We start from the raw sequence: 111,479 nt of genomic DNA on the forward strand, positions 1-111,479 counted from the left end.
CAACAGTACCTTATTTTGTAATGCATTATATAATTATTGCTCCTTTCTGGCCTGTTCCCGTAATGATTAAAAAAATAAAAAAAATTCCAAAACAAGTTTATGATTCATTGAGTGGGGGGGAAAGAAGAGAAAACAGGTAGGAAACAAGTGATTGTTTTCTCAAGTGTTAAAGATCCTAACTGGTCTTTTTCCACAGCAAAATATTTTTTTTTAAATGTTTGCTTTGAATAAATACAAAATCAGCCCTCAGACATAAGCACAGACATTTTTCTACCTGCACTCCCTATGCTATTTTTTGTTCTAGGTACTTTCTGTGTCCTCTTGTAGGCTTGCTTGTTTTTTGGCTTGCATCAGCAGGATTAAGCTTGTGGTACCCTCCCCATAACAAAACTCAGAGTGATTTAATTCATGCTTTGCTCTTTCAGTTGCTGCATGTCCAAACACCAGCTAAATGTGATCAATCAATGCCTAGAAAAATCGAATCTTAAATTATTTCCATGCAAAATTCCGTGGAGGTACATACTACATTTTAAAGCAAATGTGAATAAATGGAGAAAACAAATTGCAAAAACAAACTTTTATATAAAGTTGGTGTACAGGAAAGACAAGATTTGAGAGAGCTTTATCCAGTGGATTCATATTTTAAGAGCTCCTGGTTGCCAAAACAGCACCTATGTGTTAATTAGGAGTTCTCTGTTGTTATTTTTAATCTTGACTACCTGCAGTTAAGTTCCAGGCAGGCACCATATAACTGTGAGCTGTTGCAATTTCTGTTCCAGGTGTTTGATTTGTCTGATTTTGTGTAAAACCAAACAGAAATGGGTGTTTTGTTTTTTTTTTTTTAAACCCTAGAATAAAGTAAGGATTTGAAAGAATTACTTAATTTAAAAGTTTATGTGTGTTTTGAGATTAAACTGCAGCCCCAGATGCTCTCATTTGCTGCAGCAAGAGCTGCCTGTGCAAGCAGGAAAGTAAAACTAAAGGCAACCCAGCAAGCTGAGGCATGTTATTTCTTGGGAGCTGGTTATGGTGATCCTGTGAGAGCTGCACTTTGAGCTGAGCAGTTATTAATTCAGCTGGTCTGCCTGCTGAGGTGCTGAGCAAACCTCCCACTTGGTAGCTCCATGCTCACAGGAATGTTGACAGTGCCAGCAGCACATCAGAGGGGCCCCAGACTGCAGTGGTCTGCTGGCTCCAGGCTTGCCTGATGCAGTTTTCCATTGATGGAGGAGACACCTTTAAAGCAATTTAAATTAAGGGAATCTGTGTTTCTAAGCTACCAAGCACCAAGCCCGGGGAGTTCCCTGCTGTTCCCTTTCCATACTGTAACTCTTACCAGCTCCCAGAGCCACGAGCCATTCCACAAGTGCTTAGGCTGAGATTTACCTGAAACTGAGAATAGCAGCAAGCACTGCCTGAGTTCCTCTTGAGCACACAGTTTTTGTTTTTGCAGAACAGTTATGTCAGTGAAGCAACTAAACAACAACAGTATTTAAAGATCAGTGCCTATATTCTCCTTACTCAAAAAAACCCCAAAAAATAATCCCTAGCCTTGCCTCACTCTAATTTTTTTCTATTTTCCAGTTACAAGGGTGTATCATTGTCATTGTCCATCTACACAAAAATCATATGGGCAGCATGCAGGCAGGACTGTTTTCAATTTACCCAGTGGGATTTGTTTATCTGTTTGTTTACTCTGATTTATATCAAATGTCTACTGCAGGCTTAATGTTTTATAAACAAGAAAATCTGTCTTTTTCTGTTAAATAGCACACACATCAATGTGCTCTTACTCGTAGCTTTCTGTTATAAACTTCTCCAATAAAATGATACATACATAGAAATAGGTATAAAACTGAATTCTTTTAATGAGTTTGGGTAAAAAACTTTAGTTAAGGAGTTTCCAAAAATTTGAGAAAATACCCTGAACTGTATAGTTACAACAAAAATAATTTTGAAGTAGACTACATGATAATAGATAACCTCATATTTTTATCATATCAACATTTAAAGTTCTTTAAAGCATATTTCCTATGATTTATCTGTTCTGATACAAAGTTGTTTTTTCATAAAGTGTAGTTCATATAACACAAAAGTACCTGGACTTTTGTCATGGAGTTATTTTTCAGCAATTTAAAAATTAATTTTCCAAGCACAAACAACCTGGAAAAGTCCTTTAAGAAAGAAGAGTTCTCTCTTCCTTAAAGGGCATTCTTCAATTTCTTTAAAAAAAAAAAAAATACTGTTTTGCTCAATTGTTCTCTTTCCTGGTTAATATGTGCATGAATAATACCAGCATGTAATAGAAGCCTGGTATTTACTCAGGGTATTTTCTGCCAGCAGACAGACAGACCCCAACAACAGCCCTTCAGCCTCACATTCTCCAAGCTTACTCAGAAGATAACCAGACACATCTGGAAAAGACAAGACAGTGAAATGACTCAGTGAAAATTATCAGATTTCCAAAAATTGTCTCCCTGATGCAATAAAAATGTCTTTAAAAGAACAAATGAGTCATGTTGCTATAGCAGGACACCGTTTGCGTGGATTGCAGCTATGTGGTACAATCATGGAAAACTTTGTGGCAGGGGGATAATCATCCTGGTGGAACCCATGCACACAGGCTTTGCTAGCTCAGCCCAGCTCCTCACAGCTTCCCTTGGCTTCACTTGTGCACTACCACACTCAGTGCCTGACAAATTCCTTCACTGACACACACGTCATCTTTGGCCAGGATTATTCCACCCAGGAGGACTGATAGTGAAGCCACAGAGTGCTGCAATTCCTTTGGCACTTTCAGATGTTTACTTCTCTGATGCTACACTTAATAAACACCTGTAGAAAGTGGTGCCAATCATTTAGAAGAGAATACTTCCACCTTCTCCCATCAAGTATTATGACTGAAAGAATGAAGACAAGATACTTGCACCTTTCTTTTGCAGGAGACATCACTTCCCACTGAAAAGCAGGCTGCAGGCAGAAGAGTTATGTCTATTTTCACAGATAAATGTTTGGCTCCTCTTTTCTCTAAGACCTGAAATGACAGAGCACTGATTCACCATTAGACAGCAATTCCAAGAAATGTATGCCTACAAAGAACCAAACCAAAACAGACTCATCTAAGCCAGGAGGGAGTCAGGGAGGTCTCAGCTGCAGGCTGTGACTGCCAACAAACTAATTTCAGCTTTGAGAGAGATTAGACCTATGGCTCGAGTCCTTTAAATAGTTTTGGTTCCCACCACTGAATATGCTCAGAAAGTCCAATTACAAAATTCACCAAGGTCATGGGAGTTAAAAGTGTGATCATATTTCTTACTATTGCTGGGAAATATTGATTTTACTGTTCCACCAAAACTGAACAGCAAGGCAATTTTTATTTAGAGGAACCAACAATTAATAAGGCATAGGTTTACTCCTTTCAAGCATGCTAAAACTGGGCCAGAATCCTGACCCAAAAGGCAAATGTGCCTCTGAACTCCAGAAGGCAGTTTCTAATCAGGAGTTTCAAGTTTTCATATACCTCAAGGAATGACTAAGGTCAAATTCGAAGCACAGTAAAGAAGGCCAGATTTAAGAATTACTTCTCTACTGGCCTCTATAATTCTGCCTTAACCAGACTGAGTTCTAGCCCAATTGTCCATGTATTGCAGGATGTTTAATGTCCAGATGTTCCTTTTTTTCCTGAGACTTCTCTCATTAGTTTCCAAGATTTTCAGTCATTTTGACAGCCCAAGTGACTAAGAAATCCTAAGGCATGAATTAGGAATATAATTGTTAGTACTGGGACAGCTGTGTGCAAAATATACATGGGGAAATCTCTTATAAAATCATGTACTAAAGTCTCTTCCTTCTGAAAGAAACAGTGAATATATTGCCTTGTTTGGAAGCACATATCCTCTCAAAATCTGTAAAGCAGAGTTTTGAAAGTCTCATTTTCACCTTCTTAGTGTTCAGATGCTGGATGGCAAGAAAAAATAAACTTCTGCATTCAAAGTCCCACCAAGAAAGAACAATCATAATAAAAACATGACAAAATCCTGTATTCTTCCTTCATGTGTAGCTAAAATTTACTCCACAAGATTTCATTGGAGTGAGAAGCCTCCTTGCATGCACAGATCCCAGCCTGAGGAACATTACATGCTGTTCTCATGACAAGTGGATTCTTCTTCTTTATGCCTTTGAGAAAGAAAAAAAAATGCCTTCCTGAGCTTTGTCAGCTTTCTTGCAATACCCTGTTTCCTTCTTCTACATCCACAATAAGTGGAATTTCAGACAAGAAGTCAAATAACATCACTGGAGTGTGCTCTCCTGATTATGGCCCCACAGCTTTATTAAGGCAGAAAGCACAATGTATTAAGGCAGAAAACACAGTAACAAATGTTGCATTGTCTGAATTAGCAGATGTCCATGTCTGGAAAGTAGGTGAACTGAGGAAGCACATTTCATCCTAAAAATATGACTCCTGTTTGTTAAAATGCAGTTAGTCCAGCATGACATGAAGTCATTGGGAGGATTAACTCATCTCTATTTCTGTCCCCATGTTAATATGGGGCTGTAGTTAACCTTTCAAACAGTTACTTTCAAAGAAGATGTGACAAGCATAAAGAGGAACTATTAAAGTTCTACTTTTTTTCTTCTTGATTTCCTCAGTTTGCCGTACTAGGCTGAGTCCTTTACTTTCAGAAGGAAAAAAAAATCTTCCATTAAGTCACCAGAAATGTATTTAGATTATCAAAACAAACAGCAAAATTGAAAGTCTTAAAAATTACTTTAGCAGAGATCTCACACTAATTGACCTGTAGAGTTTGGTGTTGTCTAGAGATTACCTGCTCTGTGTACTGAACAATTTATAGTCTAGATCACTATGCATTAACACTACAATTTGCTGATGTGTTAAAAAACAACCCCAAATCTAGATGACAATCCAAATAAACTTTGAACAAAAAGATTTATGTTCCAAAAAGGTTTTGCCATTTAAATTAGTGGCTGTGATAACTCTGTCTTTTCTTATACAATGCCAGAGATTTGAATAGACAAATTATGGAAAAACTGTCACAGCTGAATATGTTTACCCTGAAAAATGTGTACTTTAAAGACATTGTAACAGAGGCTGAAGTGTGAGCTAGTAACTTGTACAAGGCATGTATTGAAAATGAGAAAGAAACTCCTGTAGCAGCTGAAACTATCAAACAATATGAAATTGAAAATTCAGTTGCTGAGTGCAGAACTTGATTCTCAGAGTTTGTTTTTCAGTCCACTGCATTTAGGAAAATACGGCATTTGTCACCTTTGGAAGAAACTTACACAAGAAATTCCCTGAGGTGGAAAGAAAGGCACACATGTCCTCAGAACTAATCAGGGGACTTAGCTATGCAAACAATTTCATGAGTTATCAGGCTGTTTTGGATAATTAAGTCTCATGAGCCAGGGTGCGATCACCGGAAAATTCCCTCCCTCTCCCCATCTCTATGTATTACTCTGAATAGATCCCTCATGTGTCTTGTTCCTGTTTTACTTTAGCTCATCTGTCATACCACACTACAGAGAACAGGATGCAGAGGTGAACTGCTATCTCCCAGACTAAATTGCTGAACCAAAACAAGTGACTGGAACCCCTGTTCTAGTGAACCTAAGCTCTCTGCACCTGAGTATTTCTGTATTCAGAAAAGACTCCACAGGGGTAACTTAATCTACCTATATTTTTAGAGACTGGGAGCCACAGAAGAAAGCAGACAGAATTGTGGTCTAGATTCCTGTAGGTCTAGGTCACCCACAGGTCTGGATGGATCCATAGAACCGGCAGCAGACCAGCAGCCAGATCATTGCATCAGGCTTCTGGCTGCAACACAGTGGAAGGCTGCTAACCATTCCCTGGATCAGCATTGGGAAAAAAAAAAGCTTTAAAGGAAAAGAGCTCTGCAGTTCTGCAAACAGGCCCAGTTGTCAGAAAAGAAGGGAGTGGAGAGTGCATAAAATAACAACCACAGGCTTGCATGGTCAGCTAGGTAGGAGAACACCTGAAGATGCTGCAGGGCTCCTTCGGCCATTGCCAAGGCAGCTGCTTCCACAGAAAGCTGAAAAAACTTGTTCCTCTTGCATCTGCTAATGGGCTCCTCCTGAACTTTGGGACTGACACTTTCACATTTTTATTTGGAAATCCATAATTAAAAGTATCTACATCTGTGTACATCATAAGGGTCTCTTCTAGGAGATAAGCTACTGACAGTCAGGGTCCAGTGTCTGTAATTTGCTTTTCTTAACAAATTAGTTTCTGCAGTCTGAGAAGTTTCATGAGGAATTTAAATCATTCTGGAGCTATTTCTCCAAGTAAGGAATACTTTGCTGCAAGTAAAATGCTCAACAGGATAATTTTCTGCATCTTTTTTCTGTACTGACTTGGTCAAACTGAGGCTGTTGCAAGGCAGTGTACTCCCTCAGAAATTCATTTAAGCACCCTGAAAAGAGTGTTTTTTCTTAAGAGTTCTCTTCTGAACAAATTCATAAAGATTGCCTTTTTTGAAGCCCACTGAGGGTTTCAGCAATACTGCATTTATGATTTACCATGGTTCCTTTGGAGGTACTGTGTTATCACATAAGCATAAGACCATCTAGCAAAATACTTAGAGATGCCAAACAGAGCAAAGGAAGAAAACTGCCTCAAGGAAGAAGGTAAGAAAAGATATATGAGAAAAGAAGATGAGGTAGTCTGGAGAACAGAGCAGGGGGTACACACAGCTTGCTGGAACTGGAAAGGTTGGCAGCAGGTAGGACAGGTAGATTCTGTAAAGCAATCTGCAAACAGAGGCCTTATGGTTGCTTCCACAGAACATAAAATAACTCCCAAAGAACCATTCTCTGGCTGTGTTCAGCAGAAATGTGCCCCTTGTTCTGGCTATCTGCCCCTGACTTCAATGACCCCTGAGTGGAAGGCTGAGCTGATAGTTCTTGCCTTGTTTTAGTTGCAGGCATCAGTGACAGAGCCATGGTTGACCACCACAAGTTTACCCAGCACAGCAAAGCTTCTGTTCTTTCTGGAGTCTATGAAAACTGCAGAGAGGAGCCTGCTGTTCACAGGTCAAAGTGCATTTGTGTTGTTAGAAACACACTGGCACATCACAACAATTGTGCTGCTGAGACAAAAGAGCAATGACAGTACTTTTCCTCCTCAGAAACAGACTGCAAATAATGAATCAGTCAGACACAGCAGCACAGTAGTAAACATTAGAGATGAAGCATATTATTTATGAAGCACAATGGAACTTTTCTCAAGAAGATACAGCAGTGTCAACTCTCTCTTTTCTTTTCCTTAGCTTATTTACTGGCATAGAAATTAATCTGCTGTTTTAAGGATAACAGTTACTTTGGTGGTTTGGCAGTGGATCTAAATGTCAAGGATGGAAATCCTGACATTCTTAAACTTTAAGATAGTAAATGCATTCTATTACAGGCTGAAGATTTAAAAAAAACCCATGGAAAATTCAGGTCACACCAAGAAGCAAGTTTCTTCTGAATCTAAGGGACAGCTGCATTACAGGCTTTGATTCCTGTTTCTTTTTCTCCATAGTAGGACTTGAAAACTTATGAGTGATGTATCTATACCCATACTTAATTGCAAATGACTTATTTTCCAGACATCCTTCTCTGCATCATTCCAGCTGCTACAAGGTAATACAGTAAGTTAGTAGCTGGATTTTTAAAAATAGTTTTAGGTATCAGCAATTCTCTTCCTTCTATGTAATTCTGTTTTCTGTCCCTAGAGCAGGCATATTTAGACAGTTTTCCACACCCTTTGATGCATTCCAGAAAACAGAGCTTACTTTACAGTAAATTAAACTGAACTTGCTTGGTGAAATAGGTTAAAGAATATTTTAACATCAGAACATGAGGGTATGCTTGCTTAAAATTCCAGCAGATTAATGATAAACAGTGCACTGTTGAAATGCAGCCTGGAAAATTACAACCATTTCCAAAGTTCCAGAATGAATGAATGATACCCCCACCAGAGGTTAATCATTCTACCTTAGGGATGACATACAATAACATGTATTTAGCTATTATAAACTTCTTCCTTCACAAGTAACCACCCTATTGTTAATAATTCTGAAAAGATTGTCTTCTGTGTAAAATCCAGGTTATGTTTTCTTCCAGCTAAAGAGCAAGAGCAATTTTATAAAACAATCTGCCATATAAGGTGTTGATACATGGATAGGAGATTTGACTCTCTGAAATGTCAGAATTTAATAATATGGCTGAAGAAGGTAAAGGCAGAAAATCTTTGAAGAAGTGTTCTCATGGAGAATACACTAGTGGACAGATAACAACAGTGAAGCCAACTTCTTCCTTGGCTCCCCAGACCTGCACTGCCAACCATGTCACCTGCACCTCCATTTTTGATATTCATCTCTAGTCTCTGGCATGTTTCTCTTCTTGGAAATCCATAACTCTCTCAGCAATCTCCTTCTGGAACCATCTATCTCAACTGCCTGGGGCATGTACTCCCCCTCCAGACAATTCATCTTCTTTGGAATAGAGTTGGAATTGCATTCTCATCTGTTCTAAAAAATCAGACCTAATTACAGATTTAATTACCCACCTTTGAATTACAATAACATTAATTAATTGTTAATTCTTATTCTAAATAATCAGCTGGAATGGCAGTGGGGAAAAAAATCCATTGTGTGGCATTTTATAGCAATTCATTTGCTTTGGTGTTTAAGATCAAAGGGATTGGTTTGATGATGTCCTTGGTTTAAGACAACAAAGCTGGTGTGTTGTAGTCAGCACCAACATGTGCATGCATCTCTTGCTTTCTTCCCCTGCTATTCTCCTGCCCCAGTATCAGCCTACTATTCACTAATGAAATGTTTTATTGTGTACATACAAAGTATTTAAGAGATGCCTAGCTAATTACCTTTAGGTCTTGAAAAGTGATGTATGCTGCAAAAAGTCTGTATACTTTTAGTGAGACTTTTGCATTTTTTTATGTCTAGATTGAAGGCTTTTCATTTAAGAAAATAATTTATAAAAATAATACAGAAGAAGTAACTATATTTCACATTAATTTATTATGCAACACACTTTTACTGAGGAGAGCTATTTAATTTTAAATATATTTATTTCTACTCTAAATATTCAATAAAGAAGATTGTCTTCTTGGCTGGATGTGTTCAATATGACATCAGAGCACACTTCTAATTCACTGTTTGCACATACCTTATACAGTTTAGTAGCAGTTACGTGTTTTTCAGTTCCCCATTTTCAAAAGTTTCTGTGTTTTCATTCATATGCATCAGTAAATCATCTGGTAAGTACCTGGTGAGCAGGCAGTCCTTGGAAATCTAGGGTGATATTATGTTTGAAGTTTGGAGTTTCCTGGGCACCTAAAATTAAAATCCAACAGTCATCTCTATGCAGTTAGTTTTGTGCCAGGACTTACTAGACAGAACTTTCCTCCTCTTTGAGTCATGATCTAAATCTCCAAGTTAAAGATAATACTAGCTGATGCTGAAGATTGGATGAGATTTAATCAAAAATGAAGATGAAAGTGTCTTCTGTTTCTATTCTATTGAAATTCAGTTCACTGCTATGAAAGATCTGAAACCTACCAGAACAATAATAAAAAAATTGTTTTGCAGCAAATCCTTTGTTATCCAGTTGAGAATAGCATTCAAAATTGCTTCTTACCTTTTACAGAGAAAGTACAAAGGTCCTGCCAAAAAAACAAACATTCAATAAAAAAAAAAAAATCATTTGAGTTTATTTTCTGGGGAAACAAGGAATGACAAGTTCAAACCTAACAGTGGTTTCTTTCTGTGCCTCATGATATAACTCAGCAATGAGTTTGTGTTGTTTACATGCAAGCCTCTTATTTTACACACCTTTGGATATCCCACCTGGCCTCCAGCTGCCACTGCTGAAAAGAAACTCTTGTCCCCTGTTCCTGTAGCTTTTTTTTTCCCTTTTTAAAAACCAGATGTAAAGGGCCACTATAATCACAACATGGCTTGAGGGGTAAAGAAAAGATTTAAAACAGTAAAAGAAAATTATAAACCATGCTAGCTTCAATAATGTATTTTATATATCAGTCAGTGAACAGTCTCTAACAAAGTGATTTGGCAGCAGTCAGAGGCACCCTGCCCTAAAATGTAAAACACATTTTGTTATGAGTCTTGCTTTAGTGAATCTAAAAGAATTAAACCAGTTTATGGATAGACAGAGGAAGACTTTTGAAGGAGTGGCAAATCCTGCTGGATTACATGAACAGTTTACAAAGGAGGAAATAAAGTCATCTTAATATTTCTCCTTGCTTCACTGGCTTTCAGTACTTAGCTCTTAAACAAACCATTCATCCTGGCTAGGCAAATAAATACAACAGCACACACAGATATATAGAAAACAGTCACCAATTCTTACTTAAAGCCACAGCTTTACTCCTTTTGCAGAACTGTGAAGATAAATATTAACCAGTTTCTGTCACAGTGCTGGTAAGCACAGGAGATAGCTTCAGGGAGAAACAGCAGGGGCAAGGATTATCCAGAGCCAGTGGGAAGTGGATCTAGTGACTGAGAAAGGACAGCAGCCTGGGCCTAGAGAGGAGGCAGCAGCTGTGGGGGTTTTGCCATAAGGATAAGATTCACAAACTGCCTGAGATTTCAATACCTACATCTAACAAATGTGAACCAATGCCTCTAGATCATCTCAAATCACAAACAGAATGAGCTCAACACTAGGAAACCCAGACTTCACATTTATGGTGGTGGAGAAATTGTTATTATTAACAGTACAGGGGCACTGTTGAAATCAGCACAAGGAAAACATAAATCTAGTTCTCTGGTAAAATATCTCTCACCCTGATTTCTGGGATCTTTAAAATATCCCCAAGTAGATGGACTAGATCATAGAATCATTTAATTGAGAAAGGTCCTCATGATCAAGTCCAAATGTATACCCATCACTGCCAAGTCCAGCACTAAAAAAATGCCACATCTACATGTCTTTTACTACCTCCAGGAATGGAAACTCAATCATTTCAATGGGCAGCCTGCTGCCATGTTTGACCATCTCCAGGCTCAGCCATCCAGTCAGTTTTTCACCCAGTAAACACTTGTCCAGGAGAACAGCTGTTCCAGAGGATGCTGTGAGAAATGCTGTCAAAGGCATTACTCAAGTCAAGGTAGACAACATCCACAGCCTTTCCCTCATCCACTAAACAGACCATCCTGCCACAGGAGGTTGGGTTGGTCAAGCAGGACCTCCCTTTCCCAAACCCATGCTGGCTGGGCTGTGCCCTGGTTTGTCCTGCCCATGCTGTGTGGTCACACTCAGGACAATCTGCTCCTGACACTGAGGTCAGGCTGACAGGTCTGCACTTCCCTGGATCCTCCTTCCAACACTTTTTTGTAGATGGGTGCCACTTTTGCTGAATTCCAGCCTGCTGGGACCTCCCAGTTCAGCCAGGACTGCTTGTAGACTTTTGAGAGATGCTTCAGCTTTCTGCTGTGTGGTTACTTGTTTTCTATGTCTTCTCACAGTTTGATTACTTGAAAGAGGTGAGGGAGCCCCAGGAGACACATGAACACAAAGGGCTTCCTCACTGATTATCACTGGAAGTAAAAGACAGCTTTTTAAGATGTAGTTGGAGCTGCTATCCTTATATTTTCAGTCTCTTGCCACCTTTATGGACAGCCCCAGCACTATTTTTATCTCAGAAATCTACATTCTCTTTGTATGTTAGCAAGAAAACAGCCACTAAAAGGATAGATAGAAACTCATAAAAACTTTAACTCTTTCTGAGAAAGTTGACTCCTCCCAGGCTTCAAAATTTGTTGAAGGTTTCTTTCAAGTTCAAGCATGCTTCCATTATAAAAAGTTCTGTTTGTATAAGGATTTCAGAGATAATACAAATTCTTCAGAATTCACAGTGAGGTGAGTCAAGGTTTCCTGGGATTGTGGTAAAAACTGATTATGCATAGCCAGATAAGAAATTCCTCAAATTATTTAAACAGCTGACACATAAATGGCCTCTTACTAAATGACCTCTTTAAAAAGTGGTGCTTAGTACTAAAATAATCTTTATGCATACAGTTTATTATTTACATAAATCTTCATCTGAAACAAAACTTGTGCAATTGAACACCTTTGGAATGACCTTTGGAATTCCAATGAATACATTTTCATGCATAAATATAATTCAGAATTTTGTAAAAACATCATTGTGTTTATAAATGTTTTAGTCAACTAGGTCACTAATTCTTTCAGTACTTTGAAACTAATTTTCACTGGGGAAAAAGAAAGAAAATTGAGCAAGAAAAAAATCAGATATTGTTCTCATATGGTTGAGAGCCTACCAAAAGGCCAACTTTACATTTCCTACTGTTGGTGATGAGAGCACCCACTCCAGAAAACTTACCTAGCGGTTGCAACTTCAGGCAAAAAAAAAAAATTCAATCTATGGTTGTTTAATCTGTTCTTCCCTTATGAAACTCCAGTCAAGCATTCTAAATTACCACCAAAATAATGGCTAACCACATGAAAACAATTATTTTCAATACCACAAGAACTTCAGAAGAAATCCCTAGAACTTCCAGAGTCAAAAGAACAAATTCGAGAACTTTTAATTAGAGCTTGTGGTTGCTATAGGGAAAAAAAATGTGACTTAAAACAAAGCCACATTTTTCTGTATTTAATTGATCTAAAAACTGAAAAAAAACCCAAAAAACCAAAAAAAACCCCAAAACAAATATTCCCCACCCTCCCTATCTTTAGGTATGCAAGAATGCAGAGTTCTTTTGTCACTGAGTTTTCCACAGAGTTACTGTTTTCATGTCTAATGTCACTTTCTGCCTCTAGTTAGGCAAACTCTTGTCTCAGTGGAGCATTTCAGCTATCTGGGAGTTTTGGCTGGTGGGTTGTTTTTTTTGTTTTGCTTGTTGTTATTTTAGAGATAGCATTTCCTGTGGCATTGGTGCCACAATTCTGAAATTAAAAGTAAATTGTCAATTAGCATCCATGACCAGTTTGATTTAAATGGTATACACAGTCACACACTACTGAGCTGCATACAGTGCACATCCACAGGAGGACAATTACTACATTAGACAGCTTAAAAATTCAACTGGACTCACACTTAGAAAAGCACAGAGAAAAATAATAGCTTAGCCTATGCCTAAATCAGTCCCAATACCATGTTTTCTAGACTTTTGAATTTATCTGTAAGTCAAGTACTCTGCAACAATTGCAGGTTTTATTTGGTTAGTTGTCTTTTTATTATTTAACAAAAATATTTAAAACCTCTCCCAAGTGCATTGGGCAAATTATTCTCACACAAGAGAACTCTTCTTCCCTGCACAGCCCCAAAATACTGTGATGAGGTAGGTACAAGAGAAGGCTGCTTTCTCACCCAAAGATTGCTTCACACATTCTTCAGGGCATCTCTTAGCCAAGAGTATTTGCTCCCAGCTATCATTGCACCTGTCTCATCACTCCTGTTTGAGCAACAGATGCAATGTTGTAATTACTCCCTCCAAATGTAATCAGGGCAGGTTTCTCTCAGGCCTCCCCCAGTGTTGTACCTGTATACACACACATTGAAACACAGACATTAAAGAAGAAATGTTGAAGTCTCAGCAGGGGAATTCAGAAGCCTACTCCTGTTCATACTGTAGCCAAAATCTGAAAGGCTTTAACAAACATGATTGAAAAAGCATGATTGAAAAGGAGGTCCAAAAAGTAAAATTCCCTTTCTAAATGAATTATGGAATATTAAAGTTTTGAAGTATTATTTCCTTCAGAGTTTGCCTATGACAATTACCCAGTCAGATCATCTGCTTATAAGTTATAGCTTAAAGAAATCCAGGCACTCCTTGATAATGAATAAAAGAAATAATGTTACACAAAGAACTCTGTTTAAGTACAGGTGAAAAAGACTCCTTTCTTTTGACTTTCTTTCATCTCTTCTACCCTCCACAATAGGGATTGTCTTCAAAATTAAAGATGTCTTCCTACCACTGCTTCAAGGCAGTCGTTGGCTAAAGTGCCTCTGCCAACTCAGAGGACACTTAAAATTTAAGCCATGTGAAAAATATTTGAGACAGCCCTGACAGGTGAATTTCAATAATCACTCCTCTAAGAGTATTATTCACTTCAGTAAGAGGGCCTGGACCCTCTGTTTGTGGCCTCTGTCTGCAGCTGTCAGAGAGCATACAAATACATATGGATAGCAGCCAAGAGGGTACCTTAGAGCATTGTTTCAGGTAACTTCACATAGCCAGAAGTGTTTCTTCTGCTCCAGCCTGGGAGTCACTCAGAATCATTAGTCCTTGTTATGAGTTTGAGTAAGACACCTGCTTTGAACACCGTGATAGTTAGAATAGGTTAAAAATACGAATGAACAAAGGAAAGACTCCAAACCTACCTGAAAAAGCTGTAATTCCTCTGTATTTGTCAACAGGGAAATGTATGGTGTTAAAACATCTGATTAATTTCCCTGGGTGCAACCAATTAACTTCTGAATTGACTCCAAAATAACTGCAAATTAGTTCTCTCTCTAAATACTCTTGGGGGAGGGAGGGTGGAATTTGAATGTTACTTTCATTTGAATATGTGCATTGTTTGTATTTTAAAGGAATAGTAAAGGTGCTGTAGAATTCCTTCCTAGTATCCTAGAACGAGCAAGTAACATATTGCACTCAGAATATCAGGTTGAATTCCCACTGTAAGCCAAAAGTTTCAAATTACTGCAATGTAAGAAGAGTTCTTTTCCTGATCAACCCAGGGATCTGTGGTAGTTCCTACTCTCCAGGCAAGAAGGAAGAAACAGCATGTAGCTGTCTGCTGAAACCTCCAGAAAGTCAGTGCATGCTGCTAATGCAGAATGGGACATGACACAGCAAGTAGAAGCATCTGTATGAGCCAACGGCCTCCTCAGATACGTAAGCTTATAATTTATTTGGCAGAGAAGAAATTAAAAGTCTACCAAAGCTACAAAATAAAACATAATTATTTCTGAAAATAGATAACTGAGATAGGAATTAATTGATAGCTAGGTCAATGGAGAATATCCTTCAATTGCTCAGATTCCTGCAAAGTAAAGTGAAAAGTGTGCTGTAATGCACATCACAGACAATGCAAAAAATCATGAAACTGCAGTAGAGATCTGCTGCTCTAACAATTCATTATTCATACAACAGTATGAATAGCAGAAATAAAAATGTTCACAGCTGCCCTTTCTTCCTGTCTAGGTGTAAACCACGAGAGAAACTTGTAAAGTAAAAAAGGGCATCTTCTCTTGTTCTCTTATCTTTTAAGGAGACAAATAGCGGCAGTCGTGAACACAGCATGAATCATTTTCCTTAGTACAGGTACTGAACAAACAGAAATGTCCGTCATTTTCCAGCTGGCTATTTTCTCATGACACAAATATTTAACTTGACAGGTAGGGCCGTTATTATGGAGAAAGGGAAGAACAGTATAGTTATTGTATCTGAACCATTATGTACCCTGCGTGACACTTACAAGTTGAAACAAAATTGACGTAAAAGTAAAGGAGCGCAAACTGAGTTCAAGCAAACAGTGATGGGTTTTGACTGATAAAGATGAAAGATGCAGATTTTGTAAAGTAAACATGTAAAGTAGTCTGTCAAGCTTCCAGTGATTTTCACCCGTTTAATCAACATGTGATTTCACCCAAATCCTAAGTTTCTGTGCTTCTTGGACATGTTTCCACACATCTCTAGCAGGTGACCATGAACATCCTGCTTCACTCAAGCATGACTACAGAGAAAGAAATCCCAAGTTTAAAGTTCAAAACTTATACTAAACTCAAGAACATGTTGAAAGACACTTTCAGTTTATCAGTTTTTTTTCCTGTTAAATCTGTTATAGATGTAACTGCTACACAGGCTTAGAGGAATCTGCTTTCTATGCCTTCAGCATTTTAGAGACAAACAGAATAGAACATCACTGCATATGAGTCAGCAGTATGCCCTGGCAGCCAAAAGGGCCAACTGTATCCTGAGGTGCAGGATACAGCATCAAGCAAGAAGAAAAATTACAGAAATTTTATTTCATAAGGAGTGTATGGCAGGAAAATAAAAATCCCCAGAAGTCCAATATTCTGACGTTGCAACTAGGAATTAAAGTGTGACACACAATTCAAGAATTGCCAACAATCACAAAGCCCAAAATAGTTACCTTTTTTTTTCTTATCATTGCCTCCTGCAATGGGAAATGATACAAAGATAGTAAGTATCCTACAGCCACGCATTTCCAGCACATATTAGTATACTCCATTTTTAAAAAAAATTATTCAAGAAAGTAGATCTCTTCATTGAATTTCTTGTATGTGAAGAATAGGCTGTCAGAAGACATAGAAGACATTTGAAGAAATAAAACACAGAAAGCTAAATTTTTCATCTGTGAAAATTTTACTTTGATGAAAATTTGCTTCAAAAGCAAGCATACCCATTACCAATTATTCACTTTCTGGCAATTTACCCATTGTTCCTATCCCAAATCATCAAGATACCGAATACTTAATCTGTATGGGCAGGTATTTGTTGCCTCACTTCTGCTGAAGTGGTAGATGTTGCCAAAGGGTAGATTTCCTCTGAACTGAGGAGATCTGACTGCTATCACATGTCTGAATTCCACAGATTTCCTTCACAGGCTGATGACTGACAAATTATATCTGCTTCAAGTACCACAGCCGGCAAAGCAGGCAGGTGCAGAAAAACTGCAATTCAAGCTTGTATTAGCCTTGCCCAGTTCTGAAACTCCAAAGGTTTATTGAACCTGGAGAAGCTACCTGGGGCAGCACAATGGATGTGAGCACCCACATGGGTGAGAAGGGACACGCATCACATCCCATCCCATCCTGACATGCAACAGCGCCTTCCAGTGGCTCCGAGGGCGCAGGAAAAGCGGCGGCTCGCGAGAAGGGATCGCATGCAGAACTGCAGCAGCACAGGGGCAGCAGCCATGCAGCCCTCACCTGCAGGAGCAACCCCTAGGGAGGTGGGGAACACAGCACCACTGCAGCTACACCAGCACTACTGAAAAGCAGGAAATCAGATTTATAGCTGGCCTGAAAAATATCCTGGGCAGAGCAGGTGGAGCAAATGATGAGAGCTTCTTATATATTTAAGGACAATATAGAAATTGGTCCTTTTTTTTGACAGTAATACAAGGTTGATAAAACAGCTTTGGAAAAATTGGAAGTCAACCATTTTGAGTTGCAAATGAATCCTCAAGAACTAATTTTTAATATGATTTATCAGTAAAAAAAACTCTTGGAAATACAGAATTGTTATATCCATTCCTGCACAGTAAACTATATCTGGTAATCCAAAATCTCTCCCAACAATGGAACTAATAGCTTGTGAAATTTATGATATCAGAAAAAGGTTAAAAAAGCAAACTCATTTAGCAAAAACTCTCATCTCAGTGTTAAGTAAAGTTTGTCTTGCAAGTAGCTACTTACTTGTTGAGCTGCTGCCATAATTAATTCCTACAAAGCATTAGGAAAAAGCAGTTGCACAAACCAGAAAAAGACAAATTCCCATAAATTCTATTGACAATTTGTATTCTCATGAGGTCCTATAAACACAGTAATTTCATACATTTACATGCAACATGTGATTCCATATTTATATGTAAGAAAGACCTATCTAATTCTGTTAATTTAAAGTTCAGGCCACTGCACTTGAGCCTCCAAGTTATGTTTCAATATACACCAATGATGAAACACTTTCTACTTACATCTACATTCCATCCATGCAAAGAACAGCATTAACCAGCAACTATTCAGTGTGCAAAATTTGACCTTTCATACTGGGACCTCTATGAGAACACTGCTTGCACAATTAAGTTCTGTTTTTTTCAAAACTTAAAGGAGGCTTTTAAGAAAGATTGGAACAAACTTTTTAGCAGGGCCTGTTGCAATAGAAGGGGTAATTTTAAATTGAAAGTGGGCAGATTCAAACTAGATATAAGGAAGATTTTTACAGTGAGGGTTGTATAAAAGACAGAACAAGATGCCCAGAGAGGCAGAAGATCCCCCATCTCTGGAAACATTCAAGGTCAGGGTGGGTGGGGCTCAGAAGACATCCATGTTCATTGCAGGAAAAGCTGGACTACATGACCTTTAAAGGTCCCTTTCAACCCAAATTATTCTATTATTCCCTTTTATATTTTATAAAGTTTTATTGAATTTTTTTACAGATGAGATTGACTTTCCTATGCAAATAAGTATCATTGATACCATATGTTTAAAGAAATGTGGTATGTTAACTTTAAAGTCTTTTAGCTTTACAGTAGGAAACTTGGCTATTACAGAAGACTAAAACCATGAGTGTTTCACATTAATTCATAAATTAAATATCTTAACTGTCCATCTTCAGCTATTGACTCCTCTATACAGAAAACAACCTTAAGCAAATAATAGTTATCTATATTGTCAAAACAGGAAGCAATCTTCACTGGGTTTAATTTAAGGCCAGTCTCATTGGATTCTCTATATTAGCTTTCAAGGTCTCCAGAAACTTTGAAGCCAGTTCATCATCCACCACTCGACCATCACTCGAAAGAGTCACTGTCATGAGTTGATGCTGTTCAAGTTTCTCATTCCCTTCTTCATCTTCCACAATCCTGAGCTCTGGCCTTGCTCGGCCCACAGCAAGGATGCAGGCCTGAGGAGGGTTTATGACTGCTGTGAAACCACTGATGCCAAACATGCCCAGATTGGAGATACTGAACAGAACAGAAAAGAGTTTCAGTAACATCAGAAATTACATCTTCCCTACAAGAAATAATCTATATTCAACAACTACTATGATTTAAATCCCCTCCAAGGCAAAGCTCATTAAGTTAAAAATAGATCTCAACTGTTTTCAGTTGAGCACATTGAGATTCTCAGGGGTTTGGAATTTTTGCAATTAAAAATAATGCACCGTTTGAAAAGTCCCATTTCTTTACAGCAATATATTCTTGCACTGCACACACTAAAGCCAGAAACTAAGCCAGCAAAGGAATGTCTTTAAATATATTTTGCCTGTCCCTATTCCAAGCCAAATGTCTTTTGGACTGAACCTCACAACTGCAAGTTACAATGGCAGCTGCTATCCACTAAGAGATAAAAATTGGGCACCTAAATATCACTCAGGCACATGAAAACATTTCTATCCATGTCACCACCTGTGAAGTGGTATATTGGGAAAGGCCTGGACTCCTCTGTGACAAGCTGCTTATGGAGAAAGTTGGTCCAACATCTTCTCCTTTCTCCTTTCCTTTTGGCAAAGAGTGGAAAAACAATTTAACATTACAGTCCAACCATCAAATGGCACCACTGCCACATTCACCATTACACCACTCCCTAAGTGTCACATCCACCTGCTTTTTGAACACTTCCAGGGATGGTGACTCAACCACTTCCCTGGATAACCTGTTGCAATGCTTGACAATCCATTTCATGAAGGATTTTTTCCTAATATCCAAATTTCCCCTGGTGCAACTTGAGGCCATTTCCTCTCCTCCCATTATACCTGGAAGAAGAGACCAAGCCACACCTCACTACAACTACACTCCTTTCAGGCAGAAAGAGTGAAGAGTGATATGGTCCCCCTTGAGCCTCTTTTTCTTCAGACTAAATAATCCCAGTTCCTTCAGCTGTTCCTCACAAGATTTGTGCTCCAGATCCTTCACCAGCTCCACTGCTCTTCTCTGGACACACTCCAGCACTTCAATGTCTTTCTTGTGGGGATGGAACCCAAACTGAACACAGGAGTCAAGGTGTGGCCTCACCACTGCCAAGTACAGATTAAATGAGCCTGTACCAAGGCAATTGTTTCCCCTGATACAAAACAATCCAGGTTTGACCCTCAGAATCATCACGAGGTTTGATCCTAAACAGAGCAAGATTTTAAGACCAAAGCATTTAAAGAGAGTGGAATAGCTGAGGATAAAACAGTTCTGAACCCATGCTGCATGTACTGAATGCTGCTGAAGTTTTACCTAAAAGATCCACCCTGGTACTCTTCTGGTAACAGTTTTCCATCTCTGGCCTTCTTTGCTAGAGCCTAAAGAAAATGAAAGAAAGAAACAGGCAGAGAAAAGAAAGAAGTTAATGGGTTGTAGTAAGACTAATAATTTCACTAAGACATTTTAAGTACCATACAGACATTAAGTGAGCAAAAATCACCTGCTTACAGATTTAGGGAAGCACCTCAGCAACACTGTTGCTCTATCTGCAATGTTTTGGCAAAGGGACAAGGATGCAAACCTTCATTTTCCCACCAATATTGGCTGTTCAATAAAAGCTATTCTCTCACCTTACAAATATTGCTCCAGTTTTTACAATGGAACCACAATTCTTCCTGGTGGTTTTACATTATCTAGTAAAATATTGTGAGAAATTCACAGTATTTTACCTTCATTTGTTTATAGAAACTGACACGTACCATTTCAGAACCTTCTACCAGATTGAATGAATGCATTTTTCCCAGCTAAACATTGAACTGCCTTTAGAAGGGTGCCTTTAAGGCCACTCCTTCTGTGATCTCCATTTAATTTATGAGACTCTTCTTTAAAATTCAGCAGAAGAAATGTTCAAATACAACCCAAGAAGTTCATACTATGTTCCAAGATAAGATCGCAGAGTTGAACAAAACCTTAAAATTCATAATAAGCATGTCAAAACCACAAGGATACACTGAGCTTTATTTTAGGCTTTTTCTCATCTCTGAATAATTAGTGAAGACAATAGCCATGGGAACAGCATTCACACAACAGGGTCAATATAAGCGTGATGCATTTGTGCAATTGCATTACTTGAATGATGAAAATAGAGTGCCAGGATGCACATGACCTGGAAAGAAGTCAAAACTAACATGCAGCAAAAGGGGATATATAAGCAATTACACAAAGAAAGTGCTTGCCAAACTACAGGAAGACAGACAGAGAAGCAGCTGCAGTTCTAGTGTGTGCCTCCTCCTTGTGAATGTCAGGTATGCATTTATTTCAGTAATTGGGTGAAGAAGTTGAAAAACAAAATGATGTTGGTGTGGACACCTATGTCACACACATTCCACTTGAAAGGCAAGGGGAATGCTCACTATCATGGCCTCACTGAGCATAACACAAGCATCATTTCCACCACAGGAATGGCAGGACATTGATTTGTGGTAAGAGAGGTTTACAATATCACACACAGGTATTGGGGATGATAATGAAAACACAACACTGAACAATGATTTTCCTCTGGTCATTCCATCACTAACCCCACAACAATCTCAGCTGACCTTCCTCCTAAACTGGCTACTAGTGTAAAGAACTGTTTTCACAACACATTCAGCATAAATTAAGCAGTATAAACTGGAAAAAATCTTTAAAACACCCATTTATGGATGTTTTGTGGTATGACCCATCTTTTTCTGCTATAACTTTTTGGCCATTCCCCTCTGTCAACACAGGCTATTATGGTTTCTGTAGTTTTACACAAAAGGCAAGAATTTACAAAGTGCAGTGGTGCTAGCTTGGGTACTGTTTCATGCCCTAGGATCTGCTTCCATTGCATTACTCAGATACTGCAGGCCTTTGATTAGTACTCATTAAATGACAAAAAAAAAAAAAAGGCCTGTGTTGGGACATTTCATCATTCATTCTATTTTTGCCTGCCAAAAACCACTCCTTTATCTGGCAACAATTGCCACTTATCACTGTGACTGGCACCTGGTTTATGCAAAATACTGCTCATTAGTCTGAGGAGTTTAATGTTGCATCCTTAATTCAACTGCATATTGAAAAAAAATTCAGACAGAAATATCTTCCATAATATAAAAGAAAAAGAAGACATGAGAAACTTTCTGGGAAAGGAAAAAGCACAAAAAAACCCCAAAATCTCAAACCCCAAGACTGGAAATACTAATAGAACTAGCATTAAGTAGCCCTTCTCTTGAGGATTAAAGAAATACAATTATATTAAATTGCAAAAGCAGTCTAGCCACCATTCATAATATCATTCATAATGACATTATTGTTGATTAAAAATAAAGAGAGTTGCAAAATTAACAAGAATTTTGAAGTGCAAGTAATGCTGAAACTGCTTTAGATTGACTGCCTTTGTTATTACTGATGTGTATCTGGGTCATGCTACATTTTCTGCTACAGAAAACCATACAGCTGCTCTACTCCTCAGGCTGCTGCACGTTTCAGACCCACCTTTGCAGAGGCAGCAATTTCCTTTATTCCCTTGGCAGCAGCATCTTTTATGATGGGCGTAATGAGCCCTCGGTCGGTTGCCACGGCAATGGAGATGTCGATGGACTGCAGCCGCCTGCAGGCTTCCCCATCCCACCTCACATTCACATCTGGCATTTGCTACAACACACACAGTGATAACAAAATAACAAAAAACAGCTGCTAGAACAGTAACTGTGCAATCAGTTGTTAAGAAAAAGGAAATTCGTGAATTAGCTTGCACTGATTTTATTTATATTTACTTTGTCAAAAAGCGTGGAATGTATGCACCAGAAACTAAAAATGGCAGGACAGACAGAAGTTTGTTTGGTATTGCTAGGGAAAAAAACCAAATTACTACAAATTTCTTCACTGATCCCACCTTATGATGGCCAGCATGTAAAGCTTCAAAGCAGAGCAACGTCTCTCACAAAATAAACCACAGGATGTTGAATTTTAAAGCATGGAAAAGGACATCCTACTATATCTGGCTGCTGTTTCTCACTGGTGTCTCAAGCATGATTCTCAACAAAAAGATATGCTGCAGGTACACTGTTATTCAGATGTTCAGATTTTTTTTCTGGGTCGACTAATTTAAAATTGAGATGTTTACTAATAATTTAATTTAGTTTTGTGAAATGAACAAGGTATTCCAGAAAAAATGTATGGGAGGGACACACTATCAGAAGTGACTCTACTCTCTATCTAAAGTAACTGCACTCCTAGGAAGGAGTGGTGTGATGACACTCTGAGCCCCTATTCTTCAACACCAGAATGCATAGAGTAAAAAGAAAAAAAGTATATAGTATTCTTCTTTGCAAGCTAAATAAACTTCTAGAAGTCCCATAGTTTTCACAGTTGTAAAGTGCCCCCAAGTGGGTGCTGTGCAACTATAACTCCTTACATAAAGGTATTCAAAAGACGTGGTAGGGACATAATTTGTCACTTCAACAATGAAAGATTTTTTTTTTTTTAAAGGACAGCTGCTACAGGAGATGTTGTTACAAGCCCAACTACTTGAGGGTATCAGCCTGGAAGTTTTACTTCCTTCCTCCATTCTTCTCCCTCCTTGTTCCAGAAAGAAGAATGGCTGTACTGGGCTGTCACCTAGTGAGACCAGTGGCACATTTCACAAAATCCTGGTTTGTCAAAAGGCAAGACCAAGCTGAAACACAGAATCCATAACTGGACTTTGTGATATCCTTAGTGAAGGAGAAATTTAGCATGTTCAAGAACCAATACAAGCAGTACCTTGAGGTGTGTGCCAAATAATCATGAACTGTCAAACTAACTGCAGTCAGCTCATTAAAGCAAGAACATATTTTTCATTGTTTAGAAATAAAATAGTAACAAAATATTCTCTGAAGAAAGTTCAGAAAAGAATCAATGAAACTGCCTTGAATTTGAAGATGTATTTGCACCACCCAGTTTCAGGGGGGGAGAGGAAGAGGAAGAAGTGCAATTTCTTTTTTTAAAGCAGCTGTCCACACCTTTTCCTGAAAGCCTGATGAACTTGTCTTCTGATACACTGAATTAAATCTGTTGGGTTTTTTTTTAATGTATTATTTTAATAGTCAAACAAATGCTAGCATAGATGTCTAACAAGGCAATGGCACAGAAGAATTTTATTGATTAGTTCCATATAAACACTATTCTTATTACCCAAAAAACTGACAAATCCCTCAGAAGACAAAACACGAAACCTCTTGCTCCCTGTCTCCTGTTCCTTTCACCTTTCATCCAACACTTACAGAAGTTCATGGTAAACTTTGGGTGTCATCATTTCCTCATAAAAGGTTTCATTAGGCCACTAAAAGAACCTTCTTGTTAAGTACACATCTAACACAAGCAGAGTGCACATATTTAGAGCCTCCTTTTGTTTTTGGCATTAACTTGCAGAGTTTTTTTCCAGTCTAAGTAAGGCCTCAAATTTCTCTCAGGCACTTGCTTAGAAGCCTATTTTCTGTTCAAATTGCAATTATACATTAAGCTATACCTCTTAAAATTAAACATTAATATTTAGTACATGTTCAGCTAGAAATCTTAAGTCTTTTCTAGTCCAGTGTTCTCTCAATTCCACACATCCATAGGAATAGGAATAGTCCCCCAACTTAAACAGAACTTTCTCTCTCTCAACTTTTACATATTTCAAATTATCCTCACAAATGAGAAAAACAGCTCTCACATCCTTTCCAACGTTTTTATATCATCACGAGGCAATCCAGGCAATGAGAATTCCTAGCAAAGAGCAAAGAGTGATTGCCAGAAGAATTTTTATTTCAAAGCAGGTATCACTGAATGTGCCATCAGAATACACCTGAGGTAATAAGGTTGTTGTAAGATTTAGACAAATGTTTGTTCATAACTAAAAGAAATAAGATGTAACTAAGATTAGATTAATGATCTTGACAATGGTTTTAGTCTGCTGACAAAGCAACTACTGCATTTTGCAGATGTTAACTGCAGTAAGTGGATCTTCACTAAGAAGTTCTCATTTTTAAAGTTCACAGCATAGACAGTGAAGAGAATTCACCTGGAAACCTAAGAAAACCTGACAATAAGCAATACAGAATTACCAGCTTTACTGTGATCCCATTCATATCTCCACATAGACTAACAAAATATCTTTGTCTCCTTGGCAGTTTATAATTAAAATATATTTTTAAAGTCAATTATTTTCTTACCTTCAGAGTAACTGCTGTTGCCTTGATAATAAAATCATTTACAGACACTTTAATGTCATCTGCAAAAGCAAACAGAAGAATTAAACCAAAGGATAACAGTCATTGTTTGTAAGATTTGTTTTATCAGTATTTGTGTGATAACAAGATTCCAGTGATTCAGCAGATTTATTTCTTTGAAGCATTAACAGAAAGTCACTTATCTTCAAATTCCAATAGTAAGAGCAAGAAAACTTTTTTCCCCCTTGGGACAAAAAGCATATCCATCAAGAAAAATCTCATGCAGGGACACTCAGGAGAGTTTCAGAAGACTGAAACTGGTAACTAAAATCAGGAGTGAAAGCAAAAGCAGGGATAATAGATACAAAGCAGATTAGGCCATAAGATTACCTTGAAATGCATGACATTTACACAGTATTAAACTCACTATTCTCACAATTAAAAAAAGAAGTACATTACCCTTCCACCACCATCACTACTGTCAGCAAAACTGATCAAGCAGCAAAACTGCTTAATTTTCAGATCTGGTTTATAACATGTAACACACATACTTTTAGGAATATTTTTGCAAGGGAAAATAATTTATAAATAATTATATGAAGTGAAACATTCTTAAGCCATCACAAATTTAAAGGAGTGAACCAAGTATCCACTTACCACATAACTGGCCTGCAACATTTGCCATGATTAGTAATCTATGTATAAGAAGAGAGACAGCATTCCAACAGAACATAATGGAACTTACAGTTACTGTGCTGCACTGACAGAATTTCACAGCAGACAAACCTGTACCTTGGTCATCAAATCTACACTGGTTTCTGTCTACATATCACATTCCTAACCCTTGGCAAAAATGTCACTGTCCAGTAGCAGAGCAAAAATACAGTTAAATGATCCACATCTGATAATATTTTACCCTGCATCACTGAAGTTTATGGTAGTAGAAAATACTGTAAATTCCATCAAAGGAAACAAAAATCTACCAAGACAAGCTTTGCAATTGAATTTCATGAAGACATATGGCATTTCCACCTCTGTATTTAAAGGAAATATTAATTAAGAATCGACAACAACATGAGAGGTGTGAAAAATTTCAAGTGAGTATTCCTAAGATCCTTTTTTGGCTCATCCTTATGAATTGCTGCTATTTAAAGAAAATATCAGCATCAGAATGTCTTTGACATTTACTTTTGAATAAGATACTGTTAGGAAATATAACAGGTAGAAAAACGACTTGGGTACTGTTGCATTAAAAATTAGTGACTCAAAACTCCAGTGGAAGGAGAAGCACTCCTGCATCATCATCTAGGAAATCTGAATATACTGATCAAATTTAATTTTAGACCACACAAACAGATAAACAAGCTTGGGCTAGTCACTAGTACAGAACAGTTGGCCTCAGTTTCTCAATGAGTAAAGCAATAAAAATGTAAATTAAAACTATTATGATGTGTTATTCTGAATGCAGAGCTGACATGGCTTAGTAAAGATACCATTTGAACCTATAAGCTTTCAAACCATGACAGCAATTATGAAGCCTAAAATTATTCATTTTTCATTATTGTGATAATGAGGTAATGAGGAGAAACATCTCAAAGCTGAACTATTGAGAACAAACCACACAAATGGTACCAGAGAAAAGAACAAATGGAAAACCACTATAAAGAATCCTCATGAAACTGACAGCTATTTTCTCATTAATGTCTTCAGTCTTTAGAACTAACCTGTGGTCTTAAAAAAAAAAAAAATAAATAAATAAAGCATAGCAGGGAAAAAAAAACCATCACTCTGTTGTTTCTTCACTCTATAAAATAACAGGCCTTCTGATTTTTTTACCCAAGTCACAGATTTAGTACCAGTCTAGGAGGGGCATGTCTCCATCACCAAACAGAGCATCACCACTTGCTTATGCAGCCTGATCATTGTGGAAAATAAGATTTCAGAGTGATGTGTGAGTTGCCAAAGCAACACCTCTGTCTTCCTGTATCCTGACAAGGATACAATAATTTTCAGGAGCTACAGCTTGAGACCAATATACAGAATACTGAAAAAAAACTTATTTGAATGCATAGTGGTCTACCTATACAAAATCTACACCTTCTGAGAAGGTTTATGCAAACATGAAAAATTACACATTATCATAACCACATTAGTATTACCACCTGTTAAAATACATCAAACTACTAACCTTTGGCCAATTCTTTTCTTAATTTCAAAACAGCATCAATGACACAGTCAGCAGCAGCATATGCATGAGGTATGGTGGTTTTAGACTCTGTTAATCTCTTAGCAATAACTCTTCGGATGTTGCTAGCTGGGATTTCTGTGAATGTACCCTGGAAGAAATCACATGCTGTGTATTAATGTCAGGACAGCAAACACACCTCCCTTTGCTGAAAGTGCTCCAGCATTTATGCATTTTCATCAGACTCCTGCCCATGTCAACTATCCCCTAGGTATCCAATGATACATTCCAGCTACATTCCAACATTCAATGAATATGACAAAGACCATTGAGTGATCTAGTCTATTCCTATTAGCTGGAATCAACACAACAGGTTTTACAGAATAATTCCATTTTACAGTATAGAATTAACCTTGCTTAAAAAAAAAAAAAAATCCAAATATTGAAGCATTTATTTTCAGCCAGAGTACATAAGCACTATTCCATCTTCCAGGCTTGGCATATTGCTCAGATTATGCTTTGCTCCATTTAAATTATAAAAGAACTTTTCCTCAAACTACTGCTTTTTCAATTCCCTGTGTAGTTCCTTAAGACAGGCTTTACTGCATCTTTTCTGCTATTCTTCTCCCTCCTTTAGATATATCCAATAATGTTTCAATGGCCAACTTCTTCCTAGAAGCAGGTCTACTTGCAAGAAATCTCTTAAAATATTAGTGACTACAGAAAACAAGAAGATAAATGATTCTGTAAAACATTATTTTATATACTTAATCATTAGTACATATCCCTTGAATATATAAGGATCCATAGAATCCTTAGTACATATTCAATACTACTCAACATTCAATAAATTCTAATATGTACGTTTTGGGGCAATCATAGAAATGTTTTATGCTGCAATGGACCTAAGTCTGAGCTTTTGAGTTCTTTGTTTGGCTCTTTATACAGAGAAAAAAAAAAAAAAAAAAAAAAAAAAAAAAAAAAAAAAAAAAAAAAAAAAACCCCAAAAAACCACCCCAGCATTTTCTGAGTATTGTTAACTGTAGCTACAATGAAAACTTTAGCCTAAAAAGATATACCAAATGTAGTTTTAGGGTCAGAAAATGTTTTTCATAAAAGCTTTTCAATTTCTACTAATGTATATTTCATCTGGCACATTTATTCTTTTTTTTTTTTTTTCTGGTATTCCTAACATTTCAATTTAACATAGAAACTTATTTAGGTTGTACAGTTTGCACAATTACTCTCCAAGGCAACCAAGATGCCTTTTCCTCCTTCAATTCTTGACAACTCATTAGTGGATGCTTACATCTTGCAGGAAAGCAAACAAATCAAGTACAGTAAAAATAAATCATCATTCTAGTTTCTCCAAGGCCTGCAATATAAGTTTTTTCATCACTTCGATTTGCAAGCTACACAAAATAGTATGCAGACCATAATTTCAAGGATTTCAGAGTTTTAATTACATTGCCTTAGAATCACTGAAGCATATTAAAAAGCCCATCACTGAGCTTGACATCTGCGTGCCTCAGTTTCCCTCCTCTCTGCAGATCTCAATGAGAGAGCCACTGAAGCAGCTGTTGCCCACGCAGCTGCAGCAATGCTGAAACCTTAGCAGAAGAGTTACCGGTGCAGCAGGCTGTCCTGGTGTGGAAACTGGAGGAACTGCTGGCCTTGCATAAGAAGTCACGGCTGTTGCTTGTGAAGGAGAAGGCACTGCAGCAGGAGCTGGAGAAACCATAGGTTTCAATTCACTGGGTTTACCTTTCTGCTTCTCTTGCAGAAGTTTGAGAGCATCTCTGGTGATTAAACACAGTGAAATATTGACAATAAAGAAATTATTTAACAATTACCTAAGTATTACTATTCCATCACTCATTCTATTTAATTAGCCATTTCTGTACATTTGAATTTCTATTGTCAAATCAAACATTAAGAAGGTGATTATTATTACAGGATATTAATTTTGTGTTGCCTTTGTGGTATCTTTTTAGTAAATCCACATTAACTTCCATGGATAAAGGGCCTGAATATGCAGTAACAGAAAATATTTGTCTTAGAGCAGCATAACAATCATCATCAATAACTGTAAGCATGCAAAGTGATTTTTGAATTGCACTAACAATTCTTCTGAATAAAAGAGTACATTTATTCAGTCCATAAAGCCTCAAGTAAAAGCTGTTTCATCTGTTATGTTGGTAATAATCTGAATTTAAAATGTGCTAGAAAATTGGTGTGCCAGTACAAAGTAACTCACAAATTCTGTCAAAGATTGTACCTTGTTTCTACTCATCAAAATCTCAGGACATTATGCATTTTTAGTTCTTCCTAAAAAATAGCACTTCAGAAACAAGAATTAAAAATTGGAAAGCTCTACATAATGCCCTTTGCCATTGCTGACTTGCTTTAATTTATTTTTACCTTCAATACATACTTCAACAAATGATATCAAAAAAAGTGAATGAGCTGAAAATAAAACTTTTTCTAATTAAAAGCTGTTACTTGTTTTCCCAAATTAACATGCTAGTCAAAATTTGTTTTAACATTAAGTGTTTAGTATTTGACACAACTGCTGTACTGGGGAAAAAATACTTATGATAGAATGAAAATCATTCCCTACCATGACAATTTGAGACATAAAAAGTAACTGCATGACATAATGCAAGCTTTAGGTTAATATATTAGAAGCTACCAAAATTTTGTTAAGGGTTTTTTCACTTGGCAGTCATAGGAGAGACCATCTGGTTTTGATGGTTTTTAGTGTGTTAATTGGAAAATATAGTGCCAAAATTAAGCTTATTTTCAGATTAATAGATTCACTCAAGACTTTCTGAAACTAACTTGTATTGTACAAAGGATACTTATATAAAAATTAAAGTTCACATATATTTGTTATACATACATATGAAGAGAGATTCCCCCCATAAATTCCAAATTATTTAACTGGTTAAGAAAAACAGGTACAGCAATATTATGACTGTCATGGCTGCAATACTGCAAGCCTGAATATAAGGAGAGTTAGAAGAAGCATCAAAGCAAAAAAATTAAACAGGTTTAAGTACAAGTCAGGTAGATATATATTTTATTACAACTGGAACAGGAAGGGTTGGTCACATCTTTCCAACAACTCTGAAAGTTCTATCAACATAGGTCAGTAACAGAGAAAGAAGAGAGGTAACAAACATGAAAGAACAGCCTGCTTTGCACAAAAGATATGGGAGTTTAGTAAACATTTATTAAACAAAAATTTGCCTCACCAGATTCTTATTACTAAAAATATGTAGGTTCTGGCAACTCTGTTACACTTCAGTTTACCACTACTTACAAAAGTGCATAGTCTTTTCATCTCATCACATCTCAGACAAAATCCAAAGAATGACAAAAGCAAACTGGGTATTTTGGGTTTGAAATAGACTTTTCTTGATAGAGACAAGTTAGATCACACAGACACCTAAGAACCCCAAGGATCCAAGAGTGCAACAAGAGATGTATGGATCGGCACAAGTTTCCTGTGGTGGCAGCTAATTTTACTAAATTGTGCCCAACCCCTTTCATATGCTTCATATTCCCCTTTCACATGTTTACACCTTTTTACTCAATTCATACATTTCCTGGAAGAAGGCAAATGGTTACCAGAGATTCAGAGCACATCAGAAACTTCCAGGTATCAGACTTATTGCACTATCATTATAAAAGGAACTCATTCTTCTCACATGGCAGCTCACAAATTGAAGACAGCAGAGATCCCAGGGTCAGTTCATACTCAATACATCCATATGAATTTAATCTCCAGAAAAAACAACACTCCATGTGTGTGCTAAATAGCACTCCATGTATGTGCTGTGCCTTCTCTGCAAGCTGAAAATGCCTGAGCAGCTCAGAGATCCCAAGACACACTAACTTAAAAACAGCTGGGAGCATCATGGCCTCAGAAAAACACTGTTGTCAGTAACCAGCCTTTTCATGGCTGCATTTATAAACTCCTAGACCACCATGAAAAAGAATGGGAAAGGGCAGTAGTAGTAGCTGAAACAATCAATTTTAATATAGCCCTCCCCAGCAGTGTCTGAGCTGATGAGTAGAAACAAGGTACGATCTTTGACAGAATTTGTGAGTTTGTACTGGCACACCAATTTTCTAGCACATTTTTGAAGAAAGTTGTGTTAAGTTATATAAGAGGATATCACTTAGAAATAACAAATAAAAAACTCCTGCTCATCCATTAAAAAAAAAATCACAGACAAAACCAACAACAACAAAACAGGCAGGAAAAAGACAACTGTAATTCAACCTTCAATAGACACATAAGAAAAATATAAATAAACACAAGTACACAGATAAAGTGTTGGCCTACTAAGGGAGGGGGTCATGACAGAGAATGCCAGTAGAGTGGAAGTTCCAACTGCAGTTGCAAGTTTTACAGTGAATTAAATTTAAAGATAGAAAGCTGGGGAAAGAATCTTGCTTGCTTACGTAAGACACTATCTTTCATTTTTGTAATCTGGTGAGTGCAGCAAAGGAAATATTTCCCTGAATATCTGCAGCAGCTCTCTATAAAAATCTGCATATTTCATTTCAAACTGAATATAATAGCTGAGTCTGTAGGCATCTGAAAGATTAACCCCATTTCAAAAGAATGGTTAAAAAACCCCAGACATTCTTCATCTTAAAATGACATTTCATAGAGAAATCTTTTGTATGAAAAAAAACCCCAGTTTTAAAAAGAAATTATTTAGCTAGATAATTCTCATAACTACAGAAAAATCTTTGCTAGATCTCCATGACAACTAGGAAATGTTAATATGTTAGCTCAAAGTCCTAGAGGGTTTCCACCTGCCATAGCCTCGTTACACACCATAAATTACCATTAGACTTACATAATTAAGAAAGAACTCTCTCTGATGATTTGCTGTTACATAGCACATTCCATCTATTCAATTCCTTATTACATCTCAACTCACCCAAAGGTCATCACAAAAAAAAAAAAGCTTTGAAAAACTGTCTGCACTTTTCTGGCTCCAGTTTCAAGTTACACTGACCTGGTCCTGGATGTCTTTGAATGGAACTAAAATAATAGCAGCCAGCAAACTCTATGTAAGTGAATGATGGTTATCTTGCAAAAGGGAATAATTTTACTGAGAACAAAAATATTTATTTCTGCCAAAATCCTCACTACCAATAACATACATACTCATGTGAAGAGAACACATGATTTCAAGGCTAAATGCACAGCATCTACCACATTTTTTACACTCAACTTTCTCATTTAAAGGCTTGAGTGAGAACCATTCCATTGGAATACTCAAAAAGGTATAAAAAGCCACTAGATCATAACAAACCACAGCTTTGTAAAAAAACATTCTTTAAATCAGATAGGAAAAAAAAAAAAAGGAAGAAAAACAGAATTCTGAAACTTCTTATTACACTTCATTGTTCCTCCCAGCCTAATAAAAATAGGAAAAAAATGAAATCCTGACAGGTTTCAGAACAGAACTGCAGCAAAAAAGAGTAAAAGTATGAACTCCCTGAAGTAAAGGAGTTGAAGAAAATAAGCCACTGATATTTTAGCTCTGTATGTATCGTAGGAAGTAAAATTCTTGAGATCCACAGTGGTAGCTAAAAGTGGTGCTTAGGAGGTAATAGCCCCCATTAGGCTGAGCTGCAGGAATGTGACAGCAGTACCTCATAGATAAGATGGGACTTCAAAAATACAAATATATGTTTTGGTTTTTTTCTAATTAAGGCCTTCTTCAAATACTTCTTAAACCATCCTCCCTATCTTTTCAACAGATTTTTCAAATTCAACTAAATCCATCCATAGCAAAAAATGGAACACAGACATGGCTTTTTTAATAAACCAACTTTATTCTAATGAAGGTTGCTCTAGTATCAAAACTTGTAGGTTTACCAAATGATCTACATACTCTTTAGTGAAGATTCCTCGAGGCCCAGTAGGTGTAACATTGCTTGGATCCAGTCCATGTGTCTCCAGAATGTTGCGAGCTGCAGGACTTAAGCGAACCCTGAAGAAATAAGGGGGAAAAATATAAATTATTTAAATAGTAAGATTATCTTCTTTCATTAATGTACATCACAAACTACATTTCTCTCTGATCAACTACAAAGCACGGTACATTGGTACAGAGTACCCAGTGCATCTTAATATTATTTGCTTTCTGAAATGAGAAAAGCCAACATCTAGAGAAATTGTTTTATAATTCTTAGATACAAAGCAACTACGCACTCATTAAAAAATAAATACTTGGTTTCAAGTCTTTCTATAAAATCTCCTATTCATTATTTCCTAATTGAGACTGCATTTGCATCACATTGAATTTTAAGAATGGTCCATTAAGCCCTTGCCAAAAAACTCCCTTGTCATAAATAATCATTTGGTTCCAAACATGCTGATACATCTCTAACAGTGAAACAGCACTTCTGATGTTCTTAGGTACTAAAATGAAAGACATAATCCTTTCAAGGATCCTTTTGTGGATCATCCTCCTACCACAGGTAATACCTGGGCAATGACCTCAGTTGTCTTCCACTTGCATGACAAAAGCCTAAATGACCAGACAGAAAAGGTAATGAGGTTTGGGGGGAAAAAAAATAAGCACAAATAAGGAGTAATATCTCCAATTATATATCCTGGGACACAAAGTGATTGTGGATTATTGTTACCTGAATAACATTCTGGAGCTGACCACTGCTCCAAAATGTTTGCAATGCTTAGAATACCAACAGATCCAAACCAAACTAGCAAAGAGCACATAAATCGACTGTTTTAAGCTTTTTACACTCCACTGCTATGAAAACATTAGAATAATTTTTTTCTAATACCAAAAATGCAAGAGCTTGGAAGGACTTTGTGCGCCACTTCTTTGTTCATTTTTTCTCTTCAAATAAATAGAAAACAAGTTATAGGTACACCCAGCATCTGATGCATAAGTACTATTGTCCATCCTGTATTAGCACAATTTCTTCTCAACTTTAAGCTTAGAATCCTTCTTAATTTAATTGCAGGACAGAATAAAAGCACATTTAATTCTAATAACATTATGTTGTCTGAATTGACTTACTGGGCTTTTCAGCAAAGGAATAGTCTAGGCCTGCAAGGTTTATCACCTCACTCATACTGAAACACTCTCAAACTAACAGCCTACTAATTAGGTAAAAAGGAACAAAAATATTTCTTGGTTTAGTTCTGCTGATCTAATGAAGAGTTCTCTTTCATAACAAACATAAAAACTTACTGCATTGTCCCAGGTTGATGTTGCAGTTTAGGAGGGGCTGAAACTGAAGGAGCTGCAGGAGCTGGGGCAGGTGCAGGTGCTGGTGGAGCCACAGAAGATGGAGCACCAGCATCAGCTGGTATTTCAACTTGCTTCCAGTCCTGTCCTTCCTCTACCAGCAGACCAATTAGTGAGCCCAAGCGAACATTTTTGCTTCCTTCTTCCACCTAAATTAAGAACATTAAGTTACATATTACACTGTCTGCTCTAATATGACTAAAACCAGTAATGTTGAAGTTTCAGGCATATTAATGACAATTCATCAGTAAGATAGATCCCATTTTATAGCTACTATTAATAAGATATTTCAAGACTGAAATTAATTATAATTGCTATTATAAGGACAGGGACATTAAATTATGCCCCAAATCCCATACACCTAAAGTTAGAACTCAGAAATCAAAGCAACTTTTTAGACACACAGCCTTTGCAGGTCAGAACTAGAATAGAATAAGAAAAATTGCTACAGTTTTGTTTAACTTTTCATCTACTGGATTTTTGAGTCACTGCTACATTTCCATTATTCACAATTAAAAAAAAAAAAAAAACACCTCTGCATAAAGCTCAACAAACCCTAGAATCTCATATGTAGACAGAGCTGAACTAAGAGGGACTTTAGGGTTCTGGGATGAGAGGCTGGATACAAGCCAACAGTGTGAACCTGCAGCCCAGAAAGGCAAATGCAGGAGTGTGGACAGCAGGGTGAGGGAGATGATTCTGCCTCTCTACTCCATGTTTGTGAGACCACCTGGAGTGTCTCAACAAGAGTTGGTCCAGAGGAGGGCCACAAAGGAGACCAGAGGGCTGAAGCACCTCTCCTACAAAGACAGGCTGAGAGAGCTGGGGTTGCTCAGCCTGGAGAAGGGAAGGCTCTGAAGGGACATTATAGCCACCTTCCAGTACTCAAGAGGGTCTTATAAAAGGGAGGGAGAGGGCCTTCTTAGGCAGAACAAGGGGCAAGGGTTTTAGCATCCAAGAGGGCAGGTTTAGACTAGAAAGAAATGCTTTACTCAGAGGTGGTAAAGCACTGGAACAGATTGCCTGTAAGGGCTGTGGATGCCCTATTCCTGGAAGCATTCAGGGCCAGGTTGGATGGGGCCAAGTGCAACCTGATCTAGAGAATGGCATCCCTGGTACAAAATAATCTTTAAGGGCCCTTACAACCCAAAACATTCCATGGTTCTGTGGTTCTATGTAGCCAAGAAGTGTAAAAAAAAATCCTAGCTTTGCTGCCAAACCAACAAAGGACAGGTGCCTATGACAGGGAAAAAGAACTGGAGATAAAGTGAGCAAAGAAATAGAATTTCCTTGGGGCTTTTGCCACTGCAGCATAGTGCTTTTAGTAACAAATATATACTAAAGATAATTGTTTATGGGAAGAACAGGAAGAAAAAGGGAAAGAACTTATGCTGGCTCATTCTGCAGTGGATTTTTTATACAAAGTGGTTTCCATACCAATTCTCAATTAGGTCATGAATGAGAAAATGGTAACAGATACTAATGTTAACTTTCCTGTCTGACTGTCCAAGAATCTCTCTGTCAGCCACAGTCCCACCACGTGAGCAGGGATCAAAGCCCATTTACAGTGAGTGGCTCCAGTGACCCCATGAGCCTCACCTGGCCCCTGCACACCTTGCCCCCACATTCAGACAGGGCTTCCTCACCAGACTGTCCCTGGATTTCCCACAGCAGAATCTCAGACACCTGGATCCCTAAAGCAATTTTAATTGTAGCCCAGTAACACAAAAGCAGCTTGAGCTGGTGCCTCTGGAGAGGGAGCCTGAACAAAGGAATCCCTGTGCTTTCCTACCCTCAGCCTGTGCTGCCCATAGTCTGGGGTCCTCCTGCAGAGCCCTTGGCACCTGCTGTGTCCCAGTGTCTGCTCACCTGGCAGGTGCCACAGGTCCCTGTGCCCTCTGCTGTGCAAAGGGCAGCACCAGGTCACAGCCCCTTCCTTGTCTGGGGCTCCCAACACATCTTCCACCCAGGCACAACCTGCAGCTCCCACTCAAGCTGCACACCTAGTACCTGCTCTAGGTCTATTCCTCAACAATTAATTACATCAACAAATTGAACTGTAAAGCATTTTAGGGAAAAAAAATCAGTGTTAATTTAAGAAGCAACTGTACTGAAAGAATAATCATCATTCTGAAATTACCCTTCTAATATATAACCATCATTCTGAAATTACCCTTCTAATATTTCATTCAGTTATTTAATCTTTTACTGCATTTTACACTGAACCAAATGTGATCATTAAAAGACCTATTCAGGTAGAAAAGAAATATATATGCATGAGTTTCTATTTTACTGCTAGCCTGCTCTTCCTAAACCATACATAGGTTAGTTATACAGTCAAGAAAAGGGTTACAGAAGGTGAATTAATTAAACCTAATGATCTTCCTATCTTTAAATGCAAAACTCAAAGCATTAAGCAGTGTGCTCATTTGACTCAAGTTTTCCATACTGAACTCTGCCAAGATGGTTCAGAATTGCAGCTGCCATCAAATGGCACATATTTTTTGTCTCATTTCTTTTAGGAAGTGAGTGAAATTCAGCCAGATGCTAGCTAAGAGACACAAAACATTGTTTAATTCCCATCAACTACACCACATGTGAAACTTCTGAGTGGTCCTTGGAAAGACAATCTTTTCAGTAAGTAATTATCACCCCATCCAAAACCTGACACATCTACTGAAATATCCACCAGATACTGCAGAAAGACAGCCAAGGATCACACCTGAGCTAGGGAAAAAGAAAAAAAAAAAAATCTGAACATTTCTGATCTTATTGCTGCCTTGTTATTTTAGTTTCTGAAACATCAGGTTTTTTGTGTGCTTTTTAGGAGACTGGATTAAAAGCCCATCTATTCTGCACTCTAATTCTTAGGCCCACCATTTCTAGATTCCAAGGATTAAAAGAATCTATTAAAATTGGGGTTTGCATAATGATCCATTCATGTTACTCCAATAAAGCTGCCTCTCTTCCCTTATTCTGAAAGACATTATAGTTATTTTCTACCTCCTGGCATCTCCTCCTCAGGTTTAGCTCTTAGCATTGGATTGTTACTGGATGATATGGATATAACTAAGGCTGAATGTCACTGCTCCATGACACTCATATCATGCAGCTGCTGGAAAGTCTGGCTTTGATCTAACAAAAAACGTGCCACAAGAGCAATACACAGAGAAATTTCCAAATTTGCAATGTATTTGAAACAAGATAGGAAATAAAACCCACAGCTTCTGAAATGCCAGTGTTACTCGTAGCTATCATGATTTACTATTAAAAAAACTTAACAAATTTCTTTTTTTTAATATCTCTCTAGGATTAATTTTTTAATACTTTTGACAGAGAGAATATCCATATCTCCCCCTCACATCATCTAACAAAGCAGTTTCTGCAAATGCAGAATAAATTGCACAAGATTTTGTCAAGGCTATTAGGAGCAAACTGACTTTCAGAAACATTCAAAATCGAAGAAGACAGATTTAAAAACAGTGAAAGCAATTAATCAAAAAACCACATGGAGACTAAACACAGATTAAAACACACATTCAATCTGAGACTTCATCCTGGCATAGCAGAATAGATCCTCTGAAATCTATTAAATGTGCTGTTCCATAGCTGAACACAAATTTAGCAACACAATTAAAAGAAGGAAATAGATTTTAAAAATTCTTGTCTATATGCACTAGTGCTTAAAATGAAAGATATCCTGTAGAAATTGAACAGAGTGACAGTTTTTGTAAGGCCTGATGGAGTTTATTTACAGATGAGCTCCACCTTACAGCCCCTCTCCTCCCTACCCCAGCCCCTCATCTATCTTGAGACTCACTTTTGCAAAGGATGTTGCCTTTGCTTATACAAAAAAGGAAGATACCAAACAGAACATCACTTCTCAAATGCTGCCACACAGGAAACTACTCTCCCTTTTCTGTTTTTGCAAAGGATAACTGCACAAATACATGCTGATGTAAGAAAATGCAGCTGTAGCAGAGAAAGGCAGTCTAATATACCAATCCAAAAAGCTTTTGTAATAGCAGCAGAAACATGTGGCTCACTGTGTGTAGGGTAGAATTTTCTCACGGCTCCAGGAACCAGTTTGTACCCGTGCCCATTCTGCTGTTTCCTAAGTAGCTGGATTGCAATTAATACCAGTATCCCTAATTTGTATGATTATGTGATCCACACCTCATGGGTAGATGCTCCCAAATGAGACCTCTCTAACCAAATTACAATATTTACTGGAAGTACACATCATTCATATTTTTATTCATTTTATTCCAAATGCTTGCAATTCACCCTGTTGCTTAATTATTGTGGAAGGAAAGAAGAAACAGCTGCAATTCACCACCAGCTGAAACTGCTTCAGAAAATTTCCGACTCATCCCAGTTTTTGTTCTTTATATTAAGCTTAATCAATCTAATTTTGATAGAGGAAATTATTAACTCAAATAACTGTTCTCTGGGTCAGCCCATCTTGTATAACATTCCATCTTGAATGACTAGCACAAGATAATCTAGCACAGAGACAACACATCCTGGGCAAACAACCACCCAAAATTCCATATTCCAACTGATTGTTGTTTTCTTGTAAATCAGAGTAAGAGGTTCCATATACTACAATACTCATGGACATAATTCACCAGGTGTAAAACATACAAAACAACCTAATTCAATCAGGTTAAGTGAAAATCCATTAACTATATACAGAATCATGTGCCATGTATCAATACTCTGGTACACACGTGGCAAAAATAGAGCAATAATTTCTCCCCAGGAATGCAATCAAGTGCATTTTCTGAATGCTGAACAGAAATTTAGTTATATAAACTAGTTTTTGAGGCAATATGCTAAACAACAGTCTGAAGTTATAACACCCTTGTGAGAAATGGATTCCTACCAGTATTTTAGCCAATATGCCTTCATCACTGGATTCCATGGTAACCACTGCTTTGTCTGTTTCAATTTCACACAGTGCATCTCCAACATTCACTGTGTCACCTGCAAAACAAACACAACTTCAGAACACTTAACCCTAAAATTTCCTTCCAGGTTTGTTTAGCCATGGAAGATAGATATTCACCATATAATATAGTAATTTTACATTCTTTAATATATTTTATAGCTAGAGGAAGTACAAACACAATGAAACATTTCCAGAACCCCATACTCAGTAGTACTGCCATGAATAAAATACTGAGCCTTTCATACTCACTGCCAGCCACCAGTCAGAGCAAGCTATCTACACCTACTTAGGACAATGGTATCACAGTTCTGTAAATGGTGTCCATACTATTAAAGAAATTAAAATAAAAACCTCAGGAATTTTAATATCTTTGGGAAAGCACAGCTGCAAGCTTGCTTAATCTCCTATATAGTTCAGACAGGTCTTTTTAAGCATTCATTCATTCATACTTTGTGAAATAAAAATATGCACAAGTGCTATAAATTGCTTTTGCTACATTACACAAATCCAAGATTAATTCTGAAGCATACTCTTGCTCAGCTTTTGAAGAATATCTGTATCTGCTAGCAGATGATAAAGATACTATGTGTCTGGATTATTTCAACAAATCAATACTAACTAGATGGCCAACACTAAAACTGACATTACATTAAAAACTGTAAGGCAGCTGAATGTTTTGGCTTCCAACAAAATACAGCTTTTATCCCTTATAGAGAGAACACGTAAAAGCCTAAAACATGCCTACAATTTTATATGAAGTAAAATTTTAATATTCCCCCAATACCAGAAAAGTTGCAACAGCATTAGCTGTCTAAGCATTTAGCTTAACTACTGATATCCTTCTATTGTGCTTAAGGGGCAGAATTAAAACCTAGTGCAGGTTATCACCTACATTTAGGCAAGGGACAACACTATAAAAATAATAATTTCCTGTTTCAGGACTACAGGAATTAGAAAAGGAAAATGAGATGTTGTATCTCATTTAGATTGAATGAAAACATCAAATGCTCAGTCACCTACATAGTTTTATAAGTCATCAACATTCCTATTACAGAAATTGGTAGAGAAATATACTTCATCTTTTTAATGTAATAATCTAATAGCCACATTCCCCTTTGCAGTAACTAGAGCATGAACAGTTTACAAGAGGAAGTAAAAACTCCAGGGTCTATATGAGTATTTTAATTTCACTGGATCATTAATTCAAGTAGGCCATATATCAGATCATTAGGCAAGTACTTCCCAGCTGTTGAAAAATCAAATTGTTGGGCAAATTCTGTAATTTGCAGAAAGGAGGCTAACTCTGTATCCTAATCTGCACTGTGCACCATTATAAAGGAATCTCAGAGTGAAGTGCTCAGAGACCAGCAGCAGAACTTCCAGCAGGGTAGGCCACCCAAGGCAAATGCCTTCATCCATGTGTTTGTCACATCACATCTCAACTTGGGCACCTGAGGCTGTCCACAGGAAACTAAGTGTTGTCTAGCACAGGGAGGGCAAGAGGAAGTCTTCACAGACTGGGATAAACCACCTTTTTATGTTTTACTTTCACTGGTGCAGCTATAAAGCTACCACAAATTTGAAAGGCAATTAAATAAATGCAGTATAAGACTTCATAAGAATTCACTTCACTGCAGCATTGAAGTCTTGTGAGTGTTTCAGTACCCAAGTGCAATAGAAGGACAATAGTTACTTTCATTAGAGATTGCAATATTTGTGATAGCTCCTAATTGATGCCCAGTTTGATGTCAACTACAAATCAGCTTTCCCAATAATTAGGATTGGAAAAAACACTTTTGCAAAGCATGTTTCCTCCTACACTTTAAACTGTGAGAGCAATACTGGCAACAGAAGTTGCCTGAACCAGAAGTCTCGAAGATTATATATAATGCCCTTGAAAATTTTTGCATGAGGTTCAGGTTTGTTTGTTGGTATTTTGTTTCTTTATTTGTTTTTAGTTTGATTTTAATGACTAAATTCCCATAGCTAAGATGAATGGTTAGGATTTCTACTTAAACAGAGTCTTCTTCCAGGAGATCCAATTGGCATCCAATACCCTTAGTGCTCTGTTCAACTACTGAGAGACAAGCATCCAAATCACAAGATACAAACTGCATTTCTTAAAGCTGCAAATAAAATCAGAGTTGACTGAACACAGACACTGAAGCCCCTGGAGCTGATGTCTCAAAAGGTGTCAGAGTTACACTGCATGTGGATGCTGCCAGCACTGTTGTATCTTCTGTTCTCTGCCCACATTAACAAGAGGATTTTGGTCTCCTGGGCTGTCAGTCTACCATCTTTCATCAACATTAAATTCATACATAATAAATAGAAGTTTTTAGAAACATAGTTTTATCTCTGTGAAAATGACTTTATTACCCACAGGAATCAACATGAAACTGCATTAACAATGAGAAGGAAAAGTAAAGCTATCAATTAAATTCAGCTCTTTCCCTTCTGTGGTAGGGAAATTATCTGTCCATTCTGTGAAACTGTAAAATGAAAACACTTGATACTTACACAAAGAACACAAAGATTAACAAAGTAGTATTATACTGACCCCTTCTGGTTATACAGTGGGAAAAACATTTCATATGCAAGCAGCTTGCTTCTGTCAACTGCTTAAAATACTTATTTTCTTGGACAATTAGACTGTCAATACTCAGGCAGTAACACTACTTCTACATGGCAAACACTCTAGAGAATTAAGTAGTTAAGAGAATCCCTTACAGAGAGGCATGCAAGCATTAAATCACTTCACTATTTGCTTAAAAAGTTATCTTTTTAAAATTATTGTCTTCACATTTATTGTCCAGACTCTAAGAGGAAACAAAAGTATTGACAAGAACAAATTATGGTCATAGACATAGCCAATAAGACAAAATACTATATTTGGGTTTGGTCTCCTTTCTAAATAGATAACAGAGCAATAAAAATACTAAAATAGTTTTAATTCAAAAGTCTAATTGTCAATTAAGATTTTATTTTAATTTTATTAAAATATATGCGAAGCTTTCTTTTCTTTTGTGTTAGGGTGGAAGGCTAGTGGAAAGACAAAAAAAACCCACAAACCACTGTATAGCTTTTACATTCCAACACTTATGAGTAAAGTGGATTCATTCATGGTGGGGAGCAAACTGGAATCTACTCAACTCCAACCATGCTCTTTTTGCTTTCTCTTGCAATTTTGAATGCCATAATTACTGTAAAACAGGTTACTGTTGACATTTAATGTTTTACAATTATTGACAACAAATACAAAAAGGACTTTGGATCATTCTTTCCTCTCTACATCATCCTGGACTTTATTAACTGGAGCTTCAAATTTCAAGAACACAATTTTTTTTTAAAAAGACATGAACTTCTGAATTGTTCCAATAAATTTTGCAGAAATTCTTACTGAAAGTTTTGTAAGCAAAAGGTCAAATCCACTACTGGAGCAAGAAGCTGTCTTCCAGCCACCTCTCAAAATGTAGGAAAGCAAAGTTCTCACAATAATGGAAGCTGTACCAACACTTGAAAGGATAAGCCAAAGGAAAAGGCTTATCTAGGCACAATAGTCAAAACACGTTCAGCTATGCAAACTGTGTCTGTCAAAGATAATAAGCTTTAAGATATTTTCTTTTCTCCAGATGTATTCATCTCTTCAGCAAATCTAAAACATGCTGTGAAAAAAATTCCTACTGCTATCCAAAACCCTGCAATGTATCCTATATCAACAGTTACCTGGAATCCAAAACTATAGTCAAAATTCAAATTCAGGTTTAATATTAGATTGAAGAAGGGACAGAGTAGGAGTAAATAGGATAAACATCTCCTGACAGAACAGGAACTGCTGACTCTTCTATAGATCATTTTTCATTTACATACAACCTACATGAAGACAAAACTTGACAGACTTTTTGACAGTTGCTCCAAAATATTTTAATAGAAGCAAATAGTTGCCAGATTACAGAGTTCAGGATTTTTTTTTTTTTTTTTGATTGGTTGGTTTTCAGTCTGGATTCTTTTAGGGAAAAATTTCCCTATTTGGTACTAGGGTTAGGAAAGTAATTTATTATTTTTTCTCAGTTTTAAGTGCAGACTATAATTAAGATCTTTTAAAAGATATTCAAAATACCATATCCTTCATGGTATTCCATAACATAGCAGAATAATAAATGAGAGACCTTCCCCAAATGGCTCTCAGCTACACAGCAGCCTGACAACACAGGGGATTTAAAACAGGACAGAGTCACACCCTGGAACACCCTAATGGAAATGTTTTCAAAAATATGACCACTGCAGCCTTTTGGAAGACAATTAAGCAAAATAACAGTTCAAGAATGAACGATTTCAAAGCAGATATAATTCCCAATGACAGCATCCATACACCAAACACTTTGCTTCAAAATACTGCTTTATAAACAGGAAGAACTATCTTCTTTGTACAGAATAGATTTACATAGCTGAAAAACTACAGAAAATGTGACCACAGAAAATGCTACCTTACCTTCCTTTTTTAACCATTTCACAATGTTTCCTTCTTCCATTGTTGGAGAAAGTGCAGGCATAAGAACTTTAATACCAGGGGTACCTGCAAAACAAGCATGTGGTTATCTCAACTGAGTACTTTTCCAGTACAACTTTTTTCTCAGATAACTGCATAACATAAATGAAACTAAAAGTGCATGAATCTGAAAGATAACTGAACAAATGATTCACTGTGATGCTCTTTTTTTTTTTTTAAAGTTTACATACAAGCATACCCACCAAAGAACTCAAAGGAAAAAAAATGCACAATTTCAATTACAAGAGAAGTGGAAATTCACAAACTTTGAATTCCTAGACATGAAGATTTGTTCATCATCTCAAAATCTACCAAAGCACTACATCCTGCTATCTCCTGTCATCCTTTTCTTCCTTTACTCAGGCTGTGGAATTTTTTCCACATTCAAGTGTATCTTTTTAATAAAGCCTTTGTGATCCTAGTATTCCACAATGATGAATCTACCTCTTCCACAGATAAACTTTTTAAATGTTTATTTATCCTTTTTGCTAGAAAACTATATCAACTTTACAGAAATTGCTTGATTTCAAGTTTCAGTGATTTCATCTTGGCTCAGTAAACCCATATGCAGAAGCAGCACTGTGTAACAGCAACTCTGTGCCATGTTAGTGGGATTCTTCTGAGGGCAGAGCTCAGGACACAGCACAGACAAATCACAGCTCTTGTCATCTGATCCTCTATACCAAAGGAGCATTCTGATATCAATGTGAGAGATACTACCTTTCTGTACTTTTAAATATAGTTATGAGGCCTAAAAAAAAAGGCATTTTTTAGATAAATTTTGTAAAAGCAGCTTTCCAGTACCCGATTTTTGAGGTTCTTTCTTGAACTATTATATCTGAATTTGTGTTCAGTTACAGAACAAAAATAGATACATAGAAGGTACATTGTATACAATGGCAAGGATCATTTCTCCATATTCCCTTTTGTCTAACACCCAGCATTAAGGATTGTTATCATTCAATAGGAAACATCACATTTCTCCCAGTTGCTGCATTGCTTGGGAGTAGTCAGAAACAGCTAAAAAAAAAAAAAAAATAGAAATTAACTTTTTTTCAGTTTTTCCTTACATGCTTTTCAGCTCAAAATTCTTCTAGTTTTCTTCCTTGCTGTCTTTTTTCCCCAGAACCTGTGCTAAGGCACAAGGAGAACAGGGAGAACATCCAGGACAGCCAAAACAGCTTCACCAAGGGCAAGTCCTGCCTGACCAACCTAGTTTCTCTATATGATAGAATGACTGCACCAGTAAACACAGAAGGGCTATGGATGTCACCCCTCTGGATTCACAACACTGTTTTCTGTAAACTGATGAGATAAGGATTTGATGGGTAGACTGTTTCATGGGTTGGATCCAGAGGGTAGCAGCCATCATCTGAATGTCCCCATGGCCATTGGTGACAAGTCTCTCAGAGGTACTGGCAGATGAAAAGCTGTCATGTGGCAGGCTGAGGCTCACAGCCCAGAAGGCAAACATAGCCTGGGGCACACAAAAATCACTGTGGCCAGCAGGTCAAGGATGGTGATTCTGCCTCTCTGGTGAGATCCCACCTGGAGAAATGCATCCAGCTCCTGAACCCTCAGCACAGCAAAGACATGGATGTGTTAGAGGGGGTCCAGAGGACAGCCACAAAAATGATGAGGGAGGGAGCACCTCTTGGATGAAGAAACATCAAGAGAGTTGGAGTTGCTCAGCCTGGAGAAGAGAGTGTTCCAGGGAGAGCTTATTGCAGTCCTTCAATAGTTACTAAAGGAGGCTTTTAGGAGAGATGGGGACAGACTTCTTAATTGTGCCAAGAGCAGTGGAACAAGGGGTAACGGCTTGAATTGAAAGAGAGGATTTAGACTGGGTGTAAGGAAGATTTTTACAATGACAGAGGTGAAACACAGGAACAGGCTGCCCAGAGTGGTGGTGGACACCCCATCACTGGGACCACTCAAGGTCAGGCTGGATGGGGTTCTGAGCAACCGGGTCTGCTTGAAGATATCCCAACTCATTGCAGGGAGGGGTGGACTAGATGATCTTTAAAAGTCCCTCCAATCCAAACCACTCTATAATTCTTTTTAAATGTGAAATGGAAACATTGTAGCAAACCCCTAATGACCTAAGCAGCCATCAACGATCCTGACATTTTAAAATGCACCAAGAGCAGAAAGTGAGTTAGTTATTCCCTAAAGCCCCCAAGATAGCAACACAATCAGGATCATGGCACCCAAAACACTTGATTTTTGTGGAAATTAGCTCAATTGCATGGTTGATGTTCCCAGAAGACTGAATGAGCAACCACAATTTTTTTTTTATCTCAGTCTTTCCATGGTAGTTTCAGTTTAATATTACTCATGACTGTCATGTTTACAAATGTATCCAGATAATGTTCCTTGCAACACTCACAATTCCATCTGAATTACCTCCATGCACTTTCTTTAAAAAGTTTCTTGCAACCTCTGATCTAGGACTAATACACAGCAAAATGAAAAATTATTTTTCAATAACAGCAAGTAGAAAACATTATACAAGCAGAACTTCTGAACTTCCAGTCAGCACCCACTAATTTTTACATCTATCAACAGCAACTGTGTTGTTACACATTAATTATCTGAACATAGGAGGAGGATTCCAAAAGAACCCAAACTTCACATGAACAAGAAACTGCTATTTTAAAAACAGTTCTCTGTGTATCCAAGAGAATTTATTCTTGGTGACACGTTTTAAACAACATTTCTGCTGCTTTCCCCCACCATGAATGCATTCAATGCATATTTAACCTGTCCCATCAGAGAGATATTTCATAACCTCCTACACACACTCTGTAGAGAATTGAAAAGTGTGCTGCAACTTAACACCAATGATAAGATTATGAAACATTAAAAACAAAGAAAAATTGACACATCTCTAACAAAGAGGCCATTCTATTCTATTTTCTCTCTTTCCTCTTTCTCTGTGACCAACAAACTAGGAATTCTGAATTAATTGTTTTAATTATGCAAAACAACTTTTCCTCTATCAGCACCACAAGCATAGAAAGAAGAAAAAAATTCATGTGATATGAAAATCTAGACACACATGAACCAATACTTCAAATAGCGGCTTTTTCAGAAACAGAAAAGCAGAGAAATAAAAGTAAAGTTAAAAATAAAGTTTAATATTTATATTGTCAAGCTAGGAACCAAGAGTGAGTCTTATGTTCAAACGAGCTGTATGTTACCAGAGAAGTTATGACTTCTCATCTTTAACTTTAGAGACAACAAAGTTAAGAAAAATGGTGTCACCAAAATTCACACCACCTTGAAAAGCTGTAAGTACACTAGAAGGGTTAAATGAGGAAAGCCTGAATGAGATAAAGGTGTGATCTATCCACCCTAACACTTTAAAGCTTACTGTAAGGAATTAAAAGATTTTAGTCATTTGCATATCCAAATTTAGAAATTTAACTCCAGCTCAAAATAAAACACAATAGATTGTCTGGGAGGACTGTAGACAAGAGTTATTTAAGGAGTTAAATAATAAAATAAATGTAGGAGTGGCTTATCCTGCATTATATTATATTTGCATACTATCATATGCAGAAAGAAGCAAGCTTTTTCTAATAAAATTTGGAAACAAGTAACATTTATTTCAAGAAAGGGACAGACTTCCCTGTATCACAGACAGCAGGTTTCACAAAGGAAAAGATTCTCATACTCCCCCATCTCTTAGAGACAGAGGATAACGTGGAAGGGTAAATGATGTGCCTGATACTCCTGAAATACACATCTTGAGAGGGTGTTGTCATAAACTCACACCTTGCCTTCTATGTAGGGAAGGATGCTAGACGTGCAATTAAAAAACTCAGTTTTCCATTAAAAAAACCAAATAGAACTACATAAACGATAGATCACACACGTTCTCCAGCTACCTGAAACACCAGCAGGAGAATGAGAGGCCAGGGATGCGGTGGGATTGCCCGGGACACGAACACCGCGACCCCAGCCCCGGCTCCCTGCGCGGCTGCCAGGGAGGAGGCACAGCACGGTGAAGCAAAAGTGCTTTGCCTTGGTTTGGTTTGGTTTGGTTTCTTCCCACCTTCGCATTATCCTGCTCTGATTCTGATTGGCATCAGACTCGGTATCTCCAAATCGAGTCTACTCTGCCCATGACCAGTGGTCTCTCCCTGTCCTTCTCTCAAAACATGAACCTTCTGCTATATTTTGTCTCTCCTGCCCAGTTGCGGAGGAGCTTGGGTGAGTGCCGGACACCCAGCCAGGGTCAACCCTGTCTCCGCCGCAGGTCGCCGCAGACATACCTACAGCAGGGCACCCGCCCGCCACTCACCCAGCAGCTCCCGGGTGCCGTGCAGGTGCCTCCAGCCTGCCCGGGCGGGCAGGGAGAGCCCCGGGCCCAGCGCCGAGCGCCCGGCCCGCAGCAGCCGCAGCAGCCGCTGCCCGCCGCCGCTCAGCCACAGGGACGCCGCCATCTTTCCCCCCACCCCCCCGACCGCGCCGGGGCTGCCCCGCTGACTGCCTGAGCTGAAATAACCCGGCACGCCCCCAGCGCCGGGAGCGGCTTCACCGGGCCCCCGTGTGCCGCCTGCCCCTCCGCCTGCCGTGGGATTGGCCGCCTCGATCGCCCCATGCTCGGGCAAATGCAGCCCGACGGACACCCGCGCCCAGCCTGGCTGGTGTCCCCGGGGCGCAGCCGCATCTCCTCCAGTCACTGTCGCTCCCGGCCCGCGGGAAGGGCAGCGGCCTCTCCCTCCCGCCCGCCGGGGCTCTGGTGGGTGCCCGCGGCCGGGGCATGCCCGGCGCTCCGCAGGCGCCCGCGCGGCCGCCAAAGAAGCCCCCGAGCAAGGACCCCGCGCGGGCCCTGCCATGGCGGCCGCCGGCGGGGACGCGGCGCAGGTAACGGGGGCCGGGGGGCGGCGGGGCCGCACCACCGCTCCGAGAGCGCCCGCCAGCGCGGGGGCTGAGGCTGCCCTTGAGCCTCGGTCATTAGCCAGCGGCTTCCCAGGTGCTAATTATAGGGAGGCCCTGGAGTAGTGGTGGATGGCGAGTTGACTGCGAGCTGGCAGTGTGCCCTGGCGGCCAGGAGGAGATTCAGCCAGCAGGAGCCTGGCGGAGTCAGTGCCCAGCATTGCAGGAGCAGTGTCCATAAACTAAAGCACAAGTTCCACCGCAACGCGGGGAAAAGCTTCTTTACGTTGGGGCTGGCAAAGCACTGGGATAGGCTGCGCAAGGGAATCCTGGATTCTCCCTCTCTGTAAATATTCAAAACCCAGCTGGAGGTTTTCCTGTGTCACCTGCTCTAGGTGACCCTGCCTTGGCAGGGGGATCGCACTGGATTGTCTCCAAAGGTCTCTCCAACCCTAACTATTCTGTGATCCTGTGTTAACATGTTATAAAATTTAGTACAGTTTCCAGAATGCTGCCAGCTGTCAGTCTGGCTGCAACTACAGCACTCATGACACTTATTGTGTTAACTGGGGTTGTTCAGGTTTGTTTTAGGATTTGGTTTTCTTTTGGTTTTTTTAATTGGTCTTTGAGGTTTTATGTGTCATCAGAGCCAGAACATGAGCTGACGGTGCTGTGCTTCATCAAACAGTAAACACTGAACACATGGAAGCATCACCTGGACAAGGCTCAGAACACCTCTCCAGTTTGTATGTGACACTGTTGGACAGACCAGCCCAAGCTTCAGAACCAGCAAGAACTGATACCAGGGACACAAGCAATATCAGCAGCCTACATAACGTGGCCTGTCAGGAAAGAGGGAAAAACTCTAGTCCATAAACAGAACAAAACCAAAAAAGAGCAGCATATTGAGTTGTCATAATACATAAGATGCTGTCACAGATGTGAAAGGGAAGACTATCTTCTGCATGTCCATGGTCTTTGGTGAAAGAGAACAAATTTTGTGACTCACTGTCATTGGAGGTTGTAAAGATGAGGTTAGAGTAGGAGATTGCAAAAGTTGTCAAACATGGCCCAGCCTGCCACCCCCAGTAATTCACCTCCCCAGTCTCCTGCCTCAGGAGCAGTGCCTTGTGCTCCTGTTCCATGCTGCCTCCCCACCCTTAGTTCTGCAAGTTCTCTACTTGGAGTACTTCTCTTCCAAAGCACTTCTTTCCAAACATTTCAACAAAGGCATTGGCACCAAGTAACCACTTGCCTACCATTTTTGCTGTGTGCTGCTTTTGCTTTGGATCTCTGTTGACAAAATACTCTCCACTAATGTGGATTCTTGCTGCTAAACAACATATTTTTCTTGGAAATGTTATTTGATGGGTGTTAATGACTGATGTGACCAGTAGAGCAGCTAATCATTTGTCATTTTAGAAAAAAATTTAAAGCTTCTAGTTGCTGCAATAAAAAAAATTAATCCTATAAAAAAAGGCAGACCATAAAAGCAGCTTCATCAAATAATGTAGGTAGAAATTTTACCTCTGACACTAGAGATACCTTTGGTTAATATATAGGTGCAGACATTATTGTAATAAAAAATGGAATATGGAAAAATACAAGATTTTTTTCCTTCTAAAGAAATATTAAAATAATGTAACTTGCTTTCTGACTAAACTGCATGTAAAGTAACTTTGAGTTATAAAAATGTAGGAATGTAAAGTTCATAAAATAATTTGCATCTATTTTCTGTGGTATTTTTGATTGCTGTTTAAAAATATATATTGACTAATAAAGTCTGTTCTACTGAAATTTGTAAGTCAAGAAAAATAAACCTACAGAAAAACTGATTTAATAGGAAAACTATTAGTCAAGCTTTTAAAAATGGATAATGTCAGATGCATTTATTTTCCCTTTTTTGTGCAATAGCCCATAACACAATCCTGCTGGTGTAATATGCACGGGCTACTGCACTCAAATAAATTTTAGATGAGACTTTTCCTGTGAGAGATAGTCAGACATGCCCCTTATTTGGGGTTTTGTTTGTTTCACGCTGTGATGTCCATGGCAGAGCATAAAGGGCATTGTGTAAACATGCAATTATTTTGTAATTGAAGTTCATTAGCATAAATTAAACCATTTTGCTTCAGTATGAAAGCCCTAATCCTTTAAGCTCAATTTGAGAGCTTGAATTCTTAGTTTTGAGTTGTTTCTGATTATTTTCATTTATTTTTTTAATTTCTTTTTAGGATGGGTTACATCCAAGGAATCTTATCCCAGAGCTTTGTAGACTGTTTTATGGTTTAGGCTGGGTAACAGGAACTGGTGGAGGAATCAGCTTGAAACATGGGTAAGTAATGATGAAAGAGAAATAATGTGGTGGTGAGAGAGAGGCTGGCTGTGTTTAGTAGTTGGTGAGAGCATTTCAGTTCCATGAGAAATGTTTGCAAGTCAAGAGTGAGCAAGAAGTTAGAGGGGGAAATTAACAGTATGTCAAATTTAACCATATAGGAGGGAGGTGAATAGTCTGAATTAATCATTGCAGGCCCTTCAATAGGGAGAAACTTCAGAAAGTGACCTTATGTCATACTTTTCCTAGCTTTGTTTAAAGTAGATGAATTGTCTTTAAGGAACAATGTTCCCCTTTTTCATTTTATTGACTATGGAATTTAGAGTGGGTTACATCAGGCTTTCAAATGCCAGTGGTTAAATAAGATCAGTCTCACCCTGGATGTTTTGCAGGCCAGATATTTCCTCTGAGAAGGAAATTACTGTTCTGCTGTGGTAATTTCTAAGGAGACAAATATTTTGCATATAATTAAAGCACAACAGGTAACAGCAACAATTTTTGGTCTGTATCTCCTACAAAGAAGCACCACTTTGTGTTTTAATTTGCTTGTCTCCTGCCTATTCATAATCCCCAATCCTTTTAGTGGAAACAGAGCTCCTCTCAGTGGCCACTGAAAAAAATATAACTCCTCAGGCTGCAAAAAGCCTTGCACAGTGCCTGCAATTCTGTACCCAGTCACAAGGTTGTGGCACAATCTTGAAAGTATCTGAGCTTTCATTTTTTCTGGTATACACTTGCATGCATGAACAACCAGCCATTGCTATTCAAATATGTATATTATATATATATATTTGTATGTATGAATAAAAGACCCTAAATGTTCATACTTGTGCTGTTTGGACTTTGTGCAGGTCATTTCACCTCCCCGCTTGATATTGCAAGCAAAACAATAACAGTAATAAAAATGAAATTAATGGAAAGAGGGTAAATTCTTGTTTTTAAAGTTGTCTATGGAAGGGTCCTTCTAGCACTAATTTGTCATCAGTAGTTAAATGTAGCCTATTTGTCATTCCAGTGCAATTTCTGTTGGATTTGGCAAGACAAATGGCATTATCAGAGAATGCATTAGCATGGCTTTCCTTAGTATTCTATAGCTTGTTTACCTGGCATTGATAGAAAGGAAAATGTAGCAGTATAGTTGAAATTTGATTCAAATATACCAACTGTTTTTACCAGCTAATCTTAATCAGCCTTACTCACTGTGATGTTCATATCAGCCATCAAGGAAAAAAAATGCCAATTTAGACTTGGCATAGCATATTAAAAATGGATGTAGAGTTCTTTGTGAGGTATCTTGTATTTGAAGACTTTCTCATCAGATTTTCTCTTTCTGGTTAAGTTCTAAAAAAGAAAAAAATCTGATTTAAGAAAAATTTTATCATAAGTAACTGAATTCACCACTTGATTTCTTATCTTGCTCATGCAAATGAATCAAGACTAAACTTATGCAATGCCAGCAGTGTTAATTCATGAATGTCAAAAATTACAAATATAAAGCCACATTTTTCTGTGCTTCACAGACATCACTATGAAAAGTACATCATCTTAAGTTTTATTTTTGGAAGAATTAAAATCACAGAATTGTTTAGGTTGGTGAAAATCCTTGATATCATCAAGTGTCCACCATAAACCTACCACTGCCAAGTTCTCCACTAAAACACATTTTTAAGCACCATGCCAAATGTCTTCCAGAGATGATGAGACAACTGCTTTCCTGGGCAGTCCGTTTCAATCCTTTGTAACCCTTTCAGTGAAGAATTTTTTCCTAATATCCAATTTAAACCTCCCCTGATGTAAATTTGCATGATTTCCTCTTGTGCTGCTGCTGGTTACCTGGGAGAAGACACCAGCCTCACCTTGCTCCACCCTCCTTCCAGGCAGTTGCAGAGAACAATGAGGTCTCCCCTGAGACTCCTTTTCTGCAAGCTAAACATCCCCAGCTCCCTCAGCTGCTCCTCACAGGATTTGTGCTCCAGACCCTTCACCAGGCTCCAATACTCTTGTCCAGAACTACAAACATCCCATGGTTCATAGGAAATCTGTCTGTAACTTGACTAATTATTCACTAGATGTCTCTGTGCTCCTGAATTTAGTACCTGACTACTGAAACCAAATAGTGATTGCAATTCAGATAGAGAGTCTAGTTGGAGGTTTTGTGCTAATAATGAAAATAATGCAGTACCATCTTGAAATAATTTTCGTTTCAATCAGTTTTTACAGTTGTTTGTTCATGTAGACTTTGCAGGAAGTGATGCACTTCTACTTAAATTTCAGTCATTTAATTGCACTGAATTAGTCCTATCTCTTTATCAACACAAGCATGGAACTGCACTAGAAACCTAACCTGCACAGTTAAAAAAAAAAGTATTTACAATGTTGAATGTTGCAGATGATTATTACTGTTTATAGATAGTTTATGGATTTTTATGTAATGGTTTTGTCACCTGCCTTGTCACAGATCAGTATCTGCTTGCAATTTCTCATTTAATTTTTATTCTGAATTCTAGAAATTTGAGTTCCTGCAGGCAGAGGCTGTTTTTCCTTGTTGGAAAAATAAGGCTGCATTTCTTACATGTGTTTTTAGATATTTGTCAGGTTGAAAGCACAGTTTTGGACACCTGCAAGTTAGAGATTTGATTTGCTCTTTTACAATTTGGTTCTATTTTGAAAACTATCTACTTGTCAATGTATGGAAAGAGCAAGAAAGTTTTTAAATTGTGAGAGTCTAGATTTGCTATTTCCTTTTTAGTGGCTCAAGAGCTCAAATGCCTGCACAGTGGAACAGTCATTGCTCAACTGTTTACTGACTTTTCTCATCTGTTCCTAGGGAAGAAATTTACATCGCTCCTTCAGGGGTCCAAAAGGAAAGAATACAGGTGTGTTAAACTGTACTTGTACCTCAGAGCTCATCCTGACACAGATGAAAGTGCCTTTGTTTAGAGTTTCATTTTTCCTAATGTGAAGTTACAAACTTGTTATGCTGTTGACTACTGCTGATTACTGAAACAACTGATGATTTCTCCCAGTACTCCACTGTCATAGCAAGTCAGTATGTGTTTCAGTAGCCAGTGTAGACTAGTCTTGATATTCTTCTTGCTCTAAATTAACACAAAGCAGTGTGAGAGTGGAGCATTACTCCAGTCCAGCTTTATTCTTTGTCAGGCTTGGTTGGCTTTACCTGTCTGGCTGCAGTTTCAAGTTATCCACCTAAACAGACATTAACACCTCATCGCTGTTTATTTTGGTTTGAGTGATTGCAAATATTTATCTTGATATTCTCAGTAAATAACTGGGCTTTCCCCTTGAAAAGGTGACCTTGTCTATCTGTCTGCTTTCCAAAAAGCCCCAAAATATAAGAGGAGGAGAGAACAGTAAACAATACCTATTTTATGACCGTATGGAATTCCCCCAGAATACAGTAATGCATGGCAAGGATTTGTCATCTCATCTATCATGTCTAGCTGAGGATAGATATGGTGAGGAGAGAAAGGAATTTCTTCACTGATAGAAACTGGGGTCTCACAGCCAGTGTTCACTGGGGATGTGGAGAAGTGAGGCAGGCAGAGGTATGTAAGATAACCACAATGGTCTGGTCTGTGCTTGCAGTAATAGAGGATTAAGCACAGTCAGTGAGGAAATCTCCTGTAATTGTGTTTTCTGCTGATTTTTAAAATAACATTAAAATTTTATTATTATTCTGAACAATTCTTTCTTCTATTATGAATAGCTAATTGATGCAAAGGTAATATTTATGTAAAGCTACTAAAAACAAAGTTTAAAAAGAAATAGTTCTACAAGTTAAATGTATTATTTCTAAGTTTAACTCGTAGTTTGTTGGTTCTTTTAAGTAGGGAAGGAAAGTACATCTACATTTCTTATTTTGAATCAGTTACTACTTTTCCTTTTAATCTGTGGTGTTACTGAGCTACACTATCTCTTTTCTGAGAAAATTTTACAATTTTAAAATTTTACAATTTAAAAATTAAAATTTTTACAAATAGCTGCATGGCATCAGTTTGAGGAAAAAGAGTATCTAATATTAATTTCCATTACACAGTGTTGGTAAGTACTATTAGATAGTGGAATAAATGTGATAACTATTTTACAAAGTTAAAATCACATTCTGTATTAAATACATGGTTTGTATATATTTGTTTCTCTACAGGGAAAACAAAACTATTTGAGGTCAAATATCAAACAAAACTATCACAGATCGAAATAATTTCTTCTTTCTTGCAGCCAGAAGATATGTTTGTTTGTGACATGAATGAGCAGGACATCAGTGGTCCTCCACTGCACAAGAAACTGAAGAAAAGTCAGTGCACACCTCTTTTTATGAATGCCTACACCATGAGAGGTATGTAGCAATGTTAGCAGGTCAGCAGTGACTGAAACACTGAACATGTACATCCACAAAATTGCTTTTCAATATTCTTTAGACATAGAAGTTGTAGTGATATAAATATGAAACTATGAAATAAATTGATTTGCAAAGGTATATGTACAGTGGGATATAATCCATAGTAACATCCTTGCAGTATCACTTGCAATTTAATCTTCTCTTATAGCTATACCTATGATCACCTTTTCAGCACTGATTTTTAGTGCAAAATATTGGTAGGTTGCAGGGGAAGCCTGGGATTACAGCAGTTTAATATCAGTGGTTTTGCTAATTCAGCTATTACTGTTTAAATTCTTTTGCATCCATTGGCTGAGATTAACAGTTATAAATTAGGAATAGGTAAAAACAGTATGAAACACTTCTTTTGCAGGTAGACAGCAATAGAGAGCTTTTGATGTTGTGTAAAATTTACATCTGTTATTTTAGAAAGGATTTAGGGAGTCTCTTCTGCTCTTCCTGCACAAGCATCTTACGTGTGTACTCAAGGAGTAGCAACATTGCATCTTTATAAGCAGATTATAATTACTGTCTACCTATCTTTCCATCATGACACAATAAGATAATGATGAATGTTTTTTCAGACAACAGCAGATAATTGAAGAAAACATGAAAAGAAAATAAAAGGCTTTAAACTTTCATTTCACAAATAAGTTCTTTATAATCTTTATAATTCTTTATAATCTCAGAACTGGTAAAATTAAGAGTGTCTCAGTCATTGCATTATGTAAAGAAATGTACAAGTAGTGTATCTGCTTGAATTTGTACAAGTACTGTCTCTCCTGGAAATTGTCACTAACTGAAAGTTAACACAAGTGTCCTAAAACAATCCATAATTATCCCTTCTATGTGAGTAATTGCCTCATACCTTCATTTAGGTTGCTGTGTATTTTTTCCTGTCATACAGCAGATCACCATTTGCTAAGATGCCTAATCAAAGGAAATTAATCAAGTATGTGAATAAAAATTTCTTAATAGACACATTTTAAAATTAATTCTAAATTTTCTTTTTTCTATTCTTAGGTGCAGGTGCAGTGATCCATACACATTCCAAGGCTGCTGTTATGGCTACCCTTCTTTACCCAGGGAGCGAGTTCTCTATTACCCATCAGGAGATGATAAAAGGAATCCAGAAATGTACTTCAGGAGGCTATTACAGGTACTTCTTTATATTTAGGAAAAGAGGCATGATATTTGATCATTTGTTTTCAGCAATTTAAATACAAGTAATTTGAGTTATATACTTGAAAGTGTATAGTACCAAGTATTAGAAATAAGAAGTAAAAAGACCTCTGGAATGAATGAGTCACCACTGCTTTCTGTAAGATCTGAAGCCTGTGGAAGAGATCTGAGATAAAATCTTGTAATGCCAAGGCTGCTGTGGTCTGTTGAGCTACAGGAAGAAGCCAAATAAAGAGCTACATCCTGAGATGTTACCACATCTGTACAACATTCAGCTGGAATTGGAGCCAGCCAACACCAGGTTGGATTGATAGCATGTACAAACTACATTTGGGTGGACTTCACATATCACTGCCTGTGCTAGTTTGGGGCATGTTAAGAGAATAGAGGATTTCAGATTTACTTGACAGAGTTTGAAAGAAAATTCAGAATAAACAGCTCATTAAAGATAATGTTATTACTTTTCAAGGATGAGCTCTGAGGTAAGTGCTGAGTTATTCCAAATTATGTGTGATGGCTTGTTTTGAGGTCTCCACCCACAGAGTGTTGAATTGGGATCTGCAAACAACATTTATATAACATGTGACAAGGAGATGAGAAATTGAAATGCTAAATTCTTTCCACTTTTTGATGTTAATTTTTGTATCTAACTATTGCCCTTTGGCAAGGGAGCAAGCCATATGTGATTTTACGCCCAGGCATATTTTATTCCATTTTGGTTGACTTGCCAACTTCACTTTCTTGTCACCATTAGCATGTGCATTTTTAATGTGGTAAAATACAGCCCTTGTATTAAATTGTCTAACAACACTGTTTTTTTAAAAATCCACAACAATTTTTTTATATATGTATTTTGAATGCTCAAGCACTCCTAAACGTTAGTCAGGAAACATTGTATTTATTGGGTTCCATACCTCCAAGTTTTCCTGTGTCATTCTGTTAATTTACCAGAAAACCTCAAGAAATCAAACCTCCAGGATGAATGAGCCATATTCATCCATACTAGACTGATTCCACTGTTTGCCTCACACAAGTCTCCCCATTGAATGCAAAAGGAAAATGGGACCTTACAATAGTATTGTACAAAGTACAATATGGGAGTTTTCAAAAAATGGATTACATGTTGTTTCTAGTTACTTAAATCTTTTTTGGAAGCTGTCCAGGAAAATGCTACAGATAGAATAATCAGAAGTATATGTTGGCCTAAATATGACTCCAGTGATCCCAGACTAGTTTTACCTTTGATTTCCATAGAAGGAGAATTAGATAAGTAGTAAACAGCTTTGAAAGCCAGACTACTACAAAGTATTTTACATCAAGGTTTGACTAAATGTAGGCTACTTACATTTCAGTTAAAAAAGAGATACCAAGTATTTGGCTCATTCAGAGTCTTCTTGACATTTTTTAGATATTGGTTCTTGATAGAAAGCTTAGGGTCCTGGTTAGGAATCAGTTATGGTATTTATAGCAGCTTCCAAGCTCAAGCAGCAAGCAGAACCTAGGAAGCCAATCTATTAACTCATTTGGCCTTATTAGTAGCAAACACCCCTAGTGTAATTTTGGTGATCAGAATTTATAAGTAAAGTCAAAGTAAAGCTTCAAATGCCACTTCATTTTCTTCATTCACTGTTTTTATAGCCTTCCTTGAGAAAGCATCAGCATTGAGAACCATAAGGGATGAGACTTTATCTTTTGAATATTTGATTTAAAGTACAAGCTGTTGGTGTTGGGTTTTTTTACCATTGCATGCTTTCTGTGTTTTACAAAATAAAGTACTACTAGCATCCACTCTTGAAATATCTATGTGATCTCAATGATAAATCTGAACCTGAACTGGGGACTTATTAAAACTATTTAAACAAGTTTCTGCTAGTGTTAATTAAGGTTCACACAATGCCAAATATCCCAGTCCTCCTTCAGAAGAAACTCTTAGGCAAGTTCCACTGTGTAACGTGCATCATCTTGTCTTTGGAACTGGGGTTCTCAGGCTCTCTTAAGATCACATGTAGCCCACCAATGACTCCATCACAGAGAATTTATTTTTCATGTGTTGACTCTATCTTCTATTTATATGCCTTAGCAGGACAATCTTCCAGGGGCTTTTTGGACTACCTAAATTAATTTTTTTCTCTCCTCTCCAGCAAATAGCTTCATTTCCTTCTTCATGGTATGATTCTTTTAAATAATTTAGTCTGAGGTAAAGCTTGTAGATGATGCCAGTACAGGATGAAAAGTTTGAAAAAGTTGTAGAGGGACCCAACTACAAAGTGATATGGCAATAAACAGCTACACCTAATAGATTAAAGTGTTGGGGTTTTTTGTGCCTCAAGTGTAGCTCAGATATTGCCAGCATAATATGTGTTTGGGAGTGAGATATGTTCCTGAGAATTCCTATGCTACAGCATGAGTCACAAGAGAAGAGCATAATATCTAGTGCTGAGAATTTCACATTTTACACTCTCTTTTTTAGGGATAAGCTTCATACATCCAAGCACAGGGATTTTTTAAATACATGAACATGGTTTTTTTTTTTATAGATATCACGATACACTAGTGGTGCCTATCATTGAGAATACACCAGAAGAGAAGGATCTCAAGGAGAGAATGGCACGTGCAATGGAAAAATACCCAGACTCTTGTGCTGTCTTGGTCAGACGTCATGGTGTTTATGTATGGGGAGAGACATGGGAAAAAGCCAAAACCATGTGAGTACAGTTCAGGAATATGCTATCTCTTGCCTCAAGATCTTAGTGAACTTGGTGCTGTGTATATTTCAAGCCCATGGACTATGATTCAAAATATTAAGGCCTCACTGCATGTATAGGGAACTTCTGGGAATGGGAATTGCTTGATTTTCCTTCCATATCAATATTGGCTGATAGGGTTGCCAACATTTTCATTTCAGACAAGTCAACATGGAAACACGTGGGCTATCTCTGCTTTTATATGACACCTGGCACTACTGTTTGGTAGCTCTGCCTAGTTCCATTTTTGGAATTTACCTCATCTGCTGATGGAAATGCAGCAAATCAATACAGTGTAGCAAAATGGTACTTTCCATTCCACAACATTGGAAATAAAGAATAATAGAGCTGTCCAGTCAGACTATCATCTTGGTGATAAAATCTTAAAGAAGGAAAATACTAATTTTCATAAAACATGGTAAGACTTGAGCTTTACTTACATTGCATTTTTTTCCTATTTGTTTTAGGTGTGAATGTTATGACTACTTGTTTGATATCGCAGTGCAAATGAAGCAGCATGGGCTAGATCCTTCAAAACATCCAGTGGGAGAAAATGGGATCTTGTAAATGTCAACAACATTTATACTCAGGTGTGAATTTATCTGTAAGGATGATCTGTTTGGAGGGAGAGACTACAGATGACACCATCACTTCAGTCTTCTTTCACACTCAGGAAACTTCAGTATTGCTCATCTCCCCCAGTCTGCTCCATTACCACTGCAGTTGTATCTAGGCCTGAAATACTGCTCCTTTTCTAAAAATAAAAAATACATGTATTCATAGCTAGATATGTCCATTGTGTATTTAGTACCAAGGTACAGCAGGGAGTGTGATTTCTTTTTAAAACAGAACAATATCAACCATTACCAGAAAAGCCAGTGGACTGAAAAGGCCAGAGCCTAGGGAGCTGATCTGTATGGAGATGTCTGAACACCCACTTTTGTTCTGCTTGCAGGATCAGGTATGATTTCAGACCATCTCAGTGATGTTATATGCTGGGTTGGCTGGGGGTTTTAGGGCACTAGGTATTTTCCTTCAACAGACTTGGTTGGTTTGAGTTTCACTGGTGTCACCTGTTTACCTCGTGCAGGAAATCACGTTGACTTTCTACTGTAGCAATGATAAGTTTTGACAGTTTTCCTAAGAAATTCTTGAAGTTAAAGTCCATAGATAACATGATCAGGGTGTACTTTACTTGAACTGAAACAAGTCTCATGTAAGTTATGTACAGCTTGCTACAGCAAAACGCAGTGGTAGCATAACATTTCCGAGTTGGAAAATACAAGTTTAAAGGTGCTTGTACCAAAATTATAAAGGAATTTCATGACCAAAGCAGTGGTGCAATTAAACAGGATATGCTAACGACAAGTGCTCAGGCAGCATGAACCCACAGCAGGCAGGGGCTTGGCTCCTCAGGCATTATTTCCACCCCAGAGGAGGAAGCAGTGGGACAGGAGGTTTGCTGTCAGCGAGGTATTTATGGTGCTGCCACACCTGCACAGGGCTGCTGCATGGCCCACCAGAGCCACTCCAGAATTACTCCCAGCCCCGCCCCTGGCAGCGCGACCCTCCCCTGCCAGTGGCACGTGACCCTGCCCCATGGGACATGTGACTGCTGGGGTGTCACACGACACCGCCTTCCAGGCCACATGGCTGCCGGGGGTGTCATGTGGCCACATGTCCCCGGCCATGTGACTGCCGGGGTGCCATGTGGCTCTGTGCCCCTGCCACGCGATTGTTGGGGGTGTCAAATGGCTCCACCCCCATGGCCACGTGACTGCTGGGAATGTCACGAGGTCCTGCCTCCAGGGTCACGTGACTGCCGCAGGTGTCACATGGCCCTGCCTCCCCTCCTTGGCCCCGGGGTTCTGTGCATGGAAGGTATCCCATTCCCATGGACACAAAACTCACCCCCGGTTTCCTGATATCAGTATGGAGGAGTTTGGCACTCCAAGGGCAGCCAGCGTTCAAGGTGGTGACAGCTTTGGTCTGGGAGAAGTCCTGCACTGTTCTGAATTTTAGCATGCAGAAACCCAGGCCCTTTTCCATGGGAAATGCCCTAGCACTGATATTCCTTTGCCTATTTGTTATGGCAAGTTTTAGAACATTTTTGCTTTTACTTTGTTGCTCCTGTAAAGATTTCTTACATGATGATGGCAGTTCCAGCTTTCACCCCACACTATTGAAGCCAGAAGGGGGTGCTGATCCTCAGCTGATTGACAGATCTCAGCAGAAACTTTTAACTGTTAAATGCACCCAAGAAGAAAAGGAGAGTTAAAAAACCCAACTACTGAACAAGCATTGCAATTTACAAGTCCTAGTGAATGCCACAGTAGGAGGAATGAAAATTCAGATGCAAAAATACTTGGAAAGACTTTGGAGAACTAATGTCACATTTTTGTTTTGTGCCTTAAAAATTCATATTTCAACAACCTGCATTTGTTGATCCTGCTGTAATGCTACATCATTTAACTTTAAATAAGTCTCCATTTCTGAAAGTTATTTAGCTTTTATTCTTTGAGAAAAAAAGTGAGGCCAACCCCTTAATTAGAAGTTAATAAAGTTTAAAGTGTTGTTTGAACTTTTGATTCCTTCATATCATGTTTGTTTATGGATTTTTTTTTTTTCTTTTCTAAAATTAAGCCTGTAGCGTATGTATTTTTAAATTCTCCTATTTGTCATTATAATGACAGGAAATTTTATAGCATGTATTTTGTAGTTTTTACTGAGAGACTGCTCTGGGTCTTACATCTTTAAATTCCTTCACTTTGAATAACAACTTTTTATGACCTCTGCTTAGCCCCCCCAAGGTAGATCTAATCAAACTGCTCATTAAAGTACAGTCTCACATAATTATGGCACTTAATGTCTTCTTTGAGAATCTTCTGGAATGCCCCCCTGGTGGCATCAGTGTAAGCCTCGACTGACCAAGTTTCTAGTTGAGTCCTGAGTCCTCAGTCCCGAGGGTGAACTGGGACAGGCTAAGTGCCAGCTGACTCTGTTTTCTGCTAGGGGCCATGCATTCCCACCACTTCCCCTTCCATCATCTCTGGCACTTTCTTTGAGCTTCCATGAGGTGAATTAGCTCTTCAACCTCAAATAAAACTATTGTGGGAGGAAAAAAATATTTCAATGATTTCCTACTAAGCCACTGGTAAAAACATTGAATCAAATCAAAGGTGAGTCCAGGGAAAGAGGAGATGGGTGATGCCAGAGGTAGCAGATGTCAGAGATTGCAGACACCACTTCCCCCTTTTCCTGGGGATGACAATGAAGGTTGGTGTTTTGGGTATTTAGGCATGTTTGCCCTTCCCTCTTGTGCATAGCTCTGTACCTGCAACCTTTAACCCTCAGGGGGTTAAATAACCTTGGTTATTGTGAAATAATGATTATCACTAAGTAACTGCAGGTTGTTGGCTATATGTTTATTGATATGTTTTTTCATTATTAGACACTTGTTTGTTAGTGGCACATACCTTGCAGTGATTCCACATCTTCTCAGTGTGTGTGGATTGCAGTGAGAGCTTGTGTGAAAATGCTATTTTTTAGACCAGAGAGTGACTTTGGACAGGCTGCAGCAGTTAAGCATAAAATATCCCTGAAGTGTTTTCAAGACTTGAGAGGTACAACTGACCTGAAGGGAAAGCAGACTGTAACTCTCCTAGCTTTTCTTCCCTGTGGACATACTAATAAAAATACTTCTTCATGTGACAATCCAATTAGTCTTGAAGTCCAGTTGCCATCTATTCATTGTGGCCTTTAATTCTTTATTTAAACTGCCTGATTTTTGCAAAAAATAACTTTCTGTGATATGCTGATGGTGATTTCAGAATAGCTGATAATTGTATCATTCCATGATACTGATGTTTTGGAAGGATAAAGAACATTTTACATTTGATGTTTTTGGTTTTGCATATACAATGACAAACCATAAAAGAACACTTATAAGGAAAGGTATTTTTTACCAAATATATTCCTTTGGGGTTGTGCTACTTACAATATTCACTTTCTCATGCAGCTAAAATTTGCCACTCTGTAGCCTTTTTAAAATCTGAAAATCATCACATTTTTACAGCAGTAGTTAAGTTCTTTCATACAGGATTCCTAGATGCTCAGAGTTTCATTCAATGATTTGGAAATGAGTAAAATGCACCCTTCTCATGTCTTCTCATCAAAGAAAGTATTGCCTTTACAACTCTGGTGGCTTCATAACCATGTGAAATTATTTCTGTTTCCTGAAGTACTCAGAGAGCTCTTGCACTTCAGCTCTTATTTTTGTAAAACAAAAATAGGAAAATATCTCATATGATTCAAAGCTTCTTAACTCACATAATTTTTCAGTCTATCTCTTTTCCTGATATGAATAGTAGGCTTATAAGCCAGCTAGGTATTTTTCTCTATGTTTGCAGCAAAAACTTGATCTCCATCGAAGCTGATTATCTAGGTTTAGTATCACCAGATAGGCTTATGGCAAAATGACATAATTCCCATTTAAATGGCTCATCCAAAAAGCTAAGTAAGTTCCAACGTTTCTCAATAAAAGTAACATCCTAGCAAACATCCTGCTTGCTTTCCAAGAAGGAAATAAAACTGCAGAATACAGGATCTTGAAATGTTAAAGAGATAGAATGCTTAACTTACCGTAAGCAGTTATGATGCCAGTAATATATTCTGTCATGAATGCTGTAATGCTTGAACAATTGGCATCCTCTTCAACTTTGAAATTATAATTTAAAAATTAACATTAAAAAAGCCCACTGACTAGTGGGACATTGCAAATAAACCAGTATCCTTCCTCTAAATTTTTTTTTTGCCACACATTTTGCCAAACAGGTTTGTGACAATTTTTTGCTATTTTACAGAAGATGGCAAATTGGGAAAAGGACACCTGGAACACTCTAGATGGATTACTCTCACACTGAGGAGTAGAAGAAAATACATAGTTTGATATTAATCCTTCTTGATTTCAAAATAGTTTAAAAACCTCTGAAAATGCTTCAGTTTTCAAGATACTTTGTATTTAAGTTTTGTTTTAAGGGGAGGCGAACCCTTGCAGGTTTTGGTTTATTTTTTGTTTTGTTTTTCCTACCTGTTAGGTGAAACAGAAGTTGTGCCTTAGAGAACCAAGTTGTGTCCAAGGACAGCCCTCTGAGCTGAGACAGACTTGTAACAGTGTGTGGAGGAGCCTGTGATTGCACTTTGCTACCAACTAATCTAAGCCTTCATGGGTCTGGACCTTTGCTTAAATTTCAAGTCAGCTTAGTGTTAAAGGCTTAATGTTATTGCAGAAGAATACTACCTGACCTGATTTTTAAAAGAGTGAATTTCTAAGTCCCTGAGTCTGAAAAAGAGCTCTCAGGCATTTTTCCTGGTACTGCTGAAGGTTTTGCTGCATATACTAGATGGTAAACAAAATCTGGATTTTGGTTGACTTGTTTAGCACAGAATTGTATTTCTGCTGAATATGAGCACAACAATTTCAGCATATACTGACTGGACCATTGCAAAATTATTGTGGAGGTGAAACCTCTAGTGGGACCACAGCCATTGCCTATTTCTTAGGATTTTAATCTATTGAAATCAAAACCAAATCCAGATATTAAATTAATAAATTTTTCTATAGTCTTCAGACTTCATCTAGCATTTTCTAGTTTTTGCTGGAAAGAAAATCAGTGACTGCCTAATGCTCAGTACATAAAATGGATTGAGCATCTTTGTCCAGATGGGCAATCATGGAAGTTCATACACTCTGAGTAGCATTGACAGACACTCTCTGTACTTACATAAGTGTGTTGAGCTTTTTAATTCTAAGATGCTGTGCTGTTGGACTAGCAAATTTCTCCCATCTGCAACAGATAAAATTACAGGTTAATCTCCAGAAACCAGATCAACAGGATTATTATTTAAGTAGTTGAGCATAAATTCTCGCTCCTTAATGAGCCTCAGATTAGCTTCAATTTCTCTAATGATAATTTCTGGTTATTACAAACAGAATACACTGGATATAGAAGAAAGAATAGGTCTTATATTTAAAACAAATACCTGGATGTCTAGATTTTGTGGCTGATTGAACTGTTACCTTAAGGTCATGCCTTGAACAGTTCACTTTGATGGGAGTTTCAAAAGACCTTGAATAAATCAGATACTACCCTAAATCCCATTGGATAGTCAGGGGATTAATTTTGATAGGCTCCCCTCTTAACTTCAGGGATGTAGTTGTCTTTATCTCAATCAGGGGTAAAAAAGAAAAAAGAAAACAGAGGGGGTCACCTTGATTACGAGCTGCCACTGTACCACTGCTGTATCCTAGTTTGATATCAAATACTGAATTGGTAATTTTTTTCCATACTAGAAACTTGTAGTCTCTCAAGTTAAGAAAAAGGTTACATAACTTGATTTCACCTGGAAGGAATTTACAAACCTGAGAAATCAGGAACTGAGCTGTCCTGCTTACTCAAATGTACTTTAAGACTACCAAAAGTAACACAGCACAGTTTTTGTGACTCCAATTTCTCCTTTCCTGAAGGATACCAGCTCTCTGTTTTGTAATGTCCTTTTTTAGCTCCTCTTTTCCAGAAAAAGCAGTTACCCTCACAGTCCCCATTCAGGGCAGTTCCTGAGAGCACTGCAGTAAGGAATATGTGTGAATGATGACTGTGCATTACCTGGGCTCAGCAGGATGCTGGGCACTTAACACAAATTATTCCATTTCTTTTGTCTTTATATTTTGTCTCATTTCCGTGTTCTATTCCATTTTAATCCTGCTTTTCTGTAAGATTTTCTTCCTTCTGGTGTTTTCCTTATAATCTTTGAAACCAAATGTAAACTTAGTACCATTTGCATTCTGGTTGAACTTTCAAACCCAGGAATATTTTTGTGTTAGCAAACATCTCTTTCCTGATTCATCTGCTACATCCCTGACACATCTGGGCATGTCCTGTTATTGTCTGTTTGCAAAATTTTGGTACTTAAAACAGTTAATGTGCCTTTTGTATCTCAGACACACTAGGATTTTGCAAGCAAGTGTCTGTTGATTGCAAGAGCATATGAGCAAGTATGAGACTAATTTCCTGTTAAAGAGTCGCTACATTAAAAGGATATTTGCATAATCATAGTCCAAGATAATGTAGGGAAAACCCCTGAGATCATTCTGCTGCCAGGATTAAGCCAAGCCCAACATGTAATTTATTTGAATGCATGAAAGCTGCTTCTTATCATTCACTTCTATCTCAAGTCTCCAAGCACTTTAGTTGGCAGCAGCAGGCTCTAACTCCTCCTGGGTAATTCATTATCCTCAACAACTTTTAAAAGGGTTATTTTAAGTTTAACTTAACAGTCCCTGCAACTTAATTAATACAATAAAAAAATTATTCCTTTTATGACTTCTGTCACGTGTTCAAAATCAAGCTGCAGCATCTTCTTGGGTCATCATTTTATTTGATGCCCTCGCCTTCAGGTTATGATAACTTCAGAAATATTGCATGCACCACAAAAACAGGGGATCAGAACTACACCTATGAAAAGCATAGGCAAAACCAATGAGATTTCTTAATGCAGGTCCTTTTTTCAACTCGTATATAAATAAAGAAGTGCCCACAAAGGAGTTTAGCAGAAGGGCCTCAAAAGAAAGTACATTAGCTATGAAAAATCAAGGCACCTACCAGTGCTGTTTCTGAACAGATTAATACTTAGGGCTGGAGGTTCCTGATTTCCATTTTAAATTCAGGTGCATGCTTGTAGTTTTATTTGGAGAATCTCACTGTCAAAGTAAAGAATTTGTCACACTTTCTACCTAGTACTTCCTACATGCTTAGAGGCTTGTGGCTAGAGTGCTGTAGTGGTACCCGAAAGGTTGGGGTTTTTTCGGGTTTTTTTTGCTCTGCTTGGATAAGTTATTTGAACCCAGAAGTTCAACTGCCAGGGTAAAAAAAAAAAAAAAAAAAAAAAAAAGGGAAAAAATCCCAAGGCTGCTGTCATGCTTGCTTAAAATGGTTGAAACAAATGGGGATCCAAAGAGATGTGTAGGTGTAGCAAGAGGGAAGCTGCTGTTTCTGAAAAGCAGCTGAGGGAGGAGAACCCATTCAGTGGCATTTCAGGGACAGCTCAGGCTACCAAGCCTCCAGCCATAGCACAAGAGGGGAGTAATGCTTCAAGTGAGGAAAGAGCACACATTATGATAACAAATTATTCAATTGTAGGAAAGGCAAGAAGAGAAAATATAATTAAGGTCTCAGACACCTAAATGAAAAAGCACCTAGTAGCAGTGGTAGCAACATTAGCAGATAAGCACAGGTAAACAAATAGCATGATGATCACTGTCCATTTCAGTTTAAACACCAATAAAACACTTCCACTCTACTAGAAAATTGTACCATGATTTACTATAACTATGATTAAAACAGCACAGCTCTAGTAGCCTGAATATTTCAATATTATTAATAAGAGAGTTAAATAGTAACCTACATTAAGATATATTGTCCTGCTTGAAACTTCTCAGTAAGGAAGATTGCTATATATGAAAAAGAAGGTCTTGACTTTTTAAGTGGTTCATACAGCAGAGATTCCTACTAAATTTTTGAAAAGGTAAAAGCAAAACTATCCAATACTGAAAATTAGGAACTAATTCCATTCAAACCAGAAGAGAACAAAGGCTGATCAAGTAGACAATAAGTGTAACCTGAGTGTAACCCTTGGTGTAACTCAAAACCCACATTGCACAAAAGGAATTACCAAAGAAAATGAAATGACAATACATTGCAACCTGTTCCCATAGGGAGACAACTGAAGACAGTCATCCCAGCTGTATTTAATGTCTCTCCATAAAAGATAGCCTATGTTTAACTCTATCTTAAGAAAGGTTCCCAAGCTGAAACACTGAGACCAAAATTGTGGCATTATGCCATATGCAGCATTATGCAAGACGTGAGCGTTCCCTTATTATCTTTCTGTGCATTTGGAAATCTGTGCAGAAATCAATATGAAGAAATTTATCAGAAGGCTTAATCTGTGAGGGGGGGGAAAAAATTCTGAACCTACTTTGCTTTTTTCCTTTATTATTAATGACAGGCCATTCAAAGCTTCACTTCTAGAAATCCTCCAAGGCTCTGCAGTTTTCCAATCTGCTTTACCCATCTTCACTGGTCTCTGATTTTTTTTCCCCTCATACTATATCCAGAATTGATCCTAACAACACTGGGGACAGTTTTACAAAGATTTCTTCATAGAAGAAGTTCCCACACATGAGAATTGCCTTAGGAGTACAAAATATTCATACATGGTAAAAAAATTCCACCATGAGCACAAGATTCCTGAAGAAAGGAGTAGGGTACAGATGAACAGGAAGGGGCATGCTAAAAGCCATAAGTAATTAGTGTTAAAACCCCCAAAAATCAAAGTAATACAGCAGGATTATATCTAGGAAAGGTTAAAGTCAGGATAGTTTCATAAGCTGTATTTTTATATCTTGCCACCTCTGCACTGAAAATGTACTTTTGGATATAAGTAATTATTTAGATGCACTAATTCCACCTATAGAGAAAATTATCACATATTTCTATGCCTTTTATATTGACTGTAAAAACTAAAACATTTAAAAGGTTTAGACCAGGCCAGAGATAACTTCACCAGGATAAAGAATAATGTAAGCAAGTGAAAACTTCCTTGCATGCCCTCCTTGAGGGGCTGAGCACAGTGATTTCAGGAACAGGAGATATGACACTTCCTCAGGATTTGCAGATATCCTTGGGAATTAGCTTCTACAACTCAAACAGGCTCTTAAGATTACCTAAAATATTTAGTTAATTCATCTTCAAGAGCACAAGAGCAGTATGAAATCACAATATCCTTCTCCAAGCTATAACTTCAACGCTTGACTTCTTAGAGGAACTCTAAGTTCCTGTTGTGCTTTAATCCCAGACTAAGCCTCTTCCCTGGTGAGCTAGGGAAGAGAATCAGGATGCTTCAGATGCTTCCTTACACATTTTTCAAGCATTTATAGCTTGAAAGTGCTATCCAAAAAAAGGAGGTACGTTTCTGATACCTGTAATGAACTGCCTTGTAAAAATTTTGCATTCAAAGGTAGAAGAAAATTTACGTTTTTAAAATGCAAGCTGTATGTGAAGTAAAATGAGGAACCAGTAGCACACAACACAAGCCACAGTAGGTCTTTAATCTTGAGCCATATCTGGGTGTTAGACTGAACAGAGCAGAATAGCAGCCTCCTCCTATTTGAGAAATCTCAACCTAGAATCCATTCCTAAAGGTGGATGACTAAGCACTGTCTTTGAATAAAATGTAACCAGGGATTTTGTTTTTCCTGAGGAGAAGGAAGTATCAGTTCCATCAAGTTGTATCCAAGGCAGTTATTCAGAATTATGAAAACCTGGTATACCCTTTTGTAATGAGGAGGTACAACCAAGTTTCTCTCATCTCAGGAGGAGAGCTAAAACTTTAGTTATTCTAAATTTGGTGGGAGTATTCTCATTCCTTTTGGCTGAAAATGCTGTGGAATTATTCACTGGCTCAGAAGGAGAGAGCAGTGGGTACCAATGAAACCTCAAGCAACCAGCAGTTCATTTATATGGGACAGGGGAGTCTTGAATTCTATTCTGTCTTTAGTTCATAGATAGATGCTTGAATCTCTGTCCTGCTTGTTGTGTTGGGGTTTTTAGCTTGAGCTAGAGGAAGATGAGCAAGCAGAAGGAAGCTAAAGGACTGTCACTCAGGAAAGCTTTCGTATGGGAGATGCAGGTATGAAGACCCTCCAGCAGCAGAAGGAATCACAGTGCACTCTGTACTGGAGATTTTTGAATGTCATTTATATAAAATGGAATTGTAAAAGCTTCTTTTCTGTGTCAGTTACAAAAAACATTTCATTCAGAGCCTGACCCAGATAAGCTCACACCCCCTCCAAAGACATATCAAGATTTTGGTTCCTGAAAGGGTTTAGGTTTGATGTATGTGCTTGGTTATTCAAGGCTTTTGACTATTGTACACAGTTCGAGAAGAAATTTAGATGACAAGGAAAAGAACCTATGGATAACATATCTCTAATACAAATATCTTAAGAAGCTTGAGAAAAGTCCTTGATCTTGAAATGAAGGTTTGAATAGGCACTTTAGAATAAAACTAAAGAAATGAGCAATTACAAATTCCAGGCCACCCTTTCAACAAAAACCTCTTTTGCTTTCCATGTTTCTTATAATCTTCCTTTGGTCCAATCATTCATCTCAGCAAATTTTTCATTTTTCAAATTAGTAACCTTTAATAAACACACCCCTGTAATTTGCATTGATAATCCTTTTCCCTAGAAGAGTGGGTGTTGCTGCAGGAACATGTCCAGAAGTTGCTCTCCAACCAGTTACTACTCAAAAAAACACTGTGCCAGTAGCTATTATGACTCAATAATAGATTGAAATCTCTTGTTATGTGTTAATATGGGATAACAACTCCCTTAGAATTTCCATTAATAATGAAGCATCTTAACAAAATACAGACTGAAAAACAGCTGCTGTGAACTTCCAGTAGATACTATTCCTGCAAGATCTCTGTATTACATTAGCACTCAAGACACTGATCTCCAATCTTCCAGACACCCAGGAAAAAAGATGTCAGGCCCAATTCAACTGCTGACATGTGAAAGTGAGTAAATGCACTTTCAAGATAATGCAGTAACACAGGTGTATGGTGCCTTTGTGAATGTGGGAATGTTACAGTGTTAAATGCTGCATTGTTCTGGCTAGAAAGGGGTTAAGTTCATCAGAAATAAAAGCAGAAAAAGCCCCTTTGTGTGTATGAAAGGAAGAGGGATTGTTACACCTGTGTAACAGCATCACTGTAACTGGTAGAGTCTTCTAATCCAAAATAAGCAGTTTAATACTGGTAAGTATTTTCTTGGAATACAAACAGTCATTTAGGATTTGAATAAACAACCACTTATTTATACCCTACTTTATTCTGATGGTGACCCTGAAAGAACTTCTTTCTGTTAATGTACAACCATAAATGCTAAAATCCCCTGAGAGAACCTACTCATTCCAAACTTCTTTTGAGAGAACTGACAAAATACGATCCTTTCTTTAATTTTTAGAAAGCCTAAAGATCAAATTCTCTTATCAGCCAAATATTCATTTCCATGTTAGAAACTTCAAATCTAATTAGATCTATTAGATATTTCATTTCCACTCCCATTAAATGAAGCTGATTCTATCTTGCTCTCAGAACTAGAAGTTGAGGTTTGGAGAGTTAATGTCACCCAGAGTAAAAGGACAATAGTTCTTTTGCTTTGTAAATGAGATAGAGCATAAATTTCAACGTGTAACTCAAAAAACCTGTCCTCAACCAAATCATTTGCCACACGAGGACAACAAATCTAGAAGGACTGTTTGATCTTCGTTTATACATGTCAATCAAATACCTCTTTTTTTCCTCCTTTTTTCCCCATTGCCCTGCAGCAGTACATGGGTAAAATTAAGGGTACCGACTCTATTTTTTTCCATTTATTTTTAAATAAGTTATGATAAAAGTTGTCAGTAATGTTTAGGGAGGTAGTGGGAGTAACATTTTCTTGCTGTGTTAACTTGGGATTTTTTGTGCAAACATTCTTCCAAAATGTAATTTAAAAATGTTTAAATACCAGTCAGTTACATGATGACTGGAAAAGAGTAACCACTGAACATGTTATCTTAAGTTAAACATGCAAGTTACTGCCATTGCTGATAGAGTCACAGAATACTTATGACCAAATAATTAATTTTAGTGGAGTTTTTTTCCACAGCAACTGTGCAATTAACTTGTGTGTCTAGTGTTATTTCAAGATGGGTGTACTGTTCAGCTTGCCTGAGTTATGCAATCCAGGTGTTCTGCACTTGATGAAACATCCTGTAACCTGAGATCATTGCTACTGAATGGGTGGAAATGTATCCACTCAGCAAAGGGGCCAGGTGTTAGTACTGTTCACTCTGGAAAGGTACAAAAGAGAAAACAAAGTGTACATAGAGGGTGTGGTTAAAAAAAAAGTACTGATAGCCTTGTATGAGTGGGACTGGTGAACAATCTGTTTTTCTGGATTTTCCAAAGGCTTTTGAAACCGTCCCTCACAGTATCCTTCTGGACAAGTTGTCCAGCTGTGGGGAGAGCAGTGCTGGGACAACATCTGGCTGAAGGGCAGGGCCCAGAGGGTTGTAGTGAATGGGGCTGCATCTGCCTGGCAGCAGTTCACCAGCAGCATTCCTTGGGGCTCAGCTCCAGGGACAGTCTTGCTCCACATTGGTATCAATGGTCTGGATGCAGGAGTTGGATGCATCTGTAGCAAGTTTGCTGGCACCACCAGACTGGAGATGCTGTTGGCTGGCTGGAAGGACAAGAGGCCTTGCAGAGGGATCTGGACAGACAGGAGCATTAGGCTACCATTAATGGAATGAGATTTATCAAGTACAAATGCTGGATTCTGCACCTGGGATGGAGGAATGCTGAGCACCAGTATAACTGGACAGGAGTGGCTGGAGAGCAGCAGGGATCTGGGGGTGCTGGTTGGCAGCAGCTCAGCAGAAGTCAGCAGTGTGCCCTGACAGCCCAGAGGGCAAATTCCATCCTGGGGTGCATCAAAAAGCATCCCTAGATGGTCAGAAGAGGTCATCAGGCCATCAGGTCATCAGGTATTCAGCTTTGGTGCAGCCTCACTTTGCTCACTGTGGGCAGTTCTGGGACCCACAATTTAAGATGGATGTGAAAGTACTGGGATGTGTCCAGAGAAGGGCACAAAATCTGATGAAAAGGCTGAAAGGAATGTCCTATAGCAAGAAGGCTAAGCCTTTGGTTTTGTCTAGTGGGGAGAAAAGGAAGCTGAGCTGTGCCTTACTTGGTCTTTACATCTTCTTAAAAGGGGAAGTGAGAGGCAGGTGCTGATTTGTTCTCTTTGGTGTTGAGGGATAGGACAGATGGGACAGGTTCAAAGCTGTGTCAGGGGAGAGAAACCCTTACTTGACACTGCAAAGCATTTCTTTACTGAGAGGGTGCTCAAATACTGGAACAGGCTTTCTAAAGAGTTGATCAGTGCCCCCCCAAACCTGACAGTATTTCAGAGGCATTTGGGATTTCCCTAATAATACAGGCACTTTCCCTAACAACAGGTTTAAACTTCTGGTCAGCCCTGAAAGTGGTCTGGCAGTTAGACTAGATGATCACTGTAGGTCCCTTCCAACTGCAATATTCTATTCTATTCTATTCTATTCTATTCTATTCTATTCTATTCTATTCTATTCTATTCTATTCTATTCTATTCTATTCTATTCTATTCTATTCTATTCCTATTTCTATTCTAATTCTATTCTCAACCTCAAAAGTATCTGGTTTCCTTTCATGGGTTAGGTCAATACATTGTCTGGCCATGTTTTCCTTATCTGTGAAAAGAGGATAAAATTCCTTTCTGCTATGCTTTGTAGATTGTGACCAGTGTAACATGCCCTCGTGGTAGAAGGTCACTTGTGGTCAACTGAGGCTGCTTAAGTGCAATTAATGAATAAGTAAAATACTGGGGGAAAGGGAGAAGAAGATGGATGAGAGAATAAAGAAAAAAAAAAAAAGAAAAAGAAAGAAGGATAAAGGAAGTCTATTGGAAAAGTCAAATAGGACAAAGACTTTAGATGCCAAGGGGACATTAAGAAACACATGAAGAAAATACTAGGAAAAATATAGGGTGAAGAACTTAGAACAAGAGAATCTAAAGGGCAGAAAAATAGTAGAGCTTAGAAAAACATTTACTTTATGGAAGTATTTGATAACAGAAAAAACAGTGGCTCTGTGATGAAACAATGAGCACTCTGTGGCACACCATCCTTTTTCCCCATGCTGGAAAAACAAGTTTCCTTCCTCTGTAATTGGTTGCATTCTTCTGTGATATAGCCACACATCTTGGACCCTCCTGAGATGAGAGCTGCACAGTGCAGAGACTCCCAGAGAGCTGAGTAGGTGAACCCAAAGTACTTGCAGAGAAGGGCTACTAAAGGAAGTTGCCCTGAGGGCCAGTAACTTTAGCACTAATTAAAGTGTCTGTTAGCAGATTTGTGGTTCCAGTCTCCCACAGCATGTCCAGAGATGACTTTCACAGTTTATTTCTGAGCTTGTAGTGCAGCTACATCACTCCTGATCCCCTGAAGCAAAGGCAATTACTTTTCTTCCTTTTCCCTCTCTATGGAAACTTCAGAAGTTGAATGGAGTCTAGGCTTTTGTTGGTGCTCTCTAATTCACCTGTAGCAGCCCAGGTCCTACTAACAAACACCAGCCAGCCATGACTGAAGAGATTGGGTTTGACTTTCATTCTTAACCTTGCTGTTGATGTTGACTCAGCTCATTCACCCTTCCTCATGCATGGTAAGCTTCAAGCTATGCTAAAAACAAGCATCAAAACAGGGAGATGCCACCAGCTTGCCATCAGTTCCCAAGGTAGGGGATGGCCAAGGGCTTTGAGCTCGAAATATGGATGTGACCTGTAGGAAGAGTGTCTAAAGATGGGAGACAAGGCAGGAGTTTTGAGGAGCAATGAGCTGGAAGAAATCTTCCATGCCTGGCTGAGAATTATTTACAAGTTTGGCATTGATTTATCTCAGTCTTAACAGGATCTTATTGATTTTTATAGAAACCTGGTGGTTACCCAGGGAAGTCAGGTTCAGGAGTTTTTAGAGGGTTGTCTTTTAGTCTTTATTTTGGGGGGATGGGGGAGGGAGCTGAAGCTTGTTATTTGGAGGGTGGGAGAGCTGGGGAAGGGGGCAAGAGGATGGTTAAATAAAAAGAAGAATCCTGCTTTGAAGAAGAAAACCCTAGAGCATTTGCTAGTACTCCCCCTATCTCATGATGCTGAATTATTTTCAGAAAATTACATTAATGTTTTCCAACGTGACTTCTGCTTTTATTTGCTTACATCTCATTCCACATATCCTATACCTCTGTTAATTCACAAACATTTCTTGGTGCAACAACTACACATGTGGGATGCCTACAAATGCTGCACATATGATTTGGGTCAGAAAAGTGATCCAGTTGCAGGTATCTTAAGGCAGAAACTCATTTTCAGAGCATAAAAGTTCAGCAAAAATGACTTTGTTTTATACCTGGAGATGGCTTATCAATGGCCTGGGAGCAATGTCTGTGAGATGGAGTGATCAGGCCAGCTAATTTAGAAATACTGATATATGGGGTGGGGAAGGATGAAGACTGGGTGTTGAAGGGTTTACCTAGTTTCTGCTGCACTGTGCAAACACATCAGTATCTTGCTCCCTTCTACAATTTAAGAAGAAAAGTGACACCCAAGCATTAGGAAAGTGTCTGTCTTCAATTTGTTCAAACAATTATTAGAAGTAATCCCTAAAACTGGGATACTCATGCACAGCATTAATGTATTTTTCATACAGGGCAAATATATAAAGGAATAATTCCTTACCTGACCTAGTGAAACACCACTCCCACTCTGCACACAATTACATCTTTTATGTTCTGCATGAAAGAATATGCTGCAAATGAATCTTAGTACAATGTTTAAATAAAGAATTGCCAAGTAATAATTAACTCAGTCTGTCATTTATTATGATTAGGCACTAAGGTAAGGTCAGTTTCCTTTAATGCTTTTCAAAGAATGTACTCATTTTAGAACAGGTATGACCAGTTACACAGACTTCTCAAAAGACACAGTGTTCTCCTCCTGGCTTAGTGATGCCCTGGGTATTCATTTTCATTGCCAGTTTTGACTTAATTACCAATATCACAGCCATGTTGACATGCTAAAAGCCCAGTCACACAGAAATGACCCAGCACTTTCACCTGTAACCTCTCCTGCAAGGTTTAACTTCTGTAATGAAACACTTTTCAGAGCAGGACAAGATATGCTGTTGTGCTGCCCATTTGAGGAGTCTCAGGTTACACTTTATTCCTAAGCTCCATAATGTGGAAGGCTCTTTGGGCACAGGTGGTCAACCAGAAAACCAATAAGACAGACCTAAGTATGTACAGAATATTTTGCTGTATACTATAAAATATCTTACAATGGAAATACTTTTTGTTCTAACTTCCTAGCCTGGATGGTGTTTTGAGAGCAAGCTGTACAGATTTACACATGCACAGTCCCACAAATCTATTAACATTCCTCCATTAGTGGGCAGGATTTGTCTGGTGCTGAGGTTCTGTTGTGGCACCCCAGTGCACTGCACATCACTTACTAATGAAGTCTTATTTTGAGATTTTTGGGTTAGAGATAATGATAATCTCATGGAATTATTATTTACTGTTTATATTACAGTTGCACCTAGAAACCCCAAATGAAAGGACTCCATTTAATTAGGTATTTTGCAAACAATAATAAGAAAGAGTTCCTGCATCACAGATCTAACAGGGTTCTTATCAGGCAGGATAAAAGCAATGGATGAAAGAGATGAACGAAGTGGGAGTGGATTGGAAAGGCTGCTTTACAGTTGTAAAGCAAACAGACTTCACTACAGCTCACTACTTGCCTAACTGATGGGAGTGGTTCATGAGCATCACAGCAGAAAAAGGTTTTGAGGAGGGATTTAGAGGAGGATAAGGCAGAAGGCTTTATGGGTTTTGGCAGGGACTGGTTTCCTCTGCTAGGCACTGCAGCAGGGAAAAGATTTAATACTTTTGCTTATCATTAAAAGAAGCACAACTGCTTAAGAAGTTGCACGAGGTGACCATCCCTCACTTTAAAATTAATTAACTGCTATAATGTATGGTGAAAGATGATTTTTCTAATGGACTCAAGCCCATTTGACATCTATAAACTGGAAAACAGTTTTAATTTTCATCTCCTGTGAGTACATATAATTACATCCTCTCTTTGTTGTTTATCCTGAGGTTGGTCATGTTCCAGTAGGGCTCAAGTCCAGAGAGCATAACTGTATGTTGAAAAGCAAATTGCACAATAACCATTGTCAGAGAGACTTAAATGGAATATTATGAGATTTGTTATAATCTCATATGGCTTTAAAGGATATTTTAAACAAGAAAAACCATTTTGTTAAATAAAAAATGGACCACATTTCACAAAAATCTCAAGCCTTTTCCATTGTGGGTTCAACAAGATTGTTTCTTTCCCATTTACTTCTATGCTTCCAGTGGGGGCAACCAGTGTTCAATACAGTTATTTGGGAGTAAGTAAGAACATTTTATTCCAGTGCTATCTGACTTATATTGCATTAAAATAAATATCTAAATTTAAATCAAGTTAAACCCCTAAGAATACAATAATTAAGATTTCCTAAATCTGAAGTGTGTGTTATTATCATCTGAAACCCTTCTGTGCCCCCTGTGCCCCACTCTCACTGGCTCACAGTGGGTGCTGCTCTAGGTTTGGCTCTGCATTCATTTGCTCCCCATCCCTGGCAGGAGCCTCTCTCTGCTGCCAGTCAGGAACTTTCTCTCAGCCAGTCACCCTTAACCACACACTTAAATCCAGACCAGATTTGTTGCTTTGGTTCCCTGCACTGGTGTAGCTCAGTGTATTAAATAATGAAGCATGATGCTGGTCAAGCTTTCAAGCAGGTGAGTCAAAAAATTTATATGTAAATCTCTTCTCCCTTGCTCTTTAATTACATCTAATCTGTTTGTTTTCATTCTCCCCCTGTATTCCCTGCTGCTTAGCTTCTGTCATCAATCTGAAGTCATTTTCCAATAGGTTGATGATTTACCCATACAATATGTACCCGTGCTAGCTCCAGTCATTTTCTGCACCATGGGCTCATGCCCTAAGTTTGGTCACTTCCTAGCTTTCATGTGTTTACTGAGACAAATACAGACCCTTTGGTGGACTAAAATGACCTGCTAAACCATCTCTAAATCAGCCCTTGCTACCCAGTCAACCTCTCAAGAACCCCATTATTGTTGCTTCACAGTTCCAATAATTAAAGTCTCCTATTTTTTCTAGGCCTCAATCACATTGTTTTCACTGACACCTATAAAGTCTTATTTCAGGAAACAGGAAAATTAACCACAATCTCTATTTATTTACATCCACATAAAATAAATCCTTGCTAGAATTGTTAAAGCACCTGGCACAGATTTAGAAACATAATTACAATATCATAGAATCAGTCAAAACACCAGCTGCTCTTTCTCTCCAGTATCTCTTCCATCAGCTACATATCATTCATTATTTAGTGAGAAGATTCAGTACAGATTAAAACTCATTCTAAACCATATCTATTATGCAATCATATCTTTACCTTGCTGCTATAGTTAAGCATCTCTTGGATAATCTTTGAAGAGAGGCTATGGGGAATAAGCAAACAAATAACTTCTCAAAACAGAGCATTAAGGTTGTCTTCTACCATGTAGCTTGGATCACTGCACCCATGGCACAATAAATTCTGCCACTTCTATTGCTCAGAAACTACTTTAACGTAATTTTGAGAAATGCATTGAAGAAGTCTACCCCTCTCACCATGCTGAAAAGCAGAGAATTAATCATCCACATAAGATCTAAACTAATGCCAACTATATACTATTATCTGATAGATAGCAAAAAGTATTTCCAAAGTTCAATAGAGAGGTGGAATGCAGAATTAAATACTGATTAGTCAGGATAGCACTGGTACTTGAAACAAGAGCAAGTTAACTACTCAGTCCTGTAAATAATTACTGCTCTTGTAAATTTAACATCTGTGAATACAGCAAGGGAGGCATATATTCAGAAAAACGGCCAATTTCAATATACATGGATGAAAAAGAATTCAACAATGCTCTTCCAGACAGTCTGGCAGGAATCAGCCTCTGCACACGTAACATTTGGGATATAATCCAGCAGGTAGCCTGACAGTTTCACTTAGGACACTCCCAGACCAACCAAGATATCCCTGCTGATCCAATCTGAATTTGCACCAGATTACATTTTGTCTGGTATATGTTCAGAAATGCAGGAAAGCCACAAGATTTTAATTGTCAGTTAAATACACAGGATATGTATTCTGTACATTCACTTTAGATGCTCTCCAGAGGGTGGGAGGCTGGAAAAGAATTCCCAAGTTAACATTTGCACTATCAGGATGGAAAATAGACATGATGTGTTGTGTCAAAATGTATACCTGAAAAACAGGAATATAATCCAGAAACCATAATAAATTAGCTAGACTAAATTAGATTAATACAGCTATTGTAGGTCATACTTAAAACCAGCTTTTTGTGAAATATTTGATACATCCCACTACACATGTTCTCATTGTTTCTTTAATCAGAAAAAAAGCTTATTCTGCAGTGGGATTAGTTATGGTACTTACCTGTAAAATACTTTCCAAACTGTCTAACCATTCTCTGCATCAGCACAAAATTTTGCTGTATTTTGTTCCCCTTTGCTGGTGGAAAAGGCTATGCAAACATTTCTCACTAACATTAATAGATCCTTGAAACCTCGATGCAACTAGAGATTGGAGTGAGAAAGTCTCTCCAGGCCTGAGCTGGACCATACTGGCATACTCTGACCATACTCTGGGTCATCTCAAGAAACTGAGGAATTTCACTGATTGCTTGGCTGGCTGTTTTATTTTCCCTCTATAGTTCAGCCACCTCTCCACAAAATCCTGGATTCCTCTCCACCCTTTATTTTTTTAAAGTCAGCTAAAAACTAATAAATATCTGTCAGCAGGCAATTCATCAAATAGCAATGAGAAGCTTTGGTATATCAAAGGGCAAGAGATCATAGAACAGGATTTGTCTAAAATGTAGCCAGATTTTCCAAAGAGCTCAAGGATAATTTTTTCAAGTGCTCAGGATCCACCTCCATAGGCAAATTCTCAGAAGTGCTCAAAGCCATGTGTGCCACAAGTCTTTTAGAACATGGTGAGTTGATTTGGTTCTTAACACAAAGCCAAGTTTTTTGAAAACCCTGTCCCCTTTGAAATATTTTTGCTAAAGGCTATTCCAGTATCCCTAAGTTATTATTTTGGATTCTATGCGTATCTGTACATCTCCACAAAAGAATCTTATTGTCAACCTGATATTTTGTTAAATTAAAAATAAACACATTTGCTTTAGAACATAACTCTTTCATTTTGTTATTTTTGAAACAGTTTCCTAGGCAGCCTTTGTATGAAATACGTCATCCTTGAGTTTTGGAAACTTTTTATCATAAAGACATATCATTTTCCCTTGCAATAATTTATAAGGCAGACATTCTATTTTGTTCCCTTTACAGACATATCTGTTCCTAAACTAATGTCTATTTTCCCCACTACAAGTACTGTGACATTTATATTTTAGTCAAATTATTCTGTTGGTGTATGGGGCACAAAACTGTATTTCACAAAACCCTTAACTGAATAAAATATGGAGAACAGCCTCAGAAAACAGTGCTGACTATTGTAGTTGTCAATAAGAAAACTCAAGAAACTGGAAGAAAAACAGATTAGAACTTGAGAAGGGATCAAGTGTAAGAACCAAGAAAGCAGCTTTCTTAGATGGTTCAAGGATAAGAAATTATAACAATGATTAAACACCTGCTGGAGATGTGATGTTTTACAGAAAGCATGTTTTCAAAGAGGTGTTGCCTTCTAGGACCAATGAGCCTTTTCTATTCTGTATTGCACAAACTACCCTATATATAAGTGTAGTGTTTCTTTAACTAAAATTCTCTTTTTCTTCTCCATTACACAAAGAACTATGTTGCATTATCCTTTCCACCTCTCTCCTACAGCAGAATGCAACATGACACACACATGAAATATCTGCTCTCAGTGTAAGACTTTAGCTAAAATACTGAGTTTATGGAACTGATAATCCCACTTCAATAAATATGGTATCTGGAAGTGACATAGAGGACAGCAAGAAGAGGCAGGGTCTTCAAAAGACTGTGAGAGCTAGAGGTTGCTAGTTAAAACAGAAAAGTTCAAATAAATGTGCACTACACTTGCTGTTGCAAAAAGGACAGGTGTCCATTTATCAGTGACACATCCCTCTGGGAGGAGCACAATTCCCAGGTGATAATCAGGTGACATACAGCAATATACTTCAGGGAAAGGAACCAATAGGTGGCCTAATTATCCAGTGCCAATGGAAATTTGCTCTAGTGAGATGGAGCAGGAAAAGGCTCAGTTCCTGTTGAGCAGTAGAAATGCAGAGAAAACAGAGGAGCACTGAGCAGGAATGGAAGTTTGGTGACAGAGACTGTCATAAACCAGGCTCTGAAAGCAAATCCCCTTAGAAGAGGTCTCCAAGGACACCTGATGTCAATATCATGACAGGAAATTAGAGCATTCCCTGTAGGAAATTCCACTCTCCATACAAATAATGCAGAAAGACTGCACATTGTGATAACCACGGTCATGTAATGTGAAGTATTTTATTAGAAACTTACCAACATTTTATGAAATTACTCTCATAATTATACAGCTGAATTTGAAGTGTTTTAACACAAGCATTTTGTGTTTTAACACAAGCTTTGTTAAGATGCTACTGCAAAGATTTTTTACCCCTAGGTTTAACATTTAAACTAATTGTCAATGAACTGGAAAGAAAGAGGGAAGGTAACTTGACAACATCCTGCTGAGCCCAAACTGGAGAAGTCTGTTCTACCTTTCAAGGCTCATGAGACAATTTTTGACTGCTGTTTCTGCTCAAACATAAAATGATTCCTAGGGGACTACCAAGTACAAAATTAGTTTCTGGCTGTGTGCAAAGGGAAAAGTATTTCAGTGACAAAATGGAGTGTCTAAACAGGTCCCTGAGAAAGGCTGGGAACATGGTTTTGAGAGCTTCTGAGACCCATCTGGGCAAACCTTCTAAAACATGCTCTGCTTTCATAGTTTGCCATTCTGTGTGATGGAGGTCAGGCCAGAGACCTCCTGGGACCCCTCCCCACCTTTGTGCTGATCCTATGAATTCACCTTTCCTTGAGGTTACCTTGGAAGGGATTTTTCTGATAACTGGAAGAGAAATCCATTTGCAAGAGAATGCTTGATGGGTCAGTGGGTACCACAAGGGCCCTGTATGAGGTAAGAATTTTGGGAATAACCATCTCTGCACACAGGTGTGTCCAGGCACAGACACTCATGTGGACACAGGGCAGTGACCAGAGGCTCCCTTCAAGCCTGGAGTCTCTCCAAGGCTGCAGCATCCATGGTGTAGCTAGACTTCAATGAAAGATTAAAAGAAATGCCTGTGTATTGCTTGGCTCAGAACACCCAGGAAGGAGAGGAGCTATCCTGAATTGCCTGTGGGAATTTATGACTAGGAGCAATGGGGGTAAAGTCAGGTAAAGAAAAACAGTTTGAACATCAGTAAAATTTCCTAACTGTGAGTGTTATTAGACTGGAATAATCTTCCCTAAGGGAAGCAATAAAACCAACATCATTTGCATCTTTGCAAACTAGACCAGACAAAGCACTGGGAAATATACTGTGGGGAATAATCCTGTAAAATGATTGCACTAATTTTTCTCATCTATTCTTTCTTCATAGGATTGCTTCATACATGGAATGTGCCATACTTTTTCCTGCTACTTTATTCCCTTTCCTGTGGGTTCTTTAAACCCTGAAGGAAATTATACCATTCTAACCAAAAAGTAACATATTAAGACAATTTGCATTTTATTAAAAAAGACATATTTTATCTTTAAAATATAACCAGTGATAGACACAAGAGCATAATCTCTAGGATAATGACACACTTCAGTACACTAGGCAATTAGGTTTGCCTTTAATTATTTATAGTTTGACATGCTGCTCATACAAATACTCTGTGTAACAGGAGGAAGTCAGTTTGACCTTAATTATTGCCTGTAAATAATTCCTGAATTGTAACTAAGTAGTGCCTTTTAAAATGTAATTATTATAATACCAGAGTTACAGAGCTCATTGATTTATAATTACTTAATTGTTTCTACCCATTAAACCACAGCTGTGATAGGTTCATCTTGCCTACATGCACTGGCCTGGAAACTGAGGAGTAATGGCCAAGAACTTGGACTAATGTTATCTCCCACAGTTAAATGGTTGAACAACCATTCCAGTCTGGTCAAGGTTGGTGGGTCATCAGATGGCTGAGAGATCATGGGCAATGAGCTGGGCACTTCAGTACACATCCTTCAGAGTAACAGTGGGGGAGAAGGAAACACAAAATATCCATACCTCCAGGGTCCTGAGCTCTCAGCAGGTAAATCAGACAGAAAACTACTTCTGTGTGACTCTGATTTTACACTTCTGGGGTTATAATGCACGGTGAGCTATTGAGCAAATTGCAAACTGCGCTGCTGGGAAACAGAAAAACCAAAAATTATGTCATTTTTTTTCTCCACCTATCAACACAGGTTATCTAGTTGTTTGCACATTTCTATGGAAGGGAGAGGCTATCATTTTGCTTCTCATGACTTGCACTTTAACACTGTAAGAGAACTTCCCAGAGAGAGTTCAACCCACAGAGCTGTGATTCAACCCCAACCAGCCACTAAACCCCACACAGCTGCTGAGTCCCTGCGTTACTAACAGTGTTGCCAGCACAAATCCAAACATAACCCCGTGCTGGATACCATGAAGAAAATTAACTCCATCCCAGCCAAACTCAGCACACACACACACACAACCCTCTTACTCAGTTCTTTGTATACCACTGTCTGGTAATTACCATTTAAATCACCCTGTTGTATTATATGTGTTTCTCTGAAAGGAAAAAAAAAAAAAAAAAAAAAAAAGAGATATTAACAATGAAGCATTTTAAAGTAGTCAGCAGGACACACTTCCACTTACATTGTAAACCTCATCCCCCCCGAGGAGAGGAAATGCCAACATGTTTCTCCGATGACAATTCTGAGAAAGTAAAGATCCACATTCTACCAAAAAAGATTTACTATATTTTGCTCACAATCAAGTAGTATTTAGAAATAATCTGTGTAGATTTGAAAATTTTGATTCAGTTCAAATCTTTTGCTGTCTTACAGCACAAGACAGAAGTCAAAACCAGCAGCTAAGAAGTGTATGAATTCTATGAGCTGTAGGAGTAGATCCTAGGAGTGTTAGAACTGTGACCTGACCACTCAAATAACCACTCACAAAGCAGGAATAGGAGATTTGTATGTTCTCAGTATAAATATTTGAATGCATTTCTTAGAAATGCAATGTGTATTGAAAGCCTGAGAAAACCTATTCTGTGTCAAAGAACACAGAAGAACACAGAAGTTAAGAACCATTAAAGAAGTTCCTTCTATTAATTTCTCTGGAGTATGCCCAAGACCCTGAAGCTGAGAATGAAGATTTTTGTGCAAGCTGTAGAAACACTTTAGGGGTTAAAGCAATTAACCCTTTAAGGATGTATTCCAATCTCAGGCTTTTATAGGCTGTACAGTGTAGAGGGGAAAAAAAAAATACCAGTCTGGTTCATCTCAATTTCTGCATGCCTAAAAAAAGGAATATTAATCATGTAGGTTCACCAGTCAGGTTACATCTAAATTCCCCATGGTAAATGAGACTAAAGAAATGCAAACTATTTTAGTGCTGTACAATCCAGATATAGTGATAATGCCCTAGTTGTTATTACATTCCACAGCAATTAGGGAATTGTGGAAGAATCCTAAATCTATAGAAGAAAATCAGATTGCCTCGAAGTGTGGTCCTGTCCCATCATGTGACTGAAAGTGTAGGATTAAAGGAATCACTATCTCAGTGTTTCTTGTGCACTTTTTAGTTCATAATTGAAAGCACTCTTTTTTCAACTGTCAGTTATGCAATTACAACACAGGTTCTTGCCCTCCTGTTCCCTTCCCAGTCATCCAGGCTTTGCAGCCAAACCCTGCTCTCAGTTCTACCTGCAGAGACCTATTCCTGTCAGTCTGTCTGATATACCAACAATAGGAAAAGAGCAGCTTGCTTCAATGTAAGAGCCATCCATTCCCAAGTGTTGACTCCCTTGAAAATGTGATAGCTTTATCTTACCCATTCTGCTTTTTCAGATACATCATGAAGTAGCAGCATAAATTCAGAAGTGGTTTGAGTACAGACACAGAGGTGCTTTGAAAACCACATTTTCAGAGATTACTACTTGATACTAAAGAAACAACAAAAAAAACACTGCATCAACACACAGGGACTGTAAGCACTCAGAAATAAAATTTGCCAGGTGTAAGGTAAACCCTTATACTGGGATAAGGTAAATGAGTAAAACCTCCCCCAACTATTCCTAATTGAAGTGATTTACTAATTCATTCTATGTTGGTTTTTTTCCACTGGTAAACTAAAGGGACATAGCAGTGAGGCATTCTCCAGTTCTGTTATCCATCCCTGCTCCAATATTTAATGTATATCGAGGAAAGTATTTTTGCTTCTCCATCACCCTACCTGACAAGGAGAAAACTCATCTTCTTCCTCACCCCATGTAGATACACAAATGTGACATCCTGCACCTGCACCATCTGTACTAACTGTTAATGTGGAAAAACAACAAATGTACTGAAATTGTCCTCTGCTGATGGTCAGGCACATCCTCAAAGAGCACTCCTTCACAGGAGGGAATCAGGCAGAGTGACAGCTGAAGGGATGCCCATAAGTGCAGCCAGAACAGCCAGTAACACCACATCATACAGCTCTAAGCTTGTGCATCACATGTCCTAAAGAGACCTGCTCTTTCAAATTCACCTGCACAGGCTTGCTCTCTTCTCCTCCAGTACTGCATGAACTCGTTCAAGTTTTCAAAAACATTACCTATGTATAAAAACAACCTGCAGACAAAAAGTTACTAAGAAAACTATTTGAATTATAATAGTACTAACAAGGTAGGGCTTTCGGGTTTTTTTAAGCATTTGTGTACTCAAAAAAAGGACAGCTTCTACACGAAAAGAAGAGTGTGATCAAAGAATAAGGCTGATAATTGACAGCCTTACTTGAGAACTCCTAAAACCAAACAAATAGAGACAGCTCCTCCTATTTCACTTTATCCTCTCAGACAGGAGGTTCTGTAGGTATAATGCCCTTTTCACACAGGGCCTACTAGTACACAGTCTAACACACTTTTTACCCTCTTCTAATTGAGATCTGTAAGTAGTGAAATACAGATTAAGTACACCTCTTTCCACCCACAGCACTTTTCTGTCAGCTTGAGGGAGCACCAAGAAGTGTCAAAACAGACACCTTGGATTAGCACAGAAGTCATACGTGCTGACATGTGTAATGTAAGCAGATTGTCCCACTTTTCCACCCACTGAATTCTTGTTGCTAATCTAATTAATACCCTCTGATTATTTCAGATGGTCACTTGGCAAGTGACAGCAAAGATAAAAGGCTGGGCCGTGTTGTGACATGTACCTGGGTTTTATCTACCCCATTTCATATTGTATTTCTCTCCTGCTCTACCACCTTTGTTACTGCTGACCTCTTGCAAACATGGCACCTCTGCTTCCCAGGTTTGGGAGCACTGAGACAATGCTGGTTGAGCTGCAAGACAAAAATATCCTTTTTTGTTCCATACATTTTTCAATTTATCACCTGTGTTCTCCTAAGTGTTCCCTCCCTTTTTTTGCATCCTGTTTCATCTCACCAATACTACCTGGTCCTCATTTTGCCTGCAGGCTTCTCAAGCAGCCCTTGCAAACCCATTCACCACCCCCTGGCACAGTGTGGGTCTGGAGGTGACAGTGAGGGCTGAGGGCCATGCTGGGCTGGGAACAATCCATGGAGCAGAAGGACAGCCCTCACCTCATCCTGGAGATCCTGCAGGATGAGCACTTGAAGATACAAGGGGTAAAGAGGATGCAGATTTGGTACAAGGTACAATACTTGCTTGTTATATGTTTGGCTGTATTCATGCATTTGGGACAGGAGGCACTGAAGGGGCAGGATGGTGGCTCCTTTGCCAAGCACAAAGAGGATATATTTTCCCCTCCTCATTATCCTACTACATCTCAGACTGAGACTAAACAAAGCCATGAACAGCCACAGTGAAACAACAAGAGAAACTACTGGAGTTTTTGGAGTGGGATGGTTTGGAATTTTTTATTTAGCATTGACATTTTTTCAGTAATAGGAGAAGATGCACATATACACACACAAAAGAGGTCACTTTCCAAGAGAAATGATACAGCAAACTCTGATTGTAATTCAAGAATTGAGGTATTATGTGTGTATGTAATAAATCTCACAGAAGAGGACCTTTTGTGACATTCTGTTACAAGGGGAACAAGAAAAGCTGCACAGACACAAGAGCGTGGGAGTGAACAAGAGCATCTCTGCAGAATGGATCAATTCATGGAAAACTGAGGGTGTACCAAAGGGGCTGAGTGGATCAGAGCACTTTGAATGCAAACATGGTGCTTGTCAACCTTTTATATCCCTGTTCTTACACTCCCTATGAGTGACTCATCTGCATTCAGAAAGCTCTGCCCACATCACTAACATTGCTCTTATAAAACATCTGATTCAAATCCTATTTTACTCAGCTGGAAAAGGAAAGGAAACTGTGAAGACACCCCAAGAAGTTATGTGTCCACTAAATGAGTGCAGAGAATAAATCCAGTTTTTATGTTTTTTAACCTGAATTTCCCATGGCAAGAAAATAGACATAGTATGACTAATAAGGTTTGTATGAAAACATAGCCCTTGTATTATAAAAAGTTCTCTCTGTATTTAAAGAGGAATAGTACAGCTATGTCTTTTATTTTATACAAACCCTACTAGAGCAGAGCAGAAGTCCTTAACAAAGAGGCTCAAGAGTTAACCTGCACCAAACCCAGTATTTCACAAGGCCTTGTTATATTGGAACAATTTAACATGCTGCTGGCAATAAATACAATAATTGCATTCAATCAAACAGAAAAATAAAGACAGGGACCCTGAATTCTTTATCAGCATAGGTCTTTTACCAGCTCAAAAATATTCCTTCACTATTTGCTCCATCCCATTTTCTCTTTAGCAGGGCACTAGAGGGCATCATCACCTACCCAATACCTGCAGACCAGGTCAGATCTGTCATCCCCTACCCTCCCTCCAGAAGCTATGCTGCTCCCTGTAGGAGTGCCTTCTGCAGAGCTCTGCAAACTCGAATTCCAGTTGTTCCCATAGCCCTGGCACAGGAGGTCCTGCAGGGCCACAATGAAAATGCCCTACTTGGGGGTACAGCAGAGAGGAGAAGTCTTAAAAATGGCTCTGCTAAACAGACCTGTCCATCAACTTCCTGCACTCTTTTGTGGGATTATCTGTGAAAGTACTCACACACCAGCTTCTCCAAACTGCCCTGACCATTTGGAAAGAAGGTGCTGAACAGAACATGAAAAGATGAGTAGACCCAGGGCAGGAATCATCTCCCACAGATTCACCATGGATGTGTCTGCTGTGCACTACTAACACAAGCCAGCTCCCATTTTTCCACAAGGGCTCTTGCAGTGAACATGGGAATTGAAAGATCTGGGTGTTGCATGAACTAAAAACATGGGGCAGAAGGTCCCTCAGCCCCATTCTTTATTTATCTTTTTCTCTCTTGCTTCTTGTGCTTCCTAAAAAGTCCTGCAGGGTATTATCTCCACATCTTTGAATTTTTAGCCATAAACACAACCCCACTGTCCCAGAATCCTTAATAACATCACTGCTTGAACAGCTTTCCTGGTGGTAAAGCATGCATGAACAACCTGGGAGTGAGGGAGGTTTTGATCCCTTGAATCTCACTCCAGGCAGTGCTACACACACAAATCCTCACCAGGGTGAAACCCAGGTCCAGGCTGCCCCCTGCTCATCATCCCCACGTCCCAGAACCACAAGCTGGGTGTGGTGTGGGTGTGACAGGGCCATGGCAGCCCTGTTCCCCTGTCTGTGCCCTGGGATGGCACAGGGAGCACCTGATGCTCAGCAAAACACAGGGCAGAAGAGTTTTTGTCAGTGTGAGGCCTCACTCTGGCATTTTCCAAATTAATCTCTTTTGTAGGTGGAAAGTTGTAATATCTTGAGAAAGGTCTTCATCCATCAAAGACTTGGAAGGAAGATCCCCTTTTTCAGGAAATTAGGGAGTTCAGAGAGGCTGTGGACTAGTGACACGTTGGCATATGGCATGCAAAATACACCTGTCTCACCAGGGTCTTCCAAGAGCAGCTCTGGACCACCTCCAAAGCCTGGAGCAGCACAAAAAGCACCTGAATTTCCAGTGTTGGAAACACCTGTTATACAAGAAACAGGCCCATAGGTCACAAAGGGTTTGTTGCTTTTTGATTTCCACCTGGGATTTTCCCTTCAAAGGGTGGGTACGTGGAGCTGTTCTATCCATGCTGACTCCCAAGCATATGCTTCCATCAGTTTGGAAGAAAATAATAAGCAGAAGGGGAATAAAACCCCTGCCCTGCAGTATGAGCCATGGCACAATGTGCAAGAGAGCAGCTTTATCAAGTTCTTTACCAAAATTGAATGCTAGAAGTGTTGGAATGTTACAAGAGGAGCTGGAGGGGACAATGATGTCTATCACTAAAATTGTGGAGAAGCAGTACTGTAAAAGGCAAATAAGGTATGTAGGGATGAAAAGAAGAATGGGAAAACATTGGAACTATATCCCAATTAAAGAGGTAAAACATTCAGACTAAGGCAGAAATGATCTCATCAGCTTCATTGTCCAAGGCTTGGAAAAGATAGCACTTTTGTGTAAGAAAAATCAATAATCTGCACTCGGGAGGGGTCACAGTTTTGGGTCTCAGAAACTTCAACCATGGCTAAATACCTCTGTGAACATTTAATGTAACTTTCTGGGGTAAAAATTACCAATGTATTCATGGAACATCAAGAAAAAAATCACACTAGAGTAAAAACTTACTGTTTTTTCTATATGAACTGAGAGGCAAAGGTTTCTGTGAACTGGAAAGAGTGGCTCCTACCTTTCTGTGTACAGACAAGGGGAGGACACTTGGTGAGTATTATTGACTAAAGCAGAGGTAAAGTCTCAGTCATTCTAACAGAAACCCACCCATCCCCAGATCTATAGTGCTTACTCACAAGCCAGCATTTAGATATGCAAATAACAGCATATTGTTATCAGCAGTTTGTCCAATAATATTTCCTTTGTTTCATCAAAAAGGCGTATCAGTTTTGTGAAGTTGGCAGTGAATATGCAAAGAGGAATTTGAAAAAGCAAGACCAGCCAGAACAGCAGCCTCTGCCAGTCTGATTGCAGGCATGCTGATGTCAGAGATGCATCAGAAGGTTAGGGTGCTAATGACTTGTTGATGTGTTTGACATTATGCAGCTATCTCTGAGCAGGTATTTTCACAGCAAGTGTTGTTTCTATAGATGTTTCCCTATTACTCATGAGCTGGAAGTTACAAGGGAAAATTTTGAAAACAAGATAAAAGCTCAGAGAAGAAGAGAGAGAAAGCTTGTCTGAATCCTAACATTACTTAGTACAAAACACAGAAATGTGAAATACCACGTCCTTGGTCACAGGCCTGTTAAAAAGTCAGAAATACTGGACACATCTTGTCAGCTACAGTAACAGAATCATTGAATAGTTTGGGACCTTTAAATGTCATCTAGACCAACCCTTTGCAATGAACAGGGAAGAGTCATTTGTTTATATTCATGTACACATAATCAGCTGCAGTCCTTGAAAAGAAGTTAAAACATATTCAAAAAAGAGGAGAGAATTTGAAGTAATCTAACTAAATTATCACCCTGAAATAATCCGGCTAGTTTATCTTCTTTGGGGTTTTTTTCCCTGTCTTTCCTTTTGAGATTTGCAAGACAATTTTTAGAACCTAATTAACTTTTTAAGTCCTTTCATTTTGGAGAATTAATCACGTTTAATCTGCAGACACTAGCCATTATAACAAATCTGTCTGTCCACTACAACAGCAGGATTATGAAAAAATAAATGGAAAGTGACATTCACATTAGCCTCAGTGTTTTTGGCAGTCATCAACTGGCTTTTCTAGTTACAATGACTTTAACCCATCATCACTTTTTCATTAGGAGTACCTGAGTGGAGTAGGTTAGGCTGCCAAGCAGCTTTTTCAGGCATTTATTATGGCAGTAATGTTTATGTTTGAAATTAGCAAGCCCCTTCTGAGTGAATTGCTGTCTCAAACACAGAGTTTCACGCTGTCAGCTAGAGGCCAGCTGTGTGGGGTGGCTTTAGAGACAATGTACCTCAGGCACAGAGGAGTGAAAATTGATTGCAAATGGAGGAATGATGAACTCACTTTGGGCTGCATATCCAAAGAACTTTGTTCCAGGAGTGAAGGTGCTGGCAAAAATGTCCTCACAAGGGATTTTGCATAAAACAAATATGTGTGTATCTGTATGAGAAAGCAATTGAGCAAGAATAGCAGTGCAGTGAAATATGTCTAAGAAAGGGGGGCAGGGGGTGGATGGAGGGAGGTGGAGGGGGGAAGAACAAGTTCTCTGTAGATAAAAGGATTAAGAACCAGGGAAAATATTTCCATAACCATGCCAAAGAAAAAGAGATACATTGTTGTATTTTGCACTGCAGCCAGAAGTGCAATCAGTGCTTTGCAGAATACATGCAGAAATATGGCTGCCTAGGAGAGTATGTGTTCTGGGGTGATTCATATCAGCTAAATAAAGGTAATTAAAGATATAAAGGACTGAAGCAGTAAAAACAGGACTGAGCTATTTAACCAAGTGTGACAGCTTTGCATGACTGATTATTCATGAACTACTCCTAGGCAGTTAAGAAACATAAAATGTGATTCATTATCTCTAGAAAGAAAACAAGTTTTTATTAAGAAATCTGACTTAATGGCACTCCTAAAACTATAAATATTTGAATTTCTGTCTATAAAATTTCTGAAAAGCATGAATAACCCATTCACATTTGTATATATAAATCTATTTCTCAGCTGACAGTTAGCAGGTAGGCATGAATATATGCAATGCAAATGCATATCCCAAAAGCCTTATGCAATTAGTTATTATTTCTACCTAGTTCTTACCATGTATTTTTATGGAGATCAAGTCTATCAGCTAAGGAATGCTAAATCAGCAGGCCTTTATAAAAGAGAAATGATCCACCATATTATACTCTGACCAGGCTGAAAGCTCTACTCTTCCCAGGTTTGTAATTTTGTAGCACACTAAATTATTATCATAATCTGTATTAAAAACTCTTCATTAACTCTTCACATGGAGTAATTTCAGCTCATTTACTTCATTAGTTAGCTGCTAATACTGAGGGCACTGAAAGCACATGTATGTGAGTGGGTTAATGTGAGAGCCACTACAACACTATGAATTACCAGTTCACTGCACAGCACCTAGAAAATCCCTAATTACAGCTCACAAGCTCATAATGAACCAAACATATATAATTCTATGGAATGATCTGTTAACAAAAAAAAGCTTATACTAATTTTTGTTTATTCATCTGAGCATCATAGCAGGATAAGAGATAAGTGCTCATTTACATGTCATCTGGGCTTTTTGTTATTTCTTTTTTTTTTTTTAATTTTCCCTGCACTTTCTGCTGCTAAGCATGACTATTTCTCTTTGTTGGGATCATTTTTTTTTTAACTGATGAGGTACAGTATATAAATATATATTATAGAGTCATGCCATTATAAGCATACTTTATTAGGAGCCTGCCTTAAACATAAAACAAACACTAGGAAATTGCTATCAAAGGTATTTCTATCAAAGGTATTTGCCATCAAATAATGCTGCTTGACTATTGAGTGCTGGAATTGGATATTGCTACAATTGCCAGTGTGTTACAGTTGAAATATTTAGGTATTGTGCGGAAAGGATTTTCCTGGAATGTCCAATTCAACCAAATAGTAAATTTCACAGGCTAGCTTAAAATAGTTTTTCTTTCAGGGTAAAATAATGGCATAGCTTCTTCACTATCACTTTTGGAATTTTAATGAGATTCTCCTTCACCCTATGCTACTCGTATTGAAGAGGAAAAAGAAGATATTTTATAAAAGCACCAAAGAACCCCCAACCCTACCTCTAAACCCCCTTCATATGGATTCCTACTGTTGTTTTCCAGCTCATTTTTCTGCTTTACTATTTCATTAATAATTTATAGTAAGATTTCTAATATTCCTAGGTTTTTTCTATTTTGATTACAACTACAAACTTTCCAGGAACAATACAAAGCTTATATTAAAACAATACTTACTGTCATATGAGTATGGAAATTAGTTTTAAAAATGGAGTGGCCTTTTACAAGGTTGCTGCTATATCTGACTCCACTGCAGCCTTATTCACTTTTCTTTGTTGCCAATTAATACTTGCAGCTAAAGGAAAAGGACAGATTTTGTAAGGAATCTGCAATGCAATGTTCAGATTCCTCTCCTTTCACTGGCTGAAGTTTTGTTTCTCTTACTATAGCCTGAGGACAAATAGTCATAATAACAGCATGCATTCTCATTTTCCTCATGGAAATTTTGTGGAATTTAATGTCTAACCTTTCTGTAAAAATTTTAAAACCCCTATGCAGCTCTGCTACAGCAATATCTCTCTTTAAGGGTCATTAGGGTGAGTTACAACATCCTACGAGGGAAAAAAAAAAAAATCTATGTATGACTTGAAAATATTTTTACTGGACTTTGCAGGATTTCCTCCCTTCATCTGTTCAAGATGACTTATCCACAGAGATTAAATGAAGTTTTGAATCTATGTCCTTGAATGTACTGACAGCTGTAACACAGTGTAAATAAAATAAAGGCAGAGCTACTTCCAGAAAAACATGCGTAGTTATGCAAAACATAAATTAATGTTATGCTTATAGGATTAGATGTGGGAGATACTTGTGGAGGTTCTCTATGCTGACTCTCTTTTTGTGAAGGTTTGAAACATCTGGAGACAAATGTAGCCAACACCAAGGACAGTATCTGTGGTTTTTGTGGTACCTGTCACTGGACAACAGAACGTCCTGTTTTCTGAGCACCTGCCCTGCATTATCCTCCAGTGCTGCTTTGTTTCAAGAGATCTTTGTAATACTAGAACAATTAGCCTCAGTGTTTTCATACTGCAACATCATCAGCCCAAGAGAGGAAGATACACGATGCAAATGATGACCTGAGGACTAGAGAATTTAATATGCAAAAACACCACATGCAAACTTCAGCGGGTAGAGATCCCTGTAATATGTATGAGTGCTGGGTTTAGAGCAAGATGGAGTGATCTTGCTGGAATAAATCATGGCATAAGTGGGGAACATTCTTCTCTGACCTTCTGGATTCAAACAGCCTGGGCTCTGAACATGCAGCATGGACCCCAAAATTACTATATGGATAGTCACAAATACTGTGGAAGAAAGCCAATAGTCTGGGTTTTAGCTGGAGTCAAGGCATTTAGGTTACATGACATAAATGTTTTCATTGCATGATCAAAAATGTTTGTGGCATCTAATAAATTCACTATCAGGTTCATGTAGGCACTCACTGCTGTTATTACTCTTGTGGTTAATAGTAGCAGTGCTAATAACAATTTGCCAGTCGTAGATTTGTTTGGGGGGGGTTGGAAAAAAAACGGCAGAACAAGTCTCAAAGAACTGATGCTGGAAATTAAATTTCCAAACCTATTTATTTATTTATCTGAGGGGTCATGTGTCACTGCCACACACTGTTTTTGTGTCCCTGCAACACACTGTTTTAAGGCAGAGTATCATAAAACAAAAGCAAAAAAAGCAACTTGTTTGTCTTTATCAGCATATGACCTGGAGCATATGAAGCTGACACTCTGCCTTTTCACTGCTCAGTTGCAGGGCAATAACAGACAGACAGACAGGTGTGGCAGCCCATCATGCTGTTAATCTCTTTTATCAGCCCATCATGAATGCATAGAGCTCATGAATCAGAGTCCAAAGGGTGGATGTGAGAGAATTATCTTGCTGCTACCTGAAGAAATGGAGGTGGCATTTCTCCTGTAAGCAGGACCATTTAATCCACACTGGTCCTTGCCCTCCAGACTGCAGGGGCCTCCTTGGCTGGGAAAAAGAAGGAGCAGCATTAATTCAACACTGCTGGAACAAGAAGCTATCCACTTGGCAGGGGAAAAGAATCTCAAATTCTCATCATAAAGGCAAAACCCACAGTGCTGCAAGCTCAGCAAGGGCTCAGCTAAACAGGCAGCCTTCAACCTGGGGTGCCAAAGGGCCAGGTGGTTTTGTCACCCCTGCTTCCATAGGACTGCAAAGCCCATTCAGTTTGCAGATCCTGCCACTATGTCCCTGCAGGTAAACTAAACCCTGCAGTCCCCAGGACCACCAGACTCCCTCTCTCCATGCAGACTTCTGGTGGGGAGCAGCCCATCCTAAAACATGCTGGGAACTGCTGGAAAAGTGTGCCAGGGATGTTGTGAAAGTGTAATGGCATAAACAAGCAAGCAAGGAGCATTTCTTCACTGTTCAATTTAGCAGCTCGGATATAACCACAGAGGCCATACATGTTTAGTTCCTATCAGAGCTTCCCAGAATGATTATGTTCAAATGCCAGCTCTGTGCAGAATATGAACCAAATCCACCTCTCCTGACACCTCAGTCTTTGTGCAGAATTATAGGAATTTGGTCAGATATGATAAATATTTCTGCCTTGAATTGTCCCAGTTCTTGGGACTTCACTGGAAATATTGACTGGGAAAGAGACTGGATACTGTAAAATCTTTCATAATTCTCTCCCCCAACCTGGGTTGGATGTGCTTTCTGAAGGGATCCTGACAAAACTTTATCTTTTTTTTTCATTCCTTTTTTGCTTCAGCTTGAAATTAAAACCAAAAAGAAAAAAAAATAGTTTGCTTTTAGAAACAGATGAATACATAATGCTTGAATGGGTAAAGAAAAAGGGGATTTTTCTTTTAACTGACTTGCCAAAATTAATTTTACAGTGAAATTTTTCTTCCCTCAATTCTGTCTTTCCTTCTTCAATTGAACTTACACTGAAATAACACTCTTAATCCCCAAGAAGCATCAATATTTTTGCTGTAAAGCATTGCACAACTTGTGGTATGGACTAATGCCATGCATTAGCCATGAAGCAAGGTTTGACGTAGCTAAAGAACATCAAGTACAATACCGTGTTTTATCAAAACCAAACAGCAGAACAATGCACACAAGGCTCTCACAAATACACCAGACCCATCAGATTTCAATCTGATAAAGTCAATACAGAGAAGAAATATAGGGTACAGTCTGTCTTCATTAGCACAGAAATAGGCACAGCAGTTCCACTCTCCCTCTGCAGCATGCTCTTAACCCAATAGATGGAGGGGATCAGCCTAAAATATTGGGAGTTTGGAATTCAAAGATCTGTGGTTTTCCACCAGAGCTCACGTCCCTCAGAAGTGCCCTGGAAGGGACTTGCCCTCCCCCAGGCACTCAGACCAGGCAGCATTTGGGTTTGGTGGGAGCACTGTCCAGAGACCTCCAGCAAGGGACTGACCTCTAGCCCCATCCCTGCCTGCAGCCTAAAGGGAGGCACCCACACAGTTAACCAGTTAGCTGCCAGAGCCTGAACATCCATCCTAAGGCCTGCTGTGATTTAATGGGTCCCTTGCAACAAGGAAGAAATACATTAAAAAAAGAATGAGGGGTGTCCCACAGTGAAAAGGTGGAGAGCAGGAGAGACTTAGCCCTGGCCATGGGTGTTGAAGCACAGTGGCTCAGCAGTGCCACAGCACAGGCATCCCTCTCCTTCCTGCACTGGCTGTCAGCACCAGGAGCACCCAGGACACTGGGGGTGCATCCCCAGGGGTAGAGGAGGCAGCAATTGGGGCAGACCCCAGCTGCATTCACCCAGAGCTGGCAGGCCTAGCCGTGGATGCATGGGCTAATTGCCCAAGGGGTTATTCCATTTCCCAGGAAGGTTTGGCTGCTGGCCACATACACACAATTCAAGTGCCACCAGTACCTGAGCAAACTAAAGGGAAGCCACCTTGGGTGCATCTGCATGCCCACCTGGCACACTCTCTTGTCACACAGGTTGTCTACCTTGACAAGATGGGTGCATAATTGTCCATGTGCCTTTCATTGCCCAGCACAGAGGCAAACCTGATCAGGTGTTTCAGTTTGTCTGCCAGGGTGACAAGCAGCACCATGAAAAATTGTGCAAGTCAGTCCAAACACCAGAAACAACATCACCCTTAAAACAGAGATCCACCTAATGATGTAAGAGGCAAACCCTGCTAATTAAGGATCTACAACAGCCCTGGGCAGCAGGTGGAAAACCACGGGGGATGGATTTCTGCTGCCCTGTGCACAGTGCACAGGCAGTTCAGCTGAGCAGCTGTGCTAATTTTGTGGCCACCCTGCTTCCACAAAAGCCTGTACCCAGCCTGTTTGCTCAGGATGACCCAGTGCACCTCAACACTGCACCCTGTCCTGAGTCATACCTGAGCTGAATTTGTTGGCTCTGGCATGGGGAAGCCCCAGGACATCTCGATCATTTTCCTAAAAACACAGCTCTTACCAGCATCACTGTGTTCCTCGCTCACTTCTTCTGTTCATTTTTGGGGAAGATGTATGAGATGCACATTTCAGAGGGTATGACTGCCTAATATAATATAATGTAATATAATATAATACAATACAATACAATACAATACAATACAATACAATACAATACAATACAATATAATATAATATAATATAATATGCCAGCACAGTCCATGCTGGGGTACAACACACCTTTGGTGGATACCACAGGGTTTGGGTTACACTCCCTAGAGCTCCATCTTTATGGTTTGTATTCTAGCTCATGCCCATGGAGAGGGAGCTGAGATGGAAGGAAAAGCATTGATTCTCAACACTGAAGCTCAAATAATTCACCATTGGCATGTGTAATAAAAGAAACAAACATCCTCAGTGTTAGGTACGTGGTGGTTGGAAAAGTTAAGAAGAGAGTGAAGCGTTAAAATGAAGATAATTAAAGAAGCAAACACTGCTGAAACTCATGTTATGACTAGGTTACAGTAGGGCCAGAGTTTTTCTTAGTTCAGTAAATATCCTAATTTAGACACCAATTCAAACCTCATTTAATGAGATGTATGGAAATACTGCAAAAAGGGCCTGTCAGTGCTCCTGACTTTGGAGAATTTGAAAGTTATACTACATGACTGATTTTCCCAACCATGTTTTCTCTTTCAATCATAATTGAAGCCAGATAACACAAAAGGTAAGTTCAAAAGTTTTTAAAAGAAAGCATTGCTACATGCTTATTTCACTTGTTATGGGTGAAGATCTAGTGGTTTGTTCTATGCAGCAACCAAAATTAATTATTTTCTTAAGTCTCATTTTATGGGGCTGGGAATGGACATTTTTTCATAAAAGAAGAAATGCACAGAGACCATAGGCTACTCTGATTTATGGCTGGGCTGGCTGGTGTATGCTAGGATTGGATTGACACGAAGCCATTGTAACTTACAGTAAACTGAATAGGGACCATAAATGGAAAATGTTTAAAAGGCCATTACATAACTAAATAAATGGGCTGAAAATCTTGTCTGCATGCCTCTCCCACACACATTAGCTGGGGATGATGGTTTCACCTGAGATTGAATCTCATCTGTTGCCGCTATATGTATTGCCAGGCTACAGCAAATATTACTAATCACATCTAATTATTTTTTAAAGAACAGTGAAGGAAAACAAATACAATCAGATAAACTGCCTCCTTTTGCAACTTCACCAAGTTTGCTCTAGCATCATTACATGTAACAGACAAAAAAATGTTAGATATAAAGAAAATTACTGGTTTTATGTACAGAAACTGGAGGGGACACTTACCAGGTCACAAAGCTTTGCCTCCCTGGCACTTGGCTTGGTACCCACATTTCAAGGTAACCATTGCATTATGCCACCAGCCACCAGCAGAGGAGCCAAGCATTTAGCAGCTGACATGGAAAGAAGTGCTGGGTCAGAACACAAGGGACTGAGAGAGAAAGCCATCAGCTATGCCTTCTGCCCAAAGCTGTGCCCTGTCACCTCTGGGAACACGTGTGACTACAGCCTGTAAACCAAGGGAAACAAAGCCACTACAGGAAAAGTCTGCAGCTACTTTTGGCTACCTGATCCAAAACAACCACAGCACTGCTAAGGAAACACTGGGGGAGAGGGACAAGTTTGTGTGACCTACAGGGACTCTGCCATGGGCCCAGCCTCCACCAGGCACTGACCCACTGCTGGGACATTGTTCAGAGGCTTTGGAAAGGCCACAGAGACTTGTGTTATTCCTGGGCAGCTCCACAGTGACCTGCACTTGCTTTCCCAAATCTTTCCTCCAAGCCTTCAAAAAGTTTGCTGGTATTTTTTGGGGGGAAAATCTCTCAAACACTTGATCACTGATGTTTATTTATAAAATTCTTCCACTGCTTCAACTACCTCAAAAATTTCACCTATCTGCCAGGTTTTTGTTTAGAGTATATTCTTCTATATGATGAACAGAAATGTATTGGATTAAGAGAAACAAGCCACAGGAATGTTCTCATCCTGGTGCTGCCTGTGTGGCCTGGGACAGTCCCTGTTCTCCCCTCTGCCAACTGCAGATCTGCCCTCAGAAAAATGTGCTGTTCTTCCCAGGCCAGGCTCAGTTATGTGATGGGTGCTGTGATGATGGCTGTGAGGTGATCAGTTACCAACAAGTCCTGTTCAGAGATGTTTTTTGCTTTGAGTATCCAAGTGCATCACCTGGCATCTCTGTGCATCCCTTCTTGTCAGCCTCTGAGAAGGGTTTCATGTTTTTCCCTCAGTTGTGATGACTGATTCTCCATGTGCCTCTACAACACCACTTTACAGCAACAAAGTAAATCTGTTATCAGCTAATAATTAAATAAATATTAATATGAATGCAAATAGCTGTTTGTGAAGATTTCTCCATAACCAACTTGGAATGCCTCTCAATTTTTATTTTTCCTGAGATCTTCATTTCACTGACAAATTCAACTGAAATCCAGACTGAAAAGTTGTATCACATCCTGGATTCTGCAAATAATAGGGAAAACTCTGAGTGAGAGAAGTTCCCAGTTTCTGTGCCACAGTGATTTTTACACGGCTGAATTATTTGGTATGGCAAGAAGCAATCCTATTGATTCATGGTTAACAAATTGCCCTCTTTCCAGAGAATCAAGATCAAAGTGTGTTTCCACTAGAAATTTAAAACCTTGGGGGTGTGTTGGATAACTGAGCAGTGAGTAACTGGGATATGGAATCTTTCATCTGCAGCAGTTGACTCCTATTCACAACTCATGTTAAGAATGACTAAAAGCTCTTGCTGGATGGTGCCCGTGCAGGACCATCATCCCTGGAGCAGAAAGCTGGTGCCTAACAGGACTGCCATCCCCAACATCCTCTCTCCAGCCCTCCTCCTATATCCTGCAGTTGAGAAGGGAAGAGGCAGGAGCTGATTTTAAATGACAATAGAATCTACAGAGAAACATAAGCTAAATTTTACCTTAGCAGTTTCTGGAAATAGAATATTTCATGCCAAAATTTCATGGCTACTACTGGTCTCAAGCAGGGGAGGACAAAGTTATTCCCAAGCTATAGATTTTTTTGTCTGAATGATGAAAACATTTAGAGAGTCTTAGAATTGTGAGTATCATAACTATAAGCAGATCATTCTGCTACCTTTCCTACATTGCTGAAATCCACAGTCTACCCAAGAAGTGAAACAGCAGTTCTTTGAGAAATTATATATTTATGATGGCTCTGCTTTCTTTTATATTTTACTTTTCACTGACCTTTTAGAATTTCTGTAACTTTTTCCCCCCAAGAGTGAGCATATGCAAATTAATTTCTGCTCTATTTCCCTCATTAGTAATATGTAACTCTACAGGCTTGTGTATTTAAATCCACACCTATAGCATAGCTTGTGGTCAAGATGCCAATTCTTCTTTCACATACATTTAATTTCCTGGGATGAAATGCTGATTCAAGTGGACTTAATAATGAAGTAAATAATTTAAGCATGGAAATGAAGCTGTTGCATGTGAGAGATCTTCTCCAGTCATCTTACCAGTGCATACCAATGGTGCAGTTTAATCTCTACATCTTTTGTTTGGTCTGATTAGGCATATCCCAGTTCCTATTAGGCATCAGGAAGAGAGCAAGTTATCCTCAGAAGATAAGAGAGACCCAGTCCTTGCTTCCTGATATATCCAAGCCCGCCATCATTTCATGTACCTGAGGATGCCAGTACCAAGTGCCAAATCCATTTTGCTGTGGTCTGGCAAGTGCAGTAAGATGTTTCCCTCCTGTTAACACTTGGGTCATCATCTGTCTTTTGATTTTGCACTGGAATCCTCCAAACACCAAGGTAGAGAGAGCCTTGTTCTAGGTAACAGAATTAACTTAGTAGTGCTACGTAAATTAGTCATTAGAACTTATCTGCTGTTGCTACAGCCTGATCTGATCTGACACCACAGCCAGCATAGGCTTGCTCTTCCTTTGCATAGGATTTTTACTCTTCCTGCAGTGCTGTGCAGAGCGTGCTGCTGACCTGCAGTGTTTGTTTGCTGACTCTCCCATCACAGGCACTGCACATCCTGCATGCCCCAAATCCACAAGCAAACACAAAAATTGTTCATTCACTACAGATAATTGATCTCAGTAGGCTGCCTTCCTACATAGCAAGTTGGCCTCAGCTCAGAAGATCGACACTAATGCATTTTGTTTCCATCAGCTGCATTTCGAATGGCTAGATCTCCTTTCCTTGTTGTTTTGTTGATAGTGATATAGAAGCTCCATAGTAAGATTTCTCAGCTTTTCTCTTTAGCTGAGAACTCAACTGAAGGCTAAAACTGGAGAATGAAACCAGAGAATGAAACTGTTGAAAAAGAGATGATCTACACATGAATGGAAAAAAAAAAAAAAATAGCACAAGCTCCTTTAACTTGTTCTATTTCTTTGGAAACAGATTCCACATATTCACCTTTCACTGGATGGCTACCACTGGCCAACAAAAAGAATGAGACTGGCTAAAAGCTTCATTTTCGTGAAACAAAAGCCAACTAGGCAGGCTGATTACCTGGATGGATGATCTCTTCTGTCAAACCAGAATTGTCTATATTACCTTTCAATTTTTTAAGGTTAAGAATTTAATTTTTTTAATAAGCAAAACCCATTAAACCTTATTTTCAAACACTTTCAACAAAAGCATTTCACTAGAAATGAGAATGCTTCATGGCAACTAAATTAAAGGAAAGGACAATCCCAGTGCAGGGCAGCTGCATTTGCATTCAGGACCTATTCATATGTCATTGAGGAAGTTGATTCAGCTCAAGTCTACACAGGCATGTACATAAGCATCTCAAAAACACCAACTAGAGACTGGCATCCTTTTGAGTATATAAATGGTGTGAGGATTATTGTACTTCTGCTTCTGACAAAAGTATTTTGAAGAGAGGATTGAAAGGTGTTTTAGGATACTCCACCAGGATGGGTGATGAAATTGTGTTATATGCATACAGGAAATTTTTTGTTGTATCTTTTTATAGACAGGAGGGCAGTTATCTGCAGCACATGATGCTACCAGTGCAGCTGTATAGACCAATCTAGGTTAATGCTCCCCACAATCTAATGAGAACAACAACCTCTCAATTTCTTTTAGCATTTGAACTTTCATTATCACTCACCTTCAGGGAAACAGTACACAGTAAACAATCACCTAACAGGTTACAAAGGTGAGGCTCAAGCATGACTCAGAGTAGGTCATTGTGAGCTGCTCTCCCACTTGTCCTCTGCAGCTTGCTTGAACACTGCACATATTTGAATTTAAAACGTTTGTCCACATGCCACCCTTCTGTCCAAGAAATGCCTGCAATTTCTTGCAAAATATAGAAAAAAGGTGACCAAATACAACAGTGAAATCCTAACAAAAGCCAACTTTATGAACTGTCAATGCATGTAGCTTGGTCAGAAGATTTTGAAAAAACATTTGTGTTTCATTGATGCTTACATAATTCATGAAGACCTATTGCAGAGTCATAAAAAATCAAGATGGAAAAGATCTAAGATGATGCCAGTTGATCCCTCACCCAAAAGAAAGATCATCTGCACTTATGTAATTCCCCAAGATGTTGATCCAACTTGTTCTCACAAATGTCTGCCCTTGGGATTCCTATCCACACCATCACAAATCTCTTGCATACATGTAACCCAAATTTCATTCATTATAGTTTTGGCTTGTTATTTCTCATTTTGTCTCACTAGTAATAGAGAAAGATTTTTTTTTTTTTTTAATCCCAACTCTTTACATGTTTGAAGACTGCTACCATCCTTCTTCAAAATAACCCTGTTTTTCTAAACTTCCTTCATAAAACATATTTATTAGTTCTTCAGTCCTTCTTGCTGCAGTACCAGGCAACTGATTTCATTTGGTTTTTAATTTTATTAATTTTAAAAAAAGTAGATGCCCAAAGCTGAAGATGTTGCTGTATCTAAAGCTAGTCCCACTTCTGCTGAGCAGGCTGGAAGGGCAGTGTTGTTATCTCACAGCTGTCACACCTATTTATATGTTCTCATCTGTTTTCTCACGGCAGCATGGCACTGCCAAGTTGTTTATAACTGGTGATCCACTGCAACACTGCATTCCTTCTTTTTACAAAACAGCCATCCAATAAGTCATTTACCACCTCATATTTGTGCAACCTGCATATTTGTGCAACATATTGAGCCATTGCCCTTGCTTTTGTTTGTCTTGAATGGCCTTTTACTTATGTACTTATCACTTCTCTAGTGTATCATTTTTATTCTGAATTTTCATCCTTTCCTTCAAAGGGCTGGCTAGTATGACCTACAAACCCAGAAACTGACTCTGTTTTTTCATAAACAAAGTCATTAATGAAAATACTGAATAGTTCTTGGCCCATGAAAGATCACAGTGGAGTCACATTTAATTCAACTTAGTTTGACAGTGAATCACTAATAGCCACTCCTGGAGTACAATTTTGCAACTAGCTTGAGCACAGTTTAGAGTAATTTCATTAGGGTCCTTTTTCCATACTTTGTTTATGAAAGTATCTATGAAGCAGTCAAAAGCCTAGCACAGTAAGCCTAACATTGTCTCTCCTGTTGATAAAGAAATGTCAGCCTGTCACACTAACAAATTTTCAAATTTCCAGTTGGAAACTTTCAAAAGGCTCTCACTAGTCAGATGGGTACAGAGAAAAAAAGGAAAAATCAAATATCTATTCCAAATTTAAAAATAACTTTTGTTATATTGTAGTTTTTTTTTTTTAATAGTATGCTAAAATTTTAGAAGTTATAAGTCATGGCTGCTTTTATTTATTTACAACATGCCTTCTGGATAAAAAATAAGCACAACCCCAACCCAACACAGAAAGCATTGTGATTAATTTAAGAATCGAGTATTTCCTTCTTGTTCTTTTCCTGAGACATTCATCAAGCAAAACCTACTAGCAGAAATTTTCTACTTTTATACCATGCTTAATACCTAGGTTATAGTTTCTACATGGTGAAATAAAACTGACAGGCCCAAAGTAGAGTTAAAAATGTATGAGCAAAAAACTCCAGAGACCATTACCCAAGCTGTCTCATCTGTGGGTTATACTGGGTCCCTGTGGTGAACTATTGGTTTCCCCTCATTAGAGCAGAAAATAAAGCTGTATAATAAAGGAAAAGGCATTGCAGAAATGGTCTTTTCAAACATACCACAGTCCAGAACTAATTTAGTGAGAATAGGCATTGCAGCTGCATCTCCCACACACACATTTGTCATAACCCAGCTTTGTGCTTCAGCTGCAATCACCTGAAGCACTAAGAAAGATTTGTGTCTGAACACAACATGGCACAGTGGTGAATTGCAGAGTGGCTGTCTGAAATGGTTGACACCATCCACTACAAGATCCCCCTAAGTGACTGAAACCAAAACAGTTCTTTTTATATTCCTGTGCCCCCAACAAAGTCCCTTAATACATAAACACACAGCTCTTCACAGAGGTATGAGCACACCACCCTGTTTATCAAAAGCAGAATTTAGAAGAAACACATTTACAATTACACGTAAGGAAAGAAGAATGTAGCCTCCAACTCCATTATCTCAAAACAATAGCCAGAGGAAAAAAATCAAATTTTTCTGGTGAGAAAATGAGAGGATACATCCTGAAGTGATTGGCAAGTTTGGACTCCATATAGAGGACAATTCCTCTGGGAACCCACTCATGTATGAACACCTATGTGACATATAGGTTATGGGTATATTTTCACATGCAGGTAAGGATCCAGGTCATAGTTAGGACTATGTTGCTTTATTGCATTTGGTAGATAAAACACAACATACTCCAGTCTATCTCAAGATAATAAAACCTGAACTCTCTCAATGTTGTCCCTTTCCACTGCAGTGCATGTACCTGCCTTTTCACCAGGACACAGCAGGAAAGAGACAATGGACACTGTTACTGCAGTATCTGGGCCTCCCCAGATATAAAGAGATCTACCTTCTGCTACCCAAATATTTGGACCATAGGCCTCTTAGTACCTCAAGCTCCTTAAGTAGGATATAAAAGAATACTTGTAGCTGTCTTGCCTCAAATAAGCCCATAAGCATACTCAGAGTCCTATTTTCTTTCCTAACTTTTCCTGGAAGGAAGCAGCACCATCTACTCCTCTCAGGGCAGTTCCCATCTGCCCTTGTGCATCACCAGAGGCAGAGAAGCATTGCTGTGTCTCCACATCACCTCTGTGCCCATGCTCATGTGTGTGCAACAGATGTCTGGCCTGGACACCACACCCAAACCCAAATCTGTACTTGCTGCTCAGCATTAGGTAGGAGATGTATTTTTCTGCTTTGCTCCTTTGGGCAGATGTGTAAGCCCTGGGAATAATCTAACCAAAATAAATTAATTGTCTGCAACCAAGCCTTTGCAGGGGTGTGATGATCCATTCCACTTGTGGTTTCTTAGGGCTTTTTTTTCAACCAAGCATTTTTCAGTGGGCTGAGGTAAGGTGTGGGAACTGGCAGAGGAACTGAGCTCTGTGGGTTGTTACAGAGTACTTTAAAAAATTATATTTACTAGCATATCAGGTGAACACAAATAGCACAATCCCAAAAGTTTGAAACTGAAAAAATACATAACAGGTCACAGCTATCCTATCCCTCTGCTGGCATCAGATAGTTATCTGCAGTTTATTTTCCATCTTGGTTTTTCATGGGATAGGAGATTGCTCACTGCCTCTGAAAATCAGGCCCTACTGGTGCTCAGTGATGGGGCCTCAGCCACTTCCCTTAGGAGAGATGAGGTAATTGTTCTCAGATATTAATAGGTAAATGCAGCATCCAGAGTTCAAAAGGACTTGATGCATCACACTGCAATTTCAGTCATAACAGTTATAATAGTTTTTAATTCTGATTGTGCACTGCAGCCCTGTGAGCACAAAGCAGCTCTGCAGACCAAGCACCTCCAGTTACTCAACCCACCCATCAGAAGGACAAGCCAAGAAGTTATTCCCAAAATTTGTCTTTGCAGTTTCTCCTTTTTAAAATTATATTCCACCACTATATCTTAGTGATACAACTAAAAAACACCAACCCCTCCAACCCCATTTATCAGCAGTTTTGATCCCCTTTCTTTCCTTACTCCCCAGGCATAGATGTCAGAGTTTCAGAGATTCTTGTGACTCATGTGACCTCCTCACCATCCTGTGAGGACACCCACTAGTAGGAGGTGTCTTTCTCAAACAAACACTCCGTTTGTTTGTTTTGAGTTACTGACTCCCCCAAAAACTCAGCTGTGTTGTTTGGCAAAAGAGTTTGCAGTACCCCTGGACTGCCACATTTTGTGTTAAGAGACTTTCATGCCCCAATCTCACTGGTCCCTGGAAATTTGTGCTTTGCTAAGCCTACAGAAACATTCTTAAGGCCAGAGAAACATGACCACAAAAGTAAAACACAAAATTATCTCATTAACATACAAAATTAAAGAAAGATGTTGCTAATTTATATATTTACACACATCCTAGGTTCTCACACACATGCACAGGAGGCTTCTCCATGAAGCAGGTGATCACCTGAGGTTTCACAAATTGGCTTAGACTGATCTAACTGAAAGATTTGCTGAAGGGGTAGGAATCATCTTCCACTCCTGTTCCTCTGACTGCAGGTTTCCAATTGCTCTCTTGAGTTGGGACTAATGATCCTGTGGCCTCAGCATATGGAGATCTAACCAAAATACTTACCCTTTTTCATTTGAAAATAACTTCAGGATGTGGCAGGGCTGGTACAAACACAAGGCAACAAACAGGCACAGAGAAACAAGCCAAGGGAGCCAGAGCTGCCCTTTCAGCAGGATTTCAAGGCAGCTTGAACAGGCTGTGACTGTTATCTGAAATCAAGCTCAAGGTGTTTCACATTGTGGCTGAGCTGGGACATGTGTTTGTGATAAGGCTCAGTCTCCAGCCTTGTCTTCCCCCAAGCTGAGGAAAGGCTTGCTGGTGTGCACCCTTTTTGGGGTGGAGGATCTGCCCAAAGCCTCTGTGGCCCACAGGTCCCCAGTAACTCTTAACCTTGCTATCCAAACAAAATATCATTTTTTAATAGCTCTCCCACAATGTTGTTGGCTTTTACAGTGTGGCTTCTTTTTCTGAAACATAAAGAGTCTTTAAAAATGCTGATGACCCTTGGGCGTAGCTGCATGGAGTTATTATCTTGTGAAACCATTTATTTAAGGTGACAGCAAAGCTTATTAGCTGGCTTTGTTCTTAACCTGAGTATAAACAAATGGGTTATCCATGCATAGTGAATTAAATTCTTTCTACACACTAGAATAAAAAAAAGAAAAATGTTTTAACACCACCACATAATTTTTCATTGTATGTGTATTTAAAAATTACATCAGATGAAAACTCTGGGGACGTAGGAGGGCAAAGCATGTGTGTCTTACAGTGGTAGCAAAGTAAAAAATTGGATTAGCTTTATCATCTAACTCTAAACTTTCTTGAAAGTAAATATAACTTTTATTAACCCTTCACCTCCAAACCTACTAGAAAAGCAAAAAGTGTCCATAAAAAAACATGACAGCTGCTGGGTATGCTATGTGTCCCTGCAGAGTGCCCTTCTCCATGAAATGCCTCCTGGCATGCCAGTGATTTCAGTCTGAACACGCTGAAATGTTTCACTCATGAACTATAAAATACTGAAAAATATTGGTTTGGCATGAATAACTGGTGAATCATCGACATTTGTAATTGTTTGGGGATATGGAGGTAGTCTTGGCTTATTTGTATTCTGATTTCACATGAGAACATTGATATGAAACAGCAGTAATTGAATCTGATAAGCTCTGGTGAGCCTTTCCCCAGGAGAGGAGGTACGATTCAGAGAGAGATACAGGAGTACAGAGGGAATTCTAGAAGGATGCATGGAGAGTTGCAGGTTGCCTCACATCACAACTCACAGATTTTATATACTCCTAAAATGAGTGATCATCATCTCAGGCAAAGCTAATTACCTGAGACATTATGATTCTATCTGCTATGAGCAGGATGAAATTCAATGTGATCTCTCCTCTTTTTTTATTTTTTTTTTTTTTTGTAATTAATTGTCTGTCTATTTAAGCCTTCTTTGAAAATACAGGGATCTTAGACAGCATAAAATTCCAGCCTGTGAGTATTTGGTGGTGAATGTTGTTTGTCCTGTCAGTGTTTGGGCACAGGCTTCATGGGATGACTGTGCTAAGAAGCACCATAGCCCACAGGAGGCTGGGCAAGATCAGACCTGTGGTGTGAGCCTCCATCCTCTCCAAACTTCAGTGACTCCCTAAGACAGCCCCTGGTTACAGATTTGGGTTGGCTTCTGAATTTCCCCACCCTGGCAAATTAAGAGCCTATAAAGATGTGAGCTAGAGCCAAAGGGTTTGGTCCTAGCCCATGGAAGCTGACTTGGAAGACAAACACTTTACATCCCCTTCCAAGGAAAGAGCAGCTTCCACAGGTACAGCCAGTGATGTTACAGCCACACCACTTGGGAAAAGGGGATGTGATACAAAACTGGAGACAGAAGCTGACAAATGGAGAGCAAAACTAGCAAGACTTGAAGAAGGGACAGTCTCCTCTCCCAGACCACTTCAGTATCTCCAGCTGTCAGCTGTGTCTTAGCATCCTCATGGGAGCATCACCTCCAGGAACTTCAGCAGTGCCAGTAATCCTCTGACCTTTCTGCAGCACTCACAAAAGCATTCGGGATGCATTCTTAAAAGTCTTCAGCCCACACCGTTCCCTAGTGAGCTGTGAAGTACAATAATCCCCTTGCCACACAATGCTGAAGGCTGCATTATTGTCCAAAGCTTTCAAAACACACAAGCAGGAGCTTTAGAAAGCAGTTTTTAAGGTGTTGTATCCAGCCTCTCAACACGGGTATAAGAAGGAGGCTTTCACAATCTTCATGCTCTGAAGGTCTCTTCACCACTCCTACAGAGAGATGGGGAGGCTCCTCTGCAAAATTCACAAGATGTGTCACTGATACTGGTATTTACACTCAACTTCTCATCTTGTTCCCAGGGACAGTATAAATGCTAAATAAGGAACCAAAAATTTAGGAAGAAGAAGCTACAATTTGCCTATTTACTTTGAAATACCTGCTACGACAATACAGATCATCCATCTCCTTCCTCATTCCCTGTATTGAGATTGAATCTTATTGTTGAATTTCAAAACAAGATGAAAGCAAAGAGGATATCACACCATACTGAATACAGGGGGGAGAAATTCTGCAGCAGAAATAGTGCTTCAGTAATTTTTTATAATTAATTTTTTTTAGGCACACATGATGATGCAGTACTCACAGGAATATTACTATAATTTCTTGTTCTTCTAAAAGTTATAATTAAACTTGTAAATACTAATTTATGTTTAATTTTTGCAACCAACCTCTGATGGAAAAACTATAAATAGACTGACTTGGATGTTATTAAATTTTTTTGCACACACAGGCTTTGTATTTCCACACAGAACTTTTCATACATTAAAACCTGGTCATCAACTCAGTTGATGTTTTGTTTCTTTCCCTATTATTTTCTACAACACTCAGGTGACTGAAGGAGCTAAGTATCTGGGGAAAGCGTGGTTGTTGGAGAAAATTCTTGGCTTGCACAAAGCCTAGGACTTAGACTGCATTGTGCAAAGCTTCATTGGCAAGGGAGCAAATACTGAAAATCCAGATAGATAACCTATCTTTCCAATAATTGTAACTAACCCATTTATTGGAAGCTATTAGTATTGGTAACTCTTAATCACCTTTTTTTTGCTAGTACCAGATTTTTACCTGAAGCAATTCTCACTTGTCCTTGATGCAGACATGCAACCAAATTTATCTCATGTTAATATATAGGTAGATTCCGTTTACAGCACTCCTCTTATTTATTTTCAATTTACATAGGAATTGTAAACTGAATTTTGCCTTGAATTTGCCTTAGACTGCAGCTGAAAGCTGAAGTTTTCCTCAATTTTAAGTGACAGCCAAAGAAGAGTTTTGGTTTGTTTGGGTTCTTTGATTTGTTTTTGTTGATTGTTTGTTTAGGTTTTTTGGGGGGGGAGAGGAACAGTTATTGAGTGTGCATTTATTTGAATGTTTCCAAACAGTATTCTCATCTGTGTTTGTCTCAAATATTGGCCTCATATTGCTTGAATATTGGTTGAAACAAGGCCTCAACCATTCACTAGAAAACCAGCTGTGCATTTTTAAATCTCAGTCTGAACTTGCCTGAAATCTAGTTCCAATTCCTTTTGAAACCTAGTTTGGGACTCCCAAGTTCTCAAACTATGGCCACTGTTTTGGGACACTGATTTTGCATGCCAAACATGGGGTTTGTACCCGTGTTCAGAATTCAAATCCATTCTTCTATTTATGTGGAACTAAAACTGGAGCCCCTTTGAAATTACAGGTTCAAATACAGGCTGACTCAACACAGACTGAACACTTCCAGAGCCACCATCCTCGAACACCCAACTGCATCATTTCAAAGGCGGAGAAACCACTCACTTGTTTAAAATTATGCACATCTGCAGATTATAGAGCGTGGTGGTGTGACTTGTTGCAGTGGAGCTCCTGCTGAGATTCCAGCCCAGCTCCAGAGGTGCTGGCACAGCAGCAGGCTCAGCTCTCTGTGTCAG

General features: G+C 38.7%; 2 protein-coding genes and 1 long non-coding RNA gene across 4 annotated transcripts; 1 reads left to right on the forward strand and 2 right to left on the reverse strand.

Moving 5' to 3' along the window:
• Nucleotides 1-14,931: 14,931 nt before the first annotated feature.
• PDHX (pyruvate dehydrogenase complex component X) lies at nt 14,932-48,398 on the reverse strand. Of its 2 annotated transcripts, none has more exons than XM_079308381.1 (11): nt 48,219-48,398; nt 43,853-43,936; nt 39,295-39,395; nt 34,350-34,555; nt 33,021-33,119; nt 28,724-28,895; nt 27,100-27,247; nt 24,915-24,973; nt 22,213-22,371; nt 20,008-20,072; nt 14,932-18,747 (listed from the first exon to the last, which is right to left on the reverse strand). In XM_079308381.1, exons 1-11 carry the CDS (start codon nt 48,358-48,360, stop codon nt 18,483-18,485), a joined length of 1,500 nt encoding a protein of 499 aa, XP_079164507.1. In that variant the 5' UTR covers nt 48,361-48,398; the 3' UTR covers nt 14,932-18,482. The 2 variants fall into 2 exon arrangements, with proteins under 2 accessions (XP_079164507.1, XP_079164508.1); XM_079308382.1 differs by having other exon boundaries at nt 48,190-48,378.
• Nucleotides 48,399-48,547: 149 nt separating this feature from the next.
• On the forward strand, nt 48,548-63,170 carry APIP (APAF1 interacting protein). Its single transcript, XM_079308385.1, is given in 9 exon segments — nt 48,548-48,714; nt 48,717-48,784; nt 51,031-51,131; nt 53,959-54,007; nt 55,371-55,488; nt 56,554-56,689; nt 59,250-59,417; nt 59,924-60,959; nt 61,520-63,170. Coding segments are annotated over 8 exon segments (774 nt in total). The 5' UTR covers nt 48,548-48,680; the 3' UTR covers nt 60,024-60,959; nt 61,520-63,170.
• Nucleotides 63,171-64,294: 1,124 nt separating this feature from the next.
• On the reverse strand, nt 64,295-107,632 carry LOC306803602. The gene is made up of 3 exons (XR_013774647.1): nt 107,550-107,632; nt 67,118-67,215; nt 64,295-65,302 (listed from the first exon to the last, which is right to left on the reverse strand). It is a non-coding gene; the product is annotated as an uncharacterized lncRNA (long non-coding RNA).
• Between the last annotated feature and the right edge of the window lie 3,847 nt (nt 107,633-111,479).

Source organism: Erithacus rubecula (assembly GCF_903797595.1).
Source record: "Erithacus rubecula genome assembly, chromosome: 6".
In the NCBI taxonomy this organism is placed as follows: Eukaryota; Metazoa; Chordata; class Aves; order Passeriformes; family Muscicapidae; genus Erithacus; species Erithacus rubecula.

What these genes read in the sequence shown, in the direction of transcription:
- PDHX (XM_079308381.1), bottom strand. Translation starts at nt 48,360, where the DNA reads ATGGCGGCGTCCCTGTGGCTGAGCGGCGGCGGGCAGCGGCTGCTGCGG. An exon ending in CGGCACCCGGGAGCTGCTGG is followed by an intron (nt 43,937 to 48,218) that starts GTGAGTGGCGGG and finishes CTTGTTTTGCAG; the next exon opens with GTACCCCTGGTATTAAAGTT. An exon ending in TACCAGGGTGGATCTTTTAG is followed by an intron (nt 18,748 to 20,007) that starts GTAAAACTTCAG and finishes TGTTCTGTTCAG; the next exon opens with TATCTCCAATCTGGGCATGT.